The sequence below is a fragment of the Odocoileus virginianus genome, chromosome 9 (assembly GCF_023699985.2).
Source record: "Odocoileus virginianus isolate 20LAN1187 ecotype Illinois chromosome 9, Ovbor_1.2, whole genome shotgun sequence".
NCBI lineage: Eukaryota > Metazoa > Chordata > Mammalia > Artiodactyla > Cervidae > Odocoileus > Odocoileus virginianus.
Window position 1 is genome coordinate 28,224,774 of NC_069682.1, and position 134,548 is coordinate 28,359,321.

The window sequence follows — 134,548 nt, forward strand, 5'->3', positions numbered from 1 at the left end:
AGAGAAAACATAATGAGGAGTCCAGAGAGCATGAGCAAGAATCGCCAAACAGTAAAACAGAAGTGAACAGGGGAAACGGTGGGTGACATTAAAAGTGATTTTTGTTCATGGAAATCTTTTGCCTAACTACCCTTATTAGGAAACAAACATGTCACTATTTCTGATTTCCAGAGGCAGTCAGCTCTGTGAGGTCCCCCTGCCTATAAGCCCTCTGAATGTAATTCTTCCTGCCGTCATCTATCAATAATTATAATTACAGTGAGCAGAGGAGTGGAGACCTTCAGGTACACAAAGTTAATGCCTAACTGTCAATACGCTGAGACTCTCCAAGGCTCTGAGGTTTAACATCACCTACATCTGAATGCCCCACTTCTACAGAAAATGGGCTAACTTACTATTTTATTTATTTATTTATTTAGCTGACAATTTCTGTTTTATTTTTTATTTTTGGGCCTAACTTACTATTTTAAAATTATTCCTCAAAACCACATAATTTTAAATTCTGTATTTAGAATTTTCTCCTATGATGAGAGTTGAAGATTCACCTCATACCAGAAGCATCTATCGTGGCTCCCGGTGGGATGTTAATTTCTACTGTAAAGTTCTGTTCAAGACTCTGAATTAACATGTGAACATCATTCTAATATTAAAATTAAATTTCTCAAATATTTGAAATGATGAAGACTTTGCTTGTGCCTAAAAACTCTTCTATGTTGCCCCTTCTTATAACTGAAAAGAGTTCAAAAGCCAGTGGTGATGGAGGTTTTATTTCGGGAAATGAGTATATCATGTTAGCACCACATTCAATGAAGACATGAGTTGGGATTGCTACTTTGAACTTCAGACTTTTCCTACTGAAGGAAAACTGTGTCTTGCCATAGCAAGTATTTTTCTTCCACCCACCTAATGTCATGTTTTCCATCTTAATACATTCAATGAAATATTTTTATGTGAGGTTTCTACTGCCTGTCAAAAGGTACAATCTGCCTGTTATATGATGTGCTAAGATACTTGTATCTTATCAACTGTTAATTAGTGTGACAGCCTGCAACTTTTCTTTTTTTTTTTTAATTCAGTGCAGTTCTGGGGTGTCTAGGCTTAGGTTAAAAGAGCAGGCTGACATAACTGCTCTCCTTTTACATTTACTCTGTGTTCTCTGGAAACCGACAGAAATATTTTTTATACTGATAAGTCAGGCTGTCCTGTTATCTGAAAGAGGAAAGATGGCAAGCAAAAAAGTTAGGGAAATGAACATTTCCATGATTTCACCCAGGCCAGAAGGAAAGTAATAATCTCATCTCTGAGAGGTCTAAGTGAAATCTCATTTCCATATGATTTATTTTATTTTATTATTTTTTAATTTCTTTTAAAATATTAAATTTGCCTGATGTTCTTTAAAACAGTATGTTGTTTTCTTTTTTAATTTGTTTTTAATCAGAGGATAATTGCTTTACACTGTTGTGTTGGTTTCTGCCATATAACACATGAATCAGTCGTAAGTATACATATATCACCTCCCCCTTGAGCCTCCCTCCCTCCCCACCCCCCATCCCACCCCTCCAGGGCATCACAGAGCACCAAGCTGAGCTCCCTGTGTTTTCTAGTACTACAGTAAATGATGTGATGGAGAGTAGCTCACCTGGGTTTCCCTGATGGTCTAGTGGTTAAGCATCCGCCTGCCATTGCAGGAGATACTGGTTCGATCCCTAACCCAGGAAGATCCTACATGCCGCAGGGCAACAAAACCCATGTGCCCCAACTACTGAGACTACGCTCTAGAGGCCAAGAGCCCGTGCTCCACAACAACAGAAGCCCCCACAATGAGAAGCCAGCACACTGCGAAGAGGAGTAGCCCCCCGCTAACGCAACTAGAGAAAGCCCACGCAGCAGCAAAGACCAGGCACAGCCAAAAAAAACGAGAGGGAGAGAGTAGTTTGTCCTTTTAAGGAAGTCTCCAACTCCGTCTTTTCCACTTTTTCCCTCTTTGCCTGTCTCTCTATCCCTCACTGATTGGAATAATCAAATAAGGCTGGTTTAGGATCATGAATCTCAGCAGAACCACAGGGCCCCTGCACCTGCTAGGTCATGTGTGATCAGTGAAGAGCCAGACTAGGTTCTCAAGCAATCTGCGGGCAAGAAACAACTCCAGAACAAAGCAAAGGAGTTCTGTACAACCTGCTGACCAGGCAGAGGAACAGCACATTCTCAGCAGCACTAGGCTACTTCTATGCAAAGCATGACTTAAACAACTGTCTTAGGGCCACCGCATAGAAACCCCTGCATCTCCATTCTGAAGGCTTTGCCAGTGTCATTGCTGGAATATGGTTTCCAGAGCACACAATTGAAATCACATAGAAATGTACAAATGTGTGCTACAAAATAAGATATAACCAACATTACCTTTTTAGGCTTCCCTGCTGGCTCAATAGTCAAGAACCCGCTTGCCAATGCAGGAGACACAAGTTTGATCCCCAGGTCAGGAAGATCCCCTGGAGAACAAAATGGCAACCCACTCCAGTATTCTTGCCTGGCAAATCCCATGGACAGAGAGCCTGGTGGACTACAGTCCATGGGGGTTGCAAAGAGTCAGACACAACCACTAAACAACAACAACATTACCTTTCAGAGCACTGATACCAAAATACAGCTCCAATCAAAATAATGAAAGAAGCTCATCAACATTGCTGCCTTTTGAGTATGTTTAGAGTATGTTTAGAAAGTTCCTAGATACTGCCTTGTTTCCCAATCTGTTTTTTCCCTCTCATCACCTTTTTTTTTTGAACAAAAATCAAAGCCAGGAGCACTGTCTTACATGTCTTCTCACCTCTATTCCCACTCCATTCCTGACAAAGTCACAACCTTCTCATCTTATATCATTGAGTCCAAATCTCTGGTAACAAGTTCCTTTCTGTTGGATGATGCAGCTTAGGACACTTAATTGGGACAGCCCAGGCAGCATAGAGATGGAGCACCTACCATCTGTGCTATTTCTTGAGTACCACAGAATTAACTGGAGTCCAACGTGACCTGTGGTGGATCCGAAGTCCTTCCTGGTTACCCCTCCAGTCTCTCCAGAGCTGTCCCTGCCCTAATATCAGCAGAACCGCTCTTATCAACTTCTCATCCTCTCTGTCCAATTTCCCTGCCCCACACTGCACCTACAGAAAGGGAATCTGTGAGAACAGCCATGTACACATTCACCAGGAAAAGCTTGGGACCTCTGATTTAAAGAGCAGAAAAGTAAGGCAGTACATCTTCACCCTCATCCAAAATCTGCCAAATACAAAACAGTCCTTCTTGCAAATACCTGCTTTGTGACTCTGTTAAGCCTCTGTACACACTTGCTCTGAACATTAGGGAATTTTGAGCGTTACGGAGAAGAGGGAAACAGAGGATGAGATAGTTGGATGGCATCTCTGACTCGATGGACGTGAGTTCGGGCTTCCCTGGTGGCCCAGACTAAAGTAAAGAATCTGCCTGCAGTGCAGGACACCCAGGTTTGATCTCTGGGTTGGGAGATCCCCTGGAGAAGGAAACGGCAACCCACTCCAGTATTCTTGCCTGGGAAATCCCAAGGATAGAGGAGCCTGGCAGGCTACAGTCCATGGGGTTGCAAAGATTAGGACATGACTTACTGACTGATCAACTATGTTAAAACAGTTCTCAATATGTAACTATTGTGGACATTATTTCTTGGGGAATTCTAATCCCCCTAAGACTGAGATCAAGTCAAGCTCATTAATGGGTAACAGAATTTGACTTGCAGACTGTGTGTTTAATTCTGCTGTTGGAGAGACTTTTTAAAGTCATGTCTGCCTGATTTTTTATGTCTGTGAGAAGCTAGCACCATTATTAATTAATTTTAAAAACAAGCTAAATTTGGGCAAAACTGTGTTAAGAAATGTGGCATTTGTTGTCACTTCACAACTCTGATTTTTAACAGTAATACTTTTCCTACTCTTTGGAATCCTATATCCAGGAGATGGTGATGGTGGAGGTGCCAAAAATGCTGGGCATATCTGACACTAGCAAGGGAGTAATTAACCTTAAATTCTGGAAAGTGGTTGTCCCTGGTTGGGGGTGGTGGGTAATAATACCAAAGAAGAGATTGCAAGGGATATCTATGGTATCAGTAATGCTAGATGGTAGGTTCACAGATGTATATTTTATTACTACACTTTTTACTTTCCCTAATTTTTATTGAATATGTGAAGTGAAAGTTGCTCAGTCATGTCTGACTCTCTGTGAACCCTTACAGTCCATGGGATTCTCCAGCCAGAATACTGGAGTGGGGAACCCTTTCCTTCTCCAGGGGTCTTCCCATCACAGGGATAGAACCTAGGTCTCCCACATTGCAGGCAGATACTTTACCAGCTGAGCTACCAGGGAAGTCCTTATTATAGTCTGTGTCAATTAAAAATACTGTGTGCCTGATATTCAAATAAGACTAGTATGTTAAAGCTTCCACACAACTATGTTGCTGTTGTTCATTCGCCCAGTTGTGTCTCTTTGGGATCCTACAGACTGCAGCAGGCCAAGCTTCCCTGTCCCTCACCATCTCCTGGAGTTTGCATTGGTGATGCCGTCCAGCCACCTCATCCTTTGATGTCCTCTTCTCCTTCTGCGCTCAATCTTTCCCAGCATTAAGGACTTTTCCAATGAGTCGTTTGTTTGCATCAGATGACCAAAATATCAGAGCTTCAGCTTCAGCATCAGTCCTTCCAGTGAATATTCAGGGTTGATCTCCTGAATACTCCATGTAACTTTTGTTTAAAAATAGTTTTTTTATTAAAATGACCACACCATCCTCAAACCCTATTACCACCTAAAGATCAGAAAAACGAAATGCTTGCATGATGACTCAGCAGGTAAAGAATTCACCTGCAATACAGGAGACAGAGGAGATGCAGGTTCCATCCTTGGGTTAGGAGGATGCCCTAGAGAAGGAAATGGCAACCCACTCCAGTATTCTTGCCTGAAAAATCCCTTTGACAGAGGAGACTGGAGGACTATAGTCCAAAGGGTCACAAAGAGCTGGACATGACTGAGCAATTAAGCCCAGCATACCAAGAATAAGAATGCCAGCACCTAAAATATTAATTTTCTGATGACATCTGTTACTATTAACCCATATTCTGACATTAATCTCACACATTTGCTGTGATTACAGAGTGCTTTCTGACTTGCTCTGCTTCTCTCAAGTTAAAACCTTCCTCTGGGACTGCAGGTTCTTGGAGTTAAAAGCCCTTTTGAGTTTGCATTTTTCTCAGCAGTGGGTGATTAAAAAAAAAAAAAAATCCCACTGAATGTCCCTTGCCTCCTTCCAAAAGAGAGGGGTGGATACTAGGCTTTTTTTTTTTATTATTATTAAAGGATAATTGCTTTACAGAATTTTGCTGTTTTCTGTCAAAACTCAGCATGAATCAGCCATCCATATACATACATCCCCTCCCTTTCTTCTCTGGCTCTAAACATCTCTGACTCTGGGACAATCAGGGGAAGCATTAGCTTTTCTTTTCCAGCGTCTCTGTTCTCAAAGAATCAGGTTCTTTCCCCATACGACTGAAGCAAACGAAGGGTTCTTGGAATTGGGAATTACTTTGCTCCCCGACTTCTCACTTCTTTACCTTCCATGAGATTTACCTACCGAATACCCTATAGGTTCTCCCACCTTCCCAGTGCTCTCTCCTTCACACGCACACACACGTATACAGGGCACCGCGACCCACCGTCTCTCCAGCTCACGTCTAATCCTACTTCTGCTCATCTGTGCCAGTCTGTACTCATTTCCTTGTCTGAATGATAACAACTAACATTTATTGATCCCTTTGCTAAGCCCTGTGCTAAGGATCTGTCTTGGATGACCGGGTAGTTAATTCTTAGCCTTTGGATTTTGGAGCCAGCGAGTCCTAGTTTTGAATCTCAGCATAGCCTTTCAATAGTTATGAGACCTTGAGCAAAAAGACATCACACTTACGAGCCTCATTTTCCACATCTGTAAAATGGGGATTATGCAAATATAAAATCTTACAAATGGTTACCAAGGGCTACTAGAGTAGAGACTGGTACACCAACTGTCAATAAATGATAGCTATTTTTGTAACTATTATTAGCTTTGTTGCCAGGGTCACTGTTCCTATGTTCTTGCTCCTCAGCTTCTCACCCAAGGATCTGATGCTTGATTTTCTTGCCTTTAGCTTGGGTTTTAAATCCCCTCTCCTGACTCTTTGGCTCCTGAGCCTCTGTCTGATGCTTGTCCCATGGTGGTTTCATAGAGGACTGTACCCTGAGGCCCCACCTACCCTCTTATCTGAAAACATACTATTAATTTCAGTCTATTTACTGCTCCCCCAACCCCGCTTTCTCCACTTTTATTGAGGTATAACTGACATACAGCACGGAATACGTCTAAGGTGTACAGCATAATGATTTGACTTACATATATCATGAATGATGATCACAAGAAGTTTAGTGAATATCTATCATCTCATACAGATACAAAATTAAAGAAATAGGAAAACATATTTCTCCTTGTGAAGAGAACTCAAGATTTAATCTCTTAACAACATTCATATATAACATGGAGAAGGAAATGGCAACCCACTCTAGTATTCTTGCCTGGAGAATTCCATGGACAGAGGAGCCTGGCGGGCCACAGTCTATGGGATCGCAAAGAGTTGGACATGACTGAGCGACTATCATTCACGTATTCATATATAACATACAGCAATGTCCATTATGTTAATCATGTCATATATTCTATCCCTAGTACTTACCTACTTTATAACTGAAAGTTTGTAGCTTTGACTGCCTTCATCTGATTCCTCCTCTCCCCAACCCCTTGTCCCTGGTAACTACAATTCTGACCTCTTTTTCTATGACTTTGTTTGTTCTTGAAGTATCATTGACCTATAACACTACTTCTCTATTCTTAAACCATAATTACCTCTCCTGTCTGGCAAACCTCCCAGTCTTGCTGTGAAGCTTCCAGAAAAGACAACTTCATATAGTGCAGCACTTAATTCACACAGCAACCTATGAAGACACGAGGTCTCTGCCATCCTCAACACAGAAATTCTATCTCTAGCTCAAGACAGCTTCCTTGATTTCCATTTTCTCCCAGTGGGAGGGGTCACAAATCAAATCTCCTAAGTCACATGGCCAAGCTTAGCTGCAAAAGAGGCAGTTAAAATCTTTCAAGATTTTAACTTTCATAAGTTACTTTATTTTTTTTCATTTATTTTTATTAGTTGGAGGCTAATTACTTCACAACATTGCAGTGGGTTTTGTCATACACTGACATGAATCATACATTGACATGAATAAGTTACTTTAAACAGTGTCCATGAACCCTGCTAAAATATTAGTGTGAAAGCAAAGGAGAAAGGATCTTGAGGACAACCGCCAGGCTGCCAGAGGGAGGTGACCATGTTTCCATTTCATATGAGGACAGCCTGGCTCAGAGATATGAAGAGGTCCCAGGAACTGAAGTCAGGTTTATCAGACTCCAGAGCTGCTTCTGAAGATACTGGCTGGTTCTACCTGGTTTTCTGTGTTGACGGAGGATAGAGCTGTCTCCAGCACACTCTGTCTAGAGATTCGTTCTAACAGAAGGCCTAACATCCCCCCACCCCTCTGATTTTATCTAGAAATGGAAGCAAACTCTTCAGTTATTTTAGCTACAACATGATTTTTACATACCCCAGTATACCGTTACTTCTCTTAACAATATTTACTAAGTCAGACACAATTTTGCCAACTACTCACAGAAAAAGAGTTCTTTAGCGTAAGGTTGCACAGGCTGTGTTCCTTACATAGCACAAAATATTTAAAACCAGTACTTAAACAAGGTTTCAGAAAAGCAATTTAAACTAAATCCATGGTAAAACACACACACATTTTAAAGCTCCTGAAATGAAAACAAAGAAATTATCCATATTACTTAAAAGGTAAAAATAGTCAAGTTATTTGAATTATACATTCAAGTCACCCTTCTAATGTTTGCTTCAAATCCACATTGTTTTGTTTTTCAACACTGAGAAAACTACCATTTGGCATTCTTAACAGACACACATGCTTGTACTTACAGTTAACGAATAACTTCCTTGCAGAGTTTTTTTTTGGGGGGGTGTTGTTTTACATCATTCTGTTTCTCATTCTGTATCTTTCAACATTGTATTTAATATTAGAGACCAATAATTATGTTATCATGTGCTAACAGATGCCTCTAACACTTAAGTAGTTCTCTCAAGTATTTGGAAGCCATTACAAAAGGCATTTTGTATTAGTTAATAACAACTTGCTAAAGAGGGTCATCTTTTTTGCATATGGAACCACCTCATTCTTCTACCTGGACAAATACTGTATTAATCAGGGTAGGCTCTCTGTGGTAACATATAATCCCATCTCAGTGGTCTAAAAGTACATTTTCCACTCATATTTTCTGGTAGTCAAGGTTGGTAGGAGGGCTTTCCTTCACATGGCCATGCAGATACAGCCTACTTCTCTCCTGTGGCTCCATGACCCACGTTTGAGGAATTGTCTCCCTCCTGTCAGAGTGAAGAAGGAGCAGAGGATGTCTGGGCCCGTGGGGGAGCTTTTTGATAGGTCAGTTCACAAAGGCACTTCTTCCACATCCTATCGTCTGGCACTTAGGGACAGGACCATAACTAACTGCAGAGGAGCTTGGGAAATGTAGTGTCTTTATGTGCCCGGGAGGAGGAAGAGAAGAAAATAGGTTTAGTGAGCACCTAGGCTTCCCACGTAGGGCTTCCGTGGTGGCTCTGTCCATGGACGGAGGAGCCTGGTAGGCTACAGTCCACAGGGTCGCTGTGGCTAAGTGGTAAAGAATTCACTTGCCAAGACAAGAGACATGAGTTTGATACTTAGGTAAGATTCCATGGAGAAGGAAGTGGCAACCCACTCCAGTATTCTTGCCTGGGAAATCCATGGGCGGAGGAGCCTGCCAGGATTTCATGGGATCATGAAAGTGTCAGACATGACTTAGCAATTAAATAAAAGCAACAACAAAGCACAAATACCATTGAGTCTCTGTTGCAAATACCAAAAGAAATTGCTAGGCCAGAAAAAAACAAAAATAAACAAATAAAACCCAACCAATCAAACAAAAAAACCCAGACAATTCACTTTAAAAGTTGTTTCAAGTTAATGATGATATAAGCTTCCCTGGTGGCTCAGAGTTTAAAGCGTCTGCCTGCAATGTGGGAGACCTGGGTTCGATCCCTGGGTCAGGAAGATCCCCTGGAGAAGGAAATGGCAACCCACTCCAGTATTCTGGCCTGGAGAATCCCATGGACAGAGGAGCCTGGTGGTCTACAGTCCACGGGGTCGCCAAGAGTCGGACACGACTGAGTGACTTAACTAACTAACTAATTAAAAATTATGACCTTTTACTTATACTAGCAAATCTAGTGTGAGTAATAGGTGGTTGAAATTCAAGTCAACTTTCATAAGTTATTTACAAACAGTTAACTAAAGTCAAATATTTTTTATTGTGTTAAAATATTCAAAACATACAATTTACCATTTTAACTATTTTTAAGTGTCTAGTTCAGTGGCATCAAGTATGCTTACTATCCATCTTCACAATTTTTTCATCTTCTCCAAGTTGAAACCCAGCACTCATTAAACACTAACTCCCCATCCTCCTACCCCCAGCCTCTATTCTACTTCCTGTCTTTATGAATTAGACTATTCCCAGGCACCTCATGTAAGTGAAATCATAAAATATCTGTCATTTTGTATGTCTGGCTTATTTCACTTAGCATAATGTCTTCAAGGTTCATCCAAGATGTAGCATTATCAGAATTTCATTCCTTTTTAATGCTAAATAATATTCTATTGTATATGCAGCCTATATTTTGTTTATCCATACATCTATCAATGAACACGTGGGTTGTTTCCACCTTTTGGCTATTGTGAATAACACTGCTATCAACACAGGCATACAAATATCTGTTTGGTTCTTTGCTTTCACTTCTTGGATCTATAGCCAGTAGTGGAGTTGCTGGATCATTTGTTAACACTAGTTTTTGAGGAAATGCTCTACTTTTCCAAAGTACTTGTAAATCACAATAGTTTTTGAAGACAAATTTGTGACTGGCTTCTACAAATGGTTGTAATGACTCCTTTGTAAAAGTATAGTTCCTATCAAAAAGTTTTCTGATGTAAGTTGGTGTAGCCCCTATGGAAAACATTGTGGAATTTCCTCAGAAAACTAAAAATAGAATTACCATATGATCCAGCAATCCCATTACCACTCTTGGGCATATACTGAGATAATGTCACACCATGCTAAGTCGCTTCAGTTGTGTCTGACTCTGTGTGACCCCCGTGGACTGTAGCACACCAGGATCCTCTGTCCAAGGGATTCTTCAGGCAAGAATACTGGAATGGGTTTTCATTTTCTTTCTAGGGGATCTTCCTGACCCAGGGATCAAACCTGCATCTCTTAAGTCTCCTGCATTGGCAGGTGGGTTCTTTACCACTAGCACCACCTGGGAAGCCCCACTGAGATAATACTATGATTCAAATAGATACATGTAACCCCTATGTTCACAGCAGCAATATTCACAATAGCCAAGACATGGAAACAACCCAAATGTTCATCCATAGATGAATGGATAAAGAAGATGTGGTACATATAAAAAGTCATAAAAAGAACAAAACAATGTCATTTGCAGCGATATGGATTCAACCAGAGATTATCATACTACGTGAAGTCAGAAAGAGAAAGACAAATACCATACGGTTCCACTTGTATGTGTAATCTAAAATATGGCACAAATGAGCCTAACTACAAAACAGAAACAGACCCACAGACGTAGAGAACAAACTCGTGGTGGCCAAGGGGGAGGGAAGCACTAGGGCTTTGGGACTAGCAGATATAAAGCTCATATATAGGATGGATAGACCCAAGGTCCTACTATATAGCCCAGGGAACTATATTCAATATCCTGTGGTAAACCATAATGGAAAAGAATATTTTAAAAAATGTAAAAATAATTTCCTGGACTGCGGTGAGGGTGGGTTTATGTTACTCTAGTTCTTTAGGAACTAGAATAGCTCTAATTCCACTTTTTCTTTGCCTCTAAGTAATAAAATACATTGAATAGTTAGTTGTATTCTCTGGGAGGTAAAAAGAATAGGAGTTTGATAGAATTGTGTGGAAAGCTCTGTCCTATCTCTCTTGTGACATTGGCATCTAACAGATTTCCTAGAAATGATGGGACTAGTTTATCACACCATGACCAAAAATTTTTTTTTTTTTATGACCAAAAATTAAACTGAGAAAAATTTCTGTAGCAGTGTAAGTTCTAACTTCTAATTACCAATTAAAACCTGACAGCAACGCTCTTCAAGAACTGATATCATTAACTGTGCTTTTTCCCTGCCACTCATATGATAATTATCTGGATTACTTTACATTTTGTCTTCTCCAGACTTTTTTCCTATAGTTTATTTCTGCATAAATATTTAATACAGTTAACTAGGGTGATGAAAACCTGAGTGTCTTCTGGAAGTTGAACCCAAACAGCAAGGGGTACTGGATGTTTGGGTTGGATTTTATTCTCTTTGCCAATTTAGTGTTTCTGAGTATAGGTACTGTCAAAATTCAAAGATACTATGAAAATAAAAAGCAGGTACTGTGGAAATGAAAGTGTATTTGAACTAAACCCTTAACAGAGAGATTGATTTGGGAAGCTTTGGTTCCTTAATAATATGATTTTTAACTCAACTATTTCATCACAGAGAGATGATAGTACAGTGATATTCTAGGTTTCAAAAAATATCTCCAAATTAAGCTTTTCCAGGAAGAAAGGCTGGAACAAATGACATTGGGTACAAGGCTTGATGGCAGATTATGATTTGTTACGGCAGGACGTCATAAAAGAACTCTTTCATCCATTCTTGCCTACCAGTCATCAGGGCTAGTAGATCTGGGGTCCAGTTCTGGAGCACGTTTATTTTCATTATTGTTAAATAGGACCACACTTGGTGTTTCACTAACAATAGTGCTGTACACTGAATTTGCATGATTTCACTCCCCGTGTTCAAACACACGTGTTCACAATAGTTTGAGAAATCTCCTGAAGATATCTCCTGAAATTACCTATTAATTTGAACTTTCTTTGAAGCTGCTTCTTTCAAAACAAAGAGAAATAAAATCTAGAGCAGTTTCTCTTTAACACTATCTTTTTAAGGTATAAAGTCCTAGAAGGAAGAGCCTGCATGTGAAATCCATCACAAATCTTCCACCATGGGTGTAATGTGGGCAGTGGAGAATTTAGTAACTTCCATAAAGGAAAACTGGAGTCATTTTTTTAAACATGAATCTTGTGTATAATTTCACGTCTGGCAGCGTGGACTAGTGAAATACATAACATTATAAATAATGGACTTCTAGGCCTCTCCTTAACAACCACAGTCAAGTACACATTTATAGGGCTTCATGGCTATGGCACAATCAGAGCAGCCGGCAGCACTGAAATCACTCCAGAAGCTTCCGCTGATCCATCTATTCATCATATAATCTTCATATGAGCCCCAGTCATTCCTGGCAATAGTCACCTCTCCAAGACTCACACCCCTGGAGTTCTTAACCTCAACATTTATTCTTTCTTCTGCCACCACTGGGTGCTATTTTTACCCCCTTCTTGGTTCCTAGGATGCAAGAAGCCCCCATCTTTAAAGACCACTGCTTTCCCAGTATTTTCTCTCTGCCTATCCCTCACCAACCAACTTCTTATACTTTTACCCACTTGATAAAACAAAAACACCCCTTGCCAAAACCCTTATTTTTTTCCTCCTCTTTTTCTCATTATATATATTTTCCAAAAAAATTTTGCTTATTTATTTAGGATGCACCAGGTCTTAGTTGAAGAAGGCAGGATCTTCATTAATCATGCAGGCAGCATGTGTCAGATCCAGTTCCCTGACCAGGGATTGAACTTGGGCCCCCTGCATTGGGAGCATAGAGTCTTAGCCACTGGATCAACAGAGAAGTCCTTTCTAACTTAAATATATTACTGTATTTCCTAGCATCATATAGAAGTTCTCAGTCCTCTACTAAGAGGGCAGGTGCTAAGACATCACCAAACTGGGTTCTAGCCCTGACCTTGCACAAGGCACTTTTCTGTCTGCTTTCTTATCTGTAATCAGAGGAGAAATTGATCCTACCACGTAGAGTGTTCTAAAAGTTAAGATAATAGACAGTCCTTAGAGTAGCAGAAGTGGCCTCAGGAAACATCTATTACTATTAATGTTATTATCATTATTAATGTTTGCCGTCATTTCAAATGACACCTGGAGGTTCTTCCTATCTGAGTACTCATCTTTTTTTTTTCCCCCTCAGAATTCAGGATGAAGTTAAAGCAGTGCAAAGAGCAGAGAGTAATAGTATTACCACAGAGTACTACTTAAACTCTATCCAGTGGTAGCTGCTCTCTGCACTGTTTCCTAGACTGACTCACAAGTATTCACAAAGCCTGTTTGTCATATCAAGTGCCTGGCCAGAGCTCATGTGAGTCGTTCAGTTGTGTCCGGCTCTTTGCTACTCCATGGACAGTAGCCTGCCTGGCAAGAATACTGTTCCCCAGGCAAGAATACTGGAGTGGGTTCTCATTTCCTTTTCCAAGGAATCTTTCCTACCCAGGGATCGAACCCTGGTCTCCTGCACCGCGGGAAGATTCTTTCCTATCTGAGCCACGAGGGAAGCCTATCTGGTCACATCAAGTGCCTGGGCCAGTGCTCACAGCATCACTCTCATTTTAAAGAAGAGATGCCTCAGGCCCATGAACATGAAACAATGAAGGAATAAACTGATGTCAAACATCGTGAATTTACTAAATGCCACCTAATTGTATGCTTTAAAGTAGTAAATGTTATGTATATTTTACCACAATTTTAAAAATCATTCGGGAGGGAAAAAGAAAAAAAGAAACTCAACGTTGTCCGTATTCAGGATGCTGATCTAAATTCTGTTCTTGCCATCAAACTGCCAGTGCACTCCAGCTGGTTTGCTGTCCTTGCAGGAAACTCAAAATAGCTTCTAGGGCCTCCTGTTCCAGACTTTGACACGGAGAACTGGGATCTGGGGTAAATGCAACTGCTTCCTTTCTCCCTGGGGGCTCTAGTTCCTAATCCTTCAGACTCAGCCGAACTAGAAAGAGAACCCTCTCCTTCCAGAATATCTGGCGGGTACAACAGACTTGTGCAGAGGAAGTGGGTTCTTAGCTCAGCAGCTGAGCGGATTCTCAGACTGTAAGTCTTCTGACTGCTCAGGGGAAGGCCCAGCGTCCCGAACTTGAGCTCAAATAGTCTGGAGGCGGAAGGGGCGGGGGCGGGGCCTAAGGCGGGGCCTGGCAGGAACCTACTGGGCGTGGCCGAGTCTGGAACGTGGCCCAACACCATTGCGAGTAGTCTAAGGTCGGGGGCGGGGCCGACGGGCGCCTAGTGGGCGTGGCCGAGGGCAGGTGGGCGCGGTCAGGGCCGTAGGGCGGGGAGAAGACTAGACCGGCGGGTGAAGTGGGCGGGGATTGGGGACAAGTCAAAGACCCGGGAAGTTGGCCCTGCAGAGGGTCCCCAGGGAGAAGGCAGCGCGCCGCGAGTGGAGGGAAGGCGCCCGGGAACCGGAGCGGGCGCGGGAGCTGTGGGCCCGGTAGGAAGGGTGCTGTCGCTGCAGAGCTGGGCGCGTGAACTCCTGCAGGGACCGCGGCGGAGGTCCCGCCTGGGGCAGGAGTCCCTATGGCTTTGGCTTCTTGCTGCCTTTCTCCTAGCGCTCTCGGGGAAGCTGCAAAGTCGGGGATCTTGAAGCTGCGGGAGGCCTGGGAGGCTGGTCGAGGCTTGCCGGTGGCTTGTTGCCCAGAAGTCTGGTGGTGGTGGTTTAGTCGCTAAGTCGTGTCCGACTCTTTGGATCCCATGGACTGTATGTAGCCTGCCAGGCTTCTCTGTTCTTCGGACTCTCCAGGCAAGAATACTGGAGTTTCCATTTCCTTCTTCAGTCCCGAAGTTTAAAGTCCTGCAAAGTCGAGCTTGAAACCCGAGATGCAGAGTCCCGCGCAGAGCGAGCCTGAGGGCCCCTCGTGGCTCCAGCTCAGGGTTGGTGGGCAGAAGTGCTCTGGGGTCGTAGTCGGGCAGCTGTGCTGGCATCAGGGTCATCTATTCCACGCTTGTTCTCCTTTATAAGCTTTGAAATCATACCTCTAAGCCTTGGGCCTGCCTCAGCTTGCCGCTTTATTTTACTGTCATGGTCTTTCCATCGTGAAGATACTCCAGATACTCTTAAGTGCGGATATGATCATGTATTTACAGCCGCGAAGTGATATTTTGAAGACTCTTCAGGTGCAGTGACACCTGGGGTGGGGGGACGTTTAGAGAACTTCCTTCATATGTAGACACACGAGTCTACTCGTCCTTAAATCACTTCTCCAGTGGAGAACACTGACAAGCATTGACTCCTATCCTAAAGGATCTGTCACATTCACTGTCATATAGAATGAATATCAGTAAGAAAAAACCCCTAAGAAGTAGAACTTCTCCTTGGCCAGTTACATTTTATTTTACATTGGCAGGAGGGGTGTACAGCTCTTATCCTGAAGGCCTGATGTAATTCCAGAAATAACCAAGCCCCTTCGAAAAGAAATCTCAGTGCAAGAGGCAAAGAAAAAGAAATCAGACAGCTGACTGACTGTTGATAGCAAGATAGCAACTCAATTTTAAAAAGGATAAGAGTTCTACTTTATGAAATGCTGTGTTTATTTGTGGAGGCTAGATGCTGCTTTATTGTTATAAAAGTGACTAAACTATATATAGTGTATATATTTTTTTTAATAAATATTCTGTTGTTGTTCAGTCGCTAAGTCGTGTCCAACTCTGCAACCCCATGGATTGCAGCATGCCAGGCTTCCCTGTCCTCCATTATCTCCTGGAGTTTGCTCAGATTCATGTCCATTGAGCTGGTGATGCTATCCAACCATCTCATCATCTGCTACCCTCTTCTTTGGCCTTCAGTCTTTCCCAACATTAGGGTCTTTTCCAGTGAGTTGTCTCTTTGCCTCAGATGGCCAAAGTACTAGAGTGTCAGCTTCAGCATCAGTCCTTCCAATGAATATTGAGGGTTGATTTCCTTTAGGATTGACTGGTTGATCTCCTTATACACTTTGCAGTGCGCATAGTTAAAATTTGACCCAGATAGGAGCAAAGAACAACAGATCATTTACAGTCTTGAAAAGTCTATCCCTATGTATTTAATGCCTTCTTAGTCTTGCGCTTGGCCCTAAGATACCTGGTATTGTAGTAGGCAGTGGACCCCTATGTAAGGCTTGTAGAAGTTGCTCTCAGAATTAAGCCTGAAGACAAAATAATGAACTACAGAGAATGGGAGGAGCTTGTGATCTTGGAAAATATCCATACTTGTTACTTTAAAGTGTTACCATATGAGGAATCTTTCTTCTACATGCCTTAAATACCCCAGTGAACCAAACAGTAACCCTGCTAAGTCCTTAAGCTGTGGACTGCCCATGAACATCATTGTTTAAAGGAAAACCTGAGATGGCTGTTGAATGTGTTTTTCATATACTGAACATGGCATCGTTCTGTTTCTCAATGGTTCGTGTTTTTCTAAAAATGTTTCATTTAAAAAAAGCCTTCTCATTCATAGACATTCCTCCCTCACTTAAAAAAAAAAAGGAAGACGAAAAATAAAATATCTGCTCCCACTTAGTCATCTGGCATAAACTGGCTCTGTGATTCTGACGACCTGTTTCAAGAAACCATTAGCTCTCTGAGTACAACTGTCTCTGCCTGCTCAGCATGGGAGTCCTAACTGTTATCTACTTCTCTGTCCCCTTCCAGTGAGGCATGGCCATGGAGTTGCTTTGGTTAATTAAATAGAAGTGGAGTGACCTGTGTCACTCTCAGGTGGAAGCTTTAAAAGCCAATGAGAGGCATACCCCGCTCTCTTTCCCTCTGCCAGAGTGACCACTGGTTTTCTAGACAGTGGCTGTTCTGTCAGCCTGGAACATAGAATGAAGACAACCAGCAGAGCCCCCAACACTCTGTGTTAGACACAGTGTGAGCCAGAAATCAGCTTCTGTTGGGTTTAGGCCCCAGGGTTTGGGGATTTGTTTGTTAAATCAGCATAACCTAGCCTATTCGGACTAATACACTCAGGTAAGGTCTGAGCCACATGCCTCCAGGGATTACTGGTTTCCAGTTTATCAGATATTTTGAGAGCCTAAGAGAGGGAAGGTTCTGTAAGAAGTGTGCCATTGTGACCAGTGTTCCTTTAACTATCAGATGAGATAGCAGGTAGACTTGTTTCCACAACACTCAAGTCAACTTTGTGATTTTAATCAAAGGTGATGAAGATGGCATTTAGATGTTTAATCACATTCTCTAAGGGCAGCAGGTGTTAAAGTGTAAAGTACATAAAGGTTCAGAGTCCATAAAGGATAGGAATTAAGGTTGTCATTTTCATTTTGAAAAATGCAATTTATATATATATTTATATCTAGATACAGACATATTTATAAATACATAAAATATAAACATATTTTATATACTTAAAATGTATAATATAAAATGTATATTTACAATATGTAAATGTATTTTATATATTTATAAAATATAAATGTATTTTTCTATATAAATACATTATTTAAAATTTCAGCATTCTTCCAAGTTTTCCAATATAGAGGAAGGTTCACAGATTCATTGTTAAGAGACAGTTCTTTCCAAATGTAGTTATATCAATGGATGCAGTGCAGAAATTATTTTGTCACCAAGGGACACTTGAAATGAATCATCTATACTTACCATTAACTACTTTCTAATTTTTTTTAAAGTAGCCTCAGACAATACTTTAAATGTCATTTCCTTGCCTCCTTATTCCAGATCTAACAGGATCAGACCTAGATTTTGCTCTCCCCGTGCAGGAAGCAAGGTGTTCCCTCTTTTCCTCTGAAGTGAAGCAGGAAGCATTTTGCTTAGGGCAGAGCCATGCTGCCTTCTTAGGGATGCTGGCTATAAATCCAGTCTCCCTAGAGGTTAACAATCAAAGTTCTCCCCCTCTCTTACTCAGACGAATGATATGATGATGATAAATTGCTTGGACATGACTGCCCTGAGCACTGGCGTGATGAATTATGTTGTTCAGGGCATGACCAAAGATCCCCCAATGTCAGTCGGCCACACTGAATATTGGCAGTTTTCACAAGTAGCTTTCTGCCAATTTTGGTCTCTGTTTTGCATATTAAATTCTCTGTTCTCACTGGTCATGGTTTTTAGTTCTTAATCGTCTCTGCCTTCCTCTGAATTCACTTATCTAATCAACCTTTTGCTTTTTCTGTTCCCTATTCACTAAAAGGCTGGTCTGTGTCTCACACTTGTGTTCAGTAAACACTGAGTCTTCCTTCACAGAAACTGTTAAAATAATAATTATTAGTCTTTTCCACTAAATCTAGAGTAATGACAGCTTATCTCGCAATGGCTTAATTGGGTAATTATTTAGTGTTTTAAAAACACTTTGAAGACTCTATTGGTAAATATTATTGTGAATTTAATGCTCCGTGTGCAATTGAAAGTCCACTGCAACCATAAAATCCTTAGTATTTTTGTGTACCAAAAAATATGTCTTTCTTAATATTGCTTACTATTTTCAAATTTGTATATTATTGATTTTTGGAATATTTAAAATATTTTCTTTCCTACAGTCTCAAAGTTATCATGTTTATTCTATCACCTTTCTAGGTCTCATCTACTACATTCCTTGTGTCTCTGAAAAGTTAGATGTCATATTCTTGGTCTGTGAAAGTTTATAGGAAATATGAAGTGGATCCCCTAGTTCAGGGGTATTTCAAATTATACAGCTGCCACATCTGTTGTGTGTGGTATCTGCTTAACTTTTCAGCAAGCTTTTCTATTAAGCCCTGACAAATAACTGCAATAATGATTTATTTACTCTCGGTCTATACACTGAGCTGTCACCTCATTGGCATCAACATTTGTCAAAAAGGATTAGATTATATTGCATATGCCTCGCCAGACTCTTGACAAATTTTCTACTCACTTGATAGACCCAGAGCCCCCTGGTGTAATTAAAGGCCACTTCCATGGCTTGGACTACACGACCTCTATTACTGACTGTATTGGTTTGCTAGGGCTGCATAACAAAATATCACAGGGTGACTTAAACAAAAGAAATTGATTTTTTCATTTTTCTGGAGGCTAGAAGTCCGAGATCAAGGTTGTAGGTAGATTTGGTTTCTTTTGAAGTTTCTCTTTTCTGCTTGTTCATTACCCTCTCCTCCCTGTATCATCACATGGTCTTCTCTCTGTGTCCTAATCTTTTCTTCCAACTACATGACATAGTCTGTTAGAGTAGGACCTACCATAACAAACTCTTTTTGACACAGTTACCTTTTTTAAATACCCTATGTCCAAATACTCTCACATCCTGAGATAGTGGGGGTTAGGACTTGAACCTAAGAATGTTTAGAGGGGGTACAATTCAGCCCATCAGGCTAGGCTACAGTGATAATGGTCTCTGTATGTACGTGTGTGCTTAGTCACTCAGTTGTGTCCAGCTCTTTGTGACCCCAAGGACTGTACAGCCTGCAAGGCTCCTCTGTCCACGGAATTTTCCAGGCAAGAATACTGGAGTGGGTAGCTATTCCCTTCTCCAGGGGGTCTTCTTGACCCAGGGATCAAACTTGGGTCTCTTGCATTGCAGGTGGATTCTTTACTGTCTGAACCTCCAGGGAAACCCAATGGTCTCTAGAAACTACCATTCTTGGAGGGTTTAAAAAAAAATTATCAAATTTGAGCAATCAAGTGATAACTACAAATTTTTGGAGAGTCTACTCAGTTCAGGAACCTCTTAACATTACTTGGAGGAGAGCTTTATGTTTGTGACTTAAAAGATTGAACTGATGAAAATCAAAGCAACATGATTCAATGAATTCTACATAGTGTATTAAGCTGTTAACCATAAAATGCATGTAAGCAAGTATATCTTGCCATCTGAACTATCACCATCCAGATATTTGTGATGACAACTAGCACATATTTTTAACCTAAAATATCCTCTCTGAATCAAAAACATGCCTTGACTAGTCTGCATATTTATGCCATCAAAAAGGGTAACAGGATATAAAATACACTTTGGTCCTATCACACATCTTTTCCCTAGAGGGTGACATCTTGTGCTCCTGCTGTAAGATGTGTTCTGAATTTCTGCCTCCTTATTATCAGCTGAAAATGTCCATGAAAGCAGAAGAGTCTCTGAAGAAAGATGATGAACCAAGAGGAAGTTAGATAAGCTCTTATATTTGAAGAAACATTGGGGACATGAAAAGCTCAAAGATGTTGATGTGCCCTGTCTGCATCGACCATGCATACTAGAGTTGATACTGGAAAACCACCATGTTCAGCTTCAGAACAGAATTGTAGTTTTTGTTGTTTTTTTTAAAAGCTCTTTTTAAAAATGTCTTTTGCAGTAAATGGATAGCCAGAAATCCTTAGAGGACTGTCATGTGGGTTTATAAGAGTATGTTAGTCATATTTGGGATAATTGGTTGAATGGTTTTGTATGAGCTGGGAAACATTATTTTTCCCTTCAAAAACTGTTTGTAGTTGGAATTACTGCTGAAGCTGCATGATGATACATAGGGGTTCATTACACTGTACTTTCTACATTTGTAAGCTTTTAAAATGTCCATATTAATAAGTTCAAATAAGAGAATTATTTCTTCAAAGATGAAATGAATTATGTATATAATTATATAATCATATAATCATATGAATATATAATTCATTTCTTCTTTATATATAATTATATATACATAGATATATATCTCTGTCTCCTGTAATGCAAAATTTGATAGAATCACATTTAGAGGGACAGATTAAATTTGAACAGTAAGGCATGCATGTTTACATAAGAGAATACACACATAGGTAGAATGTGGTTTTCATTACCAACCGTTCCATAGAAAAGTATTCTTGCAACCTTTACCCAGGAAAGGCTACAAGGACGTCTTTGCTAGTTTTAGCCTAGATTATTTGACACATGTTCTTATTTATCACTCCCTGGTCTATGGCATATCTATCATTTCATGAGTCAGTGCTTTTCTACGAGTTATAGTTTCCCAGGCTGCAGTTTCTCCAAGTTCAGTTTTTAACCTCAGAGCCTCCATTTGCCACTGCACAAATTCACACAACACAGGAATTTCAGAAGGGGCCACTGGCCTCCAGTGCAGATCTAAGGCCTAACACTGATTCCCTTTGGCTTCTGTGTTCTTTTGAACTTGCCCCAGTATCAACCAGGAAAGAATAGTTTGCAAGTATTCTTCTTTCTCCTGTGGAACTAAATATCTGGGAGCAGCTGAGTGCATAAGTAGTGAAGATTCTGCTGTTTTAAGTACAGACATGATGGAGACTTTGACCTTACAGTCATATCTGCCCTGCTATGTGTCCAGGGAAATAGAGGATTTCAGCAGATCCAGTTGCGATGTTCCTTTCTGACCTTCTTCATTCCTCCCAGGTATTGCCTTTTTAACTTTTTGTCTATCAGAGTATTTCAGTGGAAAAATTAAAATATGTCAAGCTAAGAGATTCAAGTTTAAACAGTCTCTGTGCAGGTTCTACATAGTTCTATATATTCTTGCCTACTGAATGTCATTTAATTGTTAGATTTAAAATATATACAAGAACATATACAGTTTCTAGCATTAGGGATATTTCACTGGGCTTTGCTGTTACGTATTCTTGCCACAGTGAGGTCAAAATGATTAGTTTCTAAATTATTTTGCTTTTAAAAATCAGAATTGCATTTTTTTTAATGTGGAGTTTTCATAAGGCATTATGTAAGGATACTGTGTTATCTGATGAAGCTGTTTCCACTTACTTATTTTTATTTTTGTTTTTAGTAATACTTTGGCTAAAATAAGTTTTCGTTAAGAAAAGTGAACATGTTAGTTGCTCAGTCATGTCTGACTCTTCGCTACCCCATGTACTGTAGCTTGCCAGGCTCCTCTGTTCATGGGATTCTCCAGGCAAGAACACTGGAGTGGATATCTATTCCCTTCTCCAAGGGATATTCCCAACCCAGGGATCGAACCCAGGTCTCCCGCATTGCAGGCAGATACTTTACTTTCTGAGCCACCAGGGAAGCCCAAGTTTTCATGAATTATTCCTATATAATGTGATGATTTTACAACACTGTCACTAAAGGAGAGTTTATTTATATCTTGTTTCTCTAAAAAGAGTGATGCATTAAAACTTTAGATTTTTATTCTATAAAAATTGGAAAGCTTACTAAGTAATTGTACTATGTCTGACCACAGTGTCTCGATCTATATTTTTTTACACCATAAAATATCACATTTATATTTTTATATCCATATCATTTAAAATAATGTCAATTACAGGATCAATGAAAAGGTCTGAGAATTAAAACTGGATAATAACTTTCTCTGACTAATTAGAAGTCAAGATTATATTTCTGATGTGTTGTGGGGATGTTACCTCCAGAACAGGAGTTAGTTCCTTAATAGGCCAGAAAAATTAAATGTGTTACAAGACATTGCAGAGATGTTAAATGTCATTTTAAAAATTCATTCATTTTCAATTGGAGGATAATTGCTTTACAGTGTTGTTCTGATCTCTACCATACATCAACAGGAATCAGCCATAGGTATACATATGTCCCCTCCCTCTAGAACCTCCCTTCCACCCCATCCCACACATCTAGGTTATCACAGAGTACCTGATTTGAACTCTCTGTGTATAATGTTCATCAGAGTGAATGAGTAAATTCATCATTCATTGGTATTCATCAAATTTGATTCACTCTCATATCTTTAAAAGTGTTTGCCCAACAAGGACCTAAAGTACAACACAGGGAACTCGGCTTAATGTTATGTGGCAGCCTGGATGGGAGGGGGTTTGGGGGAAATGGATCCATGTATCTGTATGGCTGAATCCCTTCACTGCTCACCTGAAACTATCACAACATTGTTAATTGGCTATACTCCAATATAAAATAAAAGGTTTAATTTTTAAAAAGTTAAAAAAAATAAGAGTGTTTGCTATGCCTATGTACTACTTTCACTACTAATGACAATATTTTTCTTTAAACCAACCTGTTGTTTTTCTTTGGCCTCATCCTAAGCAAACACATCTGAAATCACAGGCTTGCAGTGTTTATTACTTTTCCCCCTAACATACATTAAAATAAGTAAATACTTTTTTTAAACATTTTAAAATGTCCATATATCACCTAAAATCAATTTGAACACCAGTGGAGTATATATCTGGAGAAGGAAATGGCAACCCACTCCAGTACCCTTGCCTGGAAAATCCCGTGGACTGAGGATCCTGCTAGGCTACAGCCCATGGGGTCACAAAGAGTCAGACACGACTGAGTGACTGCACTTCACACTTTCTGAAAACAGTGATAAAAAACAAGTAAATTGACTTTTTATACTTATCTCACTGCCCACTAAAAAGTAAAATAATTCTTAGTTGAAAAGTTGGCACACAGTCGTTTTCAGAATAGTTTCTGCACCTGTACTGTGATGATTAGAAACTCTGAAAACAATATAAAATGTAATTACCTATGTATGCATATGTATCAGTGTACACATATACTTAGATAATGAATCATTTTAGCTGGTACTTGGGAAAGAGCCAAAAGTTTTCAGTTGCTTAGACCAGTAGTCCCAACCTTTTTGGCACCAGGGACTGGTTTCATGGAAGATGATTTTTCCATAGACCCAGGGTGGAGGTGGGGTGGGGTGAGGTGGGGGATGGTTTCAGTATGATTCACATAGAGTAGGGTTCATGCTCCTATGAGAGTCTAATGCTATCCCCTATCTAACAGGAGGCAGAGCTCAGGAGGTAATGTGAGTGATGAGAAATGGCTATAAATACAGATGAAGCTTTGCTTGCTCACCTGCCTCTCACCTCCTACTGTGCAGCCCAGTTCTTACCTGGGGGTCCCAGTTTAGACAGTCAGCATCATTTATCTGAGGGCTAATCACCACCATTATTTTATACTAGCGCCTCTATCTTACTCTTAGTCATAAGCAATATAAAGGGTGACCATAGAAAAGTAATCATCTGGGTAGCAAAATATTTTTCTTTCATTTGCTAGTAATAATCTGAAGTTAACAGTGATTACTATAATATAGTTTGTTATAGGATGGTTTGCCTTGGTGGGAAATCAGAAAAAGAACTAGAAAGATCAATATTTTTTATGTTCCTTGCATAGCAATGTTTTGCCTGATTTTCTACTACATTTATATCCCCATTTGTTTAACATCTAAACAGTGAACTCTTGGAGGGGTGGCTACAAAACCAGTTTACAGTTCTCTGAATGCTACTTCACATAGAATCATAGAAGTTGTATCTGAAAGGAATGTTAGAAATCACTTTGCTTATTACTTTGTCTTATTAATGAGAAAACAGGCCCACAGACTAAGTGATTTACCCAAAGACACACTCAGAGCAAGTCAACTTTTTTTTGGTAACATGAATGTAGTTGGTAAATTTCTAGCTTTTCTTTCTTTTTGGGAAATAGTGATATTTTCATAAAGTAGTGTGCTGTCCCATCTCTGTGTTTTCTTCCATTTTTGGAATACAGCACATTAGCATTAACTTACGATGGCACTTAAGATATTATATAGCTTCTAGCTTTCTAAAAATCAATGTATAGTTGATTTACAATGTTGTGTTACTTTCTGCTGTACGGCCAAGTGAATCAGTCATACATATATATAAATTCCTTCTCATATTCTCTCCTATTATGGTTTATCCCAGGACATTGAATATAGTTTTCTGTGCTATGCAGTAGGATCTTATTATCTACCCAGTCTATATGTAATAGTTTGCATCTGTTAATCCGAAAGTCCTAGTCCATCCACCTGCTACACCCTCTCCCCCTTGACTGTTCTCTGTGTCTGTGAGTCTGTTTTGCTTCACAGATATGTTCATATTTTAGATTCTACATATAAGTGATATCGTATAGCTTCTAACTTTTGTTTGTATCAAAAGATTAACCTGTTGCATATTATCATGAATGATGTCTGTTGCCTTCAATACATTTGAACAAGAGAGGGAAACTGGTATTTTTTAAGCAGCATCAAGATGTCATGTCCCAAGATCAATAAAATTTCTGTTCTTATGGTTAGTGCTCTTGGATTCAAATCTCCCTGAGTTCCTGATTTTTTAATCTCAGTATGTCTAATAATAAAATAATAGAAAACTGATAACCAAAGGTAATCAGAGTAATTGTTGATATGAATTCATAATGAAAAGTATATGACAAGAGTTACTCTGAAGAACAGCCTGAGAAGTGAGAGTTGAATGTCATGTGATGCCCATGTAAGAACTCAAGGAACATTAGGGTGTTGAGGGCCATAGACTTTACCTACGAAATTCAAAATCACTTCTAAAGGAAGGATAGCTAATTTCGTTTATGTAATAATATTGCTCCACACAGCCTGTCGGGAAAAGCAGCTTTGAGCACCTAGAAAGCACATCTGTATCTCATTGTGCTCCAATTTTAAAAGCGTTATTAGTTCTTTTGGGAAACTGAGCCATGGCACAGTTCTGAGATTTCTAGGCACATATAACTCAAGAAAGGCAAAATTAGTGACCATGAGCCCTCTGAATGCTGATATTTGCTATCATTAAGAAAATGGGCAATCTTTAATCATATAATTCCTCTGCCGTTAATGCGACCAGAGAGTCCATATTCTACATCTGCCCCCTGCGTTTTCAGACCCACAGCAGCTCTGAAGCCTGCATATTCTCTCCAGCCACGATAATGAACTCCTCCATCCGTCAGCATCTCTAGAAGGCCTGCCACAGGCCTGTCACCGTGCTCAATGCTGGCTGTGACCTGACTCTCACTGAGCATTGAGCAGAGAGGAGGATTCCTTAAGAGTTAGGATAATCCGTTTGCAATCCCCGCCCCCAGTGTCTCCAGAGAAGATCAGAGGCTCCTCCAGTGAACACAGTGCCCTGCCAGGCTCTGCATCACATGTCATTTGTCACTGACACACACAGCCAGTTTACCCTGTGGCTTCAAACCAAGGAGAGCGTCAGGACCTGGGAAGTGCTTTTCTGAGCCTTGATGTGGTGCTTAGGGAGACCATCTCTGCTCATCCCTCTGTTGGTGAGAAAGATCAAGGTCCAGCTTCCATGCCCTCCTCAGATCCCAGCGGAGGAGCGGTTTCATGCCCACAGCCTCTTTTTCTTCATCCTTGGGTGGGGCTGTGGCTGTGAAACCCACTAGTGTCTTTGACGGCTTTCCTTCTTCCTGGGGCTAACGGCTTCAAAGACGCCAGCTGGACTGTGAGGAAGGCTGATAACCTGGACTCCAATCCTGCCATACAGTCTGCCTGACCCTTTATTAACTGGCAGCCCTTTTCTTTTCAGGAGCACCTGTGTGGTGGTTCTCATAGGTATGTAACACCAGTTACTTCAAAATTTAGCATACAGGGCTTTCTCTGACGGTCTAGTAGTTAAGACTTCATCTTCCAATGGAGGGGGTGTGTGTTAGATCCCTGGTTGGCGAGCTAAGATCCGACTTGCCTCATGGCCAAAAAAAACCCAAAGCATAAAACAGAAGCAGTATTGTAACATTGGGTTTCCCTGGTGGCTCAGCTGGTAAAGAACACTGTAACAAATTCAATAAAGACGTTAAAATGGGCCACATAAAAAAAAATTCTTTTAAAAATTAGCGTAAGAGTATTAATGCTGCATGTAATTGGTCATAAACCTGACTAAATTACAAAGTCCTTAAAGACAGGGACAACGTCTGCTTTTCCTTTCTGTACCACAGAGAGGGAACTGACCTCCTTTCTTACTGTTGTGTGAATCCTCAACAAACACAAAGAAACATCGAAAACTAAAGCCTCACCTCCTGCGAAAGGAAATTTCTTCAATTAAAGGTCTCAAGGCCAACCTTCCTGTAAAATGCACTGACCTTTTGAGAAGTGAAATGCTTTACTGCTAAGCGTCACTTTTTTAAAAAATATTTTTTAAGCTTTCATATCACAACGACAGGGCTCCATCACAATTAATCTTATATGGCAATGTAGTGACAATGAGATGATTTCTCTGGAGAATCTATGCTAATACTATTAAAATGCTCTTACAATGTCAAAATGATTGCAATGGAAGCATGTGGGGACTGTGCTTATGCGATTATGATATTCTAGTGATGGGTGATTACCATAGGAAACTAGTAATTCAACTCTGCAGGGACTTGCATTATGAAGCCATTATAACATGAGATTATAATGACACAATAACTTGGATGCACATTCGTGTTGTGAAAACGAAAAGCTAATTTGAATGCAAGTAGTGTTTCCATTAAGTTGTAATTAAACACTGAAAGCAATGCTTGTTTAAATTTAAGACGGAGACATACAAGCCAGAAATGAAAATGGTGGGAAGGAATGCATGCCACGTAGAGGTTTAGGAATGGTTAGAACTATTTACAGTTCTGCCCTTTAGTACTTACTCAGGGGGAAAGCTCACCTTGAAGTGGCCTCCGGAGACTTTCTCCCTCTCTGCTGGCCCCCTAAACTAATGAAGAACCACATCAGGACCCAAGAACCCTGAAGGCAACTCCCATTTCTATCACTGCCATCAATTAACATTTGAAGCCTTCTGGTTTTATTCTGAAGTGGGCATGAGAGTACCTTACCTCCCTCAACACAAGAAACTAAAGCAATTTTTTTTGCCATTAAAAGTAATCTTTTAAAAAACATGATACAATTAATCCACATTCAAAATCCGACAAAACAGATAAGCACAAAGGACAAAAAGAAAACAACAAAAAATTCTACCCTTATAGCAGCTATGAGTGAGTGAAGTCGCTCAGTCGTGTCTAACTCTTTGCGACCCCATGGACTGTACCCCACCAGGCTCCTCCCACCACGGGATTCTCCAGGCAAGGATACTGGAGTGGGTTGCCATTTCCTTCTCCAGGGGATCTTCCTGACTCAGGGATGGAACCCAGGTCTCCTGCACTGCAGGCAGACGCTTTAACCTCTGAGCCACCAGGGAAGCATAGCAGCTATACTCCAATAAAAATTTTAAAAAAAAAAGCAACCTACTGTATAGCTCAGGGACCTCTACTCAATATTCTGTAATGACCTGTATGTGGATAGAGGCTAAAAAAGAGTGCATATATGTATAGGTATACCTGACTCACCTGCTGTACACCTGAAATGAATACAACATTGTAAATCAACTATACTCCAACAGAAATTTAACTAAAAAAATTCTACCCATAGAAATAACCTCTATTAGCACCTCTGGGTCTTTTCTTTCTTCCAGACTATTTCCTATGCATAGTATATGCAATTTGTCCCTCAAAATATGTTTCTTTTTTTTTTACAATATTGTAAAAACCTACTTATTCATTCTTCCCATCCCTCAAAGTTGCGAGATTTATTTCTTATCCAGGAGAATCTAGTTGATAAGTTTTTGTTTTCTAAAGGTCAGCTCAAACTGGACGATTTTACATGTCACCCAGGAAACTATATTTTGCTGTTAGAGAATAGTATTTGGCAGGGTTTATGTTCTGCATATATCAGTTGCAGGATAGTTCTATAGTAAAATTTTCAGATTCTTTGCAACACTACAAATGCTTCATTAACATTTATCTCTGTTTAGTAATGAGTAGTGCATTTGATAAGTCACAGAGTTCTAATTTGTTCTTAATTGATAATTTCTATATGACTTAGGTCAACATAAAGACAGATTATGAAAAACTAGGAAAATTCAGGAGTGCTGAACTTGTTAGATAAACCCCTGCATTAGCTTGTTCAGATGGCATAAGGACATGCAACAGCTAATATATACTCCCTCCTAGTGATGACTCAAACAGGTTATACTCCTTGGTTTAAATATAGTTGAGTTTTTTGTTATTAAGTATTTCATTCACACTTAGAGATGCTGGATGCTTTATCATCATTTTTTATTACCACTACTTGCAACAACCAATTTAGGTAGATACATGTAAATTAACTCTAGTCCTTATTTTTATAACTCACACTTAATGGCTTGCTTTGTGCCAACCAGGCCACAGCTGAGTTGAGATTAGATTTTCTGGTCCTGGATAATTGTAGCTTCATCCCGAGGCCAGTGAGTGATGTTCCCTCTGAATGGTATTTCCACATTAATGGACACCAGGATAACTTAATGTGGTGTCTACCGTAAATATCTATGTGGTTGAATAAAGGCAGCACCGGACTAACAAGTTGGGAGACTGGGTTCTGGTCAAAGTTACCAGGAAAAAAAAAAGATTCAGTTTTTGCATCTGAAAATGAAGCCTTTGCTGGGACTTCCCTGGTGGTCCAGGGGCTAAGACTCAATGCTCCCAATGCGGAGGGGCCTGGGTTCAATCCCTGGTCAGGGAACTAGATCCCACATGCCTCAACTAAGAGTTTACATATCACAACTAAAGATCTTGCATGCCACAATTAAGGCACAGCACAGCCAAATAAATCAATAAATATTTAAAATACAATAAAAATAAAAATGAAGTCTTTGAGTTAAGTAATCTCTGTAGTCCCTTCCAGCTCAAAAATTTCAAGATCAAATAGTATGTAACATTAATTGAAGCTTTCACATTTTAATTATAAATATTATGCATTTTAACATTTCATCTTAATGTTTATTTTACCTGCTTCAAAGCCATTCATCTAAATGTAAAACCCTACCTTATTTAGATGCAGCTAGTAATTTGTCATGTTTTAGCAGGCTTGTAATTTTGGTTCAAAAGTCTTTTATATTTAGGAAATTGAAGGAAATGATTAAAGTTGCAGATGTAAATCTAATGCAAAGAAGAGATTAAAATTATAGTGCTTTGGCATACACATACTTGTTAAAGTACAGTTAGAACTTGATGAAAGGAAATAGTGTGTTGAATAATACTTAAAATATATGATTTTCTGTGAATTCTTAGAAAGCAAGTAACAGCAATGATTTGAGGTACCAAATTAAATTATAATACTAGACCAACTTTCTAAATTTTTTAGGGTATCTTACTTTTAGGAGGAAAATAAATAAATAATACATTTCCTTTACATTTAAATGCATATACATGACTAGGGATCAGTTAAGTTTGTTAGTTGGTTGTAGGGAACTTTTCTAATTTTGTGAGACATTATCTAGAGAATTTAGAATTCCATTAGAGCACTTTTTCTGCCATCTCAAAGATTGAGAAAGAGTGATTGTTGCTCTAAGACACACATAGTTATTACAGACTTGCCCTGTCTCCCATTGTAGTAAATCAGTTTTCAGGAGTAGAAATAAGCTGTGTGTTACTTTATTTTTAGTACATCAAATACCAGTCTTTCCCCAAAAGAGGTTTCTGTGTCAGATGCCACCCTCTCTTAGGACCAGGCAAAATTTGTTATCTCGCCTTCTTTCCTAGATCCATCAGTAAAGATTATCTCTAACACTATTTTTCTCAAACTTGAGGATCTATAGATTCTCAACAAAATTTTTGATTTTCATCTTTCTATTTTTATGACAATCTAAATAACTGTAAGCATAGTCTGGATCATTATAGCATCTTACAACTGATCATTGCTATAAGATTTCATTATTTGTATCTCCATTTGTTTTCCAGACTTCAATGATAAGAAATTATTACCAAAAACCACAGGCAGCATCTATCTTTTTTTCTGATTCCCCCCACAAACTGTCTTTGTTCCCTTGGGAGCCATGACTATGGTTTCTAGGATGCTAGGAGTTGGTAAGATAAAAACAATGTTGACATAGTCTGGTGAAGTGGTTTTGGCCCTCTAATTTCCTTCATAAGAAGTGGATTTAGTTTATAAACTTAATAATATATGATAACTGCATGTCTGTTTTTTAGAGTTTGAATATAGAATCCATACTACTATCCTAACTCTTCATTTAGGACTCTTCATTTTTCCTAGCTTTTGCCATTTTAACAGTGTCTTTAACATAACCAACCTCCTTAAGACTGGTACCCAATCTCTGTGTTGCTAAGGGAAGGATAGGTATATGGAGAAGGCAGCCAAGCCTGTTAATCAAAGCTAAGAGATTGGATATCATGATACATTTGGATTCTTGTCCTGTGTTCTTTTGCAAGAAAAGGGTGATGTCTATTTTCTTTGGTGCACATTTTAAGTGTTCATTAATAAGTGCCAGTTGACTATGTGGGAATTGAATCTAAGAGTAGCTATATGTATATTGATAACTGACTCTACTGTACAGCAGAAACTAACACAAACATTGTAAATAAACTATACTACAATTTAAAAATAGATAAGTAAAAAAGAAAAAAAAAGTGCCAGTTGAATCGCAAAGGAGAAACCTGAGAGATTTCTCTTATACTATTTTTAAAGGCCTCCTAGGGGGTGCTTCCAGGGACTAGAGCAGTACATTCTGCCTTCAGTGAAAATGGAAGATAGCCCATCATTCTTATCTGAATAAACCCCATTTCCTCCTTGGTGAAATGGGAATAATAACAATAAAAGTGGATTTCAGCTAAAAGTATGGTCCAGTCTTCTTGTCTTCTCGGTGGCTTACCTTCTGGTGATCCCTTGTTAATGTCACAAAGACATTAGGAGATTTAATTAAAGTGCAGAAAGACCCCTGAGCTTTTCGGAGAAATGCATGATGTTATCATTGTAGATCATACTTTTGATATTTCATAATCTCTTGAAGGTAATGAAACCAGCAATATAGAAAGTTGGGGCTGCATGACAGTCACAGTCTTAGGGAAACACATTCATACCACATGATATTCATAGGGGTCATCATCGTTTGAGAGTTCAGAGCTCAGTTACTGGGAATGTTCTAATTGTTTGAAGTATTTTGATTTCATTTTTCCCGTCAATAAGTTTGAGAGGTCAGTGAGTATTCAAGTCATGCTGTATTCAGTCAGGGTTTAAGACTTTCCAATCGTTTTTTCAAATCTCCAATCATGTTTTCAGACTATGATTGGGAAAGGTATTTTATGCAGCTAGCATTTTAACATTTTTGCAAGTTAGAGGAGAAAAAAAGCCCATGTTCATCCAGGATTCCTTTCCTCTGAAATGTACTCCTGCTCTTAAAGTCTCTGTGGAAGAATAAAATTTCACTTTTGTTTCCTAACTCATCCTAGCCTTCAGTCTCCAGCATTCAGCCTATACTTGCACTGCCCATTTAATTACCGTCCTAATACAAGTCTCATCCTCTGGGGCTAGCCCATGCTGTAGTGTTTTCTGCTACAGACCTGCTGTTCAATCCTTGTAGGAGCCTCTAAAGACTGCTTACAAACCCCTAAACATGCCTTTCATTGATAATGCTACCCGGATGCCTTTTTCCTAAAATCTTAATGTTCTGCAGGCATGTCTAAATGCCACCTCCTCCAGGAAGCCCTTGCAATCCCTCTAGAACTGGTGAACATTGTCCAGACAGTACTCTCCAGGGCACTTGCTCTGTACCTCTTTTCTAACATTTACTGCACTCTGCTTTCTACCATAGCTGTGTCACTAATGCACAGAAAATAGCAATCTTGCATTGGAAGCTCACCCTATATCACGCACTTAGGTTGGAATGCTTCAGCTTCCTAAGGCACAAGTGTTCCTTTTTCATATTTGTGTGCCATAGTATCCTCATCCTTGGGACATAGTAGATCCTCAGCAAACATCTTCAGCAGACACTGAATTGAAATGTACACAGGTGAAACTTGTGGATGTCTGGAAAGCAGGCTCTTTTATGCCACCTTTCAATGCTCTGAGAACTGAAGGCTCAAATTATCCCTTCAAACCTATAAATCAAAGTTGCTTCTCTTACTATTTCAAGACAAATAACAGTAGCTGATCACAAGCTGATAAAGAGGCCACAGTGCTGATGAGAGCATCAGATTGTTTTTGGCTGAAATTATGGTCCATCAGTGTGGAATTGAAGGGTGGGTAGAGCTCAGACTGTTCATTGGTTGAACAGACACTTAAAAAAAAATATTTTGGCCACACTATGGGGCATATGGGATCTTAGTTTCCTGATCAGGGATCGAACCCATGCCCTCTGCATCGGAAACATGGATTCCTAACCACTGGGCTGCCAGAGAAGTCCCTGTATAGACACTTTTTGGGCATCTGCTTCTTGCCTATAACTAATACTGCTCAGAGGTGGTATCTACTTCTCCATGTGTGGGAATGGAATTAAAGTGGTTATCAAAGCCAAGGTAGTTATGTGCACAACACACTCCAGTATTCTTGCCTGGAAAATTCCATGGACAGAGGAACCTGGCGGGCTACAGTCCATGGGGTTGCAAAGAGTCAGCCATGACTGAGCACATCAGCACCTCTTCCTCAAGCATGGGTGGCCTGTCTCATACAGGTATCCAGGTAGACAACAAATCGTGTTCTGGAAGTCTCTAGAATAAGCCAGGGAGGGCTAGATTCAGGTGGAGAATCCTCTGGCTCTCCTTTACCTTTTTCTGCAAGACGACTTTTTGATACCAAACAGACTAAGCCTGACAATCTAAAAGCATGTACCTGGTACTGAGTCTTTAAGTCTGAACTAGCTAAGCAGGATAGTGAAACTCAAGACTCTTCTGTGTCTAAGACACAGAAACTAAGACAGTCTACTGTGTGGTCGTCAAAATACATGGCCTGAGATGATTTTGTGGGCCATACCTTTTAGATAGATAGGTATTTGTGCAACAGAAAGACTTTCTGGGATTCCAGGAAAATTATTTTGAAGTTCAGCTGTCCTAAAGAGAAAGTAGTGTGGATAGCCTATGTATTAAAAAAAAAAAAATAGTTGTAAGAGATGTTATCCAGTTTTAGTCCTTACAAAGGAGTGGTTACTACTATGAATACTAAGTATTTTTAGTTGCCTGACTTATATTTGGTGTCTACTAATTCAGGCAGGGACATCCTTGAAGATAAAGCCGCTTGATTTTTTTCTTGTATGTTTAAGAGTCTTGCTTTTATTTCATAAGGGAAAGTTTTGTTTTTCTTTTAAGTACATGTATTCCTATGTAGTATTGCATGGGGTGCAGAAGGATTAAGCTACAATGGCATATTTGCTATGTTCTGAGAACTGGGAAGGCAAAGATATAGGAAAGTTAGAAAAACAAACATGGCATCAAAATCCATAGCTCCCAAACTTTGGGAAAAACATTTCCTATGCTTTTAAATAAATTTCAGTGGTTTTAATTTAGGAAAATAATGTGATATGTCATAAAAGGGGCATGCTATGATCTCAGAATTACCTATATCACACATATTTATAAATATTCTAGGGAGAAAATTTTTAGCCATTTTCTAACAACCACAAACCTGTTGTTCTCTTCTGGTCCTAATTCTACTGCTGCTTATTATTTCCTTGCTTTGGCTTTAAAATGTGTTTTCTTTATGTGTCTTTTTTGTAAGTTACCTCAAATCCTTAGTGGAAAAAGGCTGGATTAAAACCAGCAAGCATGTAGTTATTAATTAAGTACCTCTATGTGCCAGACACTGCCAGGGGCTGAAAACTGAGAGATAAGACATGGACTGTGTCCTCAAGAAGCTCAAAGTCTGATGGAGAGACATTGAGACAAGAAGTGAGTTTCAAGGGTAACCTCAGACATGAGAGCACCTCAAGTGGGCATCTTACCCAGATTGCTTGAGCAACAAGGAGGGACATCAGGAAACGCTTCCAGTTAGAAATGATGTGGAAACTGCCTCCTGAAGGCCTTGTACAAGTTAGTCAGGGGAGGAAAAGGATTGAGGAAGTGGAGGGGGCATAGGCTGGCTTTGTTATCTCAGGAAAAAACAGGCAGACACACAATCAAAGACTTTGAGATAGGTGCAGGCATGTTGAGTAATTCTCATAGGCTCTACCTGCCAAGCACCAGGTCTTGCACTTAAAGGATACACAATAAATATTAATGGAATCTGATAACCGCCTTTTTTTTTTTTAAAGAATGGAGAAACTGGGTGTGAACGGGTTAATTTGTGGAGGTTTCTGGAGAGAGGTGGATGATTAGGAGAAGGTACCTGAAGTGCACTGTGCCAAGGAAGCGGTGAAGAGAATACACTTCAGACCAATTCTCAGGTGCCCTCAGGACCACGCGAACTTGAAAATAGAGAAGGCATCTAAGAAAATGACACTGGGTTGAGAATTATGTCACAAAATCAGTGAGGGTGAAAACTACACAAATTTTAGAGTTTGTAGGAAGATCTTGAGTTGAAGAGTGTGGCCTTTTTGAGTAACTGCAAGGCCACGGGGGAGATGGTTAGAGTGAATGGGTGGAGTAGAGTGAAATGATTGGAGAGGTCGACAGGAACTAGATCACACCATGTTTTACAGGTCATGCCAAGTATTTTGGATTTTATCTTCAGGGCAATGGAAAACTTTTAGAGGATTTTTAAAGGAGGAAGAGACATGATCAAATCTGTTTTCCATTTGCAGTGACATGGATGGACCTAGAGAATGTCATATTGAGTGAAGTAAGTCAGAGAAAGACAAATATTATATGATAGTGCTTATATGTGAAATCTAAAAAAGGGGGAAGATGAACTTAACAAAACAGATAAGCTTTTTATTTTCATAGCTTGAAAAAAAACATTAAATTTCAACAAAGAAAAAATTTATCTTCACTATCTACAGCCCAGAGATACACAATACACTTTAGTATTTCTAGTTAAACTCTACATATATGTGGCTATATACACTTGCCATAAATTTACAGTTTTGCATTTTTTTCACATGTTAAAAGAGCATTTTATTCTATCACTAAATATTCCTAGATTATAGGGAAACATTCCTATATTATTAGACATTTTGGCCACTCTTTAAAATACTGCCATAAAGAAACCTTTGGGCATAAATATTTTTTACAGATATCTAAGTATTTCCTGAAGACAGATCTCCAGGAACACTGTAACATTTAAAAACCATAGCAGCATATTGCTAAACTGCTTTTCAGAAGAGTCGGGCAAATGTGCACTGTGCCAGGGTTATAGAAAGGAGGGCCATATATACCAAGTTCACTATGATATTACTCATTTTTCACAAACCATTTCGTTTGTTTTAACCATCTTTTTTTAACCAAATTTATTTTAACCATCTCCCACCCAGCTGATGCTTTCTGCTGGGTCCCCCAAAATGTGGCCACTTCTGCTAACTTTTAGGACTCAGTAGTTACTTATAGCAGAAAGCTTTTCCTTTTTTAATGTGATGCTGGATTTCTATGAAAATTTTCAAATGGTTATGTGTATTTCCTGTGTTGCAGGTGGAAGTTATGTTCCTTAAATGTGGTATATATTTTAAATACTTTAAAAAATATTTTTATTTAGTTATTTGTTGCATTGGGTCTTAGTTATATCATGTGAGATCTTTCATTGCAGTGTGAGGACTCTCTATAGAGTTGGAGCATGCGGGCTTGGTTGCCCCGTGGCATGTGAGATCTTAGGTCACTGATTAGGGATCAAACCTGCATCCCATGCATTGCAAGGTGGATTTTTAACCACTGAACCACCAGAAAAGTCTCTAAATACTTTTATTATTAAGCACTGTTTGCACAAAATTGAAATCAAGCTCCCCTCTCTGCCACCACATTTTGGGGATTATCTGGCAGCAGTAATTTCAAATAAATATCTTAGCTATTTGATATTTTGACAGCTATTTGAAATTTGGACAGTTTTCCATTATGCTGTATTTGCTGGAAATTATTTTTAAAAAATACATCATGCTTGAGGTTTAGTTTGTAGGCTTGAGAATTTTATGTATGTAGCCACTGCTCTCTTCATTTCTCACTAAGAAGGCGTAATTGAAACTAGACTGTCACATTTGTTTGTATATAAAAGAAAAGTAATTATTTGTGGGATAACCCATTGGGATTTGGGGTATAGTTCTATGTATTATGTGCCCTTTCCACTTGCAAACTAAAACGAAAAGTGGAGGGGGGCGGATCTTATTGGAATCATAGAGTTGAGCAAATTTTCCTTTATTCATGAACCTTTTTCCTCTTTCACTCATTCTTTAATGCACAAACAAATGATTCTCTCTCTATTCAGTTCAGTGCACTTTCACAGGTGCAAACTACATCCTAGATACTATGTAAGTCTAGGGGATAAAAGAGAGATCCCCTGTGCTATACGCAGCTTCCCACTAACCGTCTATTTCACACATGCTAGTCTGTATGTCTGTCAATTGGACTCTCTCAGTTCATCCCGCCCTCTCCTTCCCTCTCTGTGTCCACAAGTCCGTTCTCTATGTCTGTGTCTCTATTCCTGCCCTACAAATAGGTTCCTGTGTACCATTTGTCTAGATTCCCTATATACACGTGTGTGTGTGTGTGTGTGTGTGAATATACGATATTTGTTTTTCTGACTCATTTGTGTAACACAGGGAGCTGAGCTCCATGCTCTGTGATGACCTAGAGGGGTGGGAGAGAGGTTAACAGGGAGGGGCTATATGTATACATACATCTGATTCAGTTTGTTGTACAACAGAAACTAACACAACACTGTCAGACAATTATACTCCAAAAAAAGGAAGACAGAAACAGATTTTTAAGGAAGTTTACACTATGATGAAGCACAAGCTGGAATCAAGATTGCCGGGAGAAATATCAATAATCTCAGATAGGCAGATGACACCAACCTTACAGCAGAAAGTGAGGAAGAACTAAAAAGCCTCTTGATGAAAGTGAAAGAGGAGAGTAAAAAAGTTGACTTAAAGCTCAACATTCAGAAAACTAAGATCATGGCATCTGGTCCCATCACTTCATGGCAAATAGATGGGGAAACAGTGACAGACTATTTTGGGGGGCTCCAAAATCACTACAGATGGTAACTGCAGCCATGAAATTAAAAGACACTTACTCCTTGGAAGGAAAGTTATGACCAACCTAGATAGCATATTAAAAAGCAGAGACATTACTTTGCCAACAAAGGTCCATCTAGTGGAAGCTATGGTTTTTCCAGTAGTCATGTATGGATGTGAGAGTTGGACTGTGAAGAAAGCTGAGTGCTGAAGAATTGATGCTTTTGAACTGTGGTGTTGGAGAAGACTCCTGAGAGTCCCTCGGACTGCAAGAAGATCCACCCAACCCATCCTAAAGGAGATCAGTCCTGGGTGTTCATTGGAAGGACTGATGTTGAAGCTGAAACTCCAGTACTTTGGCCACCTAATGCGAAGAGCTGACTCATTGGAAAAGACCCTGAAGGTGGGAGGAGAAGGGGACGACAGAGGATGAGATGGTTGGATGGCATCACCAACTCAATGGACATGAATTTGAGTAAGCTCCAGGAGTTGGTGATGGACAGGGAGGCCTGGCGTGCTGCAGTCCAGGGGGTCGCAAAGAGTCGGACACGACTGAGTGACTGAACTGAACTGACACCATTAAGGAAAAGAGATTTCCTCCTTTCCCCTACTACTACTACTACTACAAACACACACACACACACAGCACATAGTCAAATAGAGACACATACCTTCATAGGTCAATTCAGTGCAATGTGACATTTGCTAGGATCTACTTTTGAATTTCATCCTGTGATACATTCACTATGAGTACCCTTCCCCCTCCAACATTATCAGGTTTAGATAAACCAAATCTATACACTAATGAACTGACCATTCAAGAACTAGTTCCCATTTAAGCATTCCTGGTTCCATCATCCCAAGTTCTGTTCCTTCCTAGCATCTGAATATCTTTTTCTTCATCTCTGTGGACTGGCACAAATAGTCAAAAATATCAAGGGATAAAATGCAAATAGCTTGCAAACTGAAATTGAAAGTTAAAAAAAAAGATGCAGTTGTATCATGAAGTTGAGGAAAGTGATACTGCAGAAATCCTACACTATATACCCATGCAAATCCTATGATATATACAAACCCACGCAAATGAGGATGTGACAGAATTAGACCTTTAACAGTATCAGGATCACGCTTCAAAAGAGAATATGAAGCATAAAACTGGTTAATAGAGAATTGTGGTAAAAAAAGAAAATGAAAACATCTTCAGAAATATTTTTGCAAAAATAACCTTTCTTATCACTGGGGTGCAAAAGTAAAGAATATCATCATATCCCCTTATGATTATACAGTGGAAGTGACAAATAGATTCAAGGGATTAAATCTGATACAGTGCTTAAAGGTCTATGGATGGAGGTTTGTGACACTGTACAGGAGGCAGTGATCAAGACCATCTCAAAGAAAAAGAAATGCAAAAAGGCAAAATGGTTGTCTGAGTAGGCCTTACAAATATCTGTGAAAAGAAGAGAAGGAAAAGGCAAAGGAGAATAGGAAAGGAGGAGCAAAAGGCAAATACCCATTTGAATGCAAAATTCCAAAGAATAGCAAGGAAAGAAAAGAAAGCCTTCCAAAAACAACAGAATGGGAAAGACTAGAGATTTCTTCAAGAAAATTAGAGATATACTGAGGGAACATTTCATGCAAAGATGGGCACAATAAAGGACAGAAATGGTATGCAGAATGGTATAACAGAAGTAGAAGATATTAAGAAGAGGTGGCAAGAATACACAGAAGAATTATATGAAAAAGATCTTCATGACCCAGAAAACCACAGTGGTGTGATCACTCACCTAGAGCCAGCCATCCTGGAATGCAAAGTCAAGTGGACCTTAGGAAGCATCATTATGAACAAAACTAGTGGACGTGATGGAATGCCAGTTGAGCTATTCCAAATCCTAAAAGATGATGCTGTGAAAGTGCTGCACTCAATAATGCCAGCAAATTTGGAAAACTCAGCCATGGCCACAGGACTAGAAAAGGTCAGTTTTCATTCCAATCCCTAAGAAAGGAGATGCCAAAGAATGCTCAAACTACCACACAATTGCACTCATCTCACACGCTAGGAAAGTAATGCTCAAAATTCTCCAAGCCAGGCTTCAACTGTACATGAACCATGAACTTCCAGATGTTCAAGCTGGATTTAGAAAAAGGCAGAGGAACCAGAGATCAAATTGCCAACATCCTTTGGATCACTGAAAGAGCAAGAGAGTTCCAGAAAAACATCTACTTCTGCTTTATTGACTATGTCAAAGCCTTTGTCTATGTGGATCACAATAAACTGTGGAAAATTCTTAAAGAGATGAGAATACCAGACCACCTTACCTTCCCCCTGAGAAACCTGTATGCAGGTCAAGAAGCAACAGTTAGAACTGGACATGAAACAACAGACTGGTTTCAAATCAGGAAAGGAGTATGTCAAGGCTATATATTGTCACCCTGCTTATTTAACTTATATGCAGAGTACATCATATGAAATTCTGGGCTGGATGAAGCACAAGCTGAAATCAAGATTGCTGGGAGAAATGTCAATAACCTCAGATATGCAGATGACACCACCCTTATGGCAGAAAGTGAAGAGGAACTAAAAAGCCTCTTGATGAAAGTGAAAGAGGAGAGTGAAAACGTTGGCTTAAAACTCAACATTCAGAAAACGAAGATCATGGCATCTGGTCCCATCACTTCATGGCAAATAGATGGGGATACAATGGAAATAGTGGCAGACTTTATTTTTTTGGGCTCCAAAATCACTGCAGATGGTGCCTGCAGCCATGAAATTAAAAGATGCATGCTCCTTGAAAGAAAAGCTATGACCAACTTAGACAGCATATTAAAAAGCAGAGACATTACTTTGCCAACAAAGGTCCATCTAGTGGAAGCTATGGTTTTTCCAGTAGTCATGTATGGATGTGAGAGTTGGACTGTGAAGAAAGCTGAGTGATGAAGAATTGATGCTTTTGAACTGTGGTGTTGGAGAAGACTCCTGAGAGTCCCTTGGACTGCAAGAAGATCCACCCAACCCATCCTAAAGGAGATCAGCCCTGGGTGTTCATTGGAAGGACTGATGTTGAAGCTGAAACTCCAGTACTTTGGCCACCTAATGCGAAGAGCTGACTCATTGGAAAAGACCCTGAAGGTGGGAGAAGAAGGGGACGACAGAGGATGAGATGGTTGGATGGCATCACCAACTCAATGGACATGAATTTGAGTAAGCTCCAGGAGTTGGTGATGGACAGGGAGGCCTGGCGTGCTGCAGACCAGGGGGTCGCAAAGAGTCGGACACGACTGAGTGACTGAACTGAACTGACACCATTAAGGAAAAGAGATTTCCTCCTTTCCCCTACTACTACTACTACAAACACACACACACACACACACACACACACAGAGCACATAGTCAAATAGAGACACATACCTTCATAGGTCAATTCAGTGCAATGTGACACTTGCTAGGATCTACTTTTGAATTTCATCCTGTGATACATTCACTATGAGTACTCTTCCCCCTCCAACATTATCAGGTTTAGATAAATCAAATCTATACAGTAATGAACTGACCATTCAAGAACTAGTTCCCATTTAAGCATTCCTGTTTCCATCATCCCAAGTTCTGTTCCTTCCTAGCATCTGAATATCTTTTTCTTCATCTCTGTGGACTGGCACAAATAGTCAAAAATATCAAGGGATAAAATGCAAATAGATTGCAAACTGAAATTGAAAGTTAAAAAAAAAAGATGCAGTTGTGTCATGAAGTTGAGGAAAGTGATACTGCAGAAATCCTACAATATATACCCATGCAAATCCTATGATATATACAAACCCACGCAAATGAGGATGTGACAGAATTAGACCTTTAACAGTATCAGGATCACTGCTTCAAAAGAGAATATGAAGCATAAAACTGGTTAATAGAGGATTGTGGTAAAAAAAGAAAATGAAAACATCTTCAGAAATATTTTTGCAAAAATAACCTTTCTTATCACTGGGGTGCAAAAATAAAGAATATCATCATATCCCCTTATGATTATACAGTGGAAGTGACAAATAGATTCAAGGGATTAAATCTGATACAGTACCTAAAGGACTATGGACGGAGGTTTGTGACACTGTACAGGAGGCAGTGATCAAGACCATCTCAAAGAAAAAGAAATGCAAAAAGGCAGAATGTTTGTCTGAGGAGGCCTTACAAATATCTGTGAAAAGAAGAGAAGCAAAAGGCAAAGGAGAATAGGAAAGGAGAAGCAAAAGGCAAATACCCATTTGAATGCAAAATTCCAAAGAATAGCAAGGAAAGAAAAGAAAGCCTTCTGAAAACAACAGAATGGGAAAGACTAGAGATCTCTTCAAGAAAATTAGAGATATACTGAGGGAACATTTCATGCAAAGATGGGCACAATAAAGGACAGAAATGGTATGCAGAATGGTATAACAGAAGTAGAAGATATTGAGAAGAGGTGGCAAGAATACACAGAAGAATTATATGAAAAAGATCTTCATGACCCAGAAAACCACAATGGTGTGATCACTCACCTAGAGCCAGCCATCCTGGAATGCAAAGTCAAGTGGACCTTAGGAAGCATCATTATGAACAAAACTAGTGGACTTTATGGAATGCCAGTTGAGCTATTCCAAATCCTAAAAGATGATGCTGTGAAAGTGCTGCACTCAATAATGCCAGCAAATTTGGAAAACTCAGCCATGGCCACAGGACTAGAAAAGGTCAGTTTTCATTCCAATCCCTAAGAAAGGAGATGCCAAAGAATGTTCAAACTACCACACAATTGCACTCATCTCACACGCTAGGAAAGTAATGCTCAAAATTCTCCAAGCCAGGCTTCAACTGTACATGAACCATGAACTTCCAGATGTTCAAGCTGGATTTAGAAAAAGGCAGAGGAACCAGAGATCAAATTGCCAACATCCTTTGGATCACTGAAAGAGCAAGAGAGTTCCAGAAAAACATCTACTTCTGCTTTATTGACTATGTCAAAGCCTTTGTCTATGTGGATCACAACAAACTGTGGAAAATTGTTAAAGAGATGCAAATACCAGATCACCTGACCTGCCCCTTGAGAAATGTGTATGAAGGTCAAGAAGCAAGTCAGAGCTGGACATGGAACAACAGACTGGTTCCAAATCGGGAAAGGAGTACATCAAGCCTGTATATCGTCACCCTGCTTATTTAACTTATATGCGGAGTACATCCTGAGAAATTCTGGGCTGGATGAAGCACAAGCTGGAATCAAGCTTGCCAGGAGAAACATCAGTAACCTCAGATATGCAGATAACACCACACTTACAGCAGAAAGCGGAGAAGAACTTAAGAGCCTCTTGATGAAAGTGAAAGAGAAGAGTGAAAAAGTTGACTTAAAGCTCAACATTCAGAAAACTAAGATCACAGCACCTAGTCCCATCACTTCAAGGCAAATAGGTGGGGAAACAATGGAAACCGTGACAGACTTTATTTGGGGGGGCTCCAAAATCACTGCAAATGGTAACTGCAGCCATGAAATTAAGACACTTGCTCCTTGGAAGAAAAGTTATGACCAACCTAGACAGCATATTTAAAAGAAGAGACATTACTTTGCTGACAAAGGTCCGTCTAGTCAAAGCTATGGTTTTTCCAGTAGTCATGTATGGATGTGAGATTTGGACTATAAAGAAAGCTGAGCACCAAAGAATTGATGCCTTTGAACTGTGGTGTTGGAGAAGACTCTTGAGAGTCCTTGGACAACAAGGAAGTCCAACCAGTCCATCCTAGAGAAAATCAGTCCTGAATATTCATTGGAAGGACTGATGCTGAAGCTGAAACTACAATACTTTGGTCACCTGATGCAAAGAACTGATTGATTTGAAAAGACCCTGATGCTAGGAAAGATTGAAGGCGGGAGGAGAAGGGGACAACAGAGGATGAGATGGTTGGATGGCATCACTGACTCAAGGAACATGAGTTTGAGTAAGCTCCGGGAGTTGGTGATGGACAGGGAAGCCTGGTGTGCTGCAGTCCATTGGGTCGCAGAGAGTCGGACACTGAGTGCATGAACTGAGCTGAATTTCATCAAAAATATTACACCCTTTCTTTCCCCAAATCCAACATTTGATTATTTTTTTCATTCTAAGAATTAGGACCTATCTATAATATTGACTTGTTTTTATAATATTTTATGTTTCTAATTTGAAATTTTAATCAAGTCCTTTAAATATGACTTATTATTCAATGTTGGTCTCTGTGTATTTTGATTACCCACTGCTGTGTAACAAATCATCTCTCCAAAACATAAGTTTTAAATAACAGCCGTTTGATTATCTTCCATAATCATAACCCTATGGGTCAGCCAAACTGTGCTGGGTTGGCTGTAGCTGGGCCAGCAGTCAGGTGGGATCTTAGCTGGGTTAGAAGGTTCAAGACAACTCATCCATCTGGTACCTTCCAGAGACAGCCACAAGGCTGAGCTCAGTGGGAAGATGGGGTGGGGGTAAGCCTCTTGCACTATACATGTTGCCTTAGGGTCTCTCCTTGTCCACATGAGAGGTTAGCCAGACCTCTTACACTGTAACTCAAGATTTCCCAAATCACAAAAACAGAAGCTACTTCCGAAAATGTGAGTCCCCAACTGACATAGCATCATTACCGCCACATTCTGTTGGTTAAAGCCAATCTCAGACCAGTTCAGGTTGAGCCTAGAAACAGGCTGAACAAGTGTATAATATTGGAAAACACAGTTCACCGAAAGCTAGCTACGGAAACCAGCTAACACACAGTTTGAAGTGCCTTCATTTAAAGAGGCATTTCTAGGACCAGTTATCCGTGGATAATGAGGACCTCCTGTAGCTGTAATCACTTCAGTCAGTCATTTCCAAAAGCCCAGTGAGTTGTGATGTCAATTCTAACAGTCAATCTGCTTTTAACAATCATGGGCCTCAAGTGAAGGAGTTCCTTTCTAAGCAAATTAGTCTCAGTTTGATTCATCAACTCCAATCTCTTATTGTTAGGGTTGTTGTTTTTTTTTAAGAGAGCAAGTTTAGGTTCATTTGCCTAAGGATACTCAGCCACTATTTGGAAAAGATACAGTTGGGCAAATAATAATTAAGGACATTTGTCTGGTGCTTTATATTTTACATAATGCTTTTGGGTACCATCTTATTTGCTTTTCATTTCAAATATTAAACAGTAGATCAGGCAGATCTACCACAGTTTTCAAGTGAGGAGACCAACATATTAGCTCACTGTAAGCTTTAAAATTTTTCACACTTACACAGGCAGGAAGCACTGGAGCCAGAACTTCAAGTTCTGGGTCCTTTCAAATCATCCATCCCTCCTAGCATCCAGGAGAGTCCTCTTTTAAGCTGAACAGTAGCTGAAACTGAAATTAATTAATTAATTCTCTGTCTCTGACTCTCTCTCCTGTATGTAAGTATTCACATGTATATAAAATGTACATTTTTTGGTTTTGGCAACAAGGTTTGTGGGATCTTACTTCCCCAACCAGGGCCTGAGCCCAGGCCCATGTCAGTGCCAAGTCCTAACCTCTGGACTTCCAGGGAACTCCCTAAAATGTACATTTTAAAAATCATTCTTAAGTACAGCCTTTAGTCATAGTGAATGAATAGCACTGATTTTTAATGAAGTTCATTCTTTCGCTTTCTTACTATATGTATGAATGTATGCATATCTATCCATTCCAGTATTCTTGCCTGGAGAATCCCATAGACAGAGGAGCCTGGCGGGCTACAGTCCATGTCCAATAAAAAGTTGGACATGGCTGAGTGGCTTAGCACATGCATATCTATATAAAACATACATTTTTTTAAATGTTACAAAATGTTTAAAAAAGTACTATTTTCATGGATAATGATCTCTGGAAAGTCAGTAATATCTGTTTCAAGTTCAAGGCTATCACCATAACATGGATGTCATCTAGAAGTCATCTGGTCAACCCTTTCATTTCACAGATGGGGAAACAGACTCAAGAGTGTGAAGTTATCTGCCCAAAGTCACACAACTGTTTAGTGGCAGAGCCAAGAGCTTTGACACTAACCCAACTGTTCTTCCAATTATACCAAGCCACCTCCAAAACAGCCTCCCAGATGAAATTATGTGAGGAATAGAGATGTTTTGTGGTTAAGACATTAATTGAATCTGCCAGGAATTAAAAGTAACACAAATTTTAAGACTCTTAGTGACTAAATACAGTTAAGGACCAGCTGTGCAATTTGTTCAAAATATTGCTGTTTCCAAGAGACAACTTAGTGCTGGGAATCCACAGAAGAAAAAAAAATCCTCTATAATAAGCTGAGCACCGACTTCAGAGAGTTCATTACAAAGAAAAAGAAGTTCTAACTATTGCATCCAGTAGCTTGTCCTTGGTTTCATTTCCAAGAGTATATGTTAGCAAAATCAAAAAGTTTACATCAAACATTCTCAGCACTGAGTGTGGAAACCTCTTCTGAGAATAAGAAGGGCTAAGATGAGTTAAGATCTTAGTTTTTCAAATGAAGAAAAACACAAAGATCCATTCAGTTCTGCAGACAGCATTTTGCCAGCATTGCACAACTATTACTTATAACACAACAATAAGTAGTTAGCAATATTGTATTTTGGCCTCAGTAGAAAGAAATATTTTTTTCCTCTCTTCCACCCTCTCCCATACACCCCTCCTCTCTCCTTTTCTTTTATTGTTGTTGTTGTTCAATTGCTAAGTTGTGTCCAACTCGTTGTGACCCCATGGACTGCAGGACACCAGGCTTCCCTGTCCTTCACTATCTCCTGGAGTTTGCTCAAACTCATGTCCCTTGAGTTGGTGATAGCATCCAACTATCTCATCCTCTGTTGCCCCCTTCTCCTGCTGCTTCAGTCTTTCCCAGCATCAGGGTCTTTTCCAGTTGAGGGGAATATATTTTCTGTTTGTTGCCTAAACAGGTAATAGATTCAAGAAGCCACTAATATGATTTATCATAGCTATAGTGTGTGTGACTTGAAGAGTTGACTAGTTAGCACATGTCTGACTAAATTAGAATCAATGAAGCTACAGGCTCTATCCCTGTAAGTCGAGAGCCCCGTGCAGTTTCTGAGTTTAATAATCACGTGAATGATTAAGGAGCCCAGGACCACATTAAGGAGACCAGAAGCGGGAAGGGCAGAGCTGACCTCGAGGAGGGTCTCTTTGTCAAGCACACCTGTCTGTGACCAAATTTTTCCAGGAATGTCACACCTTGGGTACATCTCTGCTGCCATCTTCATATTTCTTGTTTGAGATTTGTCTCTTTTACTGTCTTAGTCAAATAGAAAAAAGAAATTGGGGGATGAAACCCACCATTTTCCTCTGAACTCCAGATACAAGTTGCTCATTTGTATCCCTGAGTGTTTTATTTATTTTTTCATTTCTATTTTTTGGCCTCACTGCACAGCATGTAGAATTGAACCTGTGCCCCCTGCAGTGGAAGCCCAGAGTCCCAACCCCTGGACCACCAAAGGAACTCCGTGGCTTCGTTTTATTTATGTCACAGTTTGAAGAGCTTGCTGGGTCCCATTACTGCTCTGTGTGCTGAGGTTGTTGGGTTTCTTTTTCTTTACTCAAGCATGGCTATTGATCTTTGGACAGTGTTTAATAGGAAAACTTATAAATCTCCACACAGTAGAGCCACTTAACCATAAATATTTGGGTAAGTGGACATGCGGTGACGTGAAGAGAGATTCCTTGTGTCACTGTTGTTCAGCCACCCGACCGATGCTGTCTGAGAGGAGGCGTGTCAAAGGCTTGAACCTGCACATGATGGAAGTATTCAAACAAGCTTGAAAAAGCATTAGGTGGTGTTTAAAATATTTTAGTCACAAATCAAATGTCAGCTGTAAGTGCAGCTTTTATGGAGCACCGCTGCTCTGTATGATGTCACCCATAAAAAATAGAAGTGCCCACACATTTCCATCAGACGACACTTTTCTCTAAGGAGCCCATTTATTTGGGGGATTCTTTTATAGCGTCAGCAAGGCCAGTCAGAAACTTCCATCTGCTGTACTTCTTTCTGCTTCTGCTGTCTCACCATCTCCACTGGCATCAAGCTCAGAAAAAGCCACCACCTCATTTTGTCCAGATTCTACCAACACCCCGCTGGTCTCCGCAGGCACACTGGTCACCCTTCTGTCCATTCTCTAAACAGTTGCCAGGTTATTGAGATCATATCTTCTCCTGCACAAAACTCTGAAATGCTTTCCCATTTTTTTTTTTTTAATCTGTTAGGGTTTGATTAGGGAAAGGAAACAACTCAAAGTGAGATGGACCAAGTCAGTTCAGTTCAGTCACTGTCATGTCTGACTCTTTGTGACCCATGGACTGTAGCACGCCAGGCTTCTCTGTCTATCACCAATTCCCGGAGCTTATTCAAACTCATGTCCACTGAGTCGGTGATGCCATCCAACTATTTCAACCTTTGTCATCCCCTTCTCCTCCTGCCTTCAATCTTCCCCAGCATCGGGGTCTTTTCAAATGAGTCAGTTCTTCATATCAGGTGGCAAAATATTGCAGTTTCAGCTTCAGCATCAGTCCTTCCAATGAATATTCAGGGCTGATTTCTTTAGGATGGACTGGTTGGATCTCCGTGCTGTCCAAGGGACTCTCAAGAGTCTTCTCCAACACCACAGTTCAAAAGCATCAATTCTTCGGTACTCAGCTTTCTTTATAGGCCAGCTCTCACATCCATACATGACTACTGGAAAAACCATAGCTTTGACTAGATGGGCCTTTGTTGGCAAAGTAATGTCTCTGCTTTTTAATATGCTGTCTAAGTTGGTCATAGCTTTTCTTTCAAGGAGCATGCATCTTTTAATTTCATGGCTGCAGGCACCATCTGCAGTGATTTTGGAGCCCAAAAAAATAAAGTCTGCCACTGTTTCCATTGTATCCCCATCTATTTGCCATGAAGTGATGGGACCAGATGCCATGATCTTCATTTTCTGAATGTTGAGTTTTAAGCCAACGTTTTCACTCTCCTCTTTCACTTTCATCAAGAGGCTTTTTAGTTCCTCTTCACTTTCTGCCATAAGGGTGGTGTCATCTGCATATCTGAGGTTATTGATATTTCTCCCAGCAATCTTGATTTCAGCTTGTGCTTCATCCAGCCCAGAATTTCATATGATGTACTCTGCATATAAGTTAAATAAGCAGGGTGACAATATATAGCCTTGACATACTCCTTTCCTGATTTGAAACCAGTCTGTTGTTCCATGTCCAGTTCTAACTGTTGCTTCTCGACCTGCATACAGGTTTCTCAGGGGGAAGGTAAGGTGGTCTGGTATTCTCATCTCTTTAAGAATTTTCCACAGTTTGTTGTGATCCACACAGTCGAACACTTTGACATAGTCAATAAAGCAGAAGTAGATGTTTTTCTAGAACTCTCTTGCTTTTCCAGTGATCCAAAGGATATTGGCAATTTGATCTCTGGTTCCTCTGCCTTTTCTAAAACCAGCTTGAACATCTGGAAGTTCATGGTTCACGTACTGTTGAAGCCTGGCTTGGAGGATCCTGAGCATTACTTTACTAGCGTGTGAGATGAGTACAGGTAGTTTGAGCATTCTTTGGCATTGCCTTTCTTAGGGATTGGAATGAAAACTGACCTTTTCCAGTCCTGTGGCCATGGCTGAGTTTTCCAAATTTGCTGGCATATTGAGTGCAGCACTTTCATAGCATCATCCTTTAGGATTTTAAATAGCTCAACTAGAATTCCATCATTTGCACTAGTTTTGTTCATAGTGATGCTTCCTAAGGCCCACCTGACTTCACATTCCAGGATATCTGGATCTAGGTGAGTGATCACACCATCATGGTTTTCTGGGTCATAAAGATCTTGTTTGCATAGTTCTTCTGTGTATTCTTGCCACCTCTTCTTAATATCTTCTGCTTCTGTTAGGACCATACCATTTCTGTCCTTTATTGTGCCCATCTTTGCATGAAATGTTTCCTTAGTATAGCTAATTTTCTTGAAGAGATCTCTAGTCTTGCCCATTCTGTTGTTGCATTGATCACTGAAGAAGGCAGAGCTTAGAACTTAAAAAGTTGTTGAAGAATTGAACTGAAAATCAATTCACCAAACATCCCCTTGCCAATTTCACCATTGCTTCTAGAATTATAATTGTGTATCTCCAATCTAGTCTAGTACCCGGCACAGAAGACATAAGGGCAGAAAGAGGGCTTATATCTGTGGAATAGGACAGTGCATTGCCCTTAAAGAAATTCCATTCAGGCATATGTAAAATATTCAGAGTTTTATAAGTCCTGCTCTGAAATATGAAATATAACTGAAATGGATCTCACTCTAGGCAGACAGAAAAATCTTAAGCATAATGACAAGGGTGAAAACACGTGGCACAATTTCAATGAAAGGAAACTAAATTGCTCCCAAACTGCCCACTCACTTCCCAACTGTAATAATTAGGCCAATTTACTCTATATTTTATGAAAGTTCATTGACGCATATATTTTCTAAAAAGATGGAGCCTACACGTTGCCTCTAGTTTCCAGTTCAGTGGTGTAGTGTTATTCTCTGAGTCTGTTCTTTTTTTTTTTTTTTCTTTAATGTTCTATGCTCTTTTTATCTCTCTCTCTCTTTCGACTGCATACCCATTGGGATTGGCACTGCTGGTTCCTTTGACTGGGCTCTAATAGTAATTGCAGACTTTCCTCAGTCTCTCTGACTCTTCAGATTTCATATGTGAAGTACAAAAATCTTGTGGCAATTGTGTTTATAGCTGTGGCTAACCCTTTCCCCTCCCGGAGAAGGAAATGGCAACCCACTGCAGTATTCTTGCCTGGAGAATCCCATGGACAGAGGAGCCTGGCAGGCTACAGTCCATGGGGTCGCAAGAGTTGGACACGACTTAGCGACTAAACCACCACCACCACCACCAGCCCTTTCCCCAGTACCTTCTGGGCAGGTGTATGCAGCGCTGAAGTTTGCAAGTCTTGGTGAAATGCCGGAAGCCTCCTCTTTGTGTTGGGGCTGGGGTTGGGGCCGCAGGGGTGCGGGGTGAGGGTGGGTAGGTCACTCCTATTTGCACAGTTGTGCATTGCAGCTTTTATTGTGCACTTATCGTCCTCTGTGTTCTGTGCTCTCTCTCTATGGCAGAAGGCCATTAATAGCCTCTTGCCTGCCGATTAAGAAGAGAACAAGTTCCAGGCTGAAAATAGACCCCAAAGGGCTGCCTCATAGAAACCCCATAGTTACTGCACAGAAACTATGAAATCTACCTGCATACTTTAATCTCACTAAAACAGGGGTCCTCAACCCCTAGGCCATGGACCTGTACCGGCCGGGTTAGAAACCGGGCCACATATCAGGAGGTGAGCAGTGGGTGAGAAAGCCAAGTTTCTCTGCATTTACAGCCACTCCCTGTGGCTCGCATTACCACTTGAGCTCCACCTCCTGTCAGATTAGCCTCAGCTTTAGACTTGGTAGGAGATCAAACCCTGCTGTGAACTGTGATTGTGAGGGATCTAGGCTGAGGACTCCTTTGAGAATCTAAGGCCTGATGATCTGATTCTGTGTTATGGTGAATTGTATCATTATTTCATTATGTATCACAGTGTATTAGTAACAGAAATAAAGTGCCCGATAAATGTAATGAACTTGAATCATCCCCAAACCATCCCTTCCACCTCACCACCCCACCCCTTCGTCCATGGAAAAATTGTCTTCCGCAAAACCAGTCCCCGGTGCCAGCAAGGATGGGGAGAACTGCACTGAAAGGCACATTCTAGCTTAGAGTGGTGTTGGGTCTTCTTTGTTCTTTACTCTTTTCTTATCTTTTAAGCATGGTCTGCATTGTATGTGATCATAGGAAGCACCAACTAGTTCTGCCTGAGAGTGTTAGAGGAATTTCCTGGAGAAGATGACATTTCTTAAGTGATATTTTTTTCACAAAGACTCACAGCTTGTGAGCTTGAAACTTACCAACATTGCTCTTTCAGATCTATATCAATTAAATATGTGGTTTGGCACTTTTCTAGTAAAAGCAATAGTGTTTTGTCAATTTATCCGTTTCTGGCCCCTGGAGATACTCCAGGAACACATCTGTAAGACCACCAGCTGGAAGGAGGGAAAGAGTCAATGAACCCATATGGAACATTGAGTCTATTACTAAATGGTACTTTGATTCCATCAACGGAAGGAACTAGCTACAGTCACAAGGAATAAGGCATTGAACAGTGGGTTCTTGGACATCATATTGCCAAGAATGGAAAATATTGCCCTCTGTAGTAACTGGCACAGAGTGATTTATAGAATCACAGTGATTCTATAAATAGATAAACATCTTCTGTTATGACCGCCAGTGAAATATTTAGCTTTTGGAAGCCTGACTTGCAGAAGAGCACTCTCAAGCAAAAATTAATGGCCATACTAGCCACAAGTCCTAAAGTTCTCTGTCAAACAGTCTAAATCAATTCTTTATGCATTGCACACCAATATATGTCAAACACTTGGGTTCCAGATGATTGCAGTGGCTTGATATAAAGTGGCCCCATAACTCAGTATTCCTCTTTCTCTATCTTTATTTTCACCTTGTCTTACAAATGCGCTGTACCCATTATAAATTTGCCCTAACCCACTGCGCCCCCAAATGATGACTTTTTTAATTAGTCACTTCCTCTAAAAAGGAATAATGCAGGACATATATAAGAGTTTCCAAAGTCAGAGTAACAAAGGTGTGTGCTGGGTGCCAGACACTTGGACAGGTCATTTTACCTGTGCTATATAATTTAATTTCATTCTTATGACAGCCTATGAAATGTGCACATTGCTCTAACTTACAGATGGGAAAACTGATGCTCAGAAAGTCAAAAAGGACTATCCTCAAAGGGATGTGGTTCCCTGGCAAAGGGAGGAAACGGTTTCAGAATTTCATTTGAAGGAACAAAGTGAAATAACACATATTTAATGATATATTTAAAAGAGTTAAATTCACTGGGACACAAAATCAGTTAGTAGTTATCAGAGTCTTGGGGAAAGAGGAAATGGGGAATTATTGCTTAATGTTTACAGAGGTTTTGTCTGGAATGATGAACAATTTTGGAAACACATGCTGATGATGACTTCAAAACATTGTGAATGTAATTAATGCCATTGAACTTTGCATTTACAAATTATGGTCCAGTGGTTAAGAATCCACCTTCCAATTCTGGGGACGTGGGTTCAATCCCTGTTTGGCGAGCTAGGATTGCAACTAAAGAGCTGCAACTAGAGAAGCTTGAGTGCACCGCAGCTAGAGAAAAAGCCGACAGGCCGCAATGAAGAGTCCACACAGACAAATTAAAAAAACACACACACACACAAAACTGTTACAATGGCAAATTGTGTGCTATATATATTTTGTGCTTTCCAGGTGACTCAAATGGTAAAGAATCTGCCTGCAATGCGGGAGACCTGGGTTCGATCCCTGGGTTGGGAAGATCCCCTGGAGGAGGGCTTGGCAACCCACTCCAGTATTCTTGCCAGGAAAATCCCTATGGACAGAGGAGCCTGGCAAGCTACAGTCCACGGGGTCGCAAAGTCAGACACGACTGAGCGACTAAGCACAGGACAGGTGGCTCAGTGGTGAAGAATCTGCCTGCCAGTGTAGGAGACTGGAATTCAATCCCTGGGTCGGGAAGATCCCCTGGAGAAAGAAATGGCAACCCACTCCAGTATTCTTGCCTAGGAAATCCCATGGACGGAGGAGCCTGGTGGGCTGTAGTCCATGTGATCACAGAAGAGTCAGACATGACTTAGCAACTAAACAACAACACATATATTTTACTATAATAGAAAAAGATGGGAGAGGAGGGGGAAAAAAAGCAGCAATGTGAGAGCTTCAAAGATGCTCCGTCTTACTCAGTTCCCAGTAGATTTTTTCTGCCATCCCTTGGATGTGTCTGGTTGGTGCTCCAGTAGGACACTGTCTCTGGCCGTGGTTTTGTCCTTGACTGTGTACCTTCATCACTTTCAGGATCTCCTTTCTTTCTTTCCAAGTGAAACTCCTTCATTTATGAAATGAAAAGCTGTGGAATTGGGATCTTTGCTGTCACCGATAGAAACTTGGTGCAAACTTATTTGTGTTACAAATGAAAGTAAACAGAGGATAAACAGAGTGGCATTTGTTCTTTTTACAGACAATAGAGTTCTGTTTTAGAATGCACAGTCACTTTCATTAAGCCTAAGAATTTTTGCTTTTAAGTATTTTTGAAGTGTATTTCTGACTGTGTGCTGAAGACAGAATAAAACACCTAGAATGAAGAGATTTGTTTGTTTTTGTTTTTCCATTACTAGGCCTAGACATGCTCCTCCTAGCTGTTTTTTGGGGAATAATCTGTGAAATCGTCATAGTCAATTTTGTTGTATTCCTTTTTGTATCTCCAGTTTTGACATGGTGGACCTTGTTTCATGTGGCTAGTAAATGAGTCATGGAGTGATCAGTCATCACAGTATATTTAATTTAGCTGAAAAATGACAAATGAAACAGTTCTGATATATGGCTACTTCTGATACAAGTTATTGATTATGAAGTTTTTTAAATGGACATTATTGTTGAATTATCCAAGGAAGCATAGCTCTGACTAATGAGATAAAATTAAGCAAAAGAAAAATGTGAACTGAATATCAAGAAATACTTCCAGTAGATGAGCTTGGGATTAAATCAGACAGAGAAGTCCCAGTGGAAGAGGTTAGGGGACATTTAACACCATGCATGTCACTTTGAGCTGCAGTGAACTTAAACAATTTACAAGCGACCGACTCTGACTTTGGCAGGATGATGAGCGAGATCATATCTCTAGTTTCATTGATTCTCTTATCCTGGTATACATTCACAGCCTCACATCCCCTATGGACAGAATTTCTGTGTGTGTTAAATTTTCTGATTATCGTTTTCTTTTTTCCAGGAAACACTCTTTTTAGAGCATCGCCTGGTCCATCAGAAATGTCTTCCTTAAGTGGGAAAGTCCAAACGGTCCTGGGCCTTGTGGAGCCCGGCACACTGGGTCGCACCCTGACCCACGAACATTTGACAATGACCTTCGACTGCTGTTACTACCCACCTCCTCCAAGCCATGAAGTTATCTCCAAGGAGCCTATTGTAATGAAAAATTTATTTTGGATCCAGAAAAACCCTTATTCCCATAAAGAGAATCTGCAGCTGAATCAGGAGACGGAAGCCATCAAGGAAGAACTGTTAGATTTTAAAGCCAAAGGTGGAGGAGCTTTGGTGGAAAACACAACCACTGGTCTCAGCCGGGACGTGCGGACCTTGAAGCGGCTTGCGGAAGAGACGGGCGTCCACATCATCGCTGGCGCTGGCTTTTATGTGGATGCGACTCACTCCTCAGAGACCAGAGCCATGTCAGTGGAGCAGGTATCAATAAAAGCCCTAGTTTCTTGGACAATTGTTGTTGTCCTTTAGTCTCTAAGTCATGTCCAACTCTTTTGCAACCGCATGGACTATAGCCCACCAGGCTCCTCTGTCCATGGGATTTCCCAGGCAAGGATACTGGAGTGGGTTGCCATTTCCTTCTCCAGGGCATCTTCCCGATCCAGGGATCGAACCCTTGTCTCCGGCTTGGCAGGTGAATTCTTTACCACTGAGCCACCAGGGAAGCCCTTCTTGGACAATATTTGGGTGTAAATTCAGAACAGTCAGCCCTTCAGGCCTTGGATTATCCCTACACGTCATCTACATTTGGAAATGTCATTGGCTTAGAGACATGCTATGGAAATTTGCCAGCTAGCAAAGACATCTGTCACTGGGACCTAAATTAGAAACATTTTATTTTATAAAGAAGCAGCAACCTGGCAGAAGATCTTAATGCATGGGTCACTGAAAAACCTGATATGTTCATACTTAGATTCACATATGTGATATCTGCTCAGTAGTGGTGGCACAGGCTTTGTGTAAACCTCAACTTTCCATTGTAAGCTACAGTTATGCAACCTCAGTTTTCTTTCTGAATTTTATAATGTAACCAGCAATAAAAATTCACTGTAGGGTGAAACTTGGCAGGCAGAGACTTGGCACTTTTGCAAATATGTTTCCTTCTCCTTTTACAAAAAGGAGTAGAAGAAAATCCACTTTCCTGTTTTTGTTTAAATAGGATCTTAAGCAAGAATGGGCAGAAGGAAAAGTAAATCTTTCAGGGATTAAAGAGAAAGAATAAGCCACAAAGCTTTTTTGCATGTGTATGTGTGCTCTTTCTATATATACACATAGTACAAATGTATATGTATTTACATGTATATGTATATATTCATGTGTATCTTCCATTATCTGTTTCATAGGCATAGAATGTCAGCTGCAGCCTTTGCAAAGAATCAGTTAATCTTTAAAATACTTTATATTTCAGATTTTTATCTGCATTTTCTCAATCAGGCCTTTCTCTTTTTAATTGGTGTCTTATGTATTTATTTATTTTTGACCACACCGTGCAACATGCAGGATCCTAGTTCCTTGACCAGGAATTGAATCCAGGCCCCCTGCACTGGGAACATGGACTGCCAGTCTGTGTATGTGCGCAGTCGTGTCCAACTCTTTGCCGACCCATGAACTATAGCCTACCAGGCTCCTCTGTTCATGGGATTCTCCAGGACAAGGATACTGGAGTAGGTTGTCATTTTCTATTCCAGGGGATTTTTCCAGGAATCGAACCCAAGTTTCTTGTGTCTCTTGCATTGGCAGATGGATTCTTTACCACTGAACCACCAGGGAAGCCCAGGGACGTACTCAAATATATATATATATATATATATTTTTTAATTGGTCCCTTTTTATACATTGATATTATTTGAAGACTATCCTGATATCAGGGATTACACATTCTTCTAACCACACTTAGCAGTAAAGATAAATAGGAACTCCCCCAAATGTCATCTTAGAATTATATGCTGTGAATTTGCTTTGCTGCATAGTGTAGCTTCCCTGGTGGCTCAGATGGTAAAGAATCTGCCTGACCCAGATTCAATCACTGGGTCAGGAAGATTTCCTGAAGAAGGAAGTGGCAATCCACTCCAGTATTCTTGCCTGGAGAACGCCATGAACAGAGGAACCTGGAGGACTATAGTCCCTGGGGTTGCAAAGAGTCGGACTACACTTTCTCTTTCATAGGACTTCCCAGGAGGCTCAGTGGTAAAAGAATCCACTTGCCAATGCAGGAGACACGAGTTCAATCCCTGGGTCAGGAAGATCTGCTGGAGGAGGAAATGGCAATCCACTCCAGTATTTTCACCTGAGAAATCCCAGGGATAGAGAAGCCTGACAGGCTATAGTCCATGAAGTCACAGTGAGTCAGATACAACTTAGCAACTAAACAACAAAAACAGTAGGGCAAAGGACAGAATAAATAATAGAGAATTAAAGAATTACTTGCTACAGTTGACACAGACTAAAGACAGTCTTTTTACATTCTACATGCCCCTGAGATTAAATTATGGATTTTTATCTCAATGAATGAGTGAATGTACAATGTATGTACTCTTCTTAAGTCACTTTTCCCCATGTAGCTTCCTAAATCCATGAATTTCTTGTTAAATAGTCACAGTAAGATACTATTAAATCTTTGATTTAGAGTAACTTGTGCTTTTTTTTGTTTCTTTTTAATTAAAATTATTTTAAAATTTTCTTTGGAGTATATTCAATTACCAATGTTATGTTAGTTTCAGGTGTCCAGCAAAGTGATTCAGTTATACATATACATGTATCTATTCTTCTCAAATTTTTTTTTTTTTGCCACACTGTGCAGCATGTGTCATCTTAATTCCCCAACGAGGGACTGAACCTGGAACCCCACATTGGGAGCACAGAGTCTTAACTACTGGACTATTCTAAAATTCTTTTAGAGTAACTTGTTGAATTTGAGATTTTGCCAGTAAAATGCCTTTCTCATTCCTCAGTATTAACTGAATGAATGTTGAATACATTTATACATTTTTAAAAGAATGAGTGACTCAATGAATAAATTCATTCACATACTGTATTGACTCTCTGTTGATAAAATCCAGTTTATAAATTTTCATTCTCACTCTTCCTTAGCTTACTGATGTCCTTGTTAATGAAATTCTCTGTGGAGCTGATGGAACCAGTATCAAGTGTGGCGTTATTGGGGAAATTGGTTGCTCCTGGCCTCTGACTGACAGTGAAAGAAAGGTTCTGCAGGCAACAGCTCACGCCCAGACTCAGCTTGGCTGTCCTGTTATTATTCATCCCGGAAGGAATCAAAGTGCTCCATTTCAGATTATCCAAGTGTTGCAAGAAGCTGGAGCAGACATCTCCAAAACAGTTATGTCACACATTGATAGGTAAGCAGAACATCTACCAATTAATGTCAATTATCACATGATTCATGGATGATCAAATAAATAGAATCATCAGATCAATGAAACACTAGAGAAAACTACTAACTCCATGTTAGATAGTATTTAGAAAGTTTTACCATAAACAGTAATAAAAGTCACTGATGCCATTTTTGTGTCCCTAGACTGTGTCAGTACCCTAGGTACTTTGCATAAGTCATTTCTTTTAATTTAGTTAATCTTTCATAACTCTTCATGGTAGGTATCACTGCTTTGCCTCAAGGTATGATGTCACAGTTGGTGTTAATTCCAACTGCTTAGTATTTACCAGTAGTTAGAGTGATAAATTTATCTGCAAATATAAAGGGAAGGCAAATTGGTTTCATTCTGAGAATAAAAACACACATATAACTGTTGCTGTTGTGACTGATGGTTTGAATCATCTGAATTTTGGAAAATGCAATGCTAAAAAAATAATAGTAATATGTATATTGTTTGTTTGGTGGTATTATATCTCAGTTTCCTATGGTTCTGTAACAAATTATAAGAAACTGGGAGGCTTCAAATAGTAGAAATGTATTCTCTGACAGCTCTGGAGGCCAGCAGTCTGAAATTAAGGTGTTGGCAAGGCTGTGCTTCCTCCAAGGACCTACAAGGAGGGGACTTCTTTGCTGTTTTCACCGTCTGGTGGTTCCAGGCTTTCTTTGGCTTGTAGCCACCTAAATTCGATTTCTGCTCCATCTTCAGATGGCCTCCTCAAGCCCGCCTGTGTCTCCTCTTTTGTTTCTTATGAGGACACCTGTCATTAGATTTAGTGCCCACCCAGATCATCCAGAATGACCTCATCTCAAAATTGTTAACTTAATTACATCTGAAAAGACCCTCTTTCCAAATAGGGTCACTTTCAAAGATTCAGAGTTGAAACATGGATATGTCTTTTGAGGTCCACCACTCAGCCTCCTTATATTATATTAGATGTGTAGGGTCAGTAAAATAACTGACTATATAAACAGACATTGGCTACAGTTATTGGAATGAAAAAGCCCAACAATGTTGCAAAGGCTAGACACTGGTCCTTACACTGAATTGATGAAGGAATTAACGTAGTACCAATGAGACTAATAATACATTACTTCTATCTTGCAAAGTGGAATAAAGCCATGTTAGCAGACTGATAAATCCTGATGATGAGACCTGACAGTCTGCTATTTAATAAATTAATGTTCCTATGGAATGTATTGGCAAAATGCTTCATCTTGATAAAAACACTGTAAAATCTTGTGCAGAAAAAATATTAAACATATTACAGTTGTGGCAGAACAGAGAAGCCAGTGTTAATGGGAAAACTGAGGGACATCGAGGTAAAGGCAGCTGTTCTGGCAGCTGGTATCCAGATCAATACTTGGCAATCTTCAGGAATCTTCTGGTTGTACTGATAAAATACAAGGATGCTTCTCGATAATGATCATTGAGGTAGCACATCACAGTGTGAAGAATAGAATCTTTGGACCCAGAGACACCTTTTAAATCTTGCCTCTACCATTTGCTCTGAGGTCCTGGGTAGTTTCATTTGAATTTAAAATAATGTATTTTTATCATATTTTGTATGATATGGAATATATGTAGCACCTTTAGTCAATAAGATGATTTTTAATTCTTTTTAAACAGTGTGAAATATATCAGACATTCAAAAGTGTAGATATATATAATTCAAAAGTATAGATAATATATATTTTTAAATTTTAAAAATATTTATTAGGTTCCTGAAAACATTGTGTTCTGCTGTTATCATATAAACGCTCTCTATATATCCATTAGACTACAGTTGTTAATGGTGTTCAAATATTCTATATTTCTACTGATTTTTTGATTTCTCAATCTATTGGTTACCATGAGAAGTATGTTAAAATCCATCATGGTGGATTTTTAGTTTCTGATTGTACATATTTCAATTTTTGCATCATGTATTTTGAACCTATGTTATCACATGCATACAAATTATTATTTTTCCTGGTGAATTTAAATATATCAACATATATTGAGCTGCTTTACATTGTAATGTGAATACTAGAGGGGTTTTTTGGTTTTAAAAGCTGTGGAGGGATTGGGGGCAGGAGGAGAAGGGGACGACAGAGGATGAGATGGCTGGATGGCATCACCAACTCGATGGGCATGAGTTTGAGTAAGGTCCAGGAGTTGGTGATGGACAGGGAGGCCTGGCGTGCCGCGATTCTTGGGGTCGCAAAGAGTCAGACATGACTGAGCGACTGAACTGAACTGAATGTGCCTATACCAATCTTTACATATTTGTCTTTATAGTTTACTTGTGTCTTATATAAAAAGCATATGGCTGGGTTTGGAGTTTTACCTAGCTATAGTCTTTTTATACGGTAAACCCAATTTTTTACATTCACTATCTTTACTGATTTTTTGTCGTAGTTACTGTTAAAATTTCTTGATTTATTTTTATTGTTTCATTTTCATCTCTGTATTCTATTTTTCCCCTTCATTGGAAGGTATGTATACTCTTTATATTCTATTAGTGGTTACAGTAGAAAAATCAACATGTATATTTAATGCATAGAATTTTAAAAGTTTTGAATACAGTAAATATTTTTACCTTCCTTCTTAGTAATACAAGTACTTTAAAATCCTTCAGCCTCAATTATAATCTAAGTTATATGCTACATTTTTCAGGATGTGGGGTCTACTTGATTTTTTAAAACCCAGTGATTAGATATTATTTTGTTATTAAAAACATGGTCAATGTATATTTAGATTAGTGTTTTTGCTTTTTTCCTTTTCTTACCATTTTTTCCCTCACATGTCAGATATTTATCCTTGAAATATTACTTATTTCCTGAGGTACATCATTTGAAGTTCCTTTGCTGAGGGTCTGTTTTGGTAATAAATACTTAGGTTTCATGTGTCTGAAAATGACTTTATTCCTTCATTCATAAGGAATAATTTAATATAATAGATAATTTATAATAATGAATTAGAATGGATAATTCTATTTAAAAGTTATTCTCCCTAAGTCCTCTAAAAATATTCCATTTTCAACTGATAAGTATTGTTGCTGTTATATCAGCTTTAAGTAATTGTGTTTCCTTTTAAGTTATCTGTCCGTTTTTCAGATTACTTGTAGCATCTTTGTCACCTGTTCTGTATTTTCCCCTATGAGCTATCTCAGTGTGAATTTCTGTTTTATTTTGTTGCATGGGATTCCTGGGTAGGAAGGTATTTTCCATTGTTTCTGAAAAACTTCAGCCATTGTCTCTTCAAATATTGCTTCCTATTTCCCTATTATTTGCATTGTAAACTGTGAGTTGATACATGTAGGATCTAAATACCTGTACTTCATTATCCATCTGTGTCTTTGAGCTGTAATTTCTTCAGTCTCATCTTCCTATTTACTACTTCTCTCTCCAGTGGGATCAATCTGCTGCTTAGTCCATCAGTTTGGTTTATAATATTAAGAACTATAGATTTTTTCTTCTGTAAGTTCCATTTGGTTACTTTTCAATTCTCCTTGGTTAATTTTGATCATTTATTTTTCCTTCATCATATTTTCAGCTTCATCTTTTAAAAATTATCAAAAATACAAGCTTAACTTTGTAGTTAATAAACCTAATTTCCACTGTCTTTTTACTCTGACTTTATAGTTCGTTGGTTCTTCTGGCCCTCATTCATTATTTCCTTGTAAAATATTACTGTGATCTTAGATTGCTTGGAAATTATTATGAGTCCCAGGTTGGAGGGTATTTTCCTGTTTTTTTTGTTTTGTTTTGTTTGAATAGGTAGTTAGGGGGCATTACTAACTTGAGACTACTTTAAACTAAATTTTTAAAAATTATAAACCAATTTTTACTGTATTAAAATACATACTGCTGAAGAATTGATGCTTCTGAACTGTGGTGTTGGAGAAGACTCTTGAGAGTCCCTTGGACTGCAAGGAGATCCCACCAGTCCATCCTAAAGGAAATCAGTCCTGAATATTCATTGGAAGGACTGATGCTGAAGCTGAAACTCCAATACTTTGGCCACCTGATATGAAAAACTGACTCATGAGAAAAGACCCTGATGCTGGGAAAGATTGAAGGCAGGAGGAGAAGGGGACGACAGAGGATGAGATGGTTAGATGGCATCACCAACTCAAAGGACATAAGTTTCAGTAAACTCCGGAAGTTGGCAATGGACAGGGAGGCCTGGCATGCTGCAGTCCTTGGGGTTGCAAAGAGTTGGACATGACTGAGCGACTGAACTGAACTGAAAATACATATAACATAAAATTTGACACCTCAAGCATTTTGAAGTGTCAAGTTCAGTTGTTTTCGGTACATTCACATTGTTGGGCAGCTAATCTCTAGAACTCTCTTCATCTTGTACAACCTTAACTCTATGCCCGTGAAAGAACAACAGCCGCTCTCCCCTCCCCACTCCCCCCCCAGTCCACGGCAGCCACCATTCTACTGTCTGTCTCCACGAATGTGACTACCGCAGGTATCTCATATATGTAGAATTGTACCGTATTTGTCTTTGTGAAAGCTTAAATATTTGAGGGTTTTAGAACCACACAGATGCTATGAATTTTGGCCCCTAAATTCAGTAAGTACAGGTTTGTCATTATTGATTCTCATGGAAGAATCTTTTCCTGACTACCTCCATTCCACCGGAAGACAAGACTGAGAAAGAAATAAAATCTCTAAAGACTCCTTCTATGGGCCAGGTTTTTACTGAGTCCACCCACATGGGTGTTTTTTGGGGGAGTGAAAGGAGTACTCCCTTTATGTGCTGGTGGAGGCTATATCTCTGATTTATCTCTGTTTAGCCCAGCACTTTCTCACTTTACCCTTTAAAACCCTCCAGGTAACAGAAAAACAGCAATCTGATTAAAAAACGGGCAGAAGATCTGAATATATATTTCTCCAAAGAAGACAGAGAGATGATGAACAGGCACATGAAAAGATGCTCAATATCATTAATCATCAGGCAAATTAAACCACAGTGAGATATCATCTCACACCTGTCAGAACGGCCATCATAAAAAAGAACACAAATAACAAATGTTCGCAAGGATGTGGAGATGAGGAAACCTTTGTACAGTGTTGGTGGGAGTGTAAGTTGATACAGTCACATGGAAAACAGTATGGAGGTTTCTCAGAAAACTAAAGATAGAAATAGTATGTGACCCAGAAATTTCACTCCTGGATATAAAGCCCCAAAAGCCAAAAACAATGATTTGAAAAGATATGTGCACCCCCCAGTGCTCACAGCAGCAGCATCTACAATTGCTAAGATATGGAAGTAACCTCAGGGCCCATCAACAGATGACTGGATAAAGAAGAAGTGATATACAGTACTCCATTATATATAATGGAATACTACTCAGCCATAAAAAGGAATGAAATTTTGCCATTTGCAACTACATGGATAGATAGTGTACTACTAGAGAAAGACAAACACTATATGATACCACTTATATGTGGAATCTAAAAAAATACAACAAACCAAAGAACATAACAAAAAAAAAATAAGCTCACAGATAAAGAAAACAATCTAGTGGTTACCAGTGGGGAGAGGGTAGGGGGAGGGACAAGGTAGCAGAAGGAGATTAAGAGGTATAAGCTACTGTGTATAAGATAAATAAGCCACAATGATATTCTATACAACGCAGGGAATATAGTCAATATTTTATAACTAAGCAATGGAATACAAGCTTTAAAAGTTGTGAATCACTATGTTGTACACTAGAAAGTTACATATTATACATCAATTATACCTCAATAAAAAAAAAACAGGTGGGCAAATGGCAGCTCTGGGTCGCCCCTACACCTCATTTCTCTGCTATCTCTCTTGTTTCTGCACCGCCCCCCCCCCCCCCAACACCCTAAGCAAGTCCTTTGCTTTCCTACCAGCTTAGACAGGCATTTTAAAATATGATCTTTTGTCCCCTTTCATTTTATTCATTATTTCACATGTACTCTGCTTGGGAGTTTTCCTTTGAATGTTCAGCCTGCCCTACTGCTTAAACTAACTCCAGCTAATTCTTAAAGAATCTTTAAGATTCTTAAAGAATCTATCTGTTTATAGCCAGACATGTAAGCAAGTTAGAAAATGATGCTTGCTCAGTTGCTCAGTCATGCCCGACTCTTTGCAATGCCATGGACTATAGCCTACCAGGTTCTTCTGTCCATGGGATTGCCCAGGTAAGAATACTAGAGTCAGTTGCCATTTCCTTCTCCAAGCCAGAAATTCAACTCGCGTTTCCTGCATTGGCAGACGGATTCTTTACCACTGAGCCATCAGGGAAGCCCTAGAAAATGATGCTTGGTTTTAATAGAACATAAGCTTTCACTGGAAATTGTGAGATAAACCTTAACTTCTAAAACAGTAGGACTTCTCTGTTCAGAAAATCAAACTATACCCCTGATCAGGGAACTAAGATCCTACATGGCCATGCAGCCAAAAGATTTAAAAAATAATTAAATAAAATAAAATTGAGTCTTTAAAAATATTTTAATAAATCAAAAAATATATAAATATATATGCATACATATATGTCTATATATATATCTGTTTATTTTTTGCTCATAAAATCAACATATATAGGTACACATATATGTGTACACACACTTGTATATGTATTTTCTTTTGAATGATAAAGCTATACTATCTCAGTTTCATTGACTGCCACTTCATTGCCTCTTTTTAAAATGGCCTGGGAAGGAAAGTCAAGCTTGACCTGACATCAGCCAAACTCAGAGCATCCTAGAAAATCCTGAGACCAATCCTAGAACAGTCACCCATTCTGTACCCACACAGGGATGATTCAGGGTTCCAGTGTCTTAAAAAAAAACAGTACTGTACCTATAAGTATGAATATTTCAGAGCACAGGCAAATTAGGGAAAATGGCCTCACAAAAAGGAGTGCACTGGGAAAAACAAACCAAATAAAGTAACAGAATAAAAAATTCAGGGGGGCAGAGGCGGGCAACTTTAGCTTTTTGATGTGAGTGTTCACAGCAAGACAGTTCCCAGGCTAACGTTTGACTAGGTCATCTTTTCACAGACTCTCCGAGGTCCACTGGGCTGCACACACAGTCTGATCTGTATTGAAAGGGCAAAGACTTCAGCTTCTATAATGGGGACACATCACAAAAGAACATGTGTTTCATGTAACAAAATGCACAGACAACACACACAAAAAGAAGAGAATCCTGAAAACAAGGCTTCCAGGAAAACAACAACAGAAATTTGGGGGCATAAAGGAGAAGATTCGGAACCCATAGGCTGTTGTGGTTGCCAGTAGCAAGTTAAGATGCTGGCTCTGTCCTGTGACCCTTTTTTAGGACACAGGACTTTCTAGCTTTTTACAGTCTTTCAATCCCTGTAAAACTGTTCATTCCTCTCTTTAAAGGTAGGATTTCTATCATTTGAGAATACAAAATACAATTACTTCAGAGTCAGAGTACTTAATGATAGGGAAATATAAGTAAATAAATGATATATGATAAAAAATAAAATACTTCAGGGTGTCCATAATCCATTAAAGCAATAAATATTTTTGAAGATATGTAACTCTTCACTTGCATTCAGACATAGGGCATTTTATCTTAAAATACATGCACATACACATAAAACAACAAAAACAACAAAACTGTGATAGGCCTAGCCGAAAGCAGCAGTTGGGACCCTGAGAGGGAAGGGTTAACGAATGGCCATCACCTTAGGACACTCTGAGCCACATTGTTGTCACGTGACCATGTGTGACCTGCTTCAGGTCATTTGCCTGGAGACAACAGCCTGACAAGATAAATCTGCTTCTGTGTCTAGTCCCCTCCCCTAACCATCTGTTCTCTTTAGGAAATGCAGGCTGGTGGAAGTGCCCAGGAATGCAGCGGGTGTAACCCCAGGGAACATCGCAGGGGGGTGCCCTTGACAGTTACAGCCACCCAAAGTCAACATTTGTCAGCAAATAACACCAGCACTTCTGTGTTGCTGTCTGGGCTTTTAATCCACAAAGGCTTTGTGCCTTTTAATCACTTTTAATCAAGTTCTAACTTGACTATCTGTTAAAACTCCAGCCACATTTTCAGGTGGCATCTCGTCATAGCCCTGCCTCTGGGCCTGGTCTAATACAGGGTATATGTGATGGAAGAAGACAACCCAGGAAGACTCTTGTTGCTATCTGCCTCCAAGGAAGTTTTATCTGCAGTGGCAATAGAGTAGCTGTGGGTATTTTTATGATAACAAAATTCTTTCATTACCAAGGAAGGTGGGGTAGAGAGACATGGTTGGAAGGTATTTGGGCACTAGCTATTTACTGATCAAACTCCAAGCCCCTGGGAAGGCAACAGACAGGTGCTGTGCCTCAGTCTTTTTCTACTTAATTATGTATTTAACAAAACAGAGGGCTTTGATGGAAACACAGGGCCTAGAGTTTGATTAGGGGCACAATGATAATTAAGTGCAGGAACATGGCACATCTCTCTGAAAATTTCTCCCCATGGAAGGCAGAGGAACTTTACCTGAGGGTTTCTGAAAGAGAAGACAGGGCACAGGGGATGGATGATCAACACGTGTTATTCTCTTTAGCCGTGATTATTCATGCCAAATTTGCCCACCTCTTTAAAGGATGCAATTTTGATACATTTTTTCATGCTCTTAATTAGATGAAGTAATGGAGTGAAGAATAATTTCATTTATTCTTTCACTCACCAAATATTTGTTAAGTGTCTAAAAGTACCACATATCAGACACTAGGATGTAGCAAGGATCAAGACCCACTTTCTGGCTTCAACATGAGTATTCCATTATAATTATGGTGGCTTAACCATAAGGGTGTTTTTGTAAAGCCACCCCAAAATAATCATTTGGTATCCTTGGAATTGTATCCTTTTAATTCCAATGAATACTAGTGAAATAATGTGAAACCATTCAAAAACAATTCCAGGCAGAAATTTAGCAAACTTAAACTTGACCAAAATATTTTAATATATGTAAATAAATGGAAATACTTAAAAAAAAAAAATTGGCATGTTTTGCACGTGAAATGGTTTATAACATGTAGAATTCTCTGCATACAGTGCTGTATTTCTTAATAATTTATTATTAGGACTATGCTTTTGCATGCATTATGTATGAAATGTATGTGGGGACAGGAATGAGTATGCATTGTAGAGTATATACATTATACACAGTATATATAGTAAAGACAACTTATTTAGTCAAATTGACTCAGATCTAACTACTGAGTGAGAAATGCAGGCACTTTCCTGGTGGTCCAGTGGTTAAGAATCCACCTTGTAATGCAGAGGACGTAGGTTCAATCCCTCGTCAGGGAACTGAGATCCTACATGCTGCAGGGCAACTAAGCCTGTGGGCCGCAACTAAGCCCGTGGGCCACAACTAAAGAATCCATGCACTACAATGAAAGATGCCAAAGATGCAGCAAAGATCCCATGTGCCAAAACTAAGACCTGATGCAGTCAAATAAATAAATATTTTTAAAAAACCAAAAACAAACAAGCAAAAAAAGAAATTAATCAGGAACAAAGTAAGGGCCTGATAAGCACATGAGAATTTTTAAAAGCAAATATTTACTAATGACACTTCTCCTTTCCCATTTCCTAATGTCCACTGACATTTCTTCTGTCACCACTATTGCAGACGATAGGAAAATATAAGAAAAACTAGATGCCTTTAAACATGTCACCATGCCTACTGGATAAACTTAGTTATTTCTGCAGTTAAATTTTACATAAGAATCTACATTGCAACCTGCAGAATGGGAGAAAATATTTGCAAATGAATCAAACAAGAAGGGATTGATTTCCAAAATATACAAACAGCTAATGCAGCTCAATTTTAAAAAAAAAATCAAAAATGGACAGAAGATCTAAATAGACACTTCTCCAAAGAAGACTCATGCATGGCTAAGAGGCACAAGAAAAGATGTTCGGCATCACTACTTATTAGAGAAACTCAAAACTACAATGAGGTATCACCTAACACCAATCAGAAAGGCTGTCATCAAGTGGGGTAGGACAGACTAGGAAAGTAGAGGGTAGGACAAATTGAGAAAGTAGCATCACATGCACGCACTGTGCTGTGTTTCGCCGCTCAGTCATGTCGGGCTCCTTTCAACCCGTGGACTGCAGCCCACCAGGCATTCTCCAGGCCAGAACACTGGGGCGGGTGGCCATGCCCTCCTCCAGGGGATCTTCCCAACCCAGGGATTGAACCCAGGTCTCCCGCATTGCAGGTGGATTCTTTACCAGCTGAGCTACCTGGGAAGCCCCATATATACACTATCATGTGTAAAATAGATAGCTAGTAGGAAGCTGCTATATAACACAGGGAGCTCAGCGTGGTGCTCTGTGATAACCTCGATGGGTGGGGCGGTGGGGGTGGGGAGGCTCAAGAGGGAGTGTATATATACATATATACATACACACATATATATACACACATATATACACACACTCATATGTATACACACACACACACATATATATACACATATATACGCACACACATATATATACACACACTCATATATATACACACATATATACACACACTCATATGTATACACACACACATACACACACACACATATACACACACACACATATATATACACACATACACACACACACATATATATACACACACACACATATACACAAACACATATACACACACACACATATATACACATATACACACACATATAAACACACATATACACACACATTTATACACACACACACACACACATACATACACACATTTATACACACACATACATATACACATATATACACACACATGCACACACACACATATATATACACACACATATATACACACACATATGCACACATATACACACACATACACACATATATACACACACACATATACAAACACACACACACACACACACACACATATATGGCTGATTTGCATTGTTGTACAGCAGAAACCAACACAACATTGTAAAGCAATTATCCTCCAATTAAAAAAGAAAAGAAAAAAAAACTCTTCTAACAACAAATGCTGGAAAGGGTGTGGAGAAAAGGGAAACCTCCTACACTGTTGATGGGAATATAAATGGATACAACCATTACGGAGAAAAATATGGAGGTTCCTTAAAAAACTAAAATTAAAGCTACCATATGATCCAGAAATTCCAATCCTGGGCATATATATGAAAAAAATCATAATTCAAAAAGGTACATGTGTTCATTGCAGCACTATTTACAATAGCCAGGACATGGAAGCAACCTAGATACCCCCTACAGAGGAATGAATAAAGAAGATGTGGTACATATTTACAATAGAATACTACTCAGCCATAAAAATGAACAAAATAATGCCATTTGCAGCAACATGGATGGACCTAGAGACTGTCATACACAGAGACAATCTCTGACTCAGAGAAAGACAAATATCATATGCTATCACTTATAGGTGGAATCTTTAAAAAATGGTAAAAATGAACTTATTACTAGAAGTGGAGTCACAGACATAGAAAGCAAATTTATGGTTATCAGGGGCAAAAGGAGGCAAGGGATAAATTGGGAGATTGGGATTGACATATACACACTAATATATAACTATATATAAAATAGATAACTAAAAAGAGCCTAGTGTATAGTACAGGGAACTCTACTCAATACTATATAATGACCTATATGAGAAAAGAATCTAAAAAAGAGTAGAAATATTTATATGTATAACTGATTCACCTTGGTGTACAGCAGAAACTAATGCAATATTGTAAATCAACTATACCCCAGGAAAATTTCTTGAGAAAACTACAGTGGTTTGTAGAGAGTACTCAGTGAGACAGAAACACACACAAAACATGAGCACATTTCAGTGTGACGTTGTGTAGTGACACTGGCCACAGCTATCCCTTCACAAATGCAGTGCATATTCTATGCCTCTCTGGGACAATGGAGAAAGAGAGGGTGCTGGGGACACAGTGTCTGATCCTATCTCTGACAACAGCACCTACTTTCTGAGTGACCTTAAGAAAGTCACTGAAGCCTCCAAGTCTTTTTTGCTCATCTGTCGAAAGGGGTTAAGAAAAATTATTTTTTAACCTTTAAAGTGTTAGGCAAATTCCCCCAATTATTGCTTGTCATAGTTTTCCTTTTACTATTTAAAAGAAGTAAAGTAAAAGTAAAGTAAAAAGACCTGTTTAGAAAGAAATAGAAAATCCAGACAAATATTGGACAAACTGAAATGGAGCAAAACTGCTTAGTATACCTAAAAGTGCTGAACAAAATGCAGTTAATTAACTTATGCTGGTAATTGGTATGTGTTAATTATCCCAAATTGCACTCTTTAACACAGACACTTGGGCAATTCAGCCCAATGTCAACAGCAAATGAAGACACTGGTCCTGTCTTCTCTCCAACGTATTATAGCCACCAAAACCTCCCACAAGTAATTTTTTCCTCTAAAGCCATTTTTCATGACTCTGACACCATTCCCAAGAAATGTGACATTTTAACAAATAGGATTGCCATGTCTATGAGATTTATCTTCACTCTCCTCAATACCATCATTCCATGAACTATGTATCGCTTTACATGAAAAACGCAACCTCTTTTGTGCTCTGTGGCAGCTGCAAAGTTCATATGGTAAAAAGCTCTTCCTAGGGTGGATAAACTGTGAAATGCATTTTAAAATGAAGTTTTAATTACATTTTGCAATTCAGAGCCAACTTCTGGTTTTAGTGTAATTTAAACAAGGGTTTTTCTCTCTTGCAGCCATCTGTTCCTTTTCCTTAAGCTTACACTTATGTCATAATATTGAAAATGTGACGTCATTCTCTCCTATGACATCATTAAACATCTCTGTAGGATAATGGGTCCAAGCAGACAATTGAATCATGTTTGTTCAAATATATAGATAATGGGGAATATGCAAAATAAATACATGGCAATCTAAATTATTTCTCTATGGCTTTTTATTCCCAGTTACTCTCTACAGTTGAGAAGCATAAAAGTAATCCTTTATCACAAAAAGAATCTTTTAAAGAAAGACAAAAGAATCTTTAAAATACCTACATGTATGTGAATAAACTAGTATATTAATGTGAATGCACTGTGTGAATTGATGGTTTTGCGTTTGTGTGAAACCAAAATTCCTGGTAAATATTTACTTGAAGTAATAAATTATACTTTCTGGCTATAGACAATGTTTAGGCATTGTTGAGGGAATAGTCTTACATTTAAAACTTATACCATTCTATTCAGTTTCTGTTTTTAACATTAAAAATAAATTAATTGAAATCCATCAATTAAGAACTTTTCAGATTTTGTAATTAAGCTGTAACTGCCACTAGTAATATAGGAATATATGTGACTAATGTTTTAGAATTATATTAACAGTGAATTTATCAGTGTATAGTAATTTATATAATTTATTTTAGACATTATATTATAAATATTTTAAAAATTATTTTAGTTATTAAATCAATAGTTCTAGGTGAGTTTAATAATTCTTTTAAGTAGTTGTTGAAGAACTCATAAAATTGTAAAGAATCCCACACGGTACTATCTCCACAAATATTCATCAGTTTTAAATTAAGAAATTCAGTGACAAGGGAGACAGAATTTTGGGGGGAGTTTCTTTCATGGTAAACAATTTTTATAATAATCAGTCATTGAAATTCAACATTGTTTTAAATAAATCAGTTGTCTAGAAGCATACCTGTATTATTGTATTTTTAAATTAAAGAAAATTTTAATTATTTGGTCAAGTTCATAAGTTTTGGCATTGAATATATTCTGTGTTTCTGGATGTGTCAGGCTCTGAACTCGTCTCAAAATAGATCAAGACTCATAGTGCTTACCCTCCAGACCCAGAAAGTCACAGGTTGGATGGCTGATGAATTCCAAAAAGTCACTGCACAATATAATGGAAAGTGCACTAGCCTAGGAGCTGGAATTCCTGGATTCCTGAGCAGTTAAGAAACCTAAGCTTTAGTTTCTTCATTTCTGCATTTGTGTTAATACATGGCATCTATATTTCACCAGCTCATTATGAATTTCAGAACCTGCCCTTTTCATGCTCTTGGTAGCATTTAATGATGCCAACATCTAGTGAACTGCTCACAGCAGGCCCTGGTTTCTTCTTCTCTACTTCTGTCATGATGGGGAACAAGTCCCATCACTTCACTCTTCCTTCTTGCCCTGTTCTGGTCTATGACAGCATGATTCTCCCAGATGCTAGCCTAAATTCCCCTTCCCTTTGCACCCCCACAAAATAATAACTGTCTACCCCACTAAGATCTCCAAATACAGCCCCTCCTATCCATTCTTCTGTTGTTAACTTAATTCAGATCCTCATTTGTCCCCTAAACCGCTGTAATTATCTCCAAACAGGAAATCACTCTCAGTTTTGCTCCCTAATCTAGCGTCCATGTTGCTACCATTTGGATCTTTCCAAACACAAATCTGCTTTACATATCTCCATCCTGATTTACAGCTGTTCAGAGGTTCCACGTCACCTGCAGCACAAAATCCAAACATCCTGGTCATTTGGTCCCTACCAATCTTTCCAACTCATCTCCCATCCTTTCTAGATGCACAGGCAGAAGCTGGGCAAAAGCCACACTGATCATGATTTTGAGTAACCTATGCTGAGTGTTCCTACATGTTTCTCACATGACCTCATCCCTCTGATGTGAATACAATATTCTCTGATCTACTAGGCAGAGCATTTCTTCAATATACATCTAATCAGAGATGTTTTTCTCTGTGAAGCCTTTCTTGAATGATCCAAGCAGTGTTTGTTATCTCCTCTGTGTCAACCCAGATCCTAGGAGTACTTTTTTAGACTCGGTAAGGTCTGAAAAGCAATGATCTGTTTCCATGTCTATTTTCCCTATTGGACAGTGATCTTCTTGAAGGACGGGGTTCTATATTATTTGTCTTCGTTCTCCCAGCTTGTACATCATAGTAAATAAATGATCAACAATATCTTATTAGATGGATGAATGGATGGACAGATGGATGCATCTCCCTCATGCACATTAGCGCTGATAAATTCAGCCTTATCTTCCAGAAACAACAAGCTCTTTTACCTCTCAATAGGTGTTCTTCTGATTATCCATCCTTCATCTGACACTTGAATCCCACCAACCTACATCTGAATAGTTTTCTTCAAGACTCAACTCAAATGAGTTGCCTCTTTCATTATTCTTTCACAATATTTTGTATGTATTGTACTATAAAAAGCTTTCAACATCTTTAACTGTAATTATTAATTTAAATATGTATTTCCTTCCCTGACTTTCAGTTCTTTGAGACTGCTGCTTAAATTTCTTATTCATAGGCGTACTCCCAACACAAAAGCTAGCACAGTGTAGGTAGCAGTACAAGACAGTAAATGTTTGCTAAATTAATTCATGAAGGTGTGCTTGAATGTATGAGATGAAATCATATATTTGCAAGTTCTTTGAAACCGGAAAAGCCCAAGACAAATGTTAGGTAATGTTATCATCTGGATCACACCCACATATCATATCCTTTCCTCTGCTTCTTAGTTCTTTCTTCCCAGAGAGCTCACAGGCCTTTGTCTAAATTATCATTTCACACAGATTTCCTTGCTCCCACTCAGAGTGCATTTTGACATTAAACTAAACCCCTCAGCTCTTGGATAAAGATCTAGAATATAAAGAGGTTTGAAAAACAGAATCAGCCGTCTTGCGTTTCAGTACTGGCCTTAAAAACGTACGTACGTGATAACCATATTCTGAAAACAAAGACAGCCAGATGGTGTCAGAGAACTGTTTTCTTAGCTAATAGCGATATATTTGTCATCAATGTATGCCTGTTCCTTTTAAAGAGAGTCTGTTTAATGGTTGAGGAGCAAACAGAAGAAATGATATAATATAAGTAACAAGAATAAATACTTGATACGAACATCTCATCTTCCTCTTGGGAAATTCCAGGATATTTTACAGATAACATTGTGATCAACATTATTGACCTTAAAGAAGGGACTTTCTCCAGTGTGAAACACAGCAGCTCTTCTGCATCTCACAATCACCACACTATTTAGGGCAAGAGGTGAAAGATATCTACCTCAAAGGCTGGGGAAGAATGGAATAAGAAAGAATGTAATTATTCATGGAAATAGAATATACGGCAACCCACTCCAGTATTCTTGCCTGGATAATCCCACAGACAGAGGAGCCTGGCAGGCTATAGTCCATGGGGTCGCAAAGAGTCAGACATGAATGAGCGACTAACACACATAGAATATGGAATGAGGAAAACTGGCTGAGGTTGACACCTTCGCTCTTATAAGAAGTGCTATGAGATCACTGATGACTGGGAGGGGCAGGACCTCTGTTTAAGCCTCATCTGAAAGACGTCAAGTAGAGTATATTTTTTCCCCAGTACCATTTTGACATCTGGGGTCAATCCCTTCTCCAAGCGGAAAAAAAGTCACATGCATAAATGCAACTTCAGTAGCATCTTGACAGTCCCTGGAAGTCATCCAGCTGATTGTCATTTGAGTGTAGTTAAGTCACCTTGTTAGACATTCTGTATGCTGGGTGAGATGCTTTTGTGATGGGGTTTATTTCTCCATAGGGAAGTGCTGTCCTAGGGAATGTGGCGGTGAAAGTGGGTGGATGCTCTCATCATAAAAGGAGCAATGGGGTGTAAGACCAGGACATCTGAAGACGAATACAAGTTGTTCTTATTCACCAGCTCTTCATTTCAGAAGTTAAGGACTCCCAAACTTTTCTGAGACTTAGTTTCTTCATCTATAAAATGAGGACAATCATTGAGGGTGGGGCCCTCATGATGGGATTAATGCTCTTCTAAGAAGAGACACCAGAGAACTTGTGAGAATGTGGCTGCCAGCAAGCCAGAAAGATACCTCTCACCAGACCTGACCATGCTGATACCCTGATCTTGGATTTCCAGCCTCCAAACTATAAAAAACAATATATGTCTATTGTATAAGCCAAAAAATAATAAAAATAAAATGGGATGCACATACTTTTTTCATGTAGTTTTTGTAAAAATTAAATGATATGGAGCCATCTAAAATGCCTGAGGATTATTAAGTTTTTATCTTTTTGCTTCACCTGCTTCTCCATCCTACCACCTCATTAATATCTAATCCCAAACTTTTTTTTTTGCAGGGCTCTCTTCTGAAAAGTATGTATGACCACTGACAATATTTTTCCCCATAGATTTTATACTGTGTTCCCTTCTTTAATAGGGAGAATTTAAGTGAACTCATTTCTTAGTTGCCTTCACACTAATGTTCCATTATCTAGGCTGTGTCACATCACCAAATATTACTAATAATATTGGGTTGGCCAAAAACTTCGTTTGTGGTTTTCTTCCACAACATCTTATGGAATGAACTTTTTGGCCAACTCAAAATATGCGTGTGTATGTATGTGCAAGGCTTCTCCGGTGGCTCAGTGGCAAAGAACCCATCTGCCAATGCAGGAGACTCAGGTTAGATCCCTGGGTCAGGAAGACCCCCTGGAGGAGGAAATGCCAATCCACTCCAGTATTCTTGCCTGGGAAATCCCATGGACAGAAGAGTCTGGTGGGCTACAGTCCAGGGTTTGCAAGAGAGTCGGACGCAACTTGGCGACTAGACTAAACTAGAGACATATGTGTGTGTGTGTGTATCTATATATATATCCTGGCTTTTTAATGACAGCAAATTTGTCTGTCTCCTTTTTTAACTTCATTTACCCAATGTCTAAAACATAAGCCTAATTGCTTCTTTTCTGAAGTCTTCTCCCCGGTACATTACTGTGAAATTTGTAACAGTGTCTTACAGAGGGACCATTTCCCTCAAGTGGCACTCCTTTCTAATTCCCAGGGATTACATTTGACACTTACACGTGTAGATGAATCTCACTGAACATGTTCATCTTCCTCTAGAAACTTACCATGCCATATTTCAGATGACATTTACCATCCAGGCAGGATTTATATGTAACTGATGTCTGGAGGTCTGGATGCCTGCATTCCCCATCCCTCCCTGAGATAAAGCTTTTGGAAGACCACATACAGGAGGATCATGCAGTGTCTCATGGGCCACTGTAAGGCCTTGGCTCTTTCTTGAGGAAAATGAGGAGCTGTTGGTGGGTTGTGAGCAGAAGACAGACCTGATTTGACTTCGTTGTGAAGATAGACTTTGGTGGTTGTAATTGAATAGACAGTAGCAGAGCAAAGGAAGAGAACCAAGGAGTGTTTGAGCATCTGTTGCAGAGATCCTGCAAAAGATGATGGAGTTTTGGACCAGGAGGGCAGCAGGGGAGGTTGTGACGTATCTGGATTCTGGTCATATTTTGAAAGTCAAGCCATAAGTCTATTTGATGGGCTAAATGTAGAGGGTTTTATAGGAAGAAAGAGGAGAAAACCCCAAGGTTGTTGGTCTGAGCAGTGGATGGATGCAGTTACTATCAACTTAGATGGGGAGAGTGCTGTAGCAGCTGGTTTGGGGTGGGACATGAGGGGTTTAGTTCAAGGCATGTTAAACTTGAGTTGTCTATTAGACATCCAAGTAGAGATGGCAAGCAGGCAATTAGACATGTGAGTCTGAACTTTGGAAGAAAGGACCTCACCATAGAAGACCCTTAATATGTGATCCTTAGTATTTGTGAGAGGTTTAGAGCAACCTCAGATTCTAAGATAGTAAGCAACAGTATGATTAATAGAGCTCCTCCTTCTCTGACCATATCACTGGAAATATCCAGAATGACATAATGGTCAAATCCTCTCTATGATATGCAGTGATTGAAGACCTCCACAAAATAATCCTTTCTTATTTGGGGAGTAAATTTCTCATTTTTCAAGTGTAGTTTGAAGGTACAGTGGGGAGGGAATTACATTTCAAAATAAAAATTAAAAAACATGGTGCACATACAAAGTCAATGCAATTCTGGAAAATGTCCTTTGAGGATAAACTATTTAGCCATAGGAGATGTCACATAGTATGATTATTAAGGAAGTAGATTCTAGCCTCGAAATGAATTTACATTCCAGCACATCACCTTGCATATCTAATCTCTATGCCCCAGTTTCCTCATCTATAAACCTGAGACCAGATGGGATTATACAGAATATTAAGTGAGATAATAAATAAAAAGCACATAGCACAATGCCAGAAGCACAGTAAGTTCTTATACTTGTTGGCTATGACAATGATAAGCAAATTTATTTTTGTTTTCAGTTGGAACTAAGACTGAAAGATTTTCTTATAGTTTTTCATTTACCATGGATATAGACTCACTATATCACTTAAATACTTATAAAACTGAGTCTCAAGGAATTTAGGCCTAAAGAAGCTAAAAGACATTGCAATCAGAAATAAGAGTCTGATCCAACCTGTTATGGGCAACTCCATTGCTTTTCTTGACTCCCCTCCCTGACCCACCTGGTATTTTGCCCATATTGGTAATTAACAATTGGTAGTTAACAAACCAAATGAACTGCCTCAAAAGGAAAAAAAATACTAAACTTATCTCTTCCCCCTTATGTTAATTGTGTATATTTCATTTTTAAGCATGATTCTTTGAGGAAAACAGAATATGTTTACTATAGAAAAACACATATTCTTTTAGCCGAGTAATTTTGGAAGCAAAAATGGTCTCCATGGTAAGAAGAAAGAAAAGGAGTAGTATTAATAGAAGGTGGCACCGAGCTAATGTGCATTTTATAGTATAAAGGAAAGAGTTTTTTTAGCCTCCCTGCCTAAAACAACATCATGAACTAGAAGTTATGCTAAATTGGTGAAGAGAATAAAAAGGAACCAGCTACAATATGATTGCTCAGAATCAGAGTCAAGAGCCAGCTCCCAGGAAGCAGCCCGGGACAGCAGAATCCTCTCACTCATGGACAGAGGCTTAACTGGTCCTCCTAGAGTTTGGAAGAGAGGCTCTGAAAATACTTCTGACCTCTTAGAAGCAGATTTAAAGACATATAATAGTGCTTTAATCCTGGCATCCTGATGTTGCCAAAGTAATAGAATACCATGATGGAAAAAAGTCTAATAAGACAATGATTATCTGATGTTCCACTTCTTCTCCAGGTCAGCTTTGGATCCTAACAATCTCTTATTTTCTCTTAACTCCCTTCACACAATATTTAACAAGGCTTATTTTCCCTTATTTTTTTCCATATCGTCTCCTGGTAGGGTCCTTCCTTTCTTCATCCTTCTTCCCTCCCTCCCTTCTTTTTTTCCTTCCTTTCTCTCTTCTTTCTGTTTTTGAATCTCTATAGTGATGCTTTAGGGGTTAACTTTCAGCTCAGTTTAGTCGCTCAGTTGTGTCCAGCTCTTTGAAACCCTATGGACTGCAGCATGCCAGGTCTCCCTGTCCATTACCAATTCCCAAAGCTTACTCAAACTCATGTCCATTGAGTCGGTGATGTCATCCAACCATTTCAACCTTTGTCCTCTCCTTCTCCTCTCACCTTCAATCTTTCCCAGCATCAGGGTCTTTTCCAGTGAGTCAGTTATTCACATCAGGTGGTCAAAGTATTGCAGTTTCAGCTTCAGCATCAGTCCTTCCAATGAATATTCAGGACTGATTTCCTTTAGGATGAACTGGATGGATCTCCTTGCTGTCCAAGGGACTCACAAGAGTCTTCTCCAACACCATGGTTCAAAAAGATCAATTCTTTGGCACGCAGTTTTCTTTATGATCTAACTCTCACATCCATACATGACTACTGGAAAAACCATAGCTTTCATTAGCTAGACCTTTGTCACAGAAGTAATGTTTATGCTTTTTAATATGCTGTCTAGATTGGTCATAGATTTTCTTCCAAGGAGCAAGCATCTTTTAATTTCATGGGTGCAGTCACCATCTGCAGTGATTTTGGAGCCCAAAAAGATAGTCTCTCACTGTTTCCATCATTTCCCCATCAATTTGCCATGAAATAATGGGACCAGATGCCATGATCTTAGTTTTCTGAGTTGAGTTTTAAGCCAACTTTTTCACTCTCCTCTTTCACTTTCATCAAGAGGCTCTTTAGTTCTTCTTCACTTTCTGCCATAAGGGTGGTGACATCTGCTTATCTGAGGTTGATATTTCTCCTGGCAATCTTGACTCCAGCTTGTGCTTCATCCAGCCTGGCATTTTGCATGATGTACTCTGCTTATAAGTTAAAGAAGCAGGGTGATAATATGCAGCCTTGACCTACTCCTTTCCCAATTTGGAACCAGTCTGTTGTTCCATGTCCAGTTCTAACTGTTGCTTCTTGACCTGCATACAGATTTCTCAGGAGGCAGGTCAGGGGGTCTGGTATTCCCATCTCTTGAAGAATTTTCTACAGTTTGTTGTGATCCACATAGTCAAAGGCTTTGACATAGTCAATAAAGAAGAAGTAGATGTTTTTCTGGAATTCTCTATCTTTTTTGATGATCCAAAGGGTGTTGGCAATTTGATCTCTGGTTCCTCTGCCTTTTCTAAATCCAGCTTGAACATCTGGAAGTTCATGGTTCACATACTGTTGAAGCCTGGCTTGGAGAATTTTGAGCATTACACTCCTAGCATGTGAGATGTGTGCAATTTTACAGTAGTTTGAACACTCTTTGACATTGCCTTTCTTTGGGATTGGAATGAAAACTGACCTTTTCCAGTTCTGTGGCCACTGCTGAGTTTTCCAAATTTGCTGGCATATTGAGTGCAGCACTTTCAGAGCATCATCTTTTAGGATTTGAAATAGCTCAACTGGCATTCTGTCACATCCACTAGCTTTGTTTGTAGTGATGCTTCCTAAGGCCCACTTGACTTCGCATTCCAGGGTGTCTGGCTGTAGGTGAGTGAGCACACCTTCGTGGTTATCTGGGTCATAAAGATCTTTTTTGTATAGTTCTTCTGTGTATTCTTGCTACCTCTTCTTGATATCTTCTGCTTCTGTTAGGTCCATACCATTTTTGTCCTTTATTGAGCCCATCTTTGTATGAAATGTTCCTTTGGTATCTCTAATTTTCTTGAAGAGATCTCTAGTTTTTCCCATTGTATTGTTTTCCTCTGTTTCTTTGCATTGATCACTGAGGAAGCCATCCTTTTCTCTCCTTGCTATTCTTTGGAATTCTGTGTTCAGATGGGTATGTCTTTTCTTTTCTCCTTTGCCTTTAGCTTCTTTTCTCAGCTATTTGTAAGACCTCCTCAGACAACCACTTTACCTTTTAGCATTTCTTTTTCTTGGGGATCATCTTGATCACTGCCTCCTATACAATGTCATGAACTTCTGTCCATAGTTCTTCAGGCACTCTGTCTATCAGATCTAATCTCTTGAATCTGTTTGTCACTTCCACTGTATAATCATAAGGGATTTGATTTAGGTCATACCTGAATGGTCTAGTGGTTTTCCCTAGTTTCTTCAATTGAAGTCTGAATTTGGCAATAAGGAGTTCATGATCTGAGCCACAGTCAGCTCTCAGTCTTGTTTTTGCTGATTGTATAGAGCTTCTCCATCTCTGGCCACAAAGAATATAATCAATCTGATTTTGGTATTGACCATCTGGTGATGTCCATGTGTAGAGTCTTCTCTTGTGTTGTTGGAAGAGGGTGTTTGCTATGACCAGTGCGTTCTCTTAGCAAAACTCTAGTAGCCTTTGCCCTGCTTCATTTTGTACTCCAAGGCCAAATTTGCCTGTTATTCCAGGTAACTCTTGACTTCCTACTTTTGCATTCCAGGGGTTAACTTTATGTATCCTTTTTATCTGTTAGAGTTTAAATTTCTTGAGATAATCTACTCTTGTTCCAGACTTGACTCTTCTGTCTGAAGCCTGCACTTATCCTATATTTTTCTCCTTTTCCGTTCACTTACATAGTCTTACAAAGAGTGATACTTTTGCTATGATCTCTACTGAAGTGAGAAGATACCCATAAAATTAGCATAAAATAATAAATTCTATTTAAAAAATAAACACACCAGAACATAAATATCTATAGGAGCATTGCCCCTTCAAAAAAATTACACTGATATTCACATAGGCTTTGGGATTAATTTTAGAACCACTTTATGATCGATCATCACAAACATCATGTGATGTTGCCTTACCTTGGATTTATGTTTTATGCAGATCAGTATTACTCACCTAATTCTCCAGTCCTGGCCAAATTTCCTTTTTGATAGTTTCCATCGTTCACATCAGTCCCCTTTTCAAACAAATATAGAGCTTACCCTGAAGACAGTTCTGGAAAAGAATTACAAACATTGTTTTTGAGATGGCAGCATAATTAAACTTTCTATAGTTTTGAAGTCCTTGAGATGAGAAAACTCCCTTTTGGATGATAATGTTCCCTAATTTCTGGGCTTCCCTGTGGCTCAGACAGTGGGAAAAAAACTGCCTGTAATGCAGGAGACCCAGACTCAATCCCTGGGTTGGGAAGACCCCAGGAGAAGGGAATGGCAACCCACTCCAGTATTCTTGCCTGGAGAATTTCATTGACCGAGGAGCCTGGTGGTCACATTCCATTGAGTTGCAAAGGGTTGGACACAACTGAGCAACTAGCACTTTTACTTCACTTTTCCTAATTTATAGTAACAATTGAACTGAATATTTATAGTCACATCCTAAAAGCCAACTCCAAAATTCTTTTACTTGATTTCAACTATATTCCAGTACATAGTGCACTTAACACTTTTAATCTGTATGTGTGGAAAACATGGTCTTGATAGTAACAATATGTCTGTCTTCTTGTCTCTAGGACTATCCTTGATAAGAAGGAACTACTGGAGTTTGCTCAACTTGGCTGTTACTTGGAATACGATCTCTTTGGTACTGAACTTTTTCATTATCAGTTCAACCCAGATATTGACATGCCCTGTGATAATAAAAGAATTAAAAGGTAAATATGATGAAATCTCTCACAGCATTTCCTCTTACCATTTCTTCCGGATTTTCATATCTGGGTGGGAATTAGTAAAGATTCAGAAAACAATAAGCAGGTGGAACCAGAGACTTGCAAGGGAAAATATATCAATGCTGTTTCAGGAAGGCAAATCTCTATATATTATTTCAAGGAGAAAATGAGTCAACCTAAGTAGGTAAAAGCTTAGCAGAGCCTTAGAAGTTCAGTGCAGATGGGCAGCTGATAAGAAACACAGATAATACTCAATCTCTGCTCTGACAGTAAAAGAACAAAAGACATTTCCCTGTTTCTATTCCTAATGAAGTAAGCTGTTTCTTTCTTGGGTTGATCACACCAAAGTCCTAACCTCCTGCAATGAATTTTTGAAATGTTTATTAAAAATGTTCACTAAAGAGGTAATTGCAACTGAAAGGCTACAACGTCAAACATTATATAAAATCCAACCTCTCAAAATTGTTCAATATTTGTGAGGGAAAACAAATAATTGTAGAAGTCATCCTCTGCACTCAAGTGGAAATTTTTGAGAGTCAAGACTAGATGGTTACCTGGTTTGCCTTGGTTACCTGGTGATATGAAGAATGAAGGCACCAAGTTAGGGAACCTGGGAGGTGAAATAGATTTGGGATCGGCAGGATGACTTTAGTTTGGGAATATAGTGTTGCTACCCATGGGGCCATGGGAAAAAGGTGTGAAGATCAGGACAGACTTGGACATGCAGCTAGACATTGTTGGTTTGCATGTGACAATCAGTAGCGTGGGAATGAATGAGATCACTCCAAGAAGCAAACGAGGACAGAACCCTGGTGACCACCTACATTTAAGGGATGAACTCAGAAACAGTCCCTCAAGGACAGGTTGAGAAATCTTCAAAGCATTAAGAATATCAGGGAAATGCATTGTTATGGAAGTTGGTGAAGAAGGATACTTAAAGCAGAAGGACTTGAACCCTTGTACTAAGTGGCAGATACCAAGAGAGATAAAGATGGAAAAGTATCCATTGGATTTCACCATCAGTAAGTTTTCAGTTCACAGTCAGTAAGTGCAGCCTTGGCAGAAAAGGCTTGAGGAAAGACTAGAAAGTGAGGAAGAAGACAGAGAATATGGAGGCTACTCTTTCAAGAAACTTGGTAGTAAAGTGAAGGAGGGTTGCAGGGCTAGAGCTAGAAGACCAGAGAGGGGACTTCCCTCCTGGTCCAGTGTCTAAGACCTGCATGCTGTCACTGCAGAGAGCCCAGTTCAATTCCTGTTCAGAGAACTAGATCCCACATGTTGCAACTAAGAATTTGCATGCCACAACTAAGACCCGGCGCAGTCAAATAGATAAATAAGTAAATAAGATAAGTAAATAAATGTGAAAAAAAAAAAGAAGATGACCAGACAGGGCCAAAGAAAGGTTTTGTTAGGAGACCAAGAGAATGAATCCAGGGACCTGGTGTTTATTCTATAGGGTTACTATAAATTTATATGAAATAAAGCATGCACGTTTTAGGTGAGTATCTGGGGTATACTATGGAAATGATCAGCCAATGTTAACTTAAAAAAATCTGGACAGATAAGAGATATAGAGCAAGACTCCTGAGGAGACAAAGAGATGGTATTTGGGCAGCAAATAGCAATGGCTGATTCATGTTGATGTATGGCAGGAACCAACACAACATTGTAAAGCAATTATCCTTCAATTAAAAATAAACCAATTTTTTTTTTAAAAAGGAGGTATGCTATTTCCATAGAAATGAGAGGAGGCGAGGCAGGTAACGGAGTGAGTGCAGATCAACGTCTTGGTGAAAGGAACAGAACACTGAGGACAGATGGTCCCACTTGATCTCGAAAGTGCCTTTGAAAGAGACATGGTCATCTCCTGTGAAGAAAGGAATAGATTCAGGGCAGGACCTTGTATAGGAGGATGAAGGCTGGGAGTGGATGGAGAGTGACTGACAGATACTTACTCAGGACATGTTGTGTGGAAGGCCCAGTGGAGGCCAGAGATCATTACTACTTGACTGTCATGATTTGGTGGTTATTTTCCTAAAAAAATGTTTTGTGTTTTGGTAGTAGGGCCAAAAAGGTTTTGTGAGTAGAAGTAATAGATGTAGACAGAGAGAAGGTTGGGATTCTGTCTGAAGAACATGCTTGATATTCAAAGGGGACAAGGGCAGGGTTGAGATGAGGGTCATGAGGTCCAAGCTGGAGGAAGAAAGTATAGAGATGGAGAGATATCTAGCAGTAACAGACAGGGGTAAGTCCCTGGATGCTTTAATGATGTGAGTGAATACAGAACGTGGAAGAGGGTGAGCCAACAACTAGAAAGATGCAACTCATGGTCAGGGTGGAAAACTGAAGGTTGAGCGGAGAAGTAGTTCTCCATGATGACAAAAGCAGAATAGCGTTTTGAGTGTAGAAAACTTGTTGGAATAAGAGTAAGCCAAATTGGAGTAAAGAAGTGATGCCCAGAAAATGTGAGGCTTGAGCAGCACATGTACTATTATGACCATATGTACGTATGTACACTGGGGTGTGGGGAAGGTCTAACAGCTTTAGGGTCTTTCCCCTGGGCAGTTGATCTTTACATGCATGTCTTCTGCTGTCCCGTGAACTGACATACCTCCTTGATGAGCTCATTAATTAAAATACCTTCCAGTTTAATATCATTAGAGAAAGATAGTTGAGCAATGTCACGGTAGTTACAAAAATATGAGACACTCACTCTACATCTTTAAACTGCCTTGACTGCCCTGACTAGTATCACTAGGTCTTTTTTTTTTTCAACTACTCAAACCAATTCTTTGATTAACAGATTTATTGTTTGTTTGTTTTATAATTTCAATTTACTTGCCCAGAAGTACCATTCAGTACTGGCAAATTGTATTAGCTTGAACCATACTCAGAGGTGAATATTCTCTGGAATTTAAGATGAGCCTGTGTGGTAGATCTTTCTCATCTTTCATGATCTCAAAATCATGACTTCCTGATGAATGCCCTAAACACATATTTTACAATTCATCTTGGAAATAGGAAGCTTGCTCCCAGGGTTCGCTTCCTTTCTCTAAGCCCCCTTGTGGCAGTGAGGTGTATCTCCAGCCCTATGCTTTGCGTAAGGCTCCTAGACTTTCTGGAATGAAAGAGGGGACCCACAGAGGGAGATCCATGGAGATATGAGCTTTCATTGTGCCAAATGTAAACATTCTAGATGTATGGAACTACATAAAAATTTTATGTATATACACACATCTGTGTATATATCTATGTGCCTGTATATGTATGTATCTTTAATCTTCTGTAAATTATAAGTCATATAGAGTGAAGTAAGTTAGAAGAACAAACGTCATGTATTAACACATACATGTGAAATCTAGAAAAATGGTATAGATAATCTTATTTGTAAAGCAGAAATAGAGACATAGATCTAGACAACAAATGTATGAACACCAAGGGGGGAAGGGAGAATGGCATGAAGTGGGAGATCGGGATTGACGTACGTACATTACTATGCATAAAATAGATAAATAACGAGACCTACTGTATAGCACATGGAATTCTACCCAATGCTCTGTGGTAACCTAAGTGGGAAGGAAGTCCAAAAAGAGGGGATGAATGTATAAGTATGGCTGATTTGCTTTGCTGTACAGTAGAAATTAATACATTGTAAAGCAATTATACTCCACCAAAAATTAATTTTTAAAAAAGCCACGCATTAAGTCACTGGACTCCAGTACAGCTCATGGTGATTATTAAATGACTTTCGCGTTGTGTGCGCCCTAGTTTATTCCCTTGTCCCCATCTCTCGGGTGCTTGGTTTTCAGCCCTCATCAGCAGTCCTTCTCCGAGCTTCAGGAATCGTAAAGCTTTGAAGTGAACAGAGAAGCATGCTTCTGCCTACCTCTGGTTTTCGGCACCAGAAATTCTGTGTCTAACACCTGTTTTCAATCTTCTGCTCCATTTCTCAAATCTTATTATATCTCTGCCTTTTCACACTTTGTAGTCTCTCTCTAATATTTGTTTGCAAAACACTAACTCATTTGTATTTCTATAATTACTGTGATTTTTTGTCTTCTCATCTGTAGTGGTTCCTTCCTTCTGGCAGCCTCTCTCTAACTACTGTTCTTCTACACAATGGCACAGCATGTGAGATGATCCCTTATTTTAGGAGCAACCAGGCAGCTTTCTTGATAGTCAAGATAAAATTATGTTTCTAGAACCAGAACATTCTCTTTCTCATGAGATAACTAGTCTTCAGTTTCTTGACTTACTGAGCTCTAACAGTTCCCATTTTCAAATGAGTATCTTTCCTTGCTACTGCGAAATTTAGTAACTTTGTGTTCCAGGATATGACTCAGGCCTCTTACAGGTATCTGTTTATCTATATGATATGCCTCTGTAAGTAATAAGATTTCATTTTTTCACAGACAAGGAAAAGAGACAAAAATGTTAAGAAACGCTCAGAAAATACATGGGGGAAAGTATACCTTAAAATTTCCTGTAATGGGAAATTCCTTTTTAATTGTGGATCAGGGTTTGTCACCCTAAGTTTCAGCATTATGCATGCATCTGTGAAATATTTCTCTTCCTTCATAAATGATGATACTGCTGTCTTAGATAATTCCCTTAAAGAGAAGTTGTTCCAAAAGCAACTTTAGATCAGAACTTTTGGACATTATACAAATTTTAAAGACCAACAAACGAATGTCCTACCCCTATATGGGGGGAGGTGAGGGTACATGGAATACAGACGTGGGGGATTAATAGGTACAAATATTAGCTATAAAATAAGCTACAAGGCTATATTGTACAATGAAGGGAATATAGTCAATATTTTATAGTAACTATACTCAGAGTATAACCTTTAAAACTTGTGAATCACTGTACTGTATACCTGTAACTTACATACCATTGTACATCTACTATCCTTCAATAAAAAATAAAGACGTAAATAATGATGGTGGCACAGATAACACTCCCAAGTATTTTTAGGACACACTTGGGGTACAAGTGGTATGACTGAAGATTTCTAGACGAAACACCCAGGTTGGCTCTTTTCTGGCATCCCTTTAAGTATAATTTATTTTAAAATGTATGTTCTCATATAGAATAGGTAACTAATGAGAGCCTACAGTATAGCTCAGGGAACCGTACTGAAAGCTCCGTGGTGACCTAACTGGGAAGGAAATCCAAAAAAGAGAGGAGATATGTATACACGTGGCTGATTCACTTTTCTGTACAACAGAAACTAACACAGCATTATAAAGCTACTATACTCCAGTAAGAATTAATAAGAATAAAATAAAATGCACATTCGCAGAAGGCAAAGCTTTGTGTTCAAGTGTGTTGTTGTGGCGACCCACATTTTGCTCACCTTTGTTGTTGTTTAGTTTTTAAGTCATGTCTGACTCTTTTGAGACCCAACGGACTCTAGCCTGCCAGGCTCCTGGCATGGAGCCATGGGATTTTCCAAGCAAGAATACTAAAGTGGGTTGCCATCTCCTTCTCCAGGGGACCTTCTGAGACCAGGAATCAAACCCCCATCTCCTGTACTAGCAGGCAGATTCTTTACCACTGAGCCACCAGGGAAACCCTTTGCTTACTGTAGTATTCATTCAATATGACTCATGCACTAGAATGCCAAGAAGTACTGTTGAAGCAAAAAGGATACCTTTCAAATAATTAGCCCTTGGAGGAAAGTGCTGCCCATCTATCTAGATCCATTGGGGAATTTAGGGGCCAACAAGATAGTATAGAAAAGGTCAGAGAACAGCCAGGGTCTCCAAGCTGCAGGTCCTGCCATCAGAGACGCATGGAAGTCACAGCAGACACTGCCCGGTGTCCAGACATCCACAGATGGTGGCTGTCACGAGGGGACTGACTCACACTACGGATTACAGCACTTAAAGCAAACAGGATTAGATGTTTAGACAATAGGCAGGAAGACTTCTATAGTTCACTGACTATAAATTTAAAGGAACAGTCCATTATTTATAGCAATCTCATCGACATAGAAGGGAGACAGAGTAAATTTTTATTGGTCAATTTAATCCAATGCTCCCACACTACTACTAAGCCAAAATACCCATCAGCTTCAAAAGGACTAACGCAGAGGGACTGAAACTGACCTTTTAAAAATGATGATTGATCTAAAATATGACATGAATGAACTATAGCTCCAAAACAGAAACAGACTCACAGACATAGAGAACAGACTTGTGGCTGCCAAGGGGAGGGGAGTTGGGGCAGGGGAGGACTGGGAATTTGGGATTAGCAGAGATGCAAACTTTTAGAAACAGGATGGATAAACAACAAGGCCTGCTGTGTAACACAGGGAACTATACTCAATATCCTGTGATAAACCATCATGGAAAAGAATGTGAAAAAGAATATATATGTATAACGGAGTCACTTTGCTATACAGCAGAAATGAACACAAATTGTAAGACAAATTGTAAATCAACTCTACTTCAATAAAATTAATTTAGAAAAATGACAACCAAGGGATTTCCCTGGTTCAGGGGCTAAGACTCCGTGTTCCCAATGCAGGAGGCCCAGGTTTGATCCCTGGTCAGGAATCTAGATTCCCCCATGCCACAACTAAAGATCCTACATGCTACAATTAAGACCCAGTGCAGCCAAATAAATAATAAATAACTATTTTTTAAAGATGTCTACTGCATCACATGCCCTTCATTTTCAAACCAACTAATTTTAGTTTCAGAACATTTTACTTGTACGAAGATTCCTATCATTTTGCTATTTTAATCCCAAATAGTCATTGATTTTACTTGTTAGAAAACAAAAATAGGAGAGACAGAGAGACTGAGATCTGAATAATGGGTTCACTAAGTGAGGTATTTTAGAATGGAGAGATGGATACAAATTCAGGATCAAGTTATTTAATGAAATGCTAAAGTGGCCATTTATTCAAACTAGCACATCTGATTAGAAGCTATCTTTAATGCAGGCTTGCCAGGCATCATCATAAATATCACAGGCTAGGAATTTCTGTGTGCATGGAATAAAGATCCTCTTCCTCGTACGACAGGATAATATCTTTAGCATCACCACACAATATTTATTAAGGGTGTCTTCACAATGGAAGATGGTATCTTTACAACATAATAGTTTATGAGTAGGAAAAAGTTTAAAGCATTCTGAATGTTGTAAATGTGAAACCAGTGCCATATAATGAATTACCATTTTTTCACAGGGTGAGACTTCTGGTGGATGAGGGCTACGAGGATCGAATTCTGATGGCACACGACATACATACAAAGAATCGGCTGACGAAATATGGAGGTCACGGCTATTCCCATATCCTCACCAACATTGTTCCTAAAATGTTGCTGAGGGGGATAACTGAGGGTGCACTTGATAAGATACTGATCGAGAACCCCAAGCAATGGCTAACTTTCAAATAGGTTGGTTGTTAAGAATTCACACCTTGAGTGTAAAGCTTGCCAGGGAACAGAGAGTGATTTCAAACCCACTGTGAGATATTAATCAGAGCCACAGAGGACTAACGACGGAATATTTCCTTTTTATGGGAAATAGAAGACTTTTGCCTTCTCAGAAACTGGCTATTACATCTGTACCTTTAGGGAGTTGCAGAGCCTAATTAAGCCCTATTGTTTTTCGTTCACAAAATAAATACAAAAGTAGCCATTTCCAAATGATGATTTACAGTTTAGATCCCGAGTGGAGTTTTGCTTCCTTTTGTTTTGTTTTCTTAATCCATCAGCAGCACTCCTTGAGAAAACTTAAACTGTTTTTAGTTAAATTACGCCCTTCTGGAGCAATCTAATGTTTCTTGTAATATTGATGATTCTACTAATTACCCTGCTGTTCTTTAATTAATGCTTAATGAATAATATCCCACTTTAAAATAGCTTCTGCAGCAAAGGAAGCTAAATTTTGAGACATTTATTTTAAGGATACTGTAATACAATAACCAATTCACAACAGTAAAAATATTGTGGAAGGTTAATTATATCTGTTCACCTATCATATACTTAAAATAAATCACTTTTGTTGCCTGTGCCTTTCTGGTATCGTTTTCCTATATTTTCTTGTGACTTGAAAAATTTATATAAGGGGATATGAACACACAGCATAGTATTCTATTATAAAAATTCAATCATAAAAGTCAAAATATATTACATAATATAGTTTAATGAATCATTACATTTATAATAACAAAGGCCACAATTTAATTAATTAATAATATAGAATGCAAAAAAAGAGAAATGTTTGCCTATATATATATATATTCCCTTTATTTTCTTTACCTTTCATTTGTCTTTCCTTGGGCCTGAACAGAAAATAATGCTTATTTATCTGAAGAAAAGGTCAGATCTATTAGAAATGACAGTCTGATTCTAGAGCCAAATTTTAAAAAGGTACCCAGACCTGATGTTTAGTGTAAATAAAACATTTTTTGAAACTCTTAGTTGATGTATACTGCTGTTTATAAACTAATCTTTTGGTTGAATCCTTCACTATACTATTTGCTACCTAAAAAAGAAAAGTCTCCAGACCTTTACTGCCAATTCCTCTTCGATAAATACATATTGTTAAACTGAAATAAAATCTACTCCAACTCCTTTATGATTTATCTTACATATTAGAAAGGCCAAATAGAGTTAGTCATTAGTTTTGATAAAGGGGCTAAGTTGTTGCTAATCATGTAAATCATGAGAGTTACTCAGACCAAGGCATTTAAACCAAGAAAACAGCACCTTCAGATGGGAACACCAGGCGTAACTCATTCGGAAAGCTGAGGTTCGTGAAATAAAAGATATTTCTATGTATCAAGGATGATCAAGCTTTCTGTGTATTAGAACAGAAAGCACCCAAGAGGAAGGAGCCAGGAGAACAAACTAATTCCTTTAAATGAAAAAATGCAAATGCTCTTCACCAGTAAAAGAGACAGATTTTTCAGTCTCTGTTTTTGAAATCTAGTTGTCAAAGAGTCTTCAAAGGCAACTGAGAGTGGAACAGATTTTTCATTGTAATAGTGGAAGTAGTCTGATAGTTAGGATATATCAACATGCATTTCAAATCTTTTTCTTAGAATAAAGAGATGGCTTTTGGCAGTGTATTTTAAACAGAGAGGAAGGATTTGCACTACTCTCAAAATCTACCTTACTGTCAGCTTCAGGCCACCTGAGAAAAAAGAAAAAATTGATCATTCAAATGCATATGATTCATAAACATTGCAAAGGACAGCTACTTCATCTCTGCAGTCCTAACAGTAACAGTCACAGAATGCAGTGAAAGTATTGATTGGCATATGGTAATAAAGAAGTCACAGACTTAATTTACAGACGTGATTTCTGGGGCATTTTAACCTGATAAAATTTAATTTTCTGGATCACTCTTAGAAGTCATCTGAATGATTTTGCTACTCCATATATTTTTGTCTTCCAAAATATATTTCAATCCAAAATAAGTCAAGTAATTTATGCACGTTTGTGTTTGTGCCTACATGTACATATTTTTTAATTAAATTTTTGGGTCTATACAGCCACTGTACCTATGGTCTGAAGCCATATATATATTATATTTCATCTAACATATATATATATACATACACATATATATATGTAGCAGGTATTTGTATAAAATATATACACTTTGTTGTCATATTGGTTATATGTGAAATGGTTTGTTTTGAAATAACCTCAGGCCATGACCTGTTGTAACTATTTGAAGGCCTTATTTAGTGTCCCCTCGGTGAGGCATGCAGCAGTGCAAATTAAACCTATGTGCATTGGGTTATGAATAATCTTTTGTTTCAGAGAAGGCGAAAGCCTCTGTCTGATTTAACACCAAAGAATAAATTTCTCTGACTTGTCCAAGTAAACCTAAACACATTCTACTGACAAACCGGACACAGGGGATTTTTCTAAATACCATACATAATTACACGTTTACACATTAGAGGGTAATCCTATGATACAAGTTCAATCTCTATTTTTAAGGACTATCAACCAAAAAGAAAAGAAGATTCCTAAGTTAAAGGAAGTGTGGAAAATGACCATAGGCTTGGGAATTCCCTCAAATCCAGAAAATTCCAGGTTAAGGCTTGAAGTTGAATCATTCCCAGGTCTAAGCTAAAGTTAACAAGAATACAAGGCAAACGATTTCTTTGGGGACAAAGCAGCATTGTGTCAATGAGACCCTCTCCTGCAGGGTAAAAGTCATTCTTCCCCACACTGTAAATGGACCCCGAGTTTCATAATTAGCAGATAAACTCACAGGAACCAAAGCCGACATATGGATAAAAGCAGCGAGATCACAGTACACCAAAGTATCATATATATCGAAGAAATAATTCAGTGTCTTAGATTTTTCTATAAAAATTTGTGATCTATATATAGGACTTCATTCACACGGACACTAACAATAAGGAGTATTTGCTTTGGCGGTAGTGGATCACACATCTGCTTATCTTGATTTTAATATATATTTTTTTTACATCATGTTCTGAGTACACAGATGTGAGTCAGGTAGCATTTGAATCCCCCACATCATATACACAGCTGAGGTGCCCCGCATCCGGCATCCCCCGGGGTCCTCGGTTCACTGACGTTAGCCACATGAATCCAAGGTCTGAACTCAGAGTAAGAAGCTTAGTTTTTGCACGATCAGTCAGCATAAATAATAAATCCAGAAAATGTGCTGTATTTGTTGTTGTTGCCTCCGTGGGCTTTCCCGCCATCTAACTTGATGTAGACTTCGTCCCCTGGCTCCAGGTGAAGAACCACGCTGTTACTCGCATAGTCGTAATTCTGATCCGCGTCTTGGGCGATCGCGCTGGCGCGCACCTGTGTGAAACAGACAAGAATTAGAATCTGCAAAAGAGATCTTCTTTTCTTTGTCTTTTCTTTTCTTTCTTTCTTTCTTTCTTTTTTTTTTTTTTTTTTTTTTTGCCATTCACACAGCACCATAAATAGACTGGCCGTTAGGGCCCTGAATTTAGCACTGCCAAGTCCACCTTGGCCTTGGGGCTGTATGAGGATATCTTTGCAATGGTTTCAACTACGCTACTGGAAAACAGAAAATAGCGCTTTTCTGAGGGTCATTGTAGCAGTCTTTTTTTTAAAAAAAAAAACTATATGTGGTAAACAATGCATACCAATCTCTTTTCTTCCTAAATCAGGACTTTTCTAATTCCTTGTATCTCTATGCCCAGTCACTTCCTGAAATGGCCATTGTTTTTTGCATTTTAATTTAAACCAAGCAGCAGTATTCTAACCAGGTGTTCATGAGTACAGAAGTTCAAACCAAACTTCAGTTGGTCCCTCTGATTATTAGAAAATTGAGATCCATGGTATGTACAGACTCAGAGAAATCTGACTCCTCTAACTCTACTATACAGAAAGAAAAAAAAAAGAAATCTTTTTGATTTGGGGCTTTCAAAATCTAATTCAAGGAAAAGCCCCTGTACCCGAATCAAACATCTTTGGTTTAAAAGTTTTCATAGCTCTTACTTCTATTTGTGCCTTTTTATCACTTAGTTGTGTGCACTTAAAACTATTTAATTTTAATACATCTAAAACTTATATAAGGAACAACATTTCTACGATTTGATGTCTCTAAAATTTCTAGAATTTTTGAATGATCTCATGGAATACCCTTTTATATTTAGGTGATTCTAAACGTGTGGTTTGCTCTGAGGATGGAGCTTTGCTTATAATCCACTCAGGTTGAGCCTGTGATCTCATTAGAGAGCTGACAGACACCTGCAAACAGTCCAATTCCCCATCATATCAAGTAATATGGACATTCTGTCACATTCTCAACTCCAATTAGGCTTCACATTCATTTAGTTATATTTTGAGTCTACCTTAGAAAAAAAATTTTTCAATAGGCAGACTTGTACTTGATTTATTTCAGTAAAACATCTACTTTGTGGCTTGTTTCTATTCCACTGTAATGATATTTCCCCAAGTAACACAGTGAGTGATTTAGTGGTTTTGTAAACCTGTACTATGTAATAATGCATGACTTGGGGTGCAATATGTGGGATTTTATCACTTGGTAAAATGAGAGAAATGAGACATAAGTCAAGCATTTCCATTCCTTTCTTTCAAAATTTAAATGATAGGCTTTCAAATTAAATTTTCATGTGGTATGTTCTCACAGTAATGCTGAAATGTTAAAAAAGGAGAAGGCTCTTTGACACTGCTGAACTTGTAATTCGAGTAGTATTTTAAGCATTTCTTTCTGGATATCATATGGCAAAAGGAGAAAGGGGCTTAAAGATTTAGAATCATTTAACACTGTGCTATTTAGCACTAATATAATGAAAGCAATATATAATTATGCTGAGAAGCACTGATTCAAATGTATACACCAGTTTAGTGAAGTGATCTATTTTGAACATTAATAAAAATACAACTTAATGTCATAATATTTTTTAGGAATTAATCCATTAAATTATAGGAGTTGGATGCTTTCATTCACTAATTTCATCTAGTCATTACATTCCCAGGGGAAAATAATCTATAAGGAGGACAGCATTCTTAGGGACTAATTTTTTTTTTTAATGTGTAGATTTTTAATGAGTGAGAAAAATTAAAATACAAAATAATTGCTAGTCATATTAGTAATATGTGAGTTATCAATCTATAATAGGTTTCTCACCTAATAATCAGCCACACATTTTTATTTAGTGCTTTAGGTATTTAGTATGAAATTCTATGGGTATTGTGCTTTAACACTGTTTTCTACATGAGGGCAATTGAGAACTGGGATTATCAAAATCAGTTGATTTAGAGATAACAGTCTTAAACACATATATAATAAAATTTTTATTCTATTGCATTATGGGGTCTAACCACAAACCCATGTAAATGTTACCATTTTTATTCAGTAGGTGTTACCATGAAAATCTGCAAATGCATTAGGGTGATTCCACAGACTGGAAGGTTACCCTTACAGTTTTCACTTCCTTTGTTGGATAAAGCCAGTGTGATTGCTTTTTAATGAAAGTGATTCTCAAAGATTTTAACCTGTACTGTACCATAATACTCTCCCAATTAAATACATGCCATATTCTAGTGTACTTTGCATGATTTTTGTATGCCTGCTCACCTGATCATACTATAAAGGTATAATGGAACTTGAAATTTCAAGCTCTAGTATCCAGCCCAGTAACTTCCAACAATTCTTCCTTTAAGCCATCAAATTATTGAGGAAAGTAATGTATCTACCCTGAAGACTATTTTCAGGTTCCAAAATGTACACTGATTTCAGCATTTTCTCTGAAAGGTTGGTGTATTCTTTTCTTTGCCCCATATACTCATTTCTACCTAAATGCACTCTAACATCTTTTCATCTTATAAGTTAACTATTTAGATTCTGCTGATCTTAAGTGCATGTTTCACAACCCCTAAAAAGATAATTAATTTGATATTTCATGAATCTTGCTAATAAATTAATACCAGCCCACAATTGTCCATTATTTCCAATATATCTCATATTTACTGGTGCCATGACTAATAAATTCTTAGAGTAAAAATGGATCTTTAATTATTTTATAGTTCTAATCTTAAGCCAGTTTTATTTTTTATTACAGTAGCTTTTTTTTCTTTCTAGAAAATTAGAGTAGCTTATTATAGTGGTATTAAAGTGACTGGATTCAAATAGCTATATTTTTTATTCAGATTTCCTGCTAAAAGTATACAAACTTAAAAAATTCCTGTCTCTGTTAAAGCTATTTGAGTCCAACTCTTGCCTTTAATATGCACTGTCATGGGCTTTTAACACATGGTAAGATTAAATTTAGGTTGATGGTTTCATGGGGAATATGAGAATCATGGTCCTTTTAGTTCTGTGTTTGTGAGGATATGATAGGTTATGTTGCCTTAGCATTATCTTATTAGTGAGGGTTTATCATTAGAGACAATATTTATGGTAACATTTGCTAATTTAATTAATCGCTACTGATGCTCTCATAATTTCATTTTCATTGTACTTCTGTGGAATCATAAACAAAAGGTTAAGTGGTGCATCAGGTTAATTTACTGGCCCTTGATGTTTCCATCTGTGATTCTGCATTCAAACACAAAGCATAAATAAAATGGTTCTCATATAGTTATGGTCCAGAGGCATTCCTCTATCCTAGAGTGAACTGCTTTTTTAGTTTAATTTTTTGTGCTTCTCAAATCTACTTAATCCATAGAACATTACGCTGACATGGATCTCTTGAGTTTCTGTTTTATGAAAACAAATTAGGTCAGCTCAGAAGAGGGAACTGCTGTCTAAGAAGTGATCAGACGAGAGTAAAATTGAAAATCAAGGATCAACTCTTTCTTTAATGTTAATTAAAAAAAAGATTTTGTAAGATTTGTCATTTGTAATGCCTGCAGACCAGACTTTACAAAATAGTTCTATTCTGTAGATAGAATTTCTTAACACTAATATTGTAATAACCATTTTGCAAAACAGTCCTTGCTGAACTTGAAAATATATTGTTTGATACGGTATTTGTTTTTCTGAATAACTTGTTGCTCACCTTTTATAGAAGCAGCAGCTTAATAATGCCAATGAAAAGCATTATACATTATCAGGTCAGCTGTTTTGCCCTTTTTTTTTTCCTGATCCTCACAGAATGCATATCCTAGGATGATACAAAGAACTCTTCTACACTCCAAACAATGAAATAATTTTAAAAAACAAAATGCACATGGAACACATATATGGCATGGTTTTCCTGGAATCTAAATCTGGCCTCAGCGTCAACATTTAAGCTAATTTAAATGTATTGCTCCCTGGCTTTTCATGCAATTGCAATTTCCAGAGACTTAAAGATGTGTGTTTTTATACTCTGGCTGAAACAACTTGAATCTTTTTTTTTTTAATTTGAATTAATACCTCTAAAAACAATCTCTTCAGCCTGACAGTATTTGCTAGACTTAATCTTTGAGTCAGAAGGCAGCCAAATTGTAAATAAATGGGTGCCTCATCACTGCCTACTGAGGGGCTGTTCACCAATCATTTTGTTAAGGTGACACAATAGCTCTATTTTGGTACAATGAGTCATGCCCTTTTTAGCCATTTACCTATAAGGAAGCCACTGCTCTGTGAATAATTTTTATTTATCTTAATATTATTTTCATGCATAATAACTATAACAAACAACCCTGTCAGTGCCTCCTGGTGGCCATTTTTCCTCTTTTTTGTTCTATCTGACCTTAGGGTCCCTTAAGCCATTTACTTCTGAATTCCTTTACAAGTGAGGGGTGATAGGAAAGAGAATGGACAGGATATTTTGCCCTTTCTCTTATTTATTTAGAGCATTTGTGTTTCACTTTGGAAGAATTCTGACACTGTGAATTGGGTGTTTGGAGTAAATTCTGCTTTACTGTGGCTTAATAGAAACCAGGGTTATAGCTAGGAAGGTCTCAATTCAAGGGACAAGCGACCTGAAGCCTGAGAGTCCTTGTTACACCACAGTTGGCCCTCGCAGGGTCATGCGGAGCGGGGTGGAGCGGGACTCTGTGCCACCGGAGAAGCGAAGTTAAACCCAAGAACTCAGCCCAGACTGCAGGCTGCAAGGCCTCCCCCAGCGGCTGCTGATTTACCGTGTGCAGAGGGTCTGATTACCCTTTGAGGTAGATACAATTATGATTTTCCTCCCCTGACTAGAGATCAGACACACTTCGGTTTTGCAATGACCGCGAATTTCTCAAGGCAACGATAAAGTGGCCCCAGCCTAACACCGCACACCATGGCCCTTGGAGCAGCAGGCAACGGCTTGGCTCAGGGGAGCAAGTCGCCTAGCCGAGGGCTAACCTGGGGCTATTTCATAGTCCGGCCAAGGCCACCGCTGCTTGTGAGGGAAAGGCTGGGGGAGAGACCCTCACGAAGGTGCCCTGGGGCTCCCTGGCAGGGAGGCTCATTGCCCCGGGGTTGGGTTTGGCCGCCAGGTTCCTGACCACCGGCCTGTGCGTCCTCCGGCTCCAGCCAGTGGAGTTTGGGCTGGGTTTGGGAGCGTGTTTTATGGCACAAACCCAGGATTCTCAACTTTTCCTTTTGTTAGCAGCACTCATTGTCTCTCCCCCTTCTTCAGCTGAAATCTAAACCAGAGTTTTTGCATCTCGAATTTGACTACTTGTGAGTTTATCCGGGCCTGGCGACCGCGGATCCCGTGGTCCTGCCTTGGCCCCGGGTGCGCCCTCCGCTCGGACTCACCCCTCCGCGCCCCTTCTATTTTTCCCTTTGGGCCCAGGTCTTTCTCCCTCGCGTTTGTCACGCTGGCACGCCCACTTCTGGCTCCCCCAGCCCTCCCAATTCCTGGCAAAATCTGACAGTGACCCCACGCTGATGAGCATCCCACAGCCGGGGGGTCGCTTTCTCCTTCGGGACTGCCCGAGGTGCACGAACTGTCCCGGACCGAATCCTGCTTCCCGTTTCTTAGGGGCGCGCGCACCGAGCGCAGGTGCCCGGGCTCGGGAGCCACCCTTGCCAGGCCGCCGGGCGCTCTTCGGCGTACGACCCCCGCCTCCCCAAGGTGGGGACAGCGTCCCCCCTCGCTCGCAGCTCCCGGGAGCTGCAGCTGCCGCGCCCTTCCTCCGAGGGCTCCCACCCCCCATTTCCGGGGTCTCCTCCCTCTCGCCTGCACCTTCCCGCGCGCCCTCCCCGCCCTCCGCCTGCTCTCACCTGGTTGTTTTTGCAGAGATCAGCCCACATGCTGGTGCCATCCCCTCCTCGCATCAGGACGTGGTAGGTGAAGAAGTAGATACCCGGGATAGAGCAGGTGAACTTGCCCGTGGTGGGATCGTAGTGGTTCCCGAGGTTGGTGACCACGTCGTCGAACTTGAGCACCTCGTAGCCTTCATGCTGCCGCTTGAGGCCGGCGTAGAAGGCGATCTTGGGCACCGTGCTGTAGGTGGCGGCGCTGATGGCCCCGGCCGCGTTCAGGCCCGGCGCCCCCGGCGGGCCCGGCAGGCCTTGGCGGCCGGGCTCGCCCTTCTCGCCCGGGGGGCCCACGGGGCCCGGCGGCCCGGGCTCACCCGGGGGCCCCCGCGGGCCCGCCTTCCCCGGCCTGCCGGCCTCGCCTTTGGGGCCCTGGATGAAGGTGGGCAGGGACTGCATGAGGCCGCGGTCGGGCGTGGCGGCCGTGCTGGGCGCCTTGGTGCCCCCGTAGGGGTCGCAGACCATGCGGCAGGTGCCCAGCATCTCGTAGTGCGCCGACGTGCCGGCCGAGCTCACCAGCACCGGGATGAGGATCACCAGCAGCAGCACCATCACCACCCCCAGCGCCCCGGCTGCAATCAGGCGCCTCCTGCTGCCCACCAGCCGGCTCAGCGCGGGGCGATCCTCTTGTCTGCTTTTGGACAAAATTTTGAAGGTTGGGCGGGGACCTCCTCAGAGCCGAAAACAACCCCCTGCGAACCCCAAGTCCCCTGGGCGGGCGCGCGCCGGCCGCTCCTCGCGGGCTCTTGCTCTCCCCCCAGCTGAGGCTGCGGCTGGGGAGGGAGCTCGGACGCCAAGTGACTTGAGCTGAAGTCCCGAGCTGGGGGTGCGGGTGGGGGTGGGGGCAGGGGGAGGGGTGCGCAGGGCGCCCTCTCGCCTCCCGCGAGCCCCCGGCACCTGTGGCTGCCTGGGCGCCGGCGCGGCCGCCCTGAGCGCAGAGCAGCCGCCGCCTCCCGCGCTCTCCCGGGCCGCTCACACTTTTATGCCGCCGCCTGCGATCGACTTTTCCGTTTTTGCCGACTGCGCCAGTTCGCACCAACTTTCCGTCTGAAGTTGCCTTTTTCTGCCTCCTTCTCTTCTTTCGCTCGCTGGGATCGCCCTTCTCCTGTCTTTTCTCTCTTTTTTTTTTCCCCTCCTCGGCAACCACCAGAACTCTAATAGATGCGCATCCCCAAAACCCCACGCACCGGCCGCAAGACCTCGGGCCCGGCGCCCTCCGGGTGAGCGGAGCAGCGGCGCTGGGCACCTGCAGCGGCTCCGAGAGGCTCCGGGCTGGATCGGAGGAGCTGGCGAGCAGTGGCGAGCGCCTCACGGCCGGGAGCGGAGCGAGAGAGAGACTGAACGCAGAATTCTGCCTGGGTACCACCTGCCAGGAGAAGAGGAGGCTGACAAACGCGCGCCGGAGCAATTTATAGGCACCCAAGGCGCAGAGGAAGGGGAGCCGCTTTGGCATCTCATTGCGGCATCTGCTCTGCTCATCCCACTCAAAGAGAGTTTGGCATTACTCTGACAATGTGGGATTTTTTCCCCCCCTCGGCCTCTCTCTCTCTCTTTTTTTTTTTTTTCCTTCTCTGCACATGGATGAACAGTGAGATCCTGAATACTCCCTTGCTGAACTCAGGCGATGGCAGCGCTCTCCCTGGACATATGGGGTGGGAGGTGGGGGGGGGGGGGGTGGAGGTGAGACAGATGTACAGGAGGAGCCTTCAGAACTCAAGGGTCACACCTAAGTCCTCTATTTCCCCACTGCCTGCAGCCCCAGTTGGAGGGTGCAGTTGAAGGTTGAATGGAGGGTGGCTGGGTTGACAGTATTTCTCTAATGGCTCACCCACAACTGGCACTTCAGGTGTTTTGTCTTGTTTTTTTTCTTTTTCTCAAAATGCCACTTTTAACATAAGGAGGGCCCTTTAGAATTTTCCAGATGGTAGATGTGATTTTTTTTTAACCTTATGATTTTCCTCACCAGCCTTCCAAAGTGAAATAAGATGTTACCCAAAAAACAGTAAGGTGTGTTGAAAAGCCAAAGGAACTTTCTCAAGGATTTCAGATGAATGTGCCCACCACATAAAAGCGGGGAGAGGGGACTCTTTTGACAAATGCTGCAAATGGTGAGAGTACAGATAGGTACTCTGATTACAGGCTTACAGTTCTAGCAACCTTTCAGGAGATTCAGCCACAGACCTAAGTTGCATTTCCTTAAAGGCAGTACCTGCATAAGAAATAATCACTTGTCAGGATGCCTTCAGAAGTCTTGAGAGAGAGCAGACAGAATTCACAAAAGTACTGGACAAGATCTTTTCTTAAGACACAGAAAGAGCCCTGCAAGCTTCAAGCACATTTCCTGCATGTGTCTTGGGGGAGGGGAAAAATGGGCAAAATATGAGAAAGAAGAGCTCCCATTTGTGATGGCGAGCAGAAGGAACAATCTGAATTTATAATATTAATGGAAAGCCCCTCGGCAGTAGATATTAGGCAAGTTATCCCACCAACAAATACATAAGACACACAAGAATGACTTGAAATAAACAAGTAGAATTGATTCGTAAATCATACTTCTGCATTCAGGAGCAACGAATGTCAATCAAATGCGGGTGACATTTGCTTGTCAATACAGGGATGATGGCTGGGAAGATGGTGACTTATTACATCGGGGCGAGAATTGAAATGAGAAGCAGGAACAACTAAGATTGCACAACCAGCAAACAATAGCATTCCAGGTGCCCATCAGGGGCCTGTGATCTGGTCTGTGGGTTCCACAGCATGAATGGACATCCTCTCCTCTCTTTCTGCCTACCCCTATCCCACCCCACCAGTTCAGTTCTTTCTCTCCTCCTCCTCTGTTTCAGAACAAAATAAGGTCAAATGAGGAGGCAGAAGGAAACAAAGATTCATTGATTCTTCTAAGAGAAACGTCAGCTGCTTGTCAGGTCTTTCCTGGGAGAATCAACACTAAGGCATTGGGCACTGGGGGGCATCCTAGCCCAGGTCTCCCTACTCCCCAGGATCACTGCCTCTGGCTGCTGACATGGCCCCTGCTCCTGCTACTGGGACACACACAGTCCTCCTCAATTCTCAAACCTTTCACTTTTATCTGAAGGGCTTGGTTTTATAAACATCTGTCTTTACCTTGGACACAGCTACACATACATTTCACACTGTTTTTGTTCACACATACATGTCACACTATTTTTGTTCACATGAGCTGCCTTATTTTTTCATATGTTTAAGCAACAAACACATAGTTCTCTCCAGGCCACAGTATCTATTTTCCTAACATTTCTGGGTTGCTTCTCAAAGTTACCTTTGTGGGGGGGGGGGCGGGGGGGAGCAAGGGACAAAATGTGGTGTCAGCAGTAGTAGGTAATGTATTAATGAAATAAGTTCTTCCCTGATACACCAAATTATCAGATGTCATCCAAGTTCTTTACTGCAAAAAATTATTGAGTAGAGGAATAAAAGCAAAGTTTTTTTTTTTTTTTTTTTTTAAAGGGAGAATTGTATAAATAAATTCTCATCAAAAACCTCAAGATATTGGGTTTGGTCAAGAAGTTTGTGTGTGTTTTTCTGTAACACCTTATGGACCTGAACAAACTTTTTGGCCAACCCAATACATGGATGAATACTCATACCATAGAGGAACCCATCAAGGATGAAACAGTAGAGTTGAAAGGGACCCTGGAAAGCTGTTTTCTACTTGCTCACTTGGCAGATGGTGAGACTGACCCATAGAAATCCATCCAGTGTTTGCTGGTATACTTTCCCCTGCACGGTAGTATGGATACATTCTGGCCCAGCCCAAGACCTGCGGTACTGTCCCTGGTAATTCAGGCTTTCCTCCTACTTTCTCTAATGCCAAGGCAGAGCTTGATTTTTTGCAAGTGAGGGCTTTAATATCTCAAAGTTCTGCTGAGATGCGGACTGGTGCTCAATTGTCACATCATCCTTCGTAAAAAGTACACCTTCTCTGAGCTCACATGGCTGACCCTAGTCTTTCCCTTGAGTGCACACATCTGGGCAGTGCATGGACATTTGTTTTTTAATGAAGTTTAAATGCCCCTTCTCTTTCCTCTCCTCTATAAATCATATGTCAATACTTAGGGAGAAGATTCTTTTCTCAAGATTTTAAGGGATACCTTTGTGGTAGATGAATTCGTGGCTGATTTCTGCCACTTAGCACTCCTTGAATTTTTCAGAAGGTTCTCTGGAAAGTTACTCACGCTTCAGCCCTTATTCTGACAGTTTGAATAAACCATCTGATATGGCATATTACTCATCATCTTTATGTGTTTATAATAATAGAAAATATGTCAATTGAAAAAAAAAATTTTGCTTCTTTTCAGTCAGTCCTCATCAGAGAATCAAGTTGTATCTCATAATCGATACTAGTTTTGGAAGCAGGCCCTAGAATCTCATTTTCACAGGACTTCCCAGTCATTTCTCAAGAAAACACTAGGCTCCATCTTCCCATTCCTTCTGCACCTGGGCCTTTGGAGCCATTAAATAATAAAGTCAAATGCCCATGATCTGGACTGGTGATAATCCTGTGATTTTCACCTTTCCCACATCATTTCTGTCTCTTTGGCAGAACTGAGCAGATCCTCAACCCACGACTCCCACACGGATGTGTGTGGCCATCCATTAATCTTTATTGAACACTCACTGCCAACATAGTCCTGCACCAGGCTCATCTGAGGCAGATAAATATTTAGTCATGAGAATGATTTTCAAATCCAGCAACACTTCAGCAGAAATAGCATTTCTTGTAACAGTGGGAAAAAAAAAATAATGAATTCACAAACCCAAGGGCTAGCTAAAGAAATAGACATTAAAATGTAAAAAAAAAATAAAATAAAATAATTGGGGCTGGATGAGCTGTTGATCTTTAATTTCTGGGTCTTCATATTGTATTTCAGGACACACACTCCTCTGAAGAATTGGAGGTTTCCAGCCAGATGGAGTCTGCTCCAAGTTACATAGGGAAGCTCCAGAAACAGAAAGGTCTTAACTTGAATCTTGTGCTGTGCTCAGTCACTTCGGTCATGTCCCACTGTTTGCAACCCTGTGGACTATAGCCCATCAGGCTCCTTTGTCCATAGAATTTTCCAGGTAAGAATACTGGAGCAGGCTGCCATTTCTTACTCCCGGGGATCTTCCCGACCCAGGGATCGAACCCACATCTTCTGCACTGGCAGGCAGATTCTTTACCACTGAGCCACCTGGGAAGCCCAATTTGAATCTTAGCTTCCTCATTTAGTAGCTAGGGGAGTTACTTGTAATCTTCCTGAGGCTTAATTTCCTTTTCTATGAAATTCCTAAATCAGAATTGTGGTGAAGATAGAGTTAACATATCTAATTACAATGATACTCAATGCCCAGTGAGAAGCCAGTAAATGTCAATTTTTATCTTAGTATTGGATTGGCCAGAAAGTTCATCTGGGAATGAACATTTTGGCCAACCCAATATATTGTAGGTCTACTGAGGAGTGTGTGTATGTTTATGAATTAGATGTAGAATACAAGGCTCTCAAGGGAGTTAAAACTAAAGAACCACACTTCAGAAGAATTGTATCCAACAAGCAATGAGTAATACAGACTTAGATAAAATGAGAAAGAATACAGAAGTTGTCCAGGAGAGCAGCCTTCTATAATATAAAACAAAGCAAGACAAAACTCAAAACAAGCACCACTTTACTCTTCAAAGGAAGAAAAAAACCTCATAGCAGTTTGAATTCACTGCAGTTTGCCAGGCCAAGTTTTTACATTTAAAACCTAGGACTTCCCAAGGTGGCTCCAGTGGTAAAGAACCTGCCTGCCAGTGCAGGAGACCTAAGAGATGCAGATTCGATTTCTGGGTCAGGAAGATTCCCTGGAGGAGGGCATGACAATCCATTCCAGTATTCTTGCCTGGAGAATTCCATGGGCAGAGGAGCCTGGCGGATTATGGTCTATAGAGTTGCAAAAGAGTCAGGCACGACTGAAGGGACTTAGCCCAGCCCAAAACAGCAAGGAAGCATCAGAATATGCTTTTTGTCCCCTGGAAAGTTCTCCAAATCTGAAGTAGCAAGTGTATTTAAAAATCACTGAGGTAGTTATTTAGGACCTGAGCCTCTGGATGGTGACTCTCAACAATGCAGACAAACCAGAGAGGGCGGCTTTGAACAGCCAGCCAGAAGAGCCATCCCTCTGCTGCAGACCTAAATCAGAACCACATGCAGGGGAGGATTTCCAGCACTCACCCTCCATAGAAGATAGTGAGCTGAACAGCTAGCCTGGCAGATCTACTGTCAGGAAATGATCGAACAGCCAGATGAAGATCATAACTAGCACATTATGTAAGACTCTGTTACAATACATGGTTTCAAGTTGGTCTTCTTGCTCTGTCCGTCTAGAGAAGGATGAAGTCTCTAGTATGGATATGATATTTTCTACTTGCTTGCCATGGGTCAAATTTTTGGTCCCTATGACTCTACTTCATGTAGAAATGAAGGGAAATACTACAAAGACTGAGATCTAAGAAATTGGCAAGTCCTCCTAAGCTGTGCCCAGGATAACTCAGTTATACAAGATAGATGGATGAATTCAAGAAACTGAAGGCACTTATTTACAAAACAGAAACAGACTTACAGATATTGAAAACAAACTTATGGTTACCAAAAGGGAAACATGGTGGGGGGCATAAATCAGGAACTTGGATGAACATACACACACTGCTATATATAAAAGATAGATAACTAATCAAGTCCTACTGTGTAGCACAGAGAACTCTATTCAATATTCTGGGATAACCTATATGAGGAAAGAATCTAGGATAAGAATGAATAGAGATATATGTATAACTGAATCACTCTTCTATACACCTGAAACTAACAAAACACTGTAAATCAACTATATGCTAAAATATTTAAAATAAAGAAAGAAACTAAAAGCAGGAAGCTTCTAGCAGAAGATGTATCCTAGGGACACAGTTGAGAAGCTGTGCAACAGACAGATGAACTGACAGACAGCAATAAGAATTGGGGTGGTCTTGATGTTTTGTTATAAAAAATCTAAAACATTAGGCATTCTGAGAAGAGAGGTTACATAGAGCTCCCAAGGGAACCAGACCCAGGCAAGAGCAGCCAATATTCTAGAAACTAGCTCAGAGAGTAATTAGGCTGCAGGAGGCATGAGCATCAAGTAAGTGAACTTGGTCCCACTCCCACTCCCACTCCTCCCAGAGTAACTGACCTTCAAAAGGGAACAATATGTGTGTGCTATGAAGAAACACTGTGTCCCTTGGGTATTTGTATATCAACAGACATATCAGCTTTTCTCTAATGCAGGCAATCTCCTGGGAATAGTCTTAAACAGTGTAAAAATAGATTTAATTTGAAACCATAATCCCCAAAATAAATTGTGAAGGTAGTTTAGATTTGTAATAAGCTCAAAGGAAGAAAATCCAAAATAAACCCATCAGGGGTAGTAGTATATTCAATGTAAGTGGCAGCATATGCCAATACTTCCCATTGAAAGAACTTGTCACGATTCATAATTCAGTGAATTACTTTATCTTTGGCTCTGGAAAGTGGAAAAGGTGAGTCAAAGTTGATCCTATATAGACCAGGGTTTTGTGATTTTCTTTTTCCTAGATAGTTCAAGACAAAAGTCATCATCCTTCCACTTGTCAGTATCCACAAAGATTTTCGGGTTTCACTCGGGGCCCTTCTGACACACACCAGCAGGCAGGAAGATTCTGAGTGTGATGTTAATCATTCTGGGTGTTTTAGCCTTTTATTGCTGCTGCCTGGCTGGGACCATTCCAGCAAGCCGGCAACTTCACAGAGGCGGGAACAGAGACAAGACTGTTCATTTTATTACCAATGGCTGCTGTTGTGAATTTGCAGTAAATTTTCATGACAGAAAAATTTTAAATTATTGGCTAACTTAGAAGGATCAACTGAACAAGTCTATTATCCAGTACCTCTCATCATGTATTTTGTACTTGTATATATACATATAATCCCAATTATATATATTAAATATGGCACATATAGTATGTCATCATAACACATGTATGTATATTATATATGATTGCTATATTGATATGTGTATACCATATATATGATCACTTTTACATCAGTTCAGTTCAGTCACTCAGTCATGTCCAATTCTTTGTGACCTCATGGACTGCAGCATACCAGGCCTCACTGTCCATCACCAACCCCCAGAGCTTACCCAAACTCGTGTCCATTGAGTCGGTGATGCCATCCAACCATCTCATCCTCTGTCATCCCCTTCTCCTCCAGGCTTCAATCTTTCCCAGCATCAGGGTCTTTTCAAATGAGTGAGTTCTTCACATCAGATGGCCAAAGTATTAGAGTTTCAGCTTCAGCATCAGTCCTTCCAAAGAATATTCAGGACTGATCTCCTTTAGAATGGACTGGTTGGATCTCCTTGCAGTCCAAGCAACTCTCAAGAGTCTTCTCCGACACCACAGTTCAAAAGTGTCAGTTCTTTGGTGCTCAGCTTTCTTTATAGTCCAACTCTCACATCCATACATGCTGCTGCTGCTGCTAAGTCACTTCAGTCATGTCACATGACTACTGGAAAACCCATAGCCTTGACTAGAAGGACCTTTGTTGGCAAAGTAATGTCTCTGCTTTTTAATATGCTATCTAGGTTGGTCATAACTTTTCTTCTAAGAAGCAAGCATCTTTTAATTTCATAGGCGCAGTCACCAAGTGCAGTGATTTTGGAGCCCCTCAAAATAAAGTATGTCACTGTTTCCACTGTTTCCCCATCTATTTGCCATGAAGTGATGGGACTGGATGCCATGATCTTAGTTTTCTGAATGTTGAGTTTTAAGCCAACTTTTTCACTCTCCTCTTTCAGTTTCACCAAGAGGCTTTTTAGTTCTTCTTCGCTTTCTGCCATAAGGGTGGTGTCATCTGCATATCTGAGGTTATTGATATTTCTCCTGGCAATCTTGATTCCAGCTTGTGCTTCTTCCAGCCCAGCATTTCTCATGGTGTACTCTGCATATAAGTTTAATAAGCAGGGTGACAATATACAGCCTTGACGTACTCCTTTCCCTATTTGGAACCAGTCTGTTGTTCCATGTCGAGTTCTAACTGTTGCTTCCTGACCTGCATACAGGTTTCTCAAGAGGCAGGTCAGGTGGTCTGGTATTCCCATTTCTTGAAGAATTTTCCACAGTTTGTTGCTCTTTTACACACACACACATATATATATATACACACACACATAAATTATATATATATATGATTATTTATATTTAGATATAGTTTCTTTTACATAAACTTGTAAGAATTGTTTTTGTGGGTGGGCAGAAAGTCTTAATGCTCAGATAATGAAAGCCAGCTGTGGACCACCCACGGTGCTTTCTCCTTCTCAGAAGCCCCAGACCACGACCTTGGCACCCCAGGACACGTGAACGTTTGTCCTCGCACTACACCGACCACCGCTTGGTGCTCTTTGCCCACTTCCCTCAGGCTTGAGAGAGGCCTCCACATGGTCCCTTCTCTGTAAAGGCCTTGGACAGAAAAGAGAAGGAAAAAAAAAATAGGAGCTAATCAGAAGAAATTTTAAGAGAAGTGTGGTTGTCAGAGGAAAAATCATGCATTAGGCCTAAACTACATAATTAACTTTTTCCTCAGAAATTCAGAACAAGCTCAGAAGGCCCTAATCTAATGTTTTATCTGGTGTTTGACGGCACTAGTTAGAATGAATTCTCTGGATAAGTCGCTTCTATTATCTTCTCATTAATGTGTTCAATTTAATTCAATTTAATTTAATTGAAAACAGGCAAGAAGAGAGCTGCACTTGGCTGTCTTTTCCTCTGCCTCCAGTCTCTCCCGTCTGCAAACTGTCTCTCTGACACAGCATTTGCAGGCACTCCCCTTCAGCGCCTGTGGAAGTCACCTCTGTCCTCCTGTTTCTCGAAGCTGCCCTCCCCCACCTCCCACCTCTTTCTTCTCCGGGCCTCCCAAGCTCCGGTGAGTTCCCTCTCTCCCAGCACTGGCTTCCCTGGTGCCTCAGATGGTAAAGAATCTGCCTGCCATGCAGGAGACTCAGGTTCGATCCCTGGGTCGGGAAGATCCCCTGGAGAAGAGAATGACTACCCACTCCAGTATTCTTGCCTGGAGAATTCCACGGACAGAGGAGCTTGGCAGGTTACGGTCCATGGGGTCGCAAAGTCTCGGACACAGCTGAGTGAATAACACTTTCACTTTATAGCACTAACCTCATTCTGCTTTCCTAAAGGGTCATGTCCTTTCTCCTGTGACAGAGAAAAACCCCAGTCTTTCATCTTTAGCCCCCCACTTACTCCTTCCCCCACCCACACACACTATAGACACATTTACTAGGGACTACATATGTGTTTGTGGATGTGAATCGCTGAACTGGGAATCAGCAGCAGCATTTTCAAAAGAATCTTAAAAAAAGACTGAAGAAATCCAGATGTACCGAACAAAGCTGGACTGGAAATGAGGCATTTCCAAGGACTGCTCATTCACTCAGTCATGTCCGACTCTTTGTGATCCCCATGGACTGCACAGCCCGCTAGGCTTATCTGTCCATGGAATTTTCCAGGCAAGAATACTGGAGTGGGTTGCCATTTCCTACTCCAGGGGATCTTTCCAACCCAGGGATCGAACCTGAATCTTCTGTGTCTCCTGCATTGGCAGGTGGATTCTTTCCCACTGAGCCACCTGGGAAGCCCATTTCCAAGGACCGAAAACGCTTTAAACTGCCCAAGGACTTCCCTGCTGGTCCAGTGGTTAACGATCTGCCTGCCAATACAGGGGACATGGGTTAAATTCCTGATCTAGGAAGATCCACATGTTGTGGAGCAACTAAGCCCGTGTGCCCCAACTACTGAGCCCCTGCTCTAGAGTCCAAGAACCACAAGTACTGAGCCCGCATGCCCTAGAGCCCATGTTCTGCAACAAGATAAGCCATGAGAAGACAGTGCACCACAGCTTGAGAGTAGCCTCCACTCACCGCGACTAGAGAAAGCCCACACGCAGCAACAAAGATCCAGCAAGCACAAAATAAATAAATTAATAAAATTTTCTCAAAAAATAGTTTCTTGAAAATAAAAATATGAGACCTTGAGCTATGTGATTGAAAGAAAGGCTGGACAAGGGAGGAAAAAAATGCATCAGAAGTATTATAGCAAGCATGGTAGCTGCTCTATGGAAAATCAAATACTTCTGAGCTCCCCAGGAGCCTAGGCAAAAAGGGAAACATCATGAGTGAACTTTAGCTCATGACTCATTGAAAGAAATATATCCGTCTTTCAGGAGAAAGTGAATTTTTCCTCACACAGAATTGTAAGAAAAGTTTATCAAGTGAGGGGGTATGAACCAATATGGGTAACAGTCAAAGATGGTTTGCAGGAAATACAAATATATCCCCCACAGAGGAACTAAAGTAGCCCAAGTCTAATTCAGCTTACTAACCCTAGAATGTCTTGAAATTCATTCAAAGAAAGCTGACATACTGAATAACAGGCAAATACAGCTCTCAGAAAATACATACTTAGTAAGAACAGAATGATGGGGGGAAAAAATAAGAGTGGAGTTCAAAGCAAAAGAGGTGATGGCTTATTTTCAAATAAAAATCAAAAGTGCAGTAAATGATATCCCTGGAGTGACAAAACTCAGTGAAAACAAATGCAAATAAATTCTGCATTTCTGTTTCCTTTTCATGTGTAATTTGAAAAGATCAGTCAAATGTGATTAGCTACAGGAAAAAAAAAGTTAAGCCATTTGGCAGATTTGTTCCCAAGTCATGACTACCATATTTTGACCTGTGAATTATGACTGAGATAAAAACGTTACTTGTATTATAAAAACAACTTTGAGCTTATAGGAAGTTAACTGAATCCCACCTAAATCTCCAAGTTTGTAAACAGGAAACAAGGCATATACTATTTGACAAGGATATTCATCAGCACCAGGAACTACCCATATAGGAAATTAACAACTGTATGCGCCCCTGTGAATTACGAGCACTGATCTACTTACTGCAAATTAAAAAAAAAATAACTTTTCTCCCTTCACATTCAACTGGTCAGTTTTAAGTAAATATATTGATTTCAACCCCAACAACTCTTTACTTTAGCCTATAGTAACTCACTGGATATTTACTCGCAATCTCTAAAATATGGACAAGTGTATGCAAACTAAAAGCATCCCAGTACTCCTGAGACAGCCAATGAATTTTCCGAAGATTTTTGAGCAGGAAGCATTGTGTGAATTTTAATGATTTTTCAGCTCCTCTTAGATCCACACACAAATATAGAAATATGTATTGGCTAATGCAAATGAAATTGAAATGAGTTCAGTGGATGGTAAAGCCATCTCTGTGCTGAGTGCTTTAATACCCGGGGTTCAGAAACCACTCAGAAAGTAACACTGTCCGCATCAGCAAAAGATAAAAGGCAAACTGCTCTTACAAACCGATAAATAGCGTATAACACAAAGGGGGGAAAATAAATGCTTTTTCACAACACAAAAGGGAATGGAGCCAGGGAGATAAAAATGCAAGAACAAATACAGGTGGTTTAAACTAGTAAGGAGAATCTGAATGAGGGAGAAAAACGACTTGCTGGTTTTCTTTCTTGGAGGGCTTTACAAACTGAGCTTTCTTAGAATAACTCAAGTTTCAAATATGGCTGCACATTAAGTTCTGTGTTTACCTCTTGTCATGGAGAGCTTTGAAGCAGTGTGAGTATTTCTAAAGAATGGAGCCCCTTGGAAATGCAATTACAGTATTTATCAGTGAAATTGGAAATAAGGAATAGGAAAGAATCAGAGGGACAGTGAAGATTTGCCACACCAAGTGCTGCCATTTCCCTTGACAAACCCCAAATCTGTTGAAGTGCTAACCCTCCGGTCTCATGATAAACTGTGATCCCCCATATTCATCAGGGACTTGATAGCTGGGAGTGGGCAACTCCAAATTAAAATCTCCCCTGTTTTGTTGGCCCGGAGATTCATTTTTGCTGTCATCCACTCCACATACTCCTCCCTTTGTTTGCTGATTATTAATTTTGGACTCATTAGTGATTTAATTTTTCAACTCCAAATGCAATCATTTTTAATGATTCATTCGTGGAACGTTTTTCAATTTAAAGTAGGAGAGAGTTCAATCTCCACTGAGTTCTCTGAAATGAAGTGGCCTCTTGATGGTAGAGAGCATATTTTGAAGGGGTTTGAAGTCTTTGTGTGGAATTTAGCTGCCGTGATAAAGCTCAGCGTTGCAGGATGATTGGGGGCTATATATATGCCGACTTAAATAAAACGTACAGGATTCGAGTCAGAAAACTCTTTTTGAGTGAACTATTCATGAAAATGGAAAATTACAGGATTTTTCTCACTCACATGAAATGTTGGGCTCTGGCAAGATGTCACTACAGCTGATCTTGGCAATAAGAGCTAGTGAAAGTAAACGAGGTGGCTGCTTTGGAAAGGAGGGCCTCTGATTTGAAGGCTGTTTCTTTTGTGTAATGTTTTATACTGATGAAGCCACAAAAGCATAAAAGTATTTCTTCAGGTTGTTAAAGTAAGGGGCCAAAGAAGCCAGAGAAACCAGCCTCTTTTCAGTTCTCAGATGATTCAGTTTTGTACAGAATGAGGTGTATGAAGGAACTAGATATATTTTTAACAAAATATATCCTATTCCCTTTTAGATCTCCCAGAGCATCCATACCAGCACCTGGGCACCAAGTGAGTCTTCAATAATTGTTTGTCAAAATGGGTAAAGAGAAACATCTTTTTTTATTTTTTATTTTTAAACCAGAGGATAATTGCTTTACAATGTTGTGTTGGTTTCTGCCAACAACAACATACAACAACGTGAGTCAGCTATGTGTATACATATATTCCCTCTCCCTTCAACCTCCGTCCCACCCACCCCATATGCTACCCTTCTTTGTCACCCAGAGTACTGAGCAGGGCTCCCTGTGCTATACGGCAGGTTTCTACTACTATTTTACATACAGTACTATATATTTATTGCAATGCAACTGTCTCAGTTCATCCCACCCTCTCTTGCCCCAGCTGTGTCCACAAATCCCTAAAGAGAACCATTCTATTTGCTGCTTGTGACTTATAAAAAGAGCAAAACATATGCAATGCTAACTATGCAATGGATGGTTCTAGATCAACCACTGAACCCTAATTGAGGTGGTGGCTCCACTCACACTGACTCCTGGCTCCCTGAGATGAAGAGGAAGAAACGTGGATGGACCTCACATGACCATTTTGTCCTTGAGGGGCCATCTCTTGACCACCCATGTTTGGTTGAGTAGACCTTCGTCTCAGAATGCGCCACTCAGATTCTTCTCTTTCCTGATTTTTGAGATGTGGAATAGAAAGACATGGACATTGACAGTTCCATGAAAGAAGGGCTCACAAATGCCAATTGCGAAACTCGTTAGGGATTTCCCTGGTGGTCCAGTGGCCAAGAATACCCGTTCCTGATGCATAGGGCTTAAGTTTGATCTCTGGTCGGGGAACTAGATCCCACATGCCACAACTAAGAGCCCACATGCCATAACAAAGACCAGTCGCAGCCAAAGAAATAAATACATAAATATTGAGAATGACAAGTTGTTTGAGCTGTCCTTGGCTCTTTTATCTGTTCTTCTAATCCTGTGGGGTATTTTATATCTTCCAAAGAAGCCGACCATCCTTTTTGGGTGGCATAACAATAGACATTTATTGTCTCCCAGTTCTGGAGGCTGGAAGTCCAAGACTGAGGTGTCAGCAGGGTTGGTTTCTTCTGAGGCCTCTCTCCTTGGCTTGTAGACGGCTGTCTTCTCCCTGTGTCTCCATATGGTCTTCCCTCTGTGTGTGTCTGTGCCCTAATCTCCTCTACAGAACACCAAGCCCATTGGACCAGGGCCCAACCACAGCCTTATTTTATCTTCGTGACCTCTTAAAGGCTTTATCTCCAAATACAGTCAGTCATATTCTGAGATATTGGAGGTTAGGAGTTGGACATGTGGATTCTGCAGAGGGGACACAATTCAGTCCATAACTAATGTCTAGTGTGGATATGCCCGAGAGACAAAGGCATCATTGAAAATTCCAATCATTAGCATGGCTGGGAAACTGGTATCCCTTGAGACTGGAGACCTATTAAGCATTTCCAATCCAAGTGTGGCTGCATTTTCTGCATTTTAATTGTGGCAACAGATGAATTACAGACATGGGCATCGCTTGATGCTAGGTTACCATTTCCTGGGAGTTTAATGAGTGTGACTTCTTTCATATAACTATGAGGTTTGAATGTCAATTGTGATTCAGTCGAGTTCTCTTTTGAAATCATCTCTAATTTTGAATTTTCTTCCTCCAACTGCTATCAAAAGCATATCTTTATGACCAACACCAGGACCCTCATAATAGCTTCCTGTACCACCCTGGGCTCCAGTTTGCTTGGTTCTTGTTTGCTGTACATACTGAGCTTAGATTTTTCTTCCCAAGAGACATTGTTCATTGTTCTTTCCAGTTCTTGTAACCTTCAAAGGAGGCTTTCTCAGCTTAATCATCTCAAGATTAATCCTACATTCATAATGTCACACTAAGTACATGCTTAGGACTTTAATTTCTATCGCTACCAAAAATACCCCCAAAAGCCTCTCTTCTGAATCCCTCCAGATCAAGTTCCTCAACTTTCTGCTCACACATTTCATACACATTTCCAAGCCCAAGTCCTTGCTTATATCATTCCATCTGGAATATCTCAAAAGGTCTCAGCTCTCAGGAGACTTATCATTCTTTAAAAGAAAACCTGTCAGACAGAGAAAGACAAATATCATAAGATATTGTTTATATGCAAAATCTAAAAAATGGTACAAGCGAACTTTTTACAAAACAGAAATAGAGTCACAGATGTATAAAATAAACTTATGGTTACCAGTGGGGAAGAGGGGGAGGGATAAATTAGGAGATTGGGATTAATATGTACACACTACTCTATATAAAATAGATAACTAATAAGAACCTACTGTATAGCACAGGGCACTCTATTCAATACTCTGTAATGGGCTATACGGGAAAAGAATCTGAAAAACAGAGGATATTTGTATTTATAACTGGAGGAGGGCATGGCAACCCACTCAAGTATTCTTGCCTGGAGAATTCCACGGACAGAGGAGACTGGTAGGCTACAGTTGGACATGACTGAAGCGACTAAGCATGCATGCATGTGTATGTATAACTGATTCACTTTGCTGTATACCTAAACTAACACAACCTTGTAAATCAAGTATACTGCAATACAAGTTTTTAAAAAAGAAAACTTGTATTCAAATTTTACTTCCTCAGAAATGTTTTCCCTGACCATTTTGACTACAGTGGTGCCTCATCCACTGACATCCTATCACCCTGCTTTGCTGTTCTTTATGGTGCTATATTATTGGCTAAATTATGCTCCCCTCAAAAATTCAAAAATTCCTATTTGAAATCTTAACCTCCACTACCTCCAGATGTAGCTGGATTTGGGGGTAGGGACTTTAGAGGAGAGAGAAAGTTAAAATGAGGTCACTAGGGTGGGCCCTAATCCAATGTGACTGATGTCCTTGTAAGAGGAAAGCATTGGACACAACTGAAGTGACTTAGCATACCCTCTACTAGAAAGTCAAGTTCAAAAGTGCAGAAACTTAATTTTGTTCACTGCTGTATCTTCATTTTCTAGACCTTAGTGCCCAGTGGATAGTAGGTGTTCAAAGAAATGAAGTTTGGAGCCCTTTCTATATGCCCAGCTGCAGCCATCTCTGCCTAATTCTGGGGAAGTCCATTGGCCAGCAGATACCAACTACCCCTCCTCAAAACATAGCTTTTTTTGGTAATAAAGGTGGTACTTTGGTCTCTGTTTGCTTTATACTATTTCTCAATTGGTCTTAAACTTGGGCAGAGAGGACAGGGTGCTAGGTTTCAGTACCCTTGCTCCCTAACATTCTGTAGCATCTTTTTTTTTTTTTTTTTTCTGTAGCATCTTATAAACGCAGGTACTTCATGAATTTTTATCCCTATGTCCCCTTTACATGGTTCCTGACAACTTCCACATATAGATTTTTATTTCGGGTTAAATTACCAGCTTCTAGAGGGCAGAGATTGTTCTCAGTGCCTGCATGTGCCCTTTAATCACAGGACAAGCTCAGTAAACCAGTAATGACCGAACGACTAACACACATGCGGTGTGGAACCTTGGGGGAGTTAGTCCAGTCCCAACGACTCTCCTTCTCAGAAGATTTTCTCACTTCTCCACCTCTCATCTCTCCTCCACAATCAATGTACACAGCACAGAGATGGATGGAGGTGAGTGTGCGCCATGAGTCTCTGTCTTGTTCCCCTGGCCACAGACACTGGACCAGAGACGGATGCTGTTCCACCAGGGTAACTTCTTGGATTGAGACAGAGAGACTCATGCTGGCCTCTCGCAGCTGCCAGACTTATTTTTGTCCATTTAGGTGACAGAAAGAGGGCAACTGAGGCCCACCTTGTGACCCAGAAGAGAAACTGAAGGTGCAGGCAGCCAGGCAGAGAGGAAGGGAGACTGGGAGCCACCTGGAGCCATCATTTCCAGGAGACACCCTTGTGTCTTTGTTACCAATTTCTCCCTCTCTTGTCCCATCTTTATTTAAACTGGTTTGTTTCTGTTGTGTGCAGAAGAAAGCAAAATACACAAGGATAAAACAAAACCAACCAAAACCATTAATACATTCACCCCATGAGAGCTTTTTGAGGTATAGGTGTAATTCTCTTCAGAGAATGAGGAATAAAAATCCCCAAGCCCCTCCTGAACCTCTCAAATCATCCATTAAAATCCGTTTACTTACAGGTAATTGAGAAGCTGCTGCCATGCATCAGTTACTGTACAGTGCTGGACAGTATTTCTTTGCAATTCTTTCCAAATAGAAGAAAGTACACCTGTGCTCCGAAGTCTACCAGGAACACTCAATGTTTTTAAATCTATCTTTTGCTAAATTGCCTCATAAATTCTGGCTGGTCTCAGGATCACCTTTCTCAACTCTGCCAGCTGAGATCAACTCAGATGGTTATCTGAAGAGTTCCAAGATGTTAAATTTGAAATGCTAAACAAAGACCTTTTATGGGAAGAAGGGTGTTCATTTTTTTTCTTCATGTGTTTACAGCTATACTGTTCAAGTGAGAAAGCTGGTAGGGGGAATCCTTGTATATGAAATTAAATCCAGATAGAACTGAGAGGAAAAAATTGTTGGACTCACCTTCAAAGACTCCCACACATCTTCATTTGCATCTTATTGATAACCAGTTAGAAGGTTGCTATAATAGATCAGGTCAGAGGGAGGCATGGACCAGGAGGTCTCACTCATCCAAGGAGACAGTCATAAGTGGTCAGTGAGGGCTCTGTGAGAATAAGAACCTGGGGGCAGAAAAGGAAGAGATCGTTCATAGACACAAGAATATAATGAACCAAGCAAGGATACATTTTGTAAAGAAAATAAAAACAGGGTGATGGGACAGTGCCCTGTGGGCTATCTTAGTAGTAGTCACCCAGAACGTCTCTGAGAAATTAATAGGTAAACTGAGTCCTGGAATATATGGGAAGGAAAAAATTAACCCAGGTCAAGGAACCCAGTAGCAAAACGCCCTCTCTTGTGGACAAGGCTGACTGACTTGAGAACCACAAGAAAGGTCAGTGTGGCTGCAACAGTAAAATGAGGGGAAGAAGAGGTGGGGGGAGAGGAGAGCACCTCAAGATCTCTGGTAATTTAAAAAGTCTTTTTTTTGTGTGTGTGGTCTATATAGGATTTCTCTTTTTAAAAAAATCGGTATTTTAAAGAGAAGTTTTAGTTGTGCAGAAAAACAGAGCAGAAAGTACAGGGTTCCTATATCCCACATCTGCCCTCCATGCATGGTTTTCCCTCTTATTAATATCTTTGCATTTGTGTGGTGCATTTGTTATAATTGGTGAACCAATACTGATACACTATTATTAACAGAAGTCTGAGGTTTATATTAGGATTCACTGTTTCATTAAAGGGGTCTTACCATAGGCAGGGGGATGGGATCAGCATGGTCTGACTTACAATATTGAAAGAATCAGGTTCACAAAATTGTTGATACTGGTTGTACTGTTTCTCCCCAAAATTCATATGTTGAGGTCCTAAACCCCAGTCCATCAGAATGTGACTGTACTTGGAAATTGGCTCTTAGAGATAATAAAGGTGAAATGAGGTCACTGGAGCGGGTTGCAATGCAATATAACCAGTGTCCTTGGGCTGTCCAGTGGCTCGGTCGTAAAGAATCTGTTTGCCAGAGCAGGAGATGCACATTCAGTCCCTGTGTTGGGAAGATCCCCTGGTGAAGGAAATGGCAACCTACTTCCATATTCTTGCCAGGAGAATCCCATGGACAGAGGAGTCTATGGGGCTACAGTCACAAAACTGTAAGCTGGACATGACTTAGTGACTAACCAACAACTAGCGTCCTTATCAGAAGAGGAGATGACGATACTGATAAAAAGGGAACACCATGTGAAGACGGGGGGAAGATGGCTGTCTACAAGCCAAGGAGAAAGACTGAAGAAGAAATAATCCTACCCAAACCTTCATCTTGGACTTCCAGCCTCCTGGCCTGAGAGACTATAAATTTCTATCATTTAAGCTTCCCAGTCTGTGGAACTTTCCCTAAAAACCAATGTGGCTGTGAGGACCTGCTGTAAGAAAATCAACTTGATTTCATTCAACCAAGTATTTTCCAACATTTAAAATCAGAGGACCCCCTTTCCACTATAGACTATTGACACTCCACAGACTAGCAGTTTGTAGAGGATGCCCTGGGATGCCCTGAACTAGAATATAAGCTCCATGAGGGAGGGGGCTTGGTTCTGGTCACCACTATGTCCCCAAACCCTGAAATAATGTTTGGAATTCATTATATATTTGTTGAATAAGCACGCACATGGCTTTATGCTATTCCATGTATACCTACTTCTTGTCCATCCTGTCCATCTATTCCCAGTCCCTTTACAAATCACAGTACCACTTTTCCTCAGGTAAAGGGAAAGATTACCTCACAGCCTTCCTTTATTTCTGTGAACAATTCACAGGGAATGGGGGTCAACACGATCCAGAAACAGTCCTATCTACACGCCCGTATCTTCCACAGTTTGGAAAAATGCCACTCGCTCCCTGACGTTTCCTTCTCATCGAAATTTTATAATTTTTTTATTTTTATTTTCTCTGATGTTATTTTTAAAACACCTAAGCAAAAAGAACAGCCATAAGAAAACAGATATTCACTTTTTTCCCTCATCATTCGAACCAGGGAAGTCTCTAGGAGCAGCTGGTTAACTAGGTAGTGTGTACCAGGAAACTATATTCTCTGGAGAACTGTTTCATTGTCTACAGAGGGCTGGTATGCAGTAAGATTCTCCAAACAGTCACTGAATCGACATGGGACTTCCCTGGTGGCCTACTGGTTAAGACTCTGTGCTCCCAGCGCAGGGGGTTGGGGTTTGATCCCTGGGCAGAGAACTAGATCCCACATGTTGCAACTAAGAGTTCTCATGAAGCAGTTAAAGACCCAGTACAGCCAAATAAATAAATAAAAATAAATATTAAAGAAGGAAATCAAGACTACACAGTACCATGTGAAAGTGAAACGTGGTCATCTTTGTTCTACATAGATTTAAGAGTACCTTTATAACATATTTGAGAATAACAGCAATATCTGTTCTAGGAATTAAACTAGACTATTACTATTTGTAATAGTCTATGGTAGTAGACTCATTGACTCATTGGAAAAGACTCTGATGCTGGGAAAGACTGAAAGCAGGAGGAAAACGGGACGGCAGAGGATGAGATGGTTGGATGGCATCACTGACTTGATGGACATGAGTTTGAGTAAGCTCCAGGAGTTGGTGATGGACAGGAAAGCCTGGTGTGCTGCAGTCCCTGGGGTTGCAAAGAGTCGGACACGACTGAGTGACTGAACAGATGGTAGTAGCAGGGCTTCCCTGGTAGCTCAGCTGGTAAAGAATCCACCTGCAATGCAGGAGATCTCAGCCTGATCCCTGTGTCGGAAGGATCCCCTGGAGAAGAGACAGGCTACCCATCCCAGTATTCTTGGGGTTCCCTGGTGGCTCAGATGAAAAAGAATCTGCTTACAGTGTGGGAGACCTGGGTTTGATCCCTGGGTTGGGAAGATCCCCTGGAGGAGGGCATGGCAACCCACTCCAGTATTCTTGTCTGGAGAATCCCATGGACAGAGAAGCCTGGCGGGCTACAGTCCATGGGGTCACAGAGAGTCAGACACGACTGAGCGAGTAAGCACACACGGCAGTAGTATCTATAGTAGCACCTCGGGGACTGGGATGATTCTGAATGAAAGAACAGAGGTTCACTTCAGTGACTGAAGCAAAAGGGTATGTAACATAAAAACACCCATGCACTAGAGCAAAACCCATCAGAAAATAAGGTGTTCTTTATGACTGGCTTGAATTTTCTAGTGTCCACGTCCTCTCGTAAGTCTCCCTTCTTGTTTTCCTGATTCTGGGCATGTGGGCTCAGTTCTCCTCTAGGTCCTAATTGATCATTCTTTTGTATATTCTCAGATTCTGGACGGACCCAGTCTTCTTTGCTTAGTTCATTACCATAGTAACTTTGGGCAGAGTCCTTTGTATGAAGAAATCACAGGTCACTGGACAGGCTGCCCAGGACTATTTCACAGGGCCCTACAGGTCTACGACTCCACAGTGACAGAGACTCTCGGGCTGCCTGTGGGCCACATCACTGGTCCAGTCAGAGCCCAGGCTTCCAGAAGGAGTAACTGGAGGGCCTGTGGCCATGACATTCACTTGAATCTCAGTTGCCATCTAAGTTCTGCTTTAATGCTCACTGTCTGAAGTGGTATAGTACAGCTTGGCCCTAAAAGCTTAATATAACAATGATGATCTCTTTATTGGTTATTTTCATATCTACTAATTGTATTTCATTTATTTGCAAATTACATTTCCTTTGCTCATGAGCTAGTATATGTAAAACCCAACCTTGTTAAAAAAAGCTTCAGATGTACCTTGAATGCAATTATCTTGATAGCAATTTCTCAGTACTTATTTTAACTTGTAAACAGAAAGCCTGATAACAAATATAAAATATGACAGCAAACAGATGGTTAAAAATTGTCAAGTAAATGCGATTTTAAGAAGCTGACATTGAAAACTGATGTCTCAGGGTGGGAAGGAGGCACAAGAGGACGGGATACGTATACATACAGATGACTCACCTTGCTGTACAGCGGAAACTAACACAGCACGTAAAGCAATTATACTCCAACCAAAAAGCAGAAAGAATTTCGGCCTAGATGAAAATTTCCTATTTCCCATGCTACGTGGGTGAGACCATGAAGTTGGCTCATGTGATCTGAGGAAAATGGGACGTTTCCAGCATCAGTATGTGTAACTCTCTGCCCCTCCCAGCCCTTCTGACTGAAGAAGGACACATTTATTACTACACCTCAAACATCCTCCTTGCAGCTTCCTGGCTTCATCTGAAGGTAGACAAAGAGTAAAGAGTCTGTCTCCTCAAAAACAAATTCTGAAGGTTCTAATGGTCATCTCAAAGAACTTATTTTCTCGCAACTTCTTAAAAATCCAAGGGCTATGTGGACCTCGGGGGGTGGGGGTGTGTGTGGAAGGTGTATAAGCCAAAGCATTGGTATAAAAAAATGACAAGAACATTTAGCCATTTAAAAAACCCATCCACGATAGTGCTGCTTAGATGTACAAACATCTTATATAAAATCTTCTCGCTTATTGGAAAAGGAAGAGGTGCCAAACCTGAGAAATGGCAGCTTCCCCCAAAATGCGTGAACAGGGAGGAAAGTCGGTTTATTTCTCACTGTCTTTGGGAATCCTGTTTTCACTGGGAAAAGACTGCCCCGTTTTTCTTTTCACTATATACTTAGCAGCTCTGTAGCCAGATTTCTTTCTGAGGAAGGAAGAAGGCTGGTGAGAAGCACTGTATGAGTTTTCCAGCCACTTGGCTGGCATGATGCATTTTAAAATGGGTCATATCACTTTGTATTTCCCAAGAACCCCAAATCATTCCAAAAGGAAGATCAGGGTAGAGCTAAAGTGGTTTCTTTCCTCCCCAAAGGATAACATAATTTACATTTTAACCTTGATCTTTGATAGCTGAACTTTGATCTTAGATGTCCAACTTAAAATTTTTAAAAAACACATGGTATAAACAAGGAGCCACATTTTTGTCTCCTTTTCTGCTGGCAAGCATTTTTCTATTTCCCTTGGCTTGGGTGACAGCATATGCCAACTACCAGGCTTCCTTCCTATTTCCTGGTTGTCAGAAGCCTTGTTGATGGAATGCATCTTCAAGCTTCAGTATTGTGTTAAGGGATAGGGTTGTTGACTGGCAAAAAAAAGAGAAGCGCCCTCTGCTGGCTGTGCGCTCTCTCTGCAGAAATAAACATCTCAATATCCATTTAGAGGCTGGATTCTTTCATGTCCCGGCCCTGCCAGGAAAGTCTCTCTTACAATGGAGGTAAGGAGGGTCCATGAACCTGAGACCTCGGACAGCTCAACAGGCAAATGATCGAGCTGATTTCTCTGAGGATGCTCCATGAAGTTCTACATGCAAAACCTGAGATTCTGGACAGAGTTAAATTCCAACATTTATAACTCTGGAAGGGACAGATGGCAGACCTACCCCGAAATAGCTTTTCTGGAAGAGTAACACATGGTAAATTGCATTAATTGTAATAATTGCTTTTTATGCCTTGATAAAAACTGGCAAAGACCTTCAAAGATCTTTTAATTGTGGAAAATTAATACAGCTCCTCTTAGCAGTGACAGGGCTACAATGCTCTGGCTTTGGCTTCTGTTTAGAGCCTACAGGATTAAAAAGAGCCTAGGAGCCACTGACTCTGGAAAGAGCCACAGCTGAAGTCCTGGATATGCACAAGCTAGAGAAGTAGCTAGTCCCCAGTGGGAGCCAGACGGTAGGTATTTCTTACAGGTACATATTTGGTTAATTTCATAGTGACAGCACATAAGGATATAGAAAAGCACCTCCCTCACCATATACTGTGGGTGAAGGTTACGTGTGTATCACAGCTTCCTTCCTTTCAAACCCAACAGAACAGAGAAGGGCAAGCTCTCCTACGTTTCCACATTTTTCTTCTAATAACGAACCATGTAACTCAAGAAGAGTTTCTATTCTTTAACAAAAGCTTTGCATTTTTTCCTTTTCTCTTTCTTCTATGAAGGCTTTTATGTCTTTGCTTCATTGTCCCTCCTTTAAGTACTCTAAGTCAAATTTTGGCTTTGTGTGTGGAATTTGTCTACAACTGTGGGTATTTTCTCTTAGTTTGAGCCTCTAGGAATATTTATGTTTTTTTCTCTTCATTCACTCAATGAGTGTGAGAAATCTTTATGGAAAAAGCACCACATTTCAGTCATCTAACAATGTGGGGCATTCGAATGGCATGTGAGAGATAAAGATGACTTATAGGTGAATGAGCCCTTTTACAATATCTCATTTAATCCTCATGGCAAGCCTGTGAGATTATATTAACAATAATATAAACAGTATTCTTCCCATGAGAAACCAGGGAATCTAAACAAATGAAGTAATTTTCTCAAGGTCACACATTTCTTAAGTGGCAGAGCTAAAACCTGAAACTAGGCAGTCCAGAGCCCAAAGGACTAAGACAGAGATGATGTAGGTGAGCAAATTGGTTAAAAAAGCAAACAATTTCAGTTCAAGATGGTAAGAGCCCTGCTATATATATGCAGATGTTTTAGGGCAGGGGTCAGCATACTTTTCCTGCCAAGTGCCAGACAGTGAGTATTTAGGCTCTGCGGGTCATACAGTCCCTATTGCAATGACTCAATTTTAGCATCGCAACAAGAAAGCGGCCACTGACAATATGCAAACAAATGAGGTGACTGTGTTCTAAAAAAACTTTATTTATAAAAAAACAGGTGACAGGCTGGATTTGACCCACAGGACTATAGTTTGCAAATGTCTGTGCTCTGTATAAAGGGATTATGAAAAATCAGGCACCAACTCTGTCTACAAGTAAGAGGTAGACATTTCAAGTAAGTCTTGGCTAACAGGCAACAAAGAAGAATGGCATCTGAAGCAGACAAAAACATGTTTGACAATGAGGAACATCTGATAGAAAATGAATACTTGGGAAAGATGTGAAATTGTGTCAAGACATATAAGATGGTGGCAGAAAAGACGCCTGGAAAGAAGGATTTGTATCTTTGTTAATGAACAGTTTATTGTGAAATAACTGCTTTTTAAGTGAGGTTTGTTTATTTCTTGGTGGGTTTTTGCTTTCCCGTGAGAAGAACTTGTTTCTCTTCCCCTGATACAACTTTGATATTTTCCATCTTAATTTGCAGTATGGAACATCTTCATTTGCAGTTTTCTCAGCAAAACAGGAAAAAGAAAAATCATAGAGGGTCTACTGTCTCTACATGGAGATAAACATTGTCAAAGAAATGTGGTGTTCTAGAGATGCTGGGCTTAGACATTCTAGGAGAATGCTCAGAAGATGAGGACAAATTTTTGTCTTTTGTAAAACCCCGTGGGTGTAATTTTGCCATTAGTCAAGATGGATGTTTCAATGTTGAGACATGAGAAATCGTTGAAACATCAACGGCATAACAAGAAAGCTGCAGGGAAACTAAGTGGATTCCATTCCTTTTCTTGGGCTGTAAGTCAACTAAGTTGCTTATGACAGCTTGCTGATGAAACATGATTTATAATGTTCACAGACACTTGTCCAAGTTATTAAGTTTATTAGAATTACTGCATAGATCTGAAAGCTGTTGAGGATAAAGCTGGATTCTCAGCTCTAAAAATCAAATGATCTTCCCAGGAGTGTATCTGGGATAGTTTCTCACGATAGTTGAGTACCCTCTCTGTGAGAGAAAGGGGCTGGAAGATAGATCAGTTTCCCTGGAAACATGGGTATGTCCTCTGTATGCAATAAGGGAATTCCATTGATTTTAAGATTCCCCATCTGGGGGATAAAAAGGTTCAGATGAATCACTGAGTTAATTAGATAATATTCCTAAATCAGGTGCTTGGTCAAGATGCAAGTTTTCTCAAAAGTTTCCTCTTTTCCTAGAAAATAAATTACGTGAACTTTAAGCTCCTACCCACATCAAAGGAATAAAAGGGTGCAAAAGAGAGTGATTAGTGTGTTTTAAGCTCCACTTCACCACACTCACCCAAGATCGGGATGGCAAGACTGTGCCCTGCACTTCAAGCCTAGAGGGGCTTCACCTGAAACCCCACAGTTAGAATGACATGGTGGGGCTCAGTGGACGTGTATCTGGTTCCTACCCCTGAAGCGTGGAAAGCAGGATGGTTAGCTGAAGAAAGGATGGCTAAGCTGGGGATCACCCTGCCTGGCAGAATCTGCAAGAGCAAGGATCCCACCAGGGTCTCCTGGAATTGGAGAAGGATCATGCAGGAGAAAGCCAACAAGAGATGGTCTTAGCCTAGTCTAAGATGGCTACATGGCCAGTGAAGGGACTTCAGCACAGGGAGGCTGGAGGTGAATGCAGACTCACAGAGGTGGAGGAAGGAGTCTTTAGGGACCAGTGGGAAGAGAGGTTCATCTTCCTTTGTTAAGGAGACTGTAGATGGGACAGCTCTGAAGATGTCTCTGTAGAAGCAGCCACAAGAAGGAGAAAGTGTCCGACCCTTGCCAGACCCAGAAAGCCTAAAGCCAACACTGAGAGCCCCAGGCATGGAAGGACATCCATGCCCACTCTCCGCTTTCAATCTGTAGCCTTCTCTCCCCTCTGCCCCAATGGTGGCAGTGTCAGAACCTGCGTTTGGCAACGTGGGGAGGAGAAGATGGCAGAGTAAGGAAACATGTGTTTACATACGAAATTTTTTCAGTAAAAGAATGAGCCAGTGCAGGTCCAATGGATGACTACTGTTTCCAGAATGCTTTCACACTGATTAATAAACTTTCAAAAAGAAATACATTTGCTGGCACTTAGTAAAATGACATATTGAGAGCTTTCATAGACAGATCTTTATTATAATCGGGATTCCCCAGTCTAGCCTCGCTATCTAATCTGTTATGTCACACACCTTTGGGTGTCCTTACTCTAGGGTTTCCCGGGTGGCTCAGTGGTGAAAGAATCCACCCACCAATGCAGGAGACACAGGTTTGATCCCTACATCTGGATGATCCCTGGAGGAGGAAATGGCAACCCATTCCAGTATTCTTACCTGGGAAATCCCATGGACAGAGGAAGCTGGTGGGCTACAGTCAGTGGGGTCACAAAGAGCTGGACACGGCTGAGTACACACACAGTCTTTTGCACTAGAAGCTGAGTCAGTTAAGAGGACTCTGAAGAAAAACTCCACCTTCTCCTCTTCCCCTATCATCTTCTCATAGCTTCAATATAATGTTACGTCACTGGCCTAAATCCACAAAGCCCAGAATTAGCAAGCACAGGAAGCAAGGTGTGGTCCCCATGGTGTCCTAGTCATTCAACAATATATTTCATCCATAATAAGACATTTCAGAAACCCACTCATTTTTGGTCATGCTCATTTTGGCAAATTCTGCTATAAAGTGTAGATACTCTGTCAAAGAGGCAACTTCCTAGACCGTCAAAAAATTTCAACCGTCTAACTCCTTTTATGGCACACCATTTATGGCTTAAATTCCCCCCACACATAAAAATATTAAGAGGAAGAAACACTCATGTAGAAAGCAAACTTATGGTTACCAAGGGGAAAAGGAGGGGAGGGATAAATTGGGAGATTGGAATTGATCTATACATACTATTAATACTATATATAAAATGGATAAATAGTAAGGACCCACTATATAGCACAGGGATCCTCTGTAATGACCTATATGGGAAAAGAATCTAAAAAAGAGTGGATACGTGTATATCTATAACTGATTCACTTTGCTCTATAGCAGAAATGAACACATCATACATCAACTATACTCCAATAAAATTTTCTAAAAACAAGAGGAAGAGACACTCAGGTGCAGGCTCAATAACCCAACAAAAGTGAAGCTGCTGCTGTACCATCTCTTTATTCAACACCCATGTATGTATTAAAGAGCCAGTCAGTGCCTGGACTGCGGATTAGGGCTCCATATGAGTTCTTGATCTTTCATAGAGATAAAGCTATCATATAAATGCTGACTCAATCACTGGAAATAACCAGATGTATCACCCACAGTGGCCAATGTTAGCATTAGGCAGAGAAGGGGAGAACAATTCAATGCGTTCTAATTCATAATAGAGGATCAGGACACGCACCTCCTGATGTGCAAACTTTATCTTACACCGGCTGGCTACTCAGTGTCGCTATGAAGACTCCCTCACCCTGGCGTGTCAGTCAGTTCTGTCATTCCCCACCTTCTGCCATTATGGAGACGCCGACAGAGAAGGTGTTTGGTTACATGCCAACAGGCAATGCAGAGCATTTACCTTTCTGACTTGTGAAATTCACAATGATGCTGGGTATGGAAACAACAACAACTGATTCAAAAGTGAGTTGAATGTACAGAATGCTTCTACTGACTTCTGACGAATTCTGTGTTTGCAGACAAGCTATGGCCACCAATGATAAATGAGCAGAGTTCTGAGATAAACGCTGGTTGATATTTTCGTTTACGTTAATGAGTAAGAAAAAGGTGAAACAACAAAGAAGACATATGTTGGAATTTCACTCATTTGTCAGTGACATGAACGACTTCCTTGTGGAGTCAGGTAAAAACTTTTGAATGTGAGAATACTGTCTCCACTTTCTGTGGTATTCTTGGTATAGTAGCTACAGATATAACCAACTTTTAAATTCCATCTGCATGGTTAACATCTTCTCCTTCATTTAATCTTAAGTGTAGAAAATGAAGAGAACAGTAAATCAAGCTCAGACTGGCTGTACTTGTCAGCTTCTGTGGTGCAAACCTTAGCAGGTAATCCTCAAATGTTAATCACTGAACTGGGAACTTCTTTGGTGATCCAGTGCCTATGGCTCTGTGCTCCCAATGAAGAGAGCCTGGGTTCAATCCCTGGGCAGGGATTAGACCCCACATGCCACAGCTAAGAGTTCACATACTACAACTAAGACCCGGCATAGCCAAATAAATAAACATTTAAAAAAAAATTCACTAAGCTGGAAGCTTGAGGGCGAATCTTATATGCTAAACTCTGTGCCCCCAGGACCTGTATAGTTCATGGTGCCTGGTAGATGCTCAAGAGATACTGAAAGAATGAGTAAGTTCTCTCTACCTGATGGTGAAATAAATAGAAAATAAGCCTGTTCACCTTTTGGGAGTTACCTCATAAAAATTCCTTGTTTTACAGAGTTTCTTGTTACTGTTTATTCCCAATTTATGACTGTATATATTATAATACAGTATATTATATATATGTTTATATGTGTAAATTATATATTATAAAATACATGATGCATATTATATATAAGTTATATAACATGTACAAATATATATATTTATATCATATATAATTAGATAATCATTATATCAATATCATAATTATATCACATATAATATACAATTATACTGTACATTATAATTATAATATTGTGGTATATTACAACTATTAAAGCTATATGTATTTGTACATACATATGTGTATATGAATTATATTTATAATTAATAATATATATTATACAATACATATTATACATATGTATTATACTATATGATACATATATAACAAATAATTATATACTATAGCATGCCTATTATATACATGTATGTGTATATATATATATATATGAGCATATATAGACATATAAAATACATATTTGTCTAAATGTGTGTATACATATAAACAAGGTTTTAAATAATGTTAAAAGTGAAGGAAGTTATTTCTTAGTGGTGGGTTAATTTTTTAAAAATTAGATTTTGAACTTCTCTGTATTGCTTGAGTTTATTTCCATTTTACATACTTTTTTATAGAGAAACACAGTTGTTAGGAAGATGAAGGAAGGTAAGGAGAAGAGCAGGAGAAGGGCCAACTGGAAGGGAGGAAGAAAGTCTGACCCAGGGTGGAGTGCTCCAGGGAACAGCCTGCAGTAGGAGGGTCTTAGCCCAAAAAGAAAGGAAGAGACAGAAAGGAGGGCATATGAGGGAGTAGCTAGAGATGAGCTGAGGACCAGAGACCCTAATTATATAGGACCTTGCAGGCTGCTTCAGGGACTGAGCACTTTATCCAAGTTTGAAGCCGAGAAATACAACAGAATTTCTATAATAAAAAGATCACTCCTTGAAAAATAAAAAAAGAAAAAGAAAAGAAAAAAAAGATCACTTCTTTAAAAATTTACCCAGGTGGCTGCTGATTTAAGCAGGTACTGACGCTTAGTGATAGGAATATAATCACTGTGAGTACACTTAATTTAAAACACAACAAGAACACAAAGGCTACTCCATATAAAACAGATAACTAATCGGAACCTACTGTGTAGCCAGGGAACTCTACTCAATACGCTGCAATGACCTCTATGGGAACAGAATCTAAGGGTGGATATATGCATATGGATAACTGATTCCCTCTATGTACAGCAGAAAGTAACATGACATTATAAATCAACTATAATCCAATTAAAATTATTACTCCACTAAAAATAATAGAAGATTAAAAAAAACAACCCCCCTCCCACAAGAAGAACACATCAGAGTTTTCACCTGAAACAAGGTGAATTTCTTCTCTCTTACTCAACTCATCTATGTAGCCAGCATTTCCACCCCAGCTGGCATCTGGGGCCCCAAAGTGCATTCTGGGTTTTGCTTTTAGCTCTACCCCAATCAGGAGATTTTACAGACATAATCAATTGTACGTTTTCCTGCACAACATGAAAATCGGACTTTGATTGGTTATAAAAGTTGAGTTCGTCCTTTAAGACAGGGAAAGAGAGAGGCAGGGAGAGAAGGAGGGATGGAGACGGGAATGGAAAGAAGACGAGAGAATTGCAAAACAACGCTGAGCTGAATGAAGCCCATAAGGAGCAGAAGGCAGAAAAAAAAAAAGAAAGAGGAAAAGGAAAAAAGAAAAGGAAAGAGGGAAGGGAAGGGGGGTGGAGGAAGAAAGGAAACAAAATAAGATTTAAAGAATCAATACCAGCCGACAAGGGTGGACCCCTTCAGGCCCTCGCCGGCTGTAATTACTCAGCTCAATGGGCTGGGGCACCAGGCAGAGACCCCTAACGGGCTTGGATTAGACCCAGCACTGTGACCAATTAGCTTCACCCCATTCCCTGCTCTGCCTCAGACACTTCACCACCTCGGGTCTTGTACTTCAGTTTTTTAGCTTTTCACACCTCAGATTATTTCTCTATAAAACGGGAGCAGCAATTTTTTTTTGAAATATATATTTTTTTCTGGCTCACAGATTGCTTTAAAAAATCTGCATAACTTACTTGATGGAAGCCACAGCGTCAATATTGAAAACAGAATTCTCAATTCAGAGCTCACGTTTTTTGCTATTCCCAGTTTGTCAGTAAACAAAGTTTCCCTAAGGGTCAAGTTTTGTGTTCAAAACTCTCTATTCAAAGTGGTGAAGGAGAACAAGCAGGTATGAAAAAGAATCCCTTTTCATCAAAATTCACAACTTCTGGTCTTCGAATGACAGTGTTAAGAAAATGAAAAGGCAAGCCACAGACTGGAGAAAATATCTATATCTAAAAATATAAGGAATAAAAATATAAAATATAAAAAAAAGCTTTTACAAGATGAACAACCCCATTTTTAAAAATGAGCTAAAGATATCAACAGACACTTCACAAGCAGAGATATACGCATGGCCAGTAAGCATATGAAATGATGCTCAACATCATTAGTCATCATCCACAATGAGATTTCACTACACATCCATTACAATGACCAAAATTAAACAGATTTGACAATACCAAGTGTTGGCAAATATATAGAACAACTGGTGGTGGGAGGATAAAATTGTCCAACCCCTTTTGAAAACAGTTTGACAGTTTCTTATAAAGTTAAATATACACCTAACAGGCATTCAATCATACTACTACTGCATATTTACCAAGAGAAATAAAAACATATGTTCACACAAAGACTTCTTCATGAATGTACAAAGCAACTTTATTTATCATAGCCAAAAAGTGGAAACAAACTGTCCATCATCAAGTGTATGGAGAATGAATACACACATATGCTATCTTCATAGACTAGAATAATAACAAGGAAAAAAAAAGAATGAATTACTGATATATACAACAATGTGGATGAATTTCAAAAACAGTATGCTGAAAGAAGTCAGGCTCAGAATACCACACTCTGTAAGATTTGATTTATACAAAATTCTAGAAAAGACAAAACCAATCTATAGTGACAGAAAGTAGTTTAGCAGTTGCCTAGGGCGGAGGAGGAGGGGTAGTTGCCTAGGAAGAAACAGAAGAGAATTTTTAGGGTGACGAAAACGTCTCAGACCTTGAGGAGACTGTATGCATTTGTCAAAACTTATTGAAATGTGTTCTTAAAATGGGTGCATCTTACTATATATAAAGTATACTTCTAAAACGATTTATCTTTCTGAAAAATAAAGGAAGAATCTCTACATTAGAGGACTTGCGGTCTAAGAAGTGTTGTATCCTTGGGGCACATTATTCCAAATTATATCAATTTGAGGAGGGGGAGAATTTTATAGTAGGGGGATCTTAAAGCCTGTTCTAATATTAACATACTTTCTATATTAATGTAACCATCAATCATATCTCAATCTACAAAGTGACAAAGATGCTAAGTAAATCAAATAGCATACCAACTCCCTCTACTGACATCTTGACTATCCTTTATAATGTCATCTGCCTTCAAACAAATCAAATTTTGTCCTAAGAGCTACTATTCATAATATTTGTGTCATCAGTTTTACATTTACTGTGCTTACTGGTTAATAGCAAGGTTTTTTAAGCTTCAGAGACTTAAGTGACATTTGAAAAATAACCAAGATGAAAAATACAGTAGATGAATAATTTCCTTAATCAGTATAATCTCCAAGAAATTGATTATCACAGTTTATAACTGGTTCATGGGAATAGCTTTAAAGGCTTAGACTACTGTCAAAATAAATGTGTTACAAATGATCATTTATATTATAAAAAGAGAATTAATAATAAAAAGCTACTTTTTCATCTCCCTTCTACTCAAATTATTTCCAATTACTGTCACTCATTCTTTTGTGGAATTTCTTGCCATTACCTTTTCATGACAAGTTTAAGCTCTGGTGTATCCACAGGGAACAAGAATTGTTTCATGACTGCAGAGAGCGCTGGTTACAGTGAAATAACAGACTTCAGTTAGCCAAGAATGACGGCATTCCCCAGCAATCCTTGTGGAATGTTCCTAGTCTGGTTCATCCTAAAGTTGTTGATTATAAATAACCCTATCAAACAACATGGAGTGGAAAGATCCCCTTCAGACCCAAGACACAACAGGTTGCAATCCTGAGACCTTCTTTTCTTTTTCTTTGTAACTATTAGGGAAATGGATTCACTACAGAGACTCCACCTGATGTGGAAAATACAATTTGAGGTCTGGCATTTCATCTTGGAACATATTCAGTAGTAAGTTTCATTCTTGCTTGATCCACATCCATCCCTTCCTTAAAAAAGAACCAACAAGTATAAAGTAAATACTGAAGGCAGATACTTCAGAACACTTCAGTGACAAAAGATTTGGTCTATTAAAGAATCAGCTCAATAGCTAAACACTTCAGACCACAAAGTTAATATAGGTACATACACCTAATACCAGGCACTATAGAAAGAGTTTTAATTTAATTCTCTGAATCTCTCTACAAAGTAGTCTTTATTGCTACTTTTCCATTTTGCAGAAAAGAAAACTGAGTCAGAACAGTTATATAATTTGCCCCAGGGCACACAGTTCACAATCAGAAGAGGTAGGAGTCAAGTGTAATCAGTCTGACTCCAAAGTCACCAAGGCATTCAGCTTTTCCTACTGGGAAACACAGTGCTTACTTACTGAGACATCAAGGATAATCTCACCATATTCAATGAGAGAGATTCTGTAGAGAATAAGCAATAGACTCATACTAAATCTAAAAGTCAACCTGAAATATAATTTTGACCTTGCAATACACTGCAAATCTACTAAGATAAGAATATTGGTATACGTTCACCTTCTCCTAACACTCTACCAATTTTCAACAAGGTTGATCCAAATAAAAGCATTTAAAAAGGTAATTAGCAAATGCTTTGGAGGAAAGATTGGCATAAATAAAGTTTAGATTATGCATTGTTTGGACTAAGCATTTCCACTTCCAGGATCTGTCCTGCAGGAAATTTGCACAAGTATCCAAACACATATGTCCAAAAACATTCTTTGCAAACATTCTTACACTGGCAAAAACTGAAACAACCCAAGGAGCATCACTGGAGAATGATTTTTAAAGTTTTGCTACATTAAAAAAATAACATTACTATGCAGATTTCAAAGGAGGAGGTAGATTTACATGATGTGGGAAGTTATCCAAAATGTATTTGGTGGAAACACAGGTTGCACAACAATATGTGTATTATTTTTGTAAGAATAAAAAGATGTATGAAGAGAAAAATCTGAAAGGATATGTGTTAGTTGTTTTTTCTTTTTCTGTTTTTGATGTGGACCATTTTTAAAGTCTTGATTGAATTTGTTACAATATTGCTTCTGTGTTATTGTTTTGGCTTTTTCGGCCACAGGCATGTGGGGTCTTAGCTCCCCAACCAGGGATTGAATCCACAACCCCTACCTTGGAAGGCAAAGTCTTAACCACTAGATGGCCAGGGAAGTCCCTACATTCTAATTGTTAATGGTAGCTATTAAAGTGGTAAAGTATTATAGTGAAGTACTGATGAGATATGGAGGGGAAACTTTAGTCATCTTAGGTCCTCATAGACGTCTGCAATGAGAATGTGTCTGTGTGTTTAAATAAAAGCAAAGTATTTGAATTTACATTGCTCTTTACTTTTCACAATATATTCATATATATACATACATACATTGAAATATGAAATATACATGTGAATAGATCGAAATGTAACAATGATTATCTCTGGATGGTGGGACTAAGATTTCCTCTGAATTCTGTGTTGCATAGATCTTTATATTTTATAACTTTCCTTAATGAATATGCATTACTTTCATAATCATCCTAAATTATGTGAATCCCTGGAGAAACATCCTTCTCTCTGGAATTTGGCTCTCTCAGCCATCCCAAATGGGACAGACTGGAGGAATAGGATGTTCTTTTACCTCATTAGGCAAAACAACACATTCCAAACCTAAAACATTTGGCTTGACCATACACATTGGAGTGTTTGGTTTTGTGAATACACAGAGGCGCATTCTTACATCTCAGATGGTTTGGGCATATTTGTTGGGGAATGTGCTCATCCAATCAAGCAACACAGATTTCTTAGGCTTTTGTTTTGCTCAAGAGGTAAGGTGCTGTGGAGGAATATAGGAATGAGACCTGGCCTTGTCCTTCAGGCCTGGGAAGGTCAGGATCTCACTGAGCGGAGGGATACACATACACGGAATAGGAGCCAACACCCAACACAACATCTGAAGAGTCAAAGTGTCTGGTACCGATGCATGAACGCTACAGCAGAGTCAGAAGAAGGAAAAGAGCTGAAAGGGTGCAGGGCATCGTGGCCCACTTGCCTCATTTGACACAGGAAATGCCATCAAGCTTTAGGGAGCATTTTGAAGTTATTCAGCAGTGCTGTTTCTTGTACCCATTGCTTTTTGTATTGGGTTTGCCATATCA

At 39.8% G+C, this 134,548-nt stretch overlaps 2 protein-coding genes across 2 annotated transcripts; one reads left to right on the plus strand and one right to left on the minus strand.

Moving 5' to 3' along the window:
* Nucleotides 1-14,569: 14,569 nt before the first annotated feature.
* On the plus strand, nt 14,570-90,452 carry PTER (phosphotriesterase related). Its single transcript, XM_020881350.2, has 5 exons — nt 14,570-14,680; nt 54,723-55,192; nt 57,860-58,125; nt 81,857-81,997; nt 89,214-90,452. The coding sequence occupies exons 2-5, from the start codon at nt 54,761-54,763 to the stop codon at nt 89,422-89,424; spliced, it is 1,050 nt and encodes a 349-aa protein (XP_020737009.1). The 5' UTR covers nt 14,570-14,680; nt 54,723-54,760; the 3' UTR covers nt 89,425-90,452.
* On the minus strand, nt 90,156-99,263 carry C1QL3 (complement C1q like 3). Its single transcript, XM_020881351.2, has 2 exons — nt 98,675-99,263; nt 90,156-92,832 (listed from the first exon to the last, which is right to left on the minus strand). The coding sequence occupies exons 1-2, from the start codon at nt 99,260-99,262 to the stop codon at nt 92,653-92,655; spliced, it is 768 nt and encodes a 255-aa protein (XP_020737010.1). The 5' UTR covers nt 99,263; the 3' UTR covers nt 90,156-92,652.
* Between the last annotated feature and the right edge of the window lie 35,285 nt (nt 99,264-134,548).

What these genes read in the sequence shown, in the direction of transcription:
- PTER (XM_020881350.2), top strand. Translation starts at nt 54,761, where the DNA reads ATGTCTTCCTTAAGTGGGAAAGTCCAAACGGTCCTGGGCCTTGTGGAG. An exon ending in GAGCCATGTCAGTGGAGCAG is followed by an intron (nt 55,193 to 57,859) that starts GTATCAATAAAA and finishes ACTCTTCCTTAG; the next exon opens with CTTACTGATGTCCTTGTTAA. An exon ending in GATAATAAAAGAATTAAAAG is followed by an intron (nt 81,998 to 89,213) that starts GTAAATATGATG and finishes ATTTTTTCACAG; the next exon opens with GGTGAGACTTCTGGTGGATG.
- C1QL3 (XM_020881351.2), bottom strand. Translation starts at nt 99,262, where the DNA reads ATGGTGCTGCTGCTGGTGATCCTCATCCCGGTGCTGGTGAGCTCGGCC. An exon ending in ATCTCTGCAAAAACAACCAG is followed by an intron (nt 92,833 to 98,674) that starts GTGAGAGCAGGC and finishes TGTTTCACACAG; the next exon opens with GTGCGCGCCAGCGCGATCGC.